The sequence below is a fragment of the Lemur catta genome, chromosome 4 (assembly GCF_020740605.2).
Source record: "Lemur catta isolate mLemCat1 chromosome 4, mLemCat1.pri, whole genome shotgun sequence".
NCBI lineage: Eukaryota > Metazoa > Chordata > Mammalia > Primates > Lemuridae > Lemur > Lemur catta.
This window is the reverse complement of record NC_059131.1, coordinates 7,454,490-7,597,387: the sequence shown is the minus strand read 5'-3', so window position 1 is coordinate 7,597,387 and position 142,898 is coordinate 7,454,490. Positions and strand designations below refer to the sequence as shown.

The window sequence follows — 142,898 nt, the reverse complement described above, 5'->3', positions numbered from 1 at the left end:
ACTGGCCCTCGTCAGGACCTCTGCCACTTAGGAGAGGAACGGCACTGGCTCATTGTTACCCTCTCTGAGCTTCAGTGTTTTCTAAAGAACTTGTGTGACGCTACCTCCCTCCCGCCAAGCGTGCTGTGAGAGTCACATGAGAGATGTGCCTGAAGGCAGCCAGCTCATGGCAGAGCCTTAGTGAAGCTGAAGTTGAATCTCAGTTGCAGCCTCATAAAGATCAAGTCCCAGGTCTCAGTGTCCCATGTCCCTCATGGGGCCTTGCCCGCTGCTACGGTTCTCGCTGCGATTTGCTGGAAGTCGCTCTCTAGGGCCTGAATCCCAGTTCAGATTCAGGTCTGTGGGGCTCCTAAGCTCTTGCTTCCGTTTCACTGAGGGTGAGGCATTTGAACAGCAGAAATGCCCCCAACACAGAGAAGAGAAAAGAGAGACTTCAGAGAGAAGTGCTCCCAGATTATCAGGCCTGAAGTCCACGGTGATGGTCCAGGCTGCTCCCCATTTCCGAATGGGGCATCTAAAGTGCATGCGCAAATTTTTTTAAACGCGGGGCAACATTTTCACATAGAAACGCTACTACCAAAGTCAGCTTTTCCAGGGGAGGAAAGGCAGAGAAAACCATCCATAGCTGAACGAACAGAAGCATCGCACAACTCAGGAGCTAATGGCACCGTGGTTCATTTCACAGCCTGCTTTTCTGGGGACATTCACTCACAGTCCAGTCGAGGACCCAGGAGCACATGGGAACTGTCTGGAAAGTAAGCGAGGAAGCGCTGGTCTGGGGACCAGGCACTGCAGGCCGTCCTGACTGTTACTAACTTGCCGCAGGGCCGTGCCAAGGTACTTCCCTTCTGCCCAAGGAAGGAGTTACAGGGGATTCCTAGGGGCTTTTTATCTCCAAAATTCTGTAATTCTAAATGCACAGGCCCTCTGACATCACAATTGCAACCACGAGATCCCCTTTCTCCATAGCCCAGTGCCCTCTGTCATAGGACTTGAGATGTGGGAAGAGGATAAGGAAGGGTCTGCTCTGGTTGGGGAAGAGACGGGGTGAAGGGGATGACACTGTGGGTGTGGGGACTCTGTCTGGGACAATTTCAGTGAATCCCACGAGAGACCACGTGTGGTCCACAGCGTGGGTTTTGATGTCAACTATCACGGGTGGTCGAGGACTCCACCTCTCACCATCTGTGTGGTGTGGGGCAAAGCATTTAACATTTCTAAGCCTCTGCTTCCTCTTTATAAAAGAGGAATAATAATAACTTTGTCATAGGGCCTCGGTGAGGATCAGGTGCAATACTGAATGCCAAGTGCTCGGTATTATTAGTTGTTTTCATTGTCATTGTCATTGTCATCATCATCATCATCTTCCCTTTCCTTCTGCTGAGAGGCAGATAACTGGGCTCGAGCCTAACTCTGGTCTGCTGGGTGACTTGGGCAAGTTCCTCCACCTCTCTGGGTTGGCTTTCCTGTTTATCCAACGCACGGGTTAGATTAAAGCAAGGGTACCCAACCAGTCACCTGAGACATAACTGGTCTCCACCTCCACATATCCTGCCCTGTATCACCCCACGTCATTCCCTGCCTAAAACTGTCACTGACTCCTCATTGCCCAGGACCTGACGCCCACTCCTGCCCGTGCCCTCACCTCAGCTCCCCTCCCCAGCCTGCGGCTCTCTGCCCCCGGGACCCCACGCTGCTCCCGTCCCAGACCTGGGCTCCCCTGGCTCCTCACAGTCAAAGGTTCACCCTCCACCCAAATTTGTCTTTGACGCCAGACCCATGACGTGAAAGCCAACTCTTCCTGGGGCTTCCTCAGATTTCCTCCTCCTGGACAAATGGTGGCCCTGCCGCTCTCTGCTCGGCCAGCATTGCAGAGAAGGCTGCACAGCTTGCGGGGCAAAAGGGGACCCAGGAGTCAGGCACTGGCTTCTCACTGCGGCTGGCCCGCTTGTGAAGATAATGCTACTCACTGTGGGGCCCCAGTCACTGCCCCTCCTTGGACCTGGTTTCCATCCCCATCTCGTGAGCCAGGAGGGATGACCTCCAAGAGTGCAGGTCAAGGTCCCCCCTCCCCTTACCCGAAACAGCAGGGCTTGGATGCCAACCTGATGGGTGACTATGACCCTCCCTGAGGGCCACTTTGGTTCACTTCTCCAGGATCTCCTCAGATCAAGTCCCTGACTCCCCGCCAAACTCTCTGAGTGTCCCCCTCAGCTGTAATTAATGGCAATCCCTCACTCGTCATTGGAACGTGTCAGAAGAGTCATTGCTCATTTGGCGGCGGAAGCAGATAGAAGTCACACCTGGGTTGGCACCAGAGTCCCGGCAGGCAGACAGGTGCCCAGGGATGCTTCTAGGACAAAGCTGGGAGGGAAGGAAGAGCTCTTTTGGGCCCTTTTGATATTTTGATGAAAGTTATTAATCCTCACCTCAGAAAAATTCACATACACCCAGAAACCTGCACACAATTCTTGGGGACTCACAAACCTGTCAAGCCATCTTTAGAAACACTTTTTAGTTAGTGAACCCCGGATCTAGACCACCTCCTCACTCCAGGCTCCGAGGGGGCGTGTGATCACTCAAGGTCACACAGAGAGGTGATGGCAGGGCTGGAATCAGACGCAGGCAGTGCTCTAACCTCGGGTCCCCCTAGGGGTTCCCCAGAATGGCACAGACATGGAGAGAGAGTCCCCGGCCAGGGGGACTGGGTCTAAGCCCTGGTTATGATTTTTAATGATGCTCGGTCTTGAGTAGGTCACTTCATGCCTCAGAAATCCCATTTCTTCACTTACAAAATGATGTTAATAATATTAACATTTCCTCCCTCTTCAAAGTGAGCAAGGGCAGCTGAGTCCGTCTAATGTCCACCTCTCTGACCCCATGTCTGAGTTCATCTGATGACACTGGGTCCCCCTGATAATCCAAGATAATCCCCCTATTTTAAGGCCTGTGGTAAGTAATCTTAATTCCATCTGCAGCCCTCATTTCCCCATATGACATAACCTACTCACAGGTTCCAAGGGTGAGGACAGGGGCATCTGTGGGGGAACAGTATTTTCGCTGCCACGGCCTCCTAACGGGATCACCCACACCTCCTTTTGCCATCCTGCATTTCCTTCTCCTTGCTGCAGCCAAAGTCATCTTTTTGCAACACAATCTAGTTATGCCATTCCTATGATTAAAACCATTATATAATGTCCCACTGCTTTTAGAGGTAAATATATAAAATTTATACAATTTTTTAAACCCTCCTTAACTTGGTGAACAAAAGTTCCCACCCACTCTCGCAGTCTCATCTCTCACTTGCTCCCTTTGATCTCTCTGACCTAGTCAAACTGGTCATTCAACCCCTCCTCCTCACTTACTCCATCAGCCACAGGGCCTTTGCACATGCTATTCCCTCTGCCCCAGACACTTCAACTAGATAGCTACTACTCATGCCCCAGACTACAGCTAAGCTTCACTTCCTCAGAAAGGCTGTCCCCTGACATCCCTGACTTGATCACGTCATGAATGTACCTCTCATAGTGCACCCTAAGAGCTCCCTCATGGCACTTAGCACAGCTTGCAAATTCACACCTGTTTGTGTCTCTGTTCAGCTAATGCCAGCCTCCTTCATAAGGGACAGTGCCTATTGTTCTCATCAGTGTGTCCCCAGCAGGGTCTGGCACATGGCAGATAGTCGATAAATACTTGTTGAAAGGAAAAATAAAAGTATGATTTTCTCAATCTACAGATGAGGACAGTGGAGCTCAGAAGGACTTGGCCAAGTTGACAGCTAGCACGTGGGGGTAGGTGAGCTGGAATTTGACCCAGGTTTGACCAGCTTCAAATGCACTACACCACACCATCTGCATCTCAGGCTATTGGTAGTGGGAGGGGGATGCAGATGGCCTTATTTTTTTACTTTTCCTAATGGAAAAGATGAAAGTGATGTTGGTTTCTACAGCTTTCTAGTGGCCTTATGTCTTGGGCCTTTGTCTAACCAACATTGTGACCAGTAACCGCTTAGAGGAAGTTTTCACCTGTTCTTGGTCATGTCCTCCTGGCCACTTGTATGAGTGGTGAGCACCTACCTGGTCCCCAGAGCCCAGGGTTCACCCAGACATCTGACATGTATGCATATCTGGCCTCTGGAGGGCACGGAGCCACCAGGAGCCCAGGTAAAGCAAACTCCACGGAACAGAGCCCTGTAATGGGAGTCCAGAGAGGAGGAGGACACAGGACTGGGGGATCCCAGCTGTGAGACGGTGAGCAGTCTACCCCCTTCTCTTGGCCTCTGCGTCCGCAAGTGTACAATGAGGGGCTGGATTTGACAGTATGTGTAGTCCTTCCTGCTTGGACATTCTATGATTTTAATGGGTATCCACAGCACGATCTTTGATGCCTGACTTTATGGGCACCTTGCAAAGAAGGGGCCCTTGATACAACTAGTCAATAAATACTTGCACAGTCACTGAACAGGCAACCGCAGGGGGGCGGCTCGCTAGCCGGCCCTGCCTCAGGGCAGGGCCCTCACAGTTGCCACTGCTTCGGGCCCAGATGCAACCACAAAAGTGTGCTTAACAGGGAAGGCTTAAGCTTCACGTGAGATGTATGTATATGTGTATTACATTAAAGATAGCCTCAAATTCCTCCCACTGAGAAGTAGAGTCTAATAACTCTCCCGTTAAATCTGGGCTAGCCCAAGTGACTTGCTTGATCAATAACATGACATTCTTCATCTTATGAGGCCAGATCATAAGAATCCTACAGTGTTCTCTTCTTTCTGGGGGTGCCAGCTACCAGGTAAGAGGTTTGACTACCACAAAATGCAAGCCAGAGAGGCCTTGTGTGTTGACTCCTGTCAATAGTCCCAGCCAAGCCAGGCTGTCCTGCTACCCCCACTGAGGCAGCAGGCATGTGAGGGAAGCTGTCCGGGGCCCTCCAGTGCAGCCCACCCACTACTCAGGTGCCACAGAGTCATCTCAGTCAGCCAATACCACCATGAACAGAAGAATCACCCAGCTGAGCCCCACCCAAACTCCTGACCCCGAAATCATGATATATAATAAAATAATTATTGTCTTAAGCCACTAAGTTTTGAATCCAGTTTGTTTCAGAGCTAGAACAGAGCATGTATGTGCAAGAAGCGAGTGGGAAGCTGGGTATGGATTGTGTGTCTCTGTGTATAATTGCATCTGTGTGTCTGTGTCGCCATGGGGAGGAGCAATTGTGTCTATTTTTGTAAGTATGTCTATGAGGTTGCCTGTTTCTATACAGTTTGTGTTTCTGTCTGTTTGATATGTGTCTATCTGTATGGGTATTTATGGCAAAATGATGACGCATGCTCTCCCGTGTGAAATCTAATCCCATTCCCTAGGTGCCTCCTTGCCTGTTTATGAAAAGAGCCCATGCAGACCATAGATGTTGGCACATGTGTATGTGTCTGTACAAAGATAAGGTTTGATTGAAAAACAGGCCAAGATCAGATCCCAGGGTCCGTAGGGCAGTTATACCAGGCTCCTTGGGCATCCTGAGCCCCTGGGCTCCGAGCCTGAAGACTGGTCACTACAAGCCAGTCAGCGGGAAGCTCAGAGCCACGCCACCCCCACTGCAGTCCCCTGAGCAGGGCAGCAGTTCCCGGGGATTTCTCATGGGATGGTGTGTGTTATGCAGAAACCAGTTCCATGGTAGGTCAAAGATAAAGATATTTTTTTTTTCCTGCACAACTTGTAAGTGCCTTTACCATATATCATTGTATGTTGTCAGTCTCCAAGACAGAATACAAATGCAGCATTTCCCCAAACCATATACCCCTGAACACCCCCCCTTCTCACTGAGCACATGGTGGTATTCGTGTGCCAAGTAACTCATTTGGGGAAAATTCTGGTGCAGAAATATCCAAACCTGGGGGTCAGTCATCCACACTTCCCGTGTCCATCTATCCCCCTGGGGAAGATAAGGCAATAGTTTCAAGAAACTCAAGTCTCTCCGGGGAGACTCCTGGAAGGAGGAGAAGGGTAATAAAAACAAGTGTCAGAAAAGAGCAAGTGTTTGTGCCACAGTGACGAGAGGCAGAGACAGACAGAGACAGAGACAGAGGCAGGGAGGACAGAGAGATAGAAAGAGGCAGAGACAGAGAGACAGAGACAGAGGCAGGGAGACAGAGAGATAGAAAGAGACAGAGACAGAGACAGAGAGTTAGAAATACAGAGAAATAGAGCCAGAGAGAGTGGGAGACAGAGAAATAGAGGCAGAGAGAGTGGGAGACAGAGAAATAGAGGCAGCCAGACACACAGAGGGAAAGAAAGCAACAAGGACAGAAAGATAAAGAGACATAGAGACAGAGCAAAAGAGAAACAGAGCAATAGAGGAACTGAGACAGAGACAGAGAGATAGAGACAGAGACAGATAGAGATAGAGAGACAGAAACAGACGGAGACAGAGACAGAGAGACAGAGACTGAGGGTGACTGAGGCCAGAGCAAGCAGAGGTGACCCGGCCTGCTCTGCCGACATGCCACTCATTCCCTGTGCAGTGCTTATTGCACAAAGACCCCTGGGCACACACGCTCTCCTTAGCTAGGCCGTGCCAAGTCAGCCAAGGCTTCTCTTTCTCAAGCATCCAAGTTACTTAATAGATTGACCCTGTCTTTTTATTTTCCGTATTTTGATGCTTTGCTACCTAGGGCCCTGCTGCCCCTGGAGGAACTGAGAAGCTGTCCTCCCAGGGCCGGGCCTCGTCTGAGAGTAGCCTCCCATGTGCAAACCAACAACACGGGACCCAGACCCCAAGTCCCTCCTTTATGGCCTCTCACACTCTGGGCCACCATCCACTTGCCTTACCCTCCCACACGCCGCTGTCAGACGACTAGGGACAGCCCCTGTGCCCAGAACCCACTGAAATTGTTCAAACCCACCAGTCCTAGCTGTGTACCTTGTCTCACCTGCTCCTGCCCACTGAAACCGCAAGACATCCACATGTCCCCTCGCTCTCTGCCCCCGACAAAGGCCCGCGGGGTGCCATGCCTCCTGTTCCTGGGGACCTGTGAGCATAACAAGCTGCCCCTTCATGACCGACATTCCCACGTCCGCAAGTCTCACCACACCCCTGTCCTACCACACAGTCCGACTACCTGAAAACGCTGGCGTCCTGGAGCCACAGGACCAGGAGGCGGAGCTCGGCAGAGATAATTCCAAGAACATCTGGGAGCTGACACAGCCGGGGGGATTACACAAAATAGTCCAGAGGAGTTCTGGCACAGGCACCCACCAACCCAAACAGCTACTCAACCAGTTGGAAAGGACACATCACCCCGGACACACCGACAGGTAACACAAGCAGCTTTCTGTACCTATGCATAGACCCTGGAATCTGACCTGCCGAGCTCAAGTCCTAGCCCATCTTGCGCCATCTGTGTGACTTGATCTGGTCATTTCACTTTCCTTTGCTTCAAATTTTTCCCAAATGGGGATGATGATACCCTGCTGACAACCCGAAATAAGAGACAAAGATCTCAATCAGTGGAGGTTTGCTAAGCCAAAATTTGAGGACACACCCAGGAAAAACACAAACCACAGTGTTCTGCACCTGGGAAGATGAACTTGTGATCAAGATTACTGGTGTGGAATTGAACAGACTGGTTTTAGGAACTAGACTTAGCCTGCAGGCCCCAAGTTAGAATTTGCATGTCCTTGTGTATGGGAAAGCAGCAGAGAATGTCCTTAGGAATGACCTTGGGCACGGTCCTCTGTGGGAGCCGATCTGGCTGATGCACAATGTCAGTAGCAGCTGCTCATGTGGAAGCGGGTGTTGCACGACTCAGCCTCCAGGCTTGACCTTCCCTTTGCATAAGGAGTTGGAGGTGGGGGAGTCCTGACATTTTAATTTTCCTTTACACTGTTATTATGAGGATTAAATGAGAATGAAGTTAAAGCACTTAGCACAGAAACTGATATATAGTATGCATTCAATAAATGTCATATTCCATTGTTATTATTGCTACTGCTACTAAAGCATGTAGCTAAATGGCAGCAGTGCGATGCAGTCACTCATCTGTGCTGGGAGCCCACCGCGCCTGCCGCCCGGGCCAGAGTGTTTGCTGCAGGTAGAGCAGAGGGATGGGCTCGCACCCGTGCAGGCAAGTCCAGTCACACTGTCGTGAGCATCTGCTACGTGCCGTGCCCTGTGCTCAGCACTGAGCTCATCAATGGGGCAATTGCAAAGGTGACCAAGACATGGTCCCTTGAGTTACTCAGAGTCAAGCAGGAAAAACAGAAGCAGAAACTAATATCTGTAATCCGACGTGATACGTGCTGCCAGGGAGGCACGAAAAAGGCACCAGGTGGCCCAGAAGGGAAATCTCCTAGAGAAAGGAGGGAGGGGATGGGGAGACCCCCGGGAAGAGCTCAGCAGGAGCCGACCAGGTGAGCACGGAGGCACACGGCAAGCAGAGGGCAAGGCCTCCTGGAGATACAGCAACCTTGGCCTTGCAAGCCACCGAGGCCAGAGGGGAGCGCGGGCTACGGAGGAGAGGGGACTCTGCAGCTCAGAAAGAGGAGTTGAGAACTGAGACAGAGAATCACGGCACCACTGAGGCACTTTGTCCAGGACAGCAACAACGGGACCCAAGCCATGGTCACAAAGGAGCCGCCGGGGAGCCCAGGTGTCCAGGTGTCTCTGGGAAGGCGGAGAGAGGTTGTGGCTAACAAGGGCCACTGAGTGAGGGCCGGCCGCGGGCTGTGTGCTGTGCTGGGCATGTGCACCGCTGGCCCCTTCCCGCGGGACAGTTCAGTCAGCGTCAGCTCAGAAATGCAGCGACGCTCAGAGCAGCGCCACGCAGCCTGCCCAGCGTCACACCGTGGAGGCGGGAAAATGGAGGCGGAACCCAGGCCTGTCTAGCCCTGAAGCTCTCGCCCTTCCCTGTCTAGGCACGGCCTCCTGAGAGGCAGGGAGGCCCGTGCTGAGGCTGTCGCCATGGCCCATGCAGGGCAGAGGGAGAGAAAGAGCGAGCGCAATGCAGAGTTCAGGACAAGAGAGGCTACAGAGGCCACACAAACCAGCGCTGTGGGCAGCCTTAATACACGGCTCCAGAGGGGACATTGTCCCATGGGGCTTGTGTCGCCTGAGGTTGTCTGGGTGCACAGCCTCGGGCAATCTAGAAGCCCAGCTTCCAGACCTGGCCCTGATCCAGCAGCTGGAAAGTGGGCGGGTTTCTCTGCAGAAACAGCAACCCAGAACACGAAGGAACTGCTGTTGCTGAAGGCGTCAGGCCATGTGACGTCCCTGTTGCTGTGCTGCTGTCCCTGTGTTTCTCAGAACAGGCAGGTGATGCGGGGGCCAGTCACAGCAGCCCTGAGTCTGGGGAGGACTTTTAAATAAAGAACTGGGAGAGAAGCCCTTGACCTCGGGTACGTCCCGTGCCTTCCCGGAAAGCATCTGTCCTCCTGAGACAGCTGCAGCGACGCTGTCGGCAGTGAGGGGAGGAGCCCTGCGCAGAAAGTGTCCGTTGCTGGAAGAAGTGACAACACAGCCAGCGCTGGACACAGTGAAACTCTGTGACCAGAACTGGCCCAGCCACAACTGTAAGGAACGCTGGGCACTTCTGGGTTGGCAAGTCACCGAGACCCGAGGGTGGATGACAAGGTGGCCCGTCACCGAGGCTTGCCCCTCAGGAGAACCTGCGTGTCTGAGTCTATCTGCCTCCATGCAGGGTGGGGTCGGGCTTGTTCCCTGGCCTGGGGGTGAGATGGGGAGGAGGAAGCTATAAATAGGGAGAACTCAGGGAGGGGACACTCGGCACCCAGGCCCTGCCAGCGCCCACACGCCAGCGAGGCTAACAGGCTAATTCAGTGTGATTCAGGTTTTCAGTGGCTGCACAACCAGCTTACCACGCACTTGCCTTTCCCTGTCCCCGGGTCACTACCGATAGCAAGCAAGGGAAGGAGTCACTGTTTCAGCAAGCACAGAGCACCCAGCGCTAGGAGGCAGGGATGCATTCCTGAGTCGTGAAGCACGGGTCCAGGCGGGCTTCCAGCTGTCAGACCCAGCAGGGAGAAGCAGGACACAAGCCCCACCCCTGCCTTAGTCCCACGACGGCCAAGGAGGGTCCTCCCTGCTCCCCCTGCACCGGTCACAGACCACCAGGAGCTGCTGTTCCAGCCTGGAGGGCAGACAGAGCTCAGGGCTGCCATGAGCACATGACCTGGGCACGACGGAGAGGGTCTGGAATGCGCAGCTCTGTCCAGAAGCAGCCGGGAGGGGCCCTGGGAGCGCACAGGCCCCGGGTGCAGGCCGCCTGTGTGACTGGCAGCTCCTCTGGCAATGCTGCAGAGACAAGGCCGGAGCCCCACAGATAGAGGGGCTGTCATTCTCAGAACTTGCTACAGGTCTACGCGTCTGTACTAACCAGAGGCAGCTCTGTGCCTGGAACAAACACCTTTTCTGGCCCAGAGGCTGGGGACCCCTGGACAGGGCAGGGATCCCCATTCTGAAGGCTCCCAGGCCCACACCACGGACGCCCGCTGGGCTGCCAAACACAACCCCCCTGCAGACAGCTTTCCAGACAGGTGTCCCCATGAAGTTCTGACAGGGACCCAACCCTGGCTGACCCCAGGGTCTAACTCAAGCAACATGTCCCATTTAAAAGGCAGCAACAAAGAGTAACCTTTTTTTAAGCCAAGGCACTTTTAAAAGTCTGCCGACCTGTAGCATTTTTTAAGCTAAAGCTAACACCATGCAGTCAAGCTAGCCTGACCTTGGCCGTTGTTTTTGGTCACAGGTAGGGAAATGAGCCACAGCAGGTGCCATTTTACTCTGTCCACAACTCAGGACCCACCTAAATTCCAGTGACTGTTCTCAGAATCATCTCTGTCTCCCGCCCCAGCACTCACTGCTCACAGGACCAGAGACTGTTCTGGAAGGGAGAGGCTGACCAATTCTCACGGGAGACTAGCACTTTTTTAAATACTGAGGGAGAACAACTGTCAACCTAGAATTTTACATCCAGTTAAACTACCATTCCAAGAGAAAGAAAGTGCAAAAGAAAGATATTTTTAAATACACAGAGACTAAAGGAATTCATCTCCCATATACTCTCACTAGAAGAATTATCAAATGATGTACACCAGCAAGAAAAAAACATGAGCTCATACAGATGTGGGGTATAAGAAACAGTAGTAAGTACAGAGACGGATACAAGAGGTTGGACATTTTTTTAAATTATTGAATTTTTTATTAAAAAATAATAACTGAAGTTTTTAGGCTTTCTTTGAAACGAAAAGTAAAACTCTAGACAAGACTCACAAGATGGAAATGTATTCAATGTTGTTAAAGTGAGCTAAAGCCTAGGCTTGTTTGGCAGGAGTATAGAAATAACAAACCATTTTAAACTGTGTTAGATAATATTTGTTCCATAGGTGTGTTTTTAAAAGTTAAGGAGAACTACTAAAAGAATAGAAATTCAATCTATACTTATGGAATTTGCTGAGCAAAAATGGAAAAAGGGATGGGAAAAATATATTTTTCAATTATCAGTGCAACAGAATCAGGAAAAGAAAGCAACTAAGTCTGATTTTTAGATGTCACAAAGTCAGTATGTTGGATAACAGAATTGAGATACAAAAGGAACTTGTCAGGTCTAAAAACAACAAGGTGACGATTAAGACAGACATGCTAAGGCTCAAAAAGTCAATTGTGGAAAGTCTAGGTGGGGAAGCCTTTAGCCATCAGCAGTTCCTATGGAAAATTCAGAGCACTTTGAAAAGCCCAGGCCAATTAATTAATCTCCCTAAGCTCCTCTGTATGTAAACTGGGGCTAAGAATCACCTGCACGGTTCTTCCAGGATTGAGAAGAGAAAGCATGGAAAATGCCTCGCAGGGCGCCTGGCATATGGAGAGCACTCAGCAGACAAAACCAGTAACAACCTGGGACATTGGTCATTTTGATAGCACTTTGAATTATCCATAAATTGGGAATAACTCACATTTGCAAAATATTATTGAGCAAGTGAGCTGTTCAGACTCAGTGTTCAGTGTATAAGACTCGCTGTTCTTCTTCCTTCCATCTGGAGACCTCTCACCCACTGGGCGTTTGTAACCGGCTGCAAACTAGAAACGTGATCCCTCCTGCTTCACCTTAGCTGTGAGGTGTCTGTCCAATGGCTATTAATAAACTCAGTTTCAGCCTGGGTCACATCAGGTGAAGCCAAGTCCCTTTCTCTTTTATTTTGAACTGCTTGGAAATGCAAAGCAGAGAATCTGCTCAAGAAATTTCAACAAAACCCTCTTATTGTCGGCTGAAAATGTTTTATGTATCAACTCCTTTTCCATTTGTCAGCACTCCCCGCCCCCTTGCACGGGGCAGGGGGCGTGATCCCGCCCAAGCGTGCCCTGTCCTGGGTCTCGGCGTGACAGTGCCCTCCAGAGGGAGTTTCTGGGCAGGACACGGGGACCCAAGTGACAGCAATTAGATGCTCCTACATCATTCGTATGAAGGGCTGCACTTTCGAAGGGTAAACGAGCAACTGGTGGGGCCTGCAGAGTATAACATGGCATGGAAACAGGGCCTACCAGCCGCTGCCGTGCAGAAAGGCTCCATCCTCTGATCTGAGGCCTGAAGGTGTCACTCCACGCTGCTCCAAAGAGAATCCCAGCCTGGGACTCCAGACAGGTGGGGAAGGCCTGGGGTGTCTGAGAGAGGAAGGGTGGGAGTCGGCAAGGAGGTGGCAGGGTCAGCGTGGGGAAGGAGAGGGAGCGTGAGAAGGGTGGACGCCAAGCTCACCACCCTTTCATCTTCAAGAGTTGCTCTTTCCATTTTTACTCCATTTGTGGAGAGAGGCCCACAGGCATTTCTCATTTATAACAAGCTGTCCATGTGGGGAGTGCAGGTGTCGAGACTCACGGTCAAGCTCAACTCCCTGGACCACCACTGGCGCTCAGGGCCCATCTGAGCAGAGTTAACGGAGAGGCCCTCTCATCAGGGGCAAACTGCAGGTAGGTGCCCTTTCCCCCTGGCTGTCCCGTCCTGGAGCCCAGCAGGCTTGATGAGTCAAGCTCAGGTTGGATTTCAGCCCCCAAATGTCTCCTCAGCCAGCACTCTGTGCAGGCCACAAACTGCAGAAGCTTAGTGGCAGCGCTGTCACGACGTCATTTTATAAAAGTGTATATCACAGCCATCCCCTTGATAAGACTGGTCTCAAATGCTGCCTCCCCCATGAGTAACAATGAACTTAGCTATCTTTGAGGGGCACATGTGCACCTGCAATGCCCGCACAGGGTCTCATGCAATCCGCAGGCAGTGCTATGGGGAAGGGGTCAGTGCTCCAAAGCTATAACCGGCCTGCTCCAAGCTACCCCGTGAGGGCTAGAGCCCAGATCTCTGGACTGTTCAAATTCTCTGTATTTCCCTCCTCCTAGACACGATGCACCCCTCTGCGGGGTCTCGCTGTCTTCATCCTACTAACAAAAACTGTTCCCAAGTTCAGAGACAGAGCCTTCCTGTCGCTGCCTGGCTGTCCCTACTGTAGGGACTTCACATCCCTCTGCCCCTGCAGAGCCCCAGCCACAGACCAGCCCATGAGGACTCTCAGCACTCAGGGTCCCGATGTCCAAGAGCACCCTGCCTCCTTGTCAGTACTGAATCTAGAAAGGAATTAGGTACATTTATTTCAAACTTCTGGCTATTATTTGCTTATGTACTTTATCAAATCCTAAAAGGATTTCAAGCAGCTTAGAAAGAGAAATAAACTAAGTAATAGAATTACTTAAAAATCGATCCAAAGCCATGAAATGGAGCAGGATGTAGAATTACGGCAGGGAGTGGAGAGCATTATTCCTGAAATCTAGACCCCGGACAATCCTGCCACTGAGCACCCCGCAAAACCCTCCGCTGGCAGCCAGGCACGGGAGGAAAGCTGGGCGCCAGGGCCCTGTTTCTCTAACAAAGGGACTCTGTATCACTTCCTCACCACGGTCACATACTCCAGCCACAAACGCTGTGAGGAATGTAGTCGTGGGTCCTCCCCCACGCAGGGTGGCAGGAACAGAAGGACAGCGTCTGCCCCCTTGGAGCACAGCCACCGACACGTCCTAGCTCGGTGGCACGTGATGGGGTGTGCTCTGCTCAGTGGCCACGTGCTCTGCTCACAGTGCCAGCCCGCAGCCATCCACCCCGTTCCTGTGCCTCTAAACCGGGACAACCCACCCACAAAACACACCATGCAGCATCTGTCCAGAGGCCAACATACGCCAGCCTCAGGCATTCCAGAACAATCCATCTGGGCCCGGCCTTCCAGCACCACCCGTCCTACCAGCCTTCATCTTCCCCAGCATTCTAGTCTTGCTCTCACCCCCGGGTCTAACCACAGAGCGACCTCCCCACTGCTCCTGGGCCATTCACGCGCTGGGTCCTCCCTCCGCAGGCGCACCCCACCCACCCTGGGCAGTGCTTTCCCAAAGGGACAGCCCAGGGCCTGGCGGCGACCACATGGTAAGTGCCATGTGCAGGCTTAGGGGAGCCTTGGTGCATCAGCAAAGCCCAGAGCAGGCAAAAGCTCGCGGTCTGAGGATGGAGACCTGGTGTGTTCACCTGGCATCTCATTCCTGCATCTGTCCCTTCAGCAAGTTCCAGGCACTTCCTAGTGGCCAACGACCTGTCCAGAAATAGCCACAATGGCAGGGAGGGGGCCAAGCCCCAAAGGGGAGCTGGTGGGCATTAAGAAAGGAGCATCCGCCCAGCTGGGGTTCCAAGGCAACTGACCCTGGGTTAGAGAAGGCCTGGAGGAGCAGTAGACCGGACGGCGGCAGTCTCTCTCCCACCCCCGGGTGGTCCGGGAGCGCTATCAATTGAGCGCAGACCCCAAAGGAGAAATAGGGTTGGATAAGAAGAGGCACAGGGAGAAAGCTAAGGGGTGAGAGAAGAGGAGCAGAGGGAAAAGTCTGGAAAGAGAAAAGGACCAAGTGTATCCCAGATCTAAATGCAAAGGAAGTTAAAGTGGTGTCTGAACTCACACACATTTCCTGCATGGGAAGTCAGGAAACTGGACTTTTGGTCTTAGCTCTGCTGTAGACATGCCTGGACCTAGGACCCTTTGGGGACTCAGTCTCCCCATCTGTAAAGCAAAGGGGTGCACCAGATCCGGAATTCTTAAGCTCTGTATTTCAGAAACTGAAGTTGTATTTCCAGCCTAGACCTCTTCCCTGAACTCTATTAAAAGGTAAACCGAGGCACAATAAAATTTTAAAGAGGTTATTTGAGCAAACAATTAAAAATCCTCCACTGCTACCGCCCTGGTCCAAACCACATCCCTTCCACCTGGATCATCGCAGCCTCCCCATGGGTCTGCCCTGCCACCAAGGGCCCAGGAGACTGGCCCCCTGGACAGGACACTCCCAGGTGGCGTACAGCCCAGTGTCCTAGACGGTCGGCCACCTTCCGCGCCCCGCACCCGCTGCCATGCCTTGCACTCTGGTCACATCTCTCTCACCACATCCCTGTGCCCTCCCGCGTCCTCTCAGCTCCAGCCACGCCGGCCTCTGCTTTCCCTTGACCTGCCGCAATGCCCCAATCTCCGGGCTTGATGCCTCCTACTAAACTGGTGAAGCAGATTTATCAGCCCTGATTGCAAGATGATGAACCCAGGGCTCAGAGAGGCTCCAAGCTACTTGTTTGGGGCCAGTAGCTCTGTTTATAAGTAGCAGAGCTGGGGCTCCAACCCGGGGCGCCTGGCTGTGAAGGCTGGCTCTTACCACCCTGTGTCCCTTGCTTAGGAACAGCAGGACATTCACATCAATACCAGTCCCCGAGGAGGCAGGGACAGCAGGCCATGCAGGCACAGGGCGTATCTGGTCACCTCGTGGCCACAGCACATGGTGGCAGCCGCACCCCGTCTTCTCTCCTCTGCACAGAGCCCGGGAGGAGGCCAGAGTCAGGGACAAAGAAGTGTGGACCTGTTATTTCCCGAGCAAAAGCCATCTTAGACCTCCTCGTCCCTCCTCTTCCTCTCAGCCCTATTCGCACTGCCCTGTGCTCAATACCGGGCCACCTGCAGAGCCACCTCCTTTTGACTGCTCATCTCCCAGATGTCTGGACCCCACCGTTCCACGTACACCCAGCCTAGCCCATTCTCTCCTGCTCTCGCCACACAGCTTAGCATTTTTAGAAACCAGAAGACAAAGTTATACATGATGCATTTTATACAATCTGCGTGATTTCATGTGGCTCTTAGCTCATTGGCTATTGCTTAGATTCCAGCTCACGTGTTCTCCTGCAGCCCCTGCAGCGTCTGGAGGGATGCAGAGCAGACATTGGCTGGTTAAACTGAGCTAGTGGGGAACCCCACCGTTTGCAGGGTACGTCGGGTCACATAACTCATTTGAGCCTCACGATCACAGGCAGGGAAACCGAGTCTCTCAGAGAAGGGATTTTGTTGCAGGCCTTGCCTTAGCTCAGACACCCCATGCTGGCCTTGACCAGGTGGGGAAGATACTAGGTCCCCACGTGGCCAGTGAGAAAGGACCTTTGGGAACAGGTCATGGGTGAGGGGCAGGCTCCAAAGTCAGGTGCTTTGGCTTAGTAGGTCTGTGCTAAGTAGGGTGACCATCCCATTCTGGACCCCTTTGAGAGCAAAGGGGGCACTATAAATAATTACAGGACAATAGGCGTAAACCCAGCTGGCAAACGAGGAACATGCACTAGTGATAAGGGTGTGGCCCGGGCCAGGCAGTCTGGGAGGCTGTGCCGGGTGCTGCGGGGACACTGAGATGGAGACACCCTCCCACCCTTGGGCCCAAAGTTTATTGCGGGGGGAGACAGAGAAACATATACTGGAGGTGACCAGTAGAGAAGGAGGGGCCAGCTCCGTCACTTAAAAGCAGTGTCCAGGGGCTTGTCCCTTTGTGCTCTGATTTCATAAAGGAAGATAAAATCTGTTTACATCAGAAACATGAAAAATCAAAGCAAAGAAAACTTAGTAAGTTACCTAACAGGACAAGGGGGGCCCCGTCCCCAACCGCTGACAGGGACTTTATGAAGATGGTGGCATTTGAGCTGGGCCCCGAGGGCTACATAGAACCGTGGCCGACTGCAGAGGAGAATGGACGGAAACCCATGTCTGTCCAAGACTCAGGATGTGTCCGTCTGCGAGGGGTTCGATCCCACATGTAACAGAGGGGCTTACACGGGACTGGCCCGGCTGCTGCCCATGATCACCGGCCTCACCGTGAGTCACTGTGTTCATCCTGACATCTTGTCACCAGGAAAAGTGACATCAGCGGCTGGCTGGGTTATAGGAGGTAGGTGGTTTTCCCGTGTGTCACGGCAGAGTGAGGCTGGGCTCAAGGCCTCCCCGCTGCTCAGCTGCAGGAGCGCCCAGGGTGGGCCCAAAGCTCCACTCCCACGGAGGCCTCTCGGGGGCTGCTTCCCACAGTTTCCCCCCACGGCACACACCCAGGGGCCGTGCTTTCAGCTGACCAGAGGTGGCAACCCCTTGAGAGCCCTCTCGGGACCAGGGGGGCAGTCGACACCAGTGTTTCAGGTCTGCTCAGGTCCTGGGGAGCAGAACCTTTCCCTGACTTTGTCTTCCTGCACCTGGTGCCACCAGGGACAGGGTCCCCAGAGGCTCCTGTAGACAGGGGACCTAGAATGCATCATCCCACCTCTGTCCAGGCCTCTGGTCGGTGGAGCCAAAGGAGTCCAGGTGGCAAAAAAAAGAAAGCTCTGGGTAGCTGAGGCCAAAGTTCCAGCCCCAAGCCTACAAGGACTGGAAGTGACAGGATGGGTCTGGGGTCTTGAACGGTCACCTCCCGGGAGACCTGCCAGCACAATTTGCTCGGCGCCTCTGCAGAAAGGGACATCACAGGAGCAGCAAGTGGCCGACGTGCAAGATGGGAACAGAACCTAGAGGAGTGAGGTGGGGCCAGCCTTGGAGAGAGAAACCCTGAATGCCAAGCTCAATGTCAGGGCAAAGGCGAACCCAGAGTTCGCCTTCATGCCTGGAGACGATGGGCTCTGGCTTCATGCAGTCCCCTCTTGGTCCTCTCAAGGTCCACCGGGCCAGAGGAAATGGGTCTGACATCTTGTCACCATCATATTTACAGCCTGACTGCAACCGCTGGCAGTGTTTTTTCAGGTGCAGGGCCAGTGTTCATAACAGCCACCGTTATCGAGTAGCCGAGAGTAGTGTGTTATTAGCTGTCATAAGCCTCATTGTACAGATGGGAAAACTAAGGCTTCTGCAACCCAAACCTTGTCGGTGGCAAAGCTGCAGTGTGAGCCCAGGCCACGTGGCCTCTGAACTGTGGCCTTCGCCCTGTGTCTTCTGCTCATGACTGCTTGCTGTTTTTCACAGCCTGGGTGCCCAACCAAGACGAATGTCACCGTGCACACCCCAGCTAAGGAGAAATGAGCTCCCAAAGGGCCTAAGAGACAAGACGTGCAGACTCAGCTCGGGGAACGCCCTGTACTCTCCTGCCGCAGCCTGGAGCCGCCACCCCTTTGCTCTGTTTGTTGAAATCCTATTCCTCCTCCAAGACCGGCTCAAATGCCAGCTGCACGGAAACTGGCCCTACCAGACAGAATCGCTCCGATCTGGGCCCCATGAACTTTGAACTTGGTAGCTGGCCAGCCGGCTGCACCCAACTCACTCACATTCAGCCTTGACCTCCTGTGGGGTGGGGGGCATCTTACCCACCTCCTACCCCCACAGGGTTCTGCACACACTCAGGGCCCAGAAATGCTTATGTTCCAGAGACCAAGCCCAGAGTCCCTGGGAATGGCTGTGACCAACCCCACAGGTGGATGGAGCCAGCTTAGCAGGTGCCTCCAAGGGTTCACGGTGCCTCCAGCTGCCCTTTCCCAGCCCCAGAAACGAAAACAGCCCGTGGCAGCTGAGCTACTTTTACCCTTCCCAGAAGCCAGCCAGCCCCGCCTGGGCTCCCAGCCAAGGCAGCTGCAGCTCCCGCCTCTCCCATCGTGCCCGGCCAGCTCCCCTGCCACCTCCCCCAGCTCCCCTGCACCGCCCTGGTCCACGGGGGCTCCTGCCTGATTTGCGCCCTGTTGCTCTGCTTTGCCGCAGCCCTGCCTGTGGGCCTGGCCCTCCCCTGTCCTCCAAGGGCGAGTCGCAGACGCAGCCCCCAGCAGTGGAAGGAGGCCAGTCCTCTCACTGGAGCTCCAGTTAGGCTCCCAGCATCACCGCTCTGCAGCCACCGTTCAGCAAACAGGTCAGACCCTTCCAGATGTAGGACACAAGCCGGAGCCAGCCCAAGTCCCCCAGACCCTGCACCTTGCCGAGTGCCAGCTCTGCAGCTCCAGCAGAAGCAGGCCAGAGGCCCGGAGCCCCTCACCCTAGTGTACTACGGAGGCCTGTCCCCCAACCCCAGGGCAGAAGGTCACAGGCCCCATACAGAGGCAGCAGGCTGGGGGGATCCAGGCAAAGGGGGCAGAGAAAGGAGCAGGCTCCTCACCCCCCCTCCCCCCCCAGTACCCCCCACTGCACTGCAGCCTGGGCACCCCCGGAAACCCCCAGCAAGGCCTGTTATCCCTGCTGGGAAGGCACTGAGACTGGAGCTGCCTAGAGTGACAACAGGTGCTTGGGGACCAGCAGCAGGAGGTCTGCCTGCCTGGCACTGGCCACACCCTCACTCTATGTCCCCAGGATGCAGAAAGCCCTCAGCACTCCCTGTCCCCAAGCATGCTGAACCCTCCCTCCTGTGCCAGCCCAGCCTCTGCGGCTAAGGACCAGAGCAGAATGCCACAAGGTGTCCCCAGTGTAACATTTGGGGTGGTGGCTTGACACACCATCCTCACTGCAGCCCGACCCCCGGCCTTTGGAAGAAACTGCAAGGCCCTGAATTCTAGCCCAGGCCTTCCCCTCTGTGCTCATGGCCGCTTAGGGTTACCTGAACACCCTCCACTCCTGCCTGGGGCTTTCCAGTGAAAATAACTACCTTTAAACAACTCCCCCCTACCTGCTGCAGAAAAAAAAGCTCTGCAATCTAGGATGAGCTCTAAAAAGGCGGTAGGGACAGCCACTGTCCGGGAGCCCCGCAGCACACACAGCATGTTCCTGAGACAGCGGGGCTGGGCCGCTGGGTAGGGGGAGGGCCTGCAGCCCACACACGAGAGGCAACAGGGTTCCGGCACGGTACTGATGGGCTGGGCACCCTCAAAAAACCTGGGGGCCCTGTCTGAGGATCAAGGTAATCACTATTCTTTTGCCATCCAAGACAAAGAAAAAAGCCTTTAGTTCTTGAATAAGTACTAAATGCTCCTGTATAAATGCAGCCTAGGAATAGCAGCGGCTGAGGAGGAAGCTGGGCCCGTCCCTGCTCTGGAGAAACCTGAATGCACGGACGCGTCCCGAGCCAGACCCTCTGGGCACAGGGGACCCCGTCCCCTCAGCACCAGGCACCTGGGAATGGAAGGCGGGAGAGCAGGGCCGTGTGCAGATGGCCACCTGGCGGCCCTTACCCACGACCACGCCGAATCCAAGGTCTTGCCCTGCGGGGGCTCCCAGCCGGAGCTGCAGACGACGGGGTCCTGCTCCTCCATGGCCCAGCGTGGGGTGCTGGCCGCCTCCTCACCCGGTGTTGGGAGAGAAATGTCCCTGCGGCGGCACCGGCTCAGGAGCTGGGAGGCTGGGCCAGGTGACACCGGAGCCCAGGGCAGGCAGCGCTTCCCTTTCCACCCTTCTCCCAGCCGGGCCAAGTCACAAGGCTCAGCAGAAGAGCTGAGTGTTGAATTGCAAATCCTCGCCCACCTGGGGCCGGCTGACAGGCAGCACCCGGCTGCAGAGATTCCAGAAGACACCGCTGGTTTCTGTCAACTCTGAAGGGGACCCCAGGGAAGGGCCTTGTGCACGTCATGTTCGCCATGTCCCCCACTCCAGCTCTCTGCGGAAGTAGGACGTCCCCACGGTCTCCCTCTCCAGGCGACTGATGGAGGAGGTGCGGAGGGAGAGCCCACCTCACGTACTGAGTGTGGGCTTGGTGCTTTCTAGATAATAGTCCCTCCACTTTGTACTCTGAAAGCCTGGGGGAGTCCCTCTCTGTCCCTCGGCACTGCCTCGGCACCCCGCAGGGGGCCTGGTGGCGAAGGGCCCAGGGTCACACGTGTGGCACTCAGCCGCGCCTGCCACCGGGACAGCGCTCCGGGACAGGCCCCACGCTAAGTAGCGAAGAAGCAGGAGCACACACAGTCTTCACAGCAGCCCTGTAGGGTTGTGGACAGAAACAGAAGCTTCAAGAACTGACCTTGGGTCCAAAGCCCGGAAGTGGCAAAGCAGGCCCAGGCGACCCCAGGGACGGTGCTCTGGATCTGACAGCAGCCCCTGCCGTCTCGGAGTCTGTCCAGAGCAGGGCGCGGCTGGGCTCGGGGGCCTGCGCGGGGGAGCGAGGGCACAGTCCTAGGGCGGTTTCCAGGGAGGCCGGGCAGCAGGTGCACCTTGAGCATGGGCACCGCGGCCACCACTGCTTCGACAGCCACCGAGGGAGAGGACTCTGTGCCTGGAGCATGGCAGGCTGAGGGAAGGGACTTTCGGATGGTGCCGTGTGAACACGGTGGGGTGGTGAAGACGAGGCCGTGAAGAGGGAAGGCTCTGGGGAGACTTCCTGACTCAACCTCCCCCTCGCACCATGAAGCACAGTCCCGGTTCCCTCCTTCTCCCCAGGGGGCCTTCCCAGCATTCACTGGGGCTCCTCTTCCTCATTCCCTCCAGAGGGGCCCTGACTAGATCCATCTGGGATTGATGTGTTAACGAAGTGGGAAAACGCATGAAAGGTACCTGGCTTCTCCCGTCCCATGCAAGGGGTGGGCCGCAACTGCCTCATTCGACAGCTCAGAGGATGCACCGCTAAGGGCGTGGGGGGCTCAACCCCAGGCCTCTGCCATCCCAGGTCCCTGTGCCATGACCCTGGCCACTGGGACACAGATGCCCCTGGCCTGCCTTTCCCAGGAGAGCTCAGGGAGTGGTGGCCAGGAACCCCCTGGAATAACTGCCACAGTCTGATGCCCCGAAACGTCCTTAAGTGTAAGGGAGAAAATAACAACGCTTTGAGATACTTCTACAGAGCTGGGTCACCAGCACTCTTACTATTTTTAATTCATCCTGTCAAGATATTTTAAGAACCGCATGACCAATGAGTGATAAGATTATGAGGAATTATACCTGGTCATGGTTAGCATTTGGTCAGAAATCTGATAGAAGCGTACCACGTGCACAGGCCACAGTCACTCTGAACGTCAGCACAGCAGGAGGCATCGCATCGATTAGACGGTGAGGGGAGGCCTGCGGCCAGCTGCACCTTGGCCCTGGGCCTCGGGGCTCTGGGCCGGGCGGAGCTATAATATTTCACACCCTTGCTGGCAGCAGGTGTTGGAGGAGGCGGTCGGAGTGGCATGTGTCCCACTGCTACGTCAGGCTGCTGAGAGCAGCACTGCCTGGACGGTGTGGAAAGAAGTGGGGACATGACCATTGCAGGGGCCCTGAGCCTGCACCAGGGCCCACCGGAGGGTCCACACAGTGGTCAAATCCCACAGTCTGGACCAGACAGACCGGGGCTCCTGGCCTGACTCTGCCCCTTGGAAGTCGTTATGACTCAGAACCTTTGTTTCTTTGCCTGGGAAAATCCGGGATAAAAACAGAATCTCTCTCCCAGGAGGCTGTTGTGGGGGTACCTGAGGCCCTGCATGAATGTCCTCGACATGTCGGGTGAGTGGTCACCGCTGTGAACCCTCACAGGAACTTGGAGGAGGCGCAGTCAGCACCGTCTTGCAGAGGGGGAAGCTGAGCCTCTGTTTCCTGCCGGATCACCCTCGGCTGCCGACCCCCAGCGTTTCCCACCTGAGAGCTCCCACCTCCTCCATCTCCGCTGGTGACCACAGCCAGGACCGTGCTGAATTTCCCCTGAGACTTTCCCTGGGAGCCCCTGGCTGTCAGGAATCCACGGGACACCACAGGACACCTGGCACCAGGCTGGGTCTGGGAGTCACCTATGAACCCTCAAGAGCTCTTTGTATTTTCCTGTTTGTCAAACCTTAGCTCTTGCTGTGACTCCTTCCTGGAATGTGCTTCTCCTGCTTTTCAAATTGTCCGCTTTCAAGGCCCAGGTCATACCCCCTCCTCCATGAAGCCTTCCCTGATCTCTCAACCCCATAATGACTTTGCCTTCCTTTGGCCTTTGAGGGAAAGGGTGAGATTTGGGACTGACATTTCTGAGCTCCTTCTGTGTGCCGAGTGCTTTCTTGCATGCGTCATCTCTAATTCTCACCGTGTTCCTCGAGGTGAGGCGATACCCTTTCCCAGGAGCGGAAACCGAGGCTCGGGGAGGCTCACATGGCCAGGCAGGGGTAGAACTTAGTCACAGTCTTCCCCATCCGTGCTCCTCACTAGACATTTAGAATGTGCCAGGTGGGGTTAGTTACCTGGGAGTTTATGTCACATCATCCCAACCACCATTGGGGCCCCCTCGGGACAGGGTCCAGGCCTCGCTCATCTTTAGTATTATTAAAAGGTAACCTGAGGCACAATAAAATTTTTAAAGAGTTTACGTAAATAGTGATTCATCAACCAAGAAGCACCAAACTGAAGGCGGTTTCAGGCTCCACCTGGGGAACTCAAGGGGAGGGTTTTTATAGGGTGAACGCAGAAATACAGCAAAGACAATATTTCACTGTTTACAATGATGTAGCTGCCTATTTTGGCATATCTCATTGGAATGCCTCTAGTTGTATAACTGTAAGTGAACTGGCAGCTTCTGATGGGGTGAGCTGAAGTGCCCTTTTCCTTTAATATAGGCATTTACAAGAAATAGCCTAAGTTTTGCTTATGTTTGCAAATCTAGCAAGGTCAAGGTTGTTTCCACGGTTTAACTGGCTTTATCTGATTGGGGATTCTTCAGGCCTGGTCTCCATTTCAATTTTAATTTACCTTAATAGCACTAATACTACTCTATACTACGAGGAGTACAAACTGTGGGGGAAACTGTCAAATCCAGTTATGTTTTTTTTAATTAATAAACTTTTTTTTTGGAGCACTACCAGGTTCATAGAAAAACTGAGTGGAAAGTACAGATAGTTTCCATATACCCCCTGTCCCCACACATGCAAAACTGCCCCCACCCCACCCCCACCCCACTGTCAACATCCCCCACCACATGGTGCATGTGTTACAATCAGTGAACCAGCACTGACACATCATTATCAGCCAAAGTCCACAGTGTACATGAGGCTTCACTCTCCGTGTTGTACATTCTGTGGGCTTTGACAAATGTATGACATGTACCCGCCATTAAAGGATCATACAGAGTAATTTCACTGCCCTAAAAGTCCTCTGTGCTCCACCCACTCATCCCTTCCTGCCCCCTAACCCTGGGCATCCACTGATCCTTTCACTGTCTGCACAGTTTTGCCTTCTCCAGAATATCACGGTTGAAATCGTACAGTATGGAGCCTTTTCAGACTGGCTTGTTTTACTTAATGATGTGCATTTAACATTCCTCCCTGTCTTTTCATGGCTTGATAGCTGATTTCTTTTCAGCACTGAATAACATTCCATTTTCTTGATGCACCATAGTTTATTTATCCATTCACTTGCTAAAGGACATCTTGGTTGCTTCCAAGTTTTGGCAATCAAGAATAAAGTTACTATAAACATCCACGGGCGGGGTTTTGTGTGCATGCAAATTTTCAATTCATTTGGGTAAGTGCCAAGGAGTATGATTGCTAGATTGTATAGTAAGAGTATGTATCATTTTGTAAGAAACCACCAACTGTCCCCCAAAGTGGCTGGACCATCTTGCATTCCCACCAGTAATGAATGAGAGTTCCTCTTGCTCTCATCCTCACCAGCATTTTGTGTTGTGAGTGTGCTAGGTTTTGGCCATTCTAATCTGTGTGCAGTGGTATCTCATTGCTTTAATTTGCATTTCTCTGATGACATATGATGTGGAGCATCTTTTCATATGCTTATATGCCATCTGTATATCTTCTTCAGTGAGGTGTCTGTTAAGGTCTCTGATCTACTTTTTAATAGGTTGTTTTCTTACTGTTGAATCTGAAGGGCTCTCTGTATACTCTTGGTAATAGTCCTTTATCAGCTGTGTCTTTTGCAAATATTTTCTCCCAGTCTGTGGCTTATTTTCTCATTCTCTTGATGGTGTCTTTCATAGAGCAGAAAATTTCAATTTTAATAAAGTCCAGCTTATTAATTCTTTCTTTCATGGGTTGTGCCTTTGGGGTTGCATTTAAAAAAAATATCACCAAACCCTAGGAGTTTTATAGTTTTGCATTTTACATTTAGGTCTGTGATCCATTTTGTGTTCATTTTTGTGAAGGTTGTAAGGTCTATGTCTAGTTTTTTTTTGCATATAGATATCCAGTTGTTCCAGCACCATTAGTTGAAAGGAGTGTCTTTGCTCCATTGTATTGCCTTTGCTCTTTTGTCAAAGATCAGTTGACTATATTTACGTGGGTCTGTTTCTGGGCTCTCTATTCTATTCTGTTCCATTGATCTATTTGTCTGTTCTTCTGCCAGTACCACACTGTCTTGATTACTGTAACTTTATCGTAAGTCTTGAAGTTGTGTTGTTTCAGTCCTCCAACTTTGTTTGTCTCCTTCAACATCATGTTGGCTACTCTGGGTCTTTGGTCTCTCCATTTAAACTTTAGAATCAGTTTGTTGATATCCACAAAATAACCTGCTAGGTTGGGATTTGATTGATATTACACTGAATCTATAGATAAGTTGGGAAGAACTGACATCTTGATAATATTGAGTCTTTCTACCCATGAATATGAGATAGCTCTCCATTTATTTAATTCTTCTTTTATTTCTTTGATTAGAGTTTTGTACTTTTCCTCATATAGAACTTATATATACTTTTTAGATTGTATACCTAAGTATTTCATTTTGGAGGGTCCTAATGTAAATGACATTATATTTTTAATTAATGATTCCACTTGTTTATTGCTGGTATATAGGAAAGCAATTGACTTTTGTGTATTAACTTGGTATCCTAAAACCTTGCTATACTTGTCTATTAGTGTCAGGAGGTTTTTGTTATTATTGTTGATGATGATTCTTTTAGGTTTTCTACCTAGATGATCATGTCCTCTGTGAACAAAGACAGTTTTATTTCTTCCTTACCTATCAGTATATGTTTCATTTTATTTGCCAGTCTTATTGCATTAGCTAGGATTTCCAGTATGATGTTGAAAAACAATGATGAGAGTGAATGTCCTCGCCTTGTTCTTGATCTTAGCAGGAAAGCTTCAAGTTGTTCACCATTAAGTATGATTTGAGCTGTAGGTTTTGTGTAGATAGTCTTTATAAAGTCGAGGAAGATCCCCTCTATTCTTAGTTTACTGAGAGTTTTTGTTTTAATCATGAATGTGTGTTGGATTTTGTTAAATGCTTTTTCTGAATTTACTGATATGATCATGTGACTTTTCTTCTTTAGTCTGTTGATGTGAGGGGTTACATTAATTGATTTTCAAATGGTGAACCAGCCTGGCATACCTGGAATAAATCCCACCTAGTCATGTTGTACAATTGTTTTTATACGTTATTGGATTCAATTTGCTAACATTTTGTTGAGGATTTTTGCACCTATGTTCATAAGAGATATTGATGCATAGTTTTCTTTCCTTATAATGTCTTTTTCTGATTATGGTATTAGGGTAATGCTAGCCTTGTAGAATAAGTTAGGAATTATTCCGTCTGCTTCTAGCTTCTGAAAAGAGATCGTAGAGAATTGATATAATGTCTTCCTTAAATGTTTGGTAGAATTCATCAGTGAACCCTTCTGGGCCTCCTGGTGCTTTCTGTTCAGGGAGGTTATTAATTATTGAGACCTGTCCCTTCTTCTGACTGCAAGCTCAGAGTCCTCTCTGCTATACCAGCCTAGGCCTTGGGAGACTAAGTACTTGGAGAATTCGTCCAGAGAGAAGCAGAAACCTTGCCTTTTCCCAAGTCCTATAGGCCTTATTGAGCTATATGAAACCCATTAAAAAGTTAAAAATTTATTGGTACTGTTTCTTTGCTTCAAAAAATATGTGTTTAATATTCATCCCTATGGGATCCTTAAACTTGAGGGAAACTTAAATGACATTCTCAAAGGACTGGGAAAGTACGTATCTGTCAGTGGCAAAGGAGTTCTTTGAGGCTATCAGTGCGGCATTGAAACAGCACCTTAGCAAGAACTATAACATCCCAAAATGTTGAAGTGCTGGCAAAGTCTTTCTCAAGTCCCTCTGGGACTGCACACGCAGAAAACAGGTGCACACAGGCCCAGGTGCAAGACAAAATCTCCATGTCTATTTGTGCGACAGGTAAAAAGCCTCACACAGATTCACTCATTTAATCTTCACAAAAATTCTGCAGTGTAGACAATATTTTCAAGTTGCAAAACTAAGTTCAGAGAGGTTTAGAAAACGTGCTCAAGGTCACAAAGCTGGTAAGTGGTGGAGTCCGGCCCGCTTTCCACCAGCACGTGCTCCCTGAATGGAACCGAACCAAGAAATGTGACCGTCGCGAACAAGCTTGCACCCGCAGCTGGTGTTGGCTCAGGGACACCCTTTTGGGGGGCGTGTCCTCCCACTTCTGGAGGCTCCCGGGGAGGAGGAGGCGCTGGCTCACCAGGCAGCTCGCCCAGTCTCGGGGCAGCGAGAGGGAGGGAGCGCAGGCCCCGGGAGCGGGATGGAGACCAGCCGCCCGCGGCCCCCGCCGCCCAGCCCCAGCGCGGGGCCGAGCCTGGACGCCCGGCTGGGCGTTGACACGCGCCTCTGGGCCAAGGTGCTGCTCACCGCGCTCTACGCGCTCATCTTCGCGCTGGCCGCGGCGGGCAATGCGCTGTCCGTGCACGTGGTGCTGAAGACGCGGCCGGGGCGCGCGGGGCACCTGCGCTACCACGTGCTCAGCCTGGCGCTCTCCGCGCTGCTGCTGCTGGCGGTCAGCGTGCCCGTGGAGCTCTACAACTTCGTGTGGTTCCACTACCCCTGGGTCTTCGGCGACCTGGGCTGCCGCGGCTACTACTTCGTGCGCGAGCTGTGCGCCTACGCCACGGTGCTCAGCGTGGCCAGCCTGAGCGCCGAGCGCTGCCTGGCCGTGTGCCAGCCCCTGCGCGCCCGCCGCCTGCTGTCGCCGCGCCGCACCCGCCGCCTGCTGGCGCTCGTCTGGGCCGCCTCGCTCGGCCTCGCCCTGCCCATGGCCGTGATCATGGGGCAGAAGCACGAGCTGGAGACGCCGGGCGGCGAGCCGGAGCCCGCCTCGCGCGTGTGCACCGTGCTGGTGAGCCGCACCGCGCTGCAGGTCTTCATCCAGGTAAGGGGGGCGGGGGAAAGGAGGGAGCCGCCCCCGCCCGGGAGCAGACACTTTCGCCTCTGATGCTTGCCACCACCCAGAAAGTTGGGTCTCCTTGCCCTTTTTTACAAGATTTGGGGAGAGACTCGGCCAAGGTGAAGCATTGAGAGAAGTTGCCATTTGAATTCAAAATTAACTACGAAGTCCGTGTTCCTCCCACTGTTAAGAGAGTGGAGCTCAATTGTGGAAGGTATAAAGTTGCCCGGGGAGACTGTGAAAATAAATGCAGATTTCATGACACCTCCCGCTATAGCTCTGAGGGGAACCTCCCTGGTGGTGGGGTGAGGATGGGAGGTGCTCTGGGCCTCTCTTCTGATCTCCTGGTCAGGCTTCTAACCTCACTCCTCTTACCCCCCAAGCCTAGCCTCCCCCGGGCCACTCTCCCGCTGCTCTAACCCTTGGCTTTTAAAAAACCTCTTTCTTTCGCTGACTCTCCTCCGACCCTTCTTATCCTCCCAAGTGCTGCTCTACTCTCACCTCCTACCTCGCACCTTCTCTCAACACCCCAACTGCTGGGGCGCTCTCCCCCTCTCTTCTGAATTCTTTCAGCATGTGATATATTTTCAGCACTCTGTAATGCATTTTCTGAAATTGATACTCACCTTTCAGAATGTTTGTCTCTGGTTCCGCTTGTCCACAAGCCAGTGCCCTCTGGTCACTTTGCTCTGGCCATGTAGGGCGAGGTCCTGTGTGTCCAGCACTCTGGGGAAGTGGGAAAGGCTGAGGCCGCCCAGGCCTCTCCAGGCCCCTCCTGGCTCTCCGGGAGACCTGGAGGACCAAAGCCGGGACCCCTTCTCTGCCCAGGAGCTCGTGAAAGACGCGGAGGGCACTGTGTGAGCACGTCAAGACGTGGGGGGCACAGTGGCTGCATAGTGGCTCACATGCCACGTCCCTAAGTGGGGCTCCTCCTCCTCCTGATTCTAAGCTTCCTTCTGCAGCCGGAAGCCCTGCCTGCCTACAGGGTCACAGGCCCTCTCTGAAGTCCCCTTCTCCCTTTCCCTGAAGGCCCCTCCTTCGTTTGTGTCTGCTTGTCCCCCTGCTAGGCAGGCACAGAGGACCGAAGGGCCTCACAGATGGTTTCCCTCACTGACCTGCTTTTCTCTCATGAGAAATCAGAAGTCCATGGGCACAAGCAACATCTTAACATTTCATGGGCGTTCAGTGGAGCCACTTTGTTCAACCCAAGTGTTCCTGGATGCAGGGGATTGGGGGAGGGGTTCGCCTTAGGGGTAACCATGGCCAGGCTGCTCCCAGGTCTTGAGCATGTGGCTCCTCCAGTTGCTCAGGGTCCACTGAGGCCATGGAGTCATCTTCAGAACTGTGTCTCTGTAGAGCAGCTTTGCAATAAGTGGGGACTTCTTTCTGCTGAACTTGTCACCTTTCATTTCCTTAAACAACATCCCTTACACCACTGGCAGGCTCAGCCAGAGCCCCCTGGCCCATCTCTCTGAATTGCCATGAGGCACTGTCTGCAGTGGCTTTCCCTGGGGCCTTGGGGATCAACAAGGGCACCAAACAGCCAGCCACAGGTCCCTGTGAATGTGGGGGACCGAGGGTTGGGCCAGGCCTGGAGGGAAGGGGACAGGGGGGCCAAATGCCTGATGAAGGTTTATTTATTAGTTTCTTTATTTCTTTTAAAAGGAAATTGTCATTTGTTTCTGAAACTAAAGAATTTAGCCATTGTGGAGGAGATAAAAAGAGGGTGCTGAGGGTTTCAGTCAGAACTCTTTATGTTGCAAGTGACAGAAACACACCTGGAAGAGGCATCAGCCAAAATGAAGATTTGCAGCTAGGATGTGGGGGCTGCCCCTGGGACCTGGGGTCAGATCAGAGGCTCAGGGCTCCCACGGGTCCTTGTGTCTGCTGTTCATCTTGGACTCAGAAAAGGGTGTCTAGGTGTCTGTGTGTAGGGCTCACACGCACAGGTTTGTCCACAGGGCAAGAATGTGGCCAGTGGCATCCTCTGTGATAATTACATGAGCTCATGTGAAAGTGCTCAGTAGGTAGCCTGTCCTCAGTAAATGCTCACCTTCTCTTTCCTGCCTTGTTTTTCCACCTAAGAGGACTCAACAGGTCCTCAAATGGTTGCCACTCATTGGACAGCTTCTCTTTGAAGTCACAGTCCATTGTCACAGCCTCTGAGGCCAGGGAACCAGGTCAGGGGGCTGCAGGAAGGCACTCAGGCAGCTACAGCCCTTGAGATCACATCTATAAAACCAGGAGGAAAGATGGTCCCTTTACAAGCTTGAGTGTCCAAATGTCCTTTCTTTTCAGAACGTGTTTCTGTCTCATGCTGATATGGCTTGTGTTCGACGTCTGGACTATAATCTAGTGTCACAGAGCTTCTGACCCAAACCAGAAGCCACCTTGGGGGATAGTGAAGTCATTATTATAATATATCAGATCCTAGATGTGCTTAGCCTACATGCTAATGGGGTGCTTCATAGGGACATGGAACCTGCCAGTATTTTAATTATGGGTGAAGATCCTGAGAAAAGAAGAATCAAAGTTGCTGAGATGGGCTATACCCAATATTTTGGTTCACTTTGAAGCCTTTGGCCGATTTGAATCTAGCAGTTGTAACATTCTGGTTCTAAGTCCCAGAACTACTTATTGGAGCAAGACATTATCCCAAAGCTGCTGATATATGGGCTATGGGGCATGTATTTGCAGAACTACTAATGTCAGAACCAACATTTATGATCATCAAAACCAGTAATCTTTAGCCCCATGACAAGCTGGGCAGAACTTCCAGCTTAATGGGTTTTTGTGCAGATAGAATAAAGAGGCCTACCTCTTTCTACCAGGAGTGTACACTTCTACCAGAAGTGTAAATACTGTTGCAGTATGTTCAGACCCATCCGGTAACCTACCAGTTTCATCCTTTCTTTTCCAATCCTCAGAGCCCTCGGGCCTCCTGCTACAATCCCACTGGTTGCTCTCCGTGCACGAGGGACCCCTGGAAACTCTCTCATCTACTCGGGGCCCCCTAGGAAGCCCCGCCATCGCTCCTGGCTCCTCTGTTGGGTATCCTATTTTTTGCACCCCAGTTTTTCTTTTTTATTGGTTTATAACCTTATTTTGATGGAACATATGTTCTTATGATCTCTTGAGATCTGAGAAAAGGTCCACAGATGGTAAAAAGTTTGAGAATTTGCATGTCAGAAATTGTTTCTGAAATTTATTTCTATGTGACCTGTTTTATGTCCTTGGAAGCTGTCAGGATCGTCTCTTTGTCCCCAGGGTGCTAAATATCACAAGAACGAGACGTGGTGGGAATCCATTTCCATCCGTTGTCCCGGGCACCAGGCAGCCTTGCAATCTAGAAGCTCAGCTCCCCCCATTTTGGGAAAACTTTCCTGAATGTGTTTTGTTTTTACATATTTCCTCCCCTCTGTTTTCTCTGTTCTTTTTCTTTCTGGAACCCCTGCTATTTAGATGATGAGTGTCTCAAACTAATCCCAAATTTTCTTCTCTCTTCTATTTTCTTTGCTCTCTTTCTGCTTTCTGAGAATTTTCTCTCCCTTACCTTGCAGCCCTTCTGTCGCTCCCTCTGCTGGTGCACGTTCCGGGCCTGGGGCGCAGCCTATGACTGGAGCCACAGGCCCCCGGAGCTGCCCCACAGCCCTGGGAATTACCTCCACAGGTGAATGTGCTGGTGTCCTTCGTCCTCCCCTTGGCACTAACCACCTTCCTGAACGGGGTCACGGTGTGCCACCTGCTGGCCCTCTGCTCCCAGGCACCATCCACCTCTGCCCCAGGCAGCTCTGCCCCCAGCCGCCTGGAGCTGCTGAGTGAGGAGGGTCTCCTTGGCCTCATCGCATGGAGGAAGACCCCCTCCCTGAGAGGCCTGGCCAGCCTGGGGAGACACAAGGACGCAAGTCGGATCCGCAGCCTCCAGCGCAGCGTCCGGGTTCTCAGTTAAGTCCTCTGTGACCTTGCCCCAAGAGAAAGGGGTCCGGTATAGGGCCACCTCCACTAATCCCTAGCCCAGGGCCACCTCCACTAATCCCCAGCCCAGGGCCACCTCCACTAATCCCTAGCCAGTCGCCACCTCTCTCTAGGCTTCCTGCATCCTATGCCCCAGGGGAACTGTGTAAACGACAGGCTTCTTGTAGGGCGTGGTGGGCTAACTGCAGGCAGGAATGGGAGTTCCGCACATGAAACCCCTGACCTGGCCCAGGAAGCAGCACAGACGGACAAGCAGACACCTGGCCACTTTTCAATAGGTCCGGCCATGTGGATGAGCACCAGGAGAAGTTATAGTTCAGAACTGCAGCTGGGAACTGTGGACTCTCACACTGGCTGGGTCTCCAAATCCAGTTCCTGTCTAACTCTCCACTTCCCCTACCATAATATTGCTATGTTTGTTTGTTTGCTCGTTTTTGTAAGTATCTGGGAAAATGTGGCCTGGTAAGAGAAACAAGAAAAGAGAGGTCTCTTCAAGCACCTACTATAACCCAGGCACTAAAAGAGGTCTGGGAGGACTGAGTACAAGACAGGTCTCTGCTCTCATCAACACCACGGTCCTGTGCGTGGACAGAGATGTGTCATGGGCTGTGATAAGTAACACAAAGTCAGCACATGAGGTGTGGGACTTCCTTTTATAGACAACGGGCGGTCATTCAAAGAGGCAGTGTCCAGGAGTGACAGGGGAGATTTGCTTTTGAGATCTGTTGCACTCATGAGCTCTTTAGAGAATGGGCTAAACGGTGCTCCTCAAACTGATGTAAGAATGATCTGGAAAGTTGTAAACAGACTGCAGGGCCCCATACTCTGCACTTCTCCCAGGCTTCTGCTGCCACAGGGGCCACACTGGGCTAGACAGTGGGTTTGCCAGTTGGGCAGAGTAGGAGCAGGACGGGGGAGGGGTGGAAGATTGGGGGCCTGTCTTCATAGTCCGTGGGAAGGAGGTAAGAGCCTCTTGCCTCTTAGGGCAGCAGCGGTGGGGACAGGGAAGCAATGGCAGGGAGAGATGCTAAGGAGAAGCTCTTTCATAGAGTGGATGCAGGGGGAACAGAAAAGTAAGACTCTCAGGCTTATGGCTTGAGTGCCAGATGGATGGTGGTGCCGCCAGTCAATCAGAAAAAGGAGCAGAGGAGGGAGAGGCTTCCTAAGGCAGGAAAGACACAAGTTCTGCACATACGTGGTTAGACAAACAGGTGGCAATATCTAGCCCTGAGTTGGGAATATATTCTAATGGCCAGGAGGACGGTCTAGAAGCATGCCATTTCCAGGTCATGGTCAAAATGGACAGTCACCTGCAAGGTTTGAGAACAGATTCAGATAGGGATATATCCAAAAACTTCCAAGTTCCCTTCCAACCCTTGGATTCCAGGAACAAGTTAGAGGGAAATGTGTTGTCACCTCGGCATCTTTCTCCCTTGGAGATGGCATCCCTGAGAATGTGCTTGATTTCTGTCTGTCACTGTCTGTCTCTCCAATTGTTCTGTAGGGGCCATCGTGGCTGTGCATGTCGTCTGCTGGATGCCGTACCATGCCCGCAGGCTCATGTACTGCTACGTCCCAGATGACGAGTGGACCGAGTGAGTGCCGCAAAAAGGCTCTAGCTCGCAGGGAGGCCCCTGGGCTGGGCCTCGGGTCTCCATTGCTCTCCAGGGGAACCCTCAGCTGCTGGCTCCTGGGGAACTCTGGCCTGCATTCCAGCCTCCCTGCCCTGTCTGTGCCCTTAAAACTTCCCAGCTGGGTATGGGGAACAAGGCATTGTCTAGAAACCTCTCTGAGCCGGTGGGGCCCTGTGGGTGGTGGTCAGGACTGTGTGCGTCCTGACTGCAGGTTGGAGAGAAGCCCACAGGCTAGGAAGGGGGGCGTGCAGGCCATATTGTTCCAAAGAGGGAGGGAGGAAGGCTCAGGGCTGGGATTCCTGAGCTAACAAAGGCTCCTTAGACAGAGACCAGCACGTGCCCCCCATGTTATGACACGGTGGCAGCAGAGGCGAGAATTCATCATCTGCCTTTTGGACATCACTGTGCCCCTGATCACAGTGGGGGTCACACGTCCAGGAGAACAGAGAGCCCACGTAGCCTCCTGCTTCTCGGGGGCGGCCAGCAGCCCTCACACAGGGTGCAGCACCAGCCACACCAGGCCCGTCCCGCCACAGAGACCCCTGTGACGGGGAGCACAGCTGCTCAGGAAGGGTTGCGCCTTGGGGTGAGGCCACGGCTCCTTGACCACACCCGGCAGCACAGTGCTCCTGGCATCTCAGTGGGCCGGACAGGTGGCCCCCGTCAGGCAGTGGTGTCACCTTTCCCGTGCAAGTGACCAGGAGCCACAGCCGGGGATGGCAAGTCACAGAGGCTGGGTGGAGGGTGCAGCCCAGGGCAGCTCGTGGTGATGGAGCTTTGTCGAATTCACACTGTGCTTCCTGACAGCAGAAAACGGGCTTCCTCACCTGCCCGTTGGAGGAGAGGGGCCCCCTCCAGCAGGAAGGGACACTGGGGAAGTGACAGGTCCTGTAACCGGGCCCTCTGGGTCTCTCCTGCAGCACACTCTACGACTTCTATCACTACTTCTACATGGTGACCAACACACTGTTCTACGTTAGCTCGGCTCTGACACCTGTCCTCTACAACACCACGTCCTCCTCCTTCAGAAAACTCTTCCTGGAGGCCCTGGGCTCCCTGTGTCGACGGCACCGCTCCGTGGAGCCATTACCCCTGGAAGCTCCAGAGTCCCGCCCTCATGGGGGCAGCTTCAGGCTTGAGGGAGCCCCCAGAAACCCTGACCTGGATGAAATACAAGAATGAATGAGCACACAGAATGACATATTGCTCAGTCACCTGGCAGACCAGACAAGCAACTTTATCACTAATCACTCAAGCCCTGCAGTCAGGAGGACTTCCGTCTGCCCCAGCCCTGCGCCTGCTCACCTGTTAGCTGCAGGCAAGTCACGTGACCCCTCCTGGCCTCAGTTTCCTTCACCTGTGTAGCAGAGATGAAGAACAGTGCCCATCACTTAGTGCTGTCTGAGATTAACACACTTAGTACAGTGCCTGGTGCATAATAAATAACTTTTTGCTGGTTTTATTTTTGTTGTCATTTTTGCATGATTATTATTGATGTTCTCCTGTCATCCTGGAAGTCTACCATGTTCCTCTGTAGTTTCACGCTCACACATCCTATGGTTTCCTCTAATGACTCAGATGTCCTACAGATTTCCTCAAATGACAAATCCACTGCCCCAGAAGCTGGAGAAATTGCCACATCACATGAGCTGTAGTAAAATTCTCTGGTCTCTCCCAGTAAAGGGGCAGCTGTTCCCACTGACAGTAGCTGCTGCAGGCTCTGGAAACCAGTGGGCCACCAGCTTTGCCACCCCGCCTCTGCCTCTGGCCTGCGTGACGCCTGACCCACGGTGGCCAGGCCGGCCCTTGTGGCCGACGGGGAAACGGCTGTGCGCTCCCAGCCGCAGAGCAGGCGGGGCCCAGACCTGCCCTGGCTACAGTTGGATGATTTGGATCTCTCAGTTCTTGCCATCAGGGAGGGCTCTGCCTGCTTCCCCACAGGCCTTAGGCCTCCAGGCCCCACTCATATTGTCAGCCCTGCGTCTGCAGGTGATGATGCCAGAGCTGAGAAGGATTGTGGTTTGTCCTGAGTGTGGAGGACAAAACGTGGAGAGGCAGGTGAGGCAGGTGAGGAACAGGTGAGGCTGGTGAGGCACAGGTCTGTGCGCTAGGAGGGGGAAAGTGGGAGCAGCACCCAGAAGAGGAGTGACAAACTGTGTTGACATTTCCTGGACTCTGCCCGTCTCCTGAGCCCTGTCACCCAGTCTCCCCACTCCCGTGACCAGCGCCACACACACTCATCACACACACGCTCACTGGAGCCTCCTTACATTCTAGCAGAAGCTTCACAGAGCTCTCTGAGGCAGGAAAGAGCAAGCAGCAGCTCTCAACGCAAGTGCCGGTGTAGCCCCGTGAGCCGGAGCCTGGAGCGATGCCCCGGCGAGGTCTGGGTGGCCTGAGCGAGCGGGTGGGGGCCCAGGGCTTCACGGCTCGGGAGCAGGTGACCCTTGAGCAGATCAGTCTCCCCGAGTCTATTTCTTCACCTAAAAACTGGTGGGGGCAGAAAGCTCTTAAGTCATTTTAAAAAAAATTATTCTGGTCAGCAAAAGTGGATCCAAATTTGAAGCAACTTATAATCTTTATTTATCCCTCTGCATGTAAATGTCCATATGTATATGGTACAGAAATGGTAATGTGCTTGGTTATGAGGATTCTCCCAAAACCCTGCCAAGGGTTACATAATGTGCGGTGTATGTCCCATGTTACTTTTCTAAAATATAGAAAACCCTGAGTTGAAAAACACAACTGGTCCTAAGGGTTTTGGATAAGGGACTGTGGATCTGCAGTAGCTAATAATAAGTTTATAATGAGTAAATGAAATAAAGAGTGTAAAGTCCCTACCACAATGCCTGGCACATAGTAAATGCTCAATAAATACCAGCTGACATTATTGTCATCATCACCCTAGACCCAAACAGGGCAAAACCTGATAAAGCACCCCTTACTAGAGCTATAGGAATGAGGCACATCTCTGCTACATGTTACCAAAGCACAGTGAAAACCAATAGAACGAAAACTTAAAGAATAACAGATGGAGAACATGATAGATGAGCTACTTTACATATTATCCAAAAATTTCACGCAAATTCATTACGCAAAACCACAGGACTCCAAAGGCCAAGAAAGACACAAGAGGAAATGTGTTCAGCCTCAATAGTTGCTAAAGAAATGACACTTCAAACAATGATGCAACATTTTATGGCTAGCAGATCAACAAAAAATGTCAATGACAAGAGCAAAGATTGCTGCCAGTAACTGGGTGACATCAATGTGCTCCTGCCTTAGAGGGAGAGGAAATTAAATAACCCTCTTGGAAAGCAAATTGGCAATATATTTTGAAAGCCATAAAATGTTCAGAAACTTAGATCCTGTAATTCAACTTCTGGAAATTTAAGGCAATTTGCTGAAGAAGAAAAGCCCTCTCTGTGTGTGTACACAGGTTTATTGCAGCATTCTTCATTCGGACATTACGAGCAGGCACTGGACCCAGGACATAAATTAAATAGCATACCCTGTCCAGTCCTCACCGCAGCCCCCAACTATGCATACTGTTACCGCCACCACCCTTTCACACGTAGGCAATGGTAGCGAAGAGAAGTAAGGCTCTTCTCCCACTGCTTGGTAACTTGGGGATTGGAACCCAGGCGTGGGACTTGGGAGCCGGTGCTCAGTGTTTGAACCATGCTGCCCAAGAACTTGATGGCAGAAGATGATAAGTGATTAAAGCGTCCACGTTATGGAACTGAGCAAATCATACATTTGATCAAACTATCTGTTAGGCCACCCTTAACAAATATGAAGTATCAAACTTACTTAGCAACATAAATATACTGTGATGCTACTATTGCATTAACTAGAAAACACAAGAGAAAATCACATATTATGCACAAATCATATAGACACAGAAAAGAGGTCAGAATAAAGGACTTGGAAATGAAAATGGGTCTGCTAAGGAGGCACGAGTGACCCCATAACAGGCTGTCCTCTTTGCTCCCCCATCTGAGCACAGGGGTGCCCGGCATGCAGCAGACCCTCAGAAACATTGGGAGAAACAGGAAACGTGTAATTTGTTGATATAATCCTGTTTGTATAATCTCGAGGTAACTGGTAGAAATTCAGTTCCCCTTGTTGTTGTCCCAGGAGAGGACACTGAGCATTGATTAGAGAGCCAGGAGACTGTCTCTGTCACTTATTAGCTGGGTGAGTTAAGCAAGTCCATTCACCTGCTCAGGCCCCACTTCCATAGAGATCGTAACAACTACCCCTGGGTTTTAAGAATTAAATGACATTATGAATATGAAAAAAATTTTAGTGTAGTGCCCAGTGCCTAAAAGAGCTCAATGAATAGTAGCTGTGAAAATTACAGAAACATAGAAGACATTCGTGACTGCTCAGGCTCCAGGATGTGGGGAGGGGGCCCAGCAGGGAGGGGCTGTGGTTACAAATGTGTGACACATGGGATCCTTGCAGCAATGGAATTGTACCATATCTTACACCTATCAACATCAATGTGCTAGTAAAGGTACACAGAATCCTTTTGTATTTTTTTCTTACAATTGCATGTAAATCTATAATTATCTCAAAATTGAAAAAAAGACAAAAAGAGCACTCGAAGTCCTAGTACACAAGTAACCACTACACACGTTTAGTGTACGTCTTCTGGGAAAAAAATAGTAGCTGTCATTATTATAAGGGGATGCTCTAGGCTCCTGAATGCAGATTATTTTTATAATTCTACATTTAAAAATGTGAAGCCATATATTTACACGTGTGGTTGGTTGGTTCGACTGCACATGTGCTTGCTTGCTTGCCAAGATCAAGAGAGAGACCCCCAAAGTGTTAATTTCACGAGGCTTAGTCTCCCAGCCATGACTTCATCAGCGTCAGCATCCCAGGAGCCTTTTGCCAACCTTTGAACGATGAGGCATGCATTGCCCACCTGGGCTAGTTTCTTGTGGCTGCTGTAAGTAAGTGACACAAACTGTGGCTTAAAACAACAGACATTTATTCTCTCGCCATTCTGGGGGCTACCGATCTGAGACCGAGGTGTCAGCAGGGCCGTGCGAGAGCCCGGAGACTCCAGGGAGGGTCCTTCCCTCCTCCCAGGTTCCGACGGTCCGCTCGGCAAGTCTTGACGTTCCTCGGCTTGCAGGTTCATCACTCTGATCTCTGCCTTTGTTGTCACAGGAAAGTCTGCCTGTGTGTCTCTCCTCACTTATAAGGACACCATAGTGCATTAGGGGGACCCTTCACTCCCCTATAACCGCAACTTAGCTAATTACATCAGTAACGACCCTATTTCCAAATAAGGTCCTGTTCTGAGGTACCGAAGCCTAGGATTTCAACCCCTACCTCCACCCAAACTCCCCCTTCTTAGCAGGCCTGGGAGAGACCCTTTGATGGAGCGACAAGTAGAGTTAGAGTGACCTGAAATCCCAAATGAGAAAAACGAGTGCTTGCCAAAGTTTTAGAAAGAAAAGGGAGAGAAAACTGGGACGGTATATTCGGCGAATGACAAATGCACTCATAGAATTCTTGTTTCTTCTCTAGACATGAAGGGCTTTAAAAATTTGCACTGGGCTTTCCAACTGTTTTGTTCATTAAAATGCTAATTCCCTCCGAGCTGGGACGCCTGCCTAAGCTAGTAGACTAAAAAAGAAATGAAAGCTGTCCACATTGGATGCACCCTTGGTTCATGGTCTTCCCTTAAACAAAAGCTGTCTGCAGACTCTGAAGCCAGATCTAGGAGGTTTAATACAAATTTGTTTATTAAAAGTGACTTCTAAACTTTACTACTGGGACTGCCCACACTCAAGATGGCATGTAACGTAGCATATTTTATATATGCTCACATCCAGGACCACCTCTGCCAGGCAACCCAACAGTTGGGTTTCCCAGTAAGAAAATATTGGATCAGTACTTTCACCATAGGCAAAGCCGTAGGAGCCAACAGCGCCTTCTAACACACAGTGCTCAGTGGAAGCGAATTGCCTAAGAACAAGCTGTGATGCGGGTGGCAATATTATTACACCTGCAGGCATGTGTTATGTTGCTTAATAGCTGTGTAATTGCAGACAAGTCATTTACCCTCTCTGAGCCCCAGTTTTTCTGTAAGATGGTCCAAATAATACCTACATCAGAGCACTGGTGTGCTGATTAAATGAAATAACAGATATTTAGTCATCTAGTAAAATGCCTGACACATAGTAGGTGCTCAAAAATGTTTGCTACTCACTGACGCTCACTTTGTAGCTAACAGTCTCTGGGGAGCTGGGGGACTTGGCCAAGGAATGGAGGCATGAACCCAAGTCCCCTGATTTCATACTCCACGCTCTTCCTGCTGCCCCCATCCTGCCATGGGAACTACGTCACCTGTATAATATACGTTGCTTCTTGCAGCTTGAATTCTCCTTCATTGCAACAGCTCTGAAATTGCTGCAAGTATTCAGGGGATTTTTTCCACCTCTGACCCTACCAGGCTACTAGGCACATCAGAAAAGCCCCTCTGTAAAGCCAGGCATGGTAAGTACTATTAATATAAAAATGGTGCATGTTCATTTCACACAGTGGTGAAGACCCATCAGACATAAACTTACAGTCCCAGCCCCCTGTGGACTCTTGCAGTCAGGCTGAGTTTGTTTGGTTTGGATCACCACTCCTAGGTTTTGAGGACTTTCCAGTTGGTTAGACTTGAGGACTGTGAGGCAGAAACTTGGGGTAAGTGAAGGTCTTGACTCTCTGAGTATTCTGGAAAGGCTTCTCGTAGGCCTTGGAGTGCGTCCTACATGAAGACTAGGAGGTTTAACATTTGGTTGTGTGTGGGCTTTCAGACATGCATGAATGGAGCTTCCTGTTCACAATGGCATCTGGCTAAGACATGACACAGCCGTCCTGACAGGGCCGCTTCCATGAGATACAGCAGGGAAGAGCTCAAGACATCATGAAAAACAAACAATGGAAAATAAAAACCCGAGAACATCCACTAACTATAGACCTGCTGAAAATCGTCAACTAATGGCTAACAAACGCTCTATCACCCCAAATGGCAAACCTGCCTCAAAATAAGTTGGGATCTGCTCGGTTTCCTATTGCTGGAAGTGTAGACAGGGGCTCTCCTAGAGGTTGGAGACCTGCATCCCCAGGTTAGGCCTCCCCATCGGTTCCCCCTTCTACGTTAGCTTAGGAAGAGCCCGGTTAGAACACTGATATCAACCCGGAGTCCAGAGTCGGGTCATGTCTAGAAATGGGCCCAGAAGCAGTGCGTCCCAGTCAGCCCCGACCCGCGGCACGGAGAGAGGGCAGGCGCTGCCCTTTCCTCCAGGGCTCAGGGGACACAGCAGTGAACGTGTCTTACAAATTCCTATTTTCACTGCAGGAGACAAAAAACCCAAAACTATTCTGTTAGTTACCCAATCTGGGATAGGTCCGCATTGGGGAGGTGACCTACGCGTAGTGATCCAAGGGACGTGGAGGAAAGAGCTCTCTCAGCAGAGGCCTGAGGTGGGCACGTGCCCAGCAGGGGTCCGGGGGTCTCGGGGCCTGGTGTGCAGTGAGCGAAGGAAGAAGTTAGAGGTTAATGCAGGTAATGGACCTTCCTTCCGGGCCGCACCTTCCAGCTCTCCATTCTCTCAAGCTGATCTGCCTGGCCATTTCAACTGCCAACTGAGGTTTTTAATGTCCAAGATCTATAATTGCTTCTCTGTAAGTTTCTGGATACATTATAACCTCACTTCTTTGCTTTTAATCACACTTGCTCCACAGGAGTGTTTGCTTTGTCGACCCTCCACTGAGGTTGGGTGACTGCCTTTCTTTCACTGCTTTGTTTCCTGCACTTTCTGGATCTTAGTTGTGTGTTTATTTCTGTGCTAGGAGCTCTTGCTTGCTTATTTCTGTTTACCATGAGTGACCTGAAATGATTACGGGGGACAGGACATGCTGGGCAGAGAGGAGTGCCGATGGCTCGTTTTCACAAAGGCCTGGCTCCCTGGCGCCCTTCCCCTGCTTGGGGCCCCACACTCACTTTTAGCCTTGGCCGTGGCCAGCCGCTTGGCACAGGTGAGTGGAACACGAGGAGTGACAGGAGCTGCAGGGAACCACAGAGCTTTGCTGCTCCAAACCGCTTCCCCTGTTAAGCATCGGCACAAACACCCCAGGTCTCCTCCTGCAGCCACTCTGAAGCTCAGTGTCCCCAAATCGTCCTCGTTTGCAGCAGGCTTCTCTGCACATTTTGAGCTGGTTTCCCCATATTTGTTTTTCAGCACATCCAATTCTGTCTGCCCTTTCTCCTTCGGGAATTCCTCACTATGTTAACATAGCTCACATTTATAATGTTCTTATTTCCTTCCCAAAACTCCCTTTTGTCATGCTGTGAGATTTTAAGCAGGTAGACCCCAAAGATCTCTGGCCACACAACTTTCTCTCAAAACAATGCAATTAATACCCATCAAAGAACCAATACGTGCATTATAAGTTTTATTTATAAGACTGGAACAGACAAGAATATTAGTTTAGGTTTTTTGTTCCAAGTTTAAATTAACTAACAAAATGGGAAGAATGACACAGACGGTGCTATTTACAAAAGACAAATACAACTAAAGGAGGTCAGTTTTTATTCCAAAATAGGAATAATGACATATACAAAGTGATCATTTTACAAACATTGATCTAAATCTTTAGTCCTCGTGGCCTTTGTTTCTTAGGGGAAAAAAAATTGACATTAACTCTTTGGTATTATCTTTTAAAATAGTTTATTCTTGGATTGTTATCCATTAGAGTGCTTATAAATGTCCGAGATAGATGTATAAGAATGCATTCTGATTAATTTTTTAATGTCTTTAAAACTTCTCCTTCAAGCTATAGGCCACTTCAAAAGCAGAGTGGTATTGGGGGTGGGGTGGGGGCCCTGGACTGTGGAATCCGGGACCCGGGAGTCTGAACTGTGCTTCTAGCTCTTCCCGCTGCGTGACCTGGGTGAGGTGCACTTTGCATCTCAACCTTCTTGTCCTTCAAATGAGAGACTCATCATCCCGATCATCGTGGAAAGGATTAAGCAAGACATCACCGAGGAAGCACCTGGCCCGATGTCTGGGTGATAGGAGGTGGCTAAACCGCTGGCCTGCAGCCCGTTCTGCCAGGCTGTGCAGGGGTGAGGGCTGAAGGACACGTGTCCCCGCAGCCTTCTCTTCTGCTCCCACTGCCTCTCTAGTCAGGTGAGATCCTCCCCGAAGGAACCAACCATTGGAAAGAGAAAACAAGCTATTTAAGGAACCGAAAACTGGGCATGAATAAATTATAATCATAAGTCTAGTTCTTATCAACTATTTTATATCACTTTGGTGTGTTAATCATTGGTTTCAAGCAAGCAGTTTGGTCCTCTTTCCTTTGTAAGGCAAATTGTAGGTCAACCTCTGTAAGCCTCATTTCCTCCCTAAAGAAAAAAAAAACCTTTTAGTTTCAAAGAAAGCTTCTTTGCATTTTTGCCCTTTCTAAGAGGTAGGGCATTGACCCTATACTATTTTAATAGAATCATATTTGCTCTGAAGTAAAACAATTTGTTTTACTTTATTAAATTTGATGCCTTTGGGCTAGCTTCTAAAAAAACAAACTCACAGGCAATTAAATAATAATTCTTAAAATGATCTGCTTCTTATTTTTTTGTCCTCAGCCTTTACAGTTGAAACGTTCCTTTGGAATATTGCTTTGTAGGAGGTCATAGGGAAACCTACTTAACTGAAATCCCATCCACTGCCCGAAATACTGGCACCTCTACAAGATAATCCGAGATTCTTTAGAACTAAGAGAAAAGTCTGGTTTGTCCATGGAAGCACGTGCATGACATGACAGGAAGCAAAACTTTGTTCTTCATGAAATGGACTTCAAAACAGCCCAGGGCCACCTGGCCCAGAACTCGGGAGTCCGGGCATGGTCCTGCCCTCCCCAGAGGCATCTTCCTCCTCCTCCTCCTGGCTCCAGAGACCAGGGCCTCTGGGCCTCGGCGCCCCGTGAGGGGCTGTGCCGCAGAGAGCATCTGGGGTCTGCTTCAGTCAAACACCCTGTGGTTCTAGAACTTCCTTTAGCCTCAACAGCATGAGGGTGCTGAACACTCCGCTCTTCCAGAAAACCTGCTGGTGTCTTCTTCAGATGTGTCGTCCGGTCAGAAAAAAGAGTGGCCGGTCCTCCCTGGCGTTGGCCGTCTGGAACTCATCCCGCAGCCGGAACTGCCACTCGTCCTCCAGCTCCAGGCGGACAACCGTCTGGCGGAGCGAGCTGCGGTCCTGGCAGATCACGCACAGGGTGGCACCTGCACGGAGAGGGCAGAGGCGTGGGGAGGAGGAGGGTGAGTTTCCTCAGATGAAAGTCACCGCCTGGATGCTACTGGCAGTAACAAGATCAGGCACCGCCTGGAAGGGCAAAGTCCCTTGTTTCTTTCGGGACGATGTATGATCGTAGCCAGACAGACAGTAGGGCGGCATGTGGCAGGCTTGGTGGGCAGACTCCATGGGGCCAGAGGAAAGCTGAGCGTCGCAAACCAAGCATCCCCTCAGTTCCAGCCCTCGGCTCACATCCCTGCACGCCCCACCCACCCTCACCCCCTTCTTCACCCAGCCAGCGCCTGCCCACCCGTCCAGGCGGGGGCAGCTCCCACTGTCCCCCTGTCCCCAGCCTCGGCAACTCTCCCTCCTGGCATACAGCGATACATCAACCAGGTCTCCTTCATCTCGTCTCTCTCCTCCCTCTCTGCACATCCAGTCCTCCCTTTAGGGGAAGTGTTTCCTGACGCACAGACGCTGTAGAAACCACTCAGTCTTCCCCAAGGCCTTGTACACTGCTGGTGCCCATTAACTACCTGCTAGACAGGACAGTCAGAGCGAAGAACCACCAAAGAAAGTGAAGGTCAGTTAGGGACCAATTGAGATTGAAAAAAATGATTTCCAGTCAGTATTTCCAAAGTCATGCAGAACAAGAGCTTGCCATTCTTAGCCACTCCAGCATGGAAAGGAGGAAGATTAGAGTAAGAGCACAGGAGCATGCATTGCATCCTGAGGCGAGGAGGAAGCACCTTCTGCCAGGAGGAAGTGGCATCTAAGGGGACCATGGCACTAATGTGAAGGATTTAGGAGGAAAAGGAACACAGTTGGAAATGTGTGCAGTGTGCCTGAAAGAAAGGGGGATGTGTCTTGTCTCTCCCTGGACAGGAACAGGGGAGAGAGAGCCCCCCGAGAACCCAGCCCCAGCTTTCTTGGTGGCTGGGGCAGTTGCTTGTCCTCTCTGAGCCTCAGTTTCCCACTGGCAGCAAGACTAGCCCCAGAGAACACCTCCTCAGAGGCCCCAGGTGGTGACAGCCATTCAAGTCAGGGTTCAGGATTGCAATGGGGTAAGTTACCTTTCAGAAAATGAAACTTTTTCAAAAAGCCAGCTCCCACGAAAGAGTCACAGAGGTACAGCAGGAGGCCACTAAATATCAAGTCAGAGCAGCTGATGTTTAAAGAGTGGGGCCTGGAGCTCACGTAGCAAACAGAAATCTGAAAACGAAGGAAGCCAAGAGAAAAACACCGTTTTCCACAAAATACTCAATAACATCATACTCCGGGTTTGCATCTAACAAATGCTAACCACTTGGTCAAGATTTCGGCGGCTGGGGGTGGGGGAGGCCAGAGATATTTTCATGTTATTTCCAAATCTATATCCTAAAAATCATTTCCAGGAGATTCATCCAGATTTATCTATATGTGGATTCATTTGGGAATGGAAATGTTTTGGCATCAGAATTGGGTTTCACTCCTAACTTCTTATACCTGGGCAGCCGTCTCAGCGCTCTCGCCTGGCTATTACCAGCTGTAAACTGGGGTAACCACCTGAGACACGGTAATTGACCCATGAGGACTTAGAGCCCTGGATTCTAGCTCATCTGTTCCAGGATTCCTGATTTCCGCGTTCCACAGTGCCCCCTCTGAAGGTCACCTGAGATCCCAGGTTAAGGTAACAGTCGACGGACAGCACGGGGTGGCCGTGGTTCTTCAGGGAGAGCGGGAAGAGGCGGTGGCTGTGGTGCTGGAGGAACTTCTCCAGCAGGAGCTGGGCAGGAGCCGCGAGGAACGTGTGCTTGCTGTCAGGGGCGCAGATGTACTGGGCTGGCACGACTGCTGCAGAGTTCTCGGACACCTGCACGGGATGAGGGGCATCAGGCCACTTCCAGCTGGCCGGAGGGGACAGGGCCCTCCCAAGGCTTCTAGGCTGGGCCCAGGGGCTTGGGGCGGCCCCAGCAGGGAAGGTTGTGTTGCTCAGGGGAACACATACTCCAAAAATGAAAGCCTCTGTCGAGAAAAATGAGGTTTTACCAAAATGGGACACGTGCAAACTAACCAACGTGATCAGTAAGAATTAGAGACGTTGATCATTCCATGCAGGAAACTGGCTGTCTGGTCTAGAGCCAATGAGAGAACTGCGGACCTGGGGAACTCTTCCCCACACCCAGCGACGCCTGCCTCGGGGAGGGCCAGTGCCGGGGACCTGAATACGTCCCATCCCCACGGCCCCTTCCCTCCAGGGTGGACACCCAGGACGTGGGCACTCACTCCGTCACTGACGCAGTTTCCATGCTGCAGCCAGAGAGACTACATTTAATACACATAATTAAAACTAATTAGACCCTCTCCTGGACACCCTGCAATGACTCCTAGAGAGAACTCTAGAACTCTCCCCTGGCTGATAAGGCCCACCTATTTCCCCAGCTCCTCTCGGCCACTCTCCTCCTCACCCTCCTCGGTGGCTTCACGCACGTTCTGCCCCTGCCTGGACGCACAGCTCTTGCTCTCCCACCCTCCAGTCTCTGCCAGTGTCACTTTCTCGGGGACACTCCCACAGACTCCCCTACAGTCCCTGTGACACACGCTGCACCTCTGGGGTGCTTCTCACTACAGTGCTGAACTAAATACTTAACCTCTGTCTCAGCCGCTGGGTATATACTCTGAGCAAAGGGATTGGGCGCTCAGTAAATAGTTAATGAATAAAGAAATGAAAGCAATTAAGTGATTTCACTCATATGTAAGATCATAAGACATTACTAGCTTTCCTACATATAATCGATATGCACTTAAACCTAATGGAAAAATAAGATTATGCCTAAAATAGGAATAAAGAGAAAATACCTGAGAGTTTTAAGTGGCACCAAAGGACATAAGAGAAAAATGAGCTTTAAAGGCACATCCAGCTCTTTGGTAGAAAAGCCTTAATACGGTGAAGATCTCAATTCTCCCCAAATTAAACTACAAATCTAACACAATTTTAATTTAAAAATCTCAATGGTGGTAGCGGGTTGGGGGGCTTAACTCTGATTCCCAAGTTCTTCTGGAAGTATAGGCCTTTTACTGAAAGGGCTTGCTACTTTGCAAGAAAAATGAGGACGGGCTTTCAGGGGCAGAGAAGGCTTCGATCCCTGCCTCTGAACTGCATAAGGAGTTAGCAGAGACCAGAAGGACAGAGGCTGGAAAAGGCAGCTGGTACCGACACTGGCTGATGGTGTCAGGGCAGGATACAAGACAGACAGAAGGTGACAGAGAAAGGAGCTCTGGCCCACAGGACTGGGGAGACCTTCAGGCAGAGATGCCCCAGCCTGCATGGTTTCCCAGAAGACACACAACTCTCAGGTCTTGCTGCGATTTGACATCTTAAATTCCCCCGGTCTGCTCAGCTAGAACAGACACAAGGGGATCGTGTCTCTCCCCACCCCGAGGCTGGCCTGTGCACAGACAGCATGGCCATCGAGCTAGCCTGCAGGGCCATACAGTTACGTGGCCAGGCACCAGCCCAGGGCCTAGAGAAGAGTGTGGCCCTGGACCTCAGCCAGCACAGGACACCTTGGTGGTGGTCTCGCACTGAGCAGAAGCCGACAGGACAGGGTTAAAATCACAGAGCAGAAGAGAGACCCCATGGAGCCTGGCTTCCCTGGTTGATTACAAACCTCTGCGCACACTCCCCAGGGGTCAAGCTCCACCCCACTCCTGAGAAAGAGACGACAGTCCTCTCCCGAAGGCTCCCACCATTTCCACACAACAGCGGCAGGATGCCAGATGCAGAGGCTCACCTTGGACGTGATGTGGAAGGACCTGTGCCCGCCCACCGCGATCTGCTTCTTCATCACGCTGAAGCGGTTGAACCGGCAGAGCAGGAGGCCGGCACTGTGCACCCGCAGGTTGAAGTCCACGTCGTCGCACATGAACCTGCTCAGGACAGAGGAGAAGCAGGTATGAAGGGACACAGCTCACGCCCCCGTCACTGCCCCCAGACACCCAGAGCGTGGGCCCCATCCTAGGGAGCTGAGAGGGTGGGGTGGGCTTCCAGCTGCCTCCAGACCTTACTCTACAAGGGGTTACAAGGAGAACAAACGAGGCAAACAGCAACATCTGTGCATCTGCCGAGGTAAACAGCAACATCTGTGCACCTGCGGCTTAAACCACACAAACACTGCTGCTCGATGACCACACGCCAAGTGCAGGCACCAACACTACCTCTCTGATCTGTTAGAAAGAAACAACAACAAACCCCCCAGGGTAAAATACTAGTGAGGAAAATGAGGCTCAGAAATGAGTCATGTGCCTAAACCGAGAAGCGGGTCGGTGACAGAACCCAGACTCCGCAGACCCGGCAGCCTGGCTGCGAAACTCCCCGGCAGGCCCTCTCGGCCGTGCCCACTGCCTGGCACAGCCAGGTGGCTCAGCAAGCATCTGGCAATTGAATTATTCTGGAGATGTGAGCACTTCTGTGGTGAGATGTTTAGAGAACAAACTACAGAAATTACTTCATCCTTGTCTTCAGTGCTAGAGCTCCTAAAAGGCAATGTGTCGAGAGAAACACATCGTACGACGTGACTCACTAAAGTGAAGTCTCACAAGGACTGATGAAGTTGAGTGATCTTACGTGAATACCAAAAATATACGGCACTAAAATACTGAGGACCGGAAGCAGGGCCAGGCTTGCCCCAGGTGGGCCCTCGGGGCAAAGGGGAGGGACCTGGCCAAGCCCGGCCCGAGGCCGCCTCCCACTCGGGGCTCCGTCCACCAGGGCCGCGGGCGCTCACCGGTTCTGGTTGTACTGCACGTTCTGGGTCAGGTCCACATTCAGGATGATGAAGTCGTGCACGTGGCAGCGGGAGAAGGGCTCACGCACCTCGCTGGCCCTGGTCTTGCTGGACCACTTGCGCAGGCCGATCAGGGCATAGTGCGTGATGTCGGGGGAGGCCTCGATGTGCTGCATGATGTACTTCAAAGAGACGTTCCTTTCCGACCAGGAAAACTCCCTGCTGAAGGTGAGAGAGTGACGTCCCGAGGCTGACATGCAAGCAGCAGCAGCAAGGGGCTTCGTACGAGCCAGCGGGACCTGGCCTTGTGACCGCACCATAGGCACTGGACGGGCCAGTGTGGCCAGAACCCAGCGTGTCCCCCGCAGGGACCGGGCACCCTGCTAAGCAGGTCACATTTGCTATGCTGCTTCTATGTGCTGAACACACTTGCAGATCATAATTTAGTTAATCCTCACAGCAGACCTCTAGCACAGGTGTTAACAGCCCTGTCAAACATGAGGCCGCCAGAACCCAAAAAGATTCAGTCGTTTGCCTAGAGTCACACAGCAAATAAACGTCAAGCTAGGAGTCAGCAGTGAGGCTGGCGGGCAGGGCGGGGCTGTGAGTGGCAGGGGGGGAATTGGGGGAAGACATCCCTGTCTCGATATGGAGTTGGTTAAATGGGTGTGCTCAGTTTACGAAAATTCCTTTTCTGTATGCACATGACACTTAATATAAAGTATGTGATTTTCTGTATGATTATACTTCAATAACAATTTTTTAAAATTAAAAGCAAGCCAGGATTGGAATGTGAGTCCACTTGCGTCGCACCCAGGGCTCAGGCCACCGCAGGCCATGCCTTCTGTGGAGGGGCCCTCTAGTCCTCACAGCGGGGACAGCAATCCCCAGTCAGCTCGTTTGTCACTGCAGCTTGGGGGCAGGCAAAGCTCTCGGGACACCTCACCTGCTCCTCTCCCCGGCACAGTCGATGTCCACCACGTTCCACATCACGCAGGAGTCGTCGGAAATCACGATGAAGGGCCAGATGTCCTGCGGCTTGATGCCCAGCTCCTCCTGCCGGTTGCGCTCGAGCTCCAGGTTGTGGTAGGACAGCTCCTTGATGAGGAAATGAGCGGCGCCTGCAACAGGCACACGAGCTGGCTCAGGCCCCGGTTAGACCCGCCCGTCAAGGCCCCCAGACAACCCGGCTCCAACTGTCCTAACGTGTCACTGACCACGGCCCTCAACTCAGGAGAGAAACTAGAGCGAGGAAAATGCTGCTCTCCAAGTTGTACTCACACGTGTCTTCCTTATCCTTCCTTTTCTAACCACTGCAAATATGAACTGATAACCAAATATCGGGAAAAAGGAATATTCATAAGAAAGTCAAACAAAGCAAAATGGCTTTAAAAGTCCAAAAACAAAAGGCTGGATGTCAAACGTTTAACGTTTTCATCTCTGGAATGTTCCTTCTTTCGAGTCTTCGTGCACAGACACTGCTGAGCAGAGCGTCAGGAACACCTACCCACGCCGGCGCTGTTGAAGACGCTGGGCAGCACCAGCATGATGTGGTTGGGCCAGTACTTCTTGTAGATGGCCATCTCGTACTCCTTCACCACCAGCACGTGCAGGTGGCTGGCGCCGTCCATCGCGTGGTACAGGTTGAAGAGTCCGTGCTCGTGACGGCCAGTTGTGGGAGTGAACGTCGGGCTTTTGATGTACTCGTGACTCTGCAAAGTAGGGGTACGGTGAAGTGCGTCTGTAAGCGTGGTCACAATCATTCCCCGCCCTTGACGTGTGACCCTGCAGCATCTTCCATCACATGGTGGAGACGACTGCCACACTCCTGAATCCGAGTTGGCCCCGTGACCTTTTACCAACAAAGTGTAGGAAAAATGGCGCCGCACCAGTTCCGAGTCTGCTCCGAGGCGACTCTCACGTGAACAGTGGGGCCAGCCGTGACACCGCACGGAGCAGAGACGAACATCCCTGCGGAGGCCACTCCAACCAGCCAGCCCCGGCTGACCTGACAGCTCACCGCAGACCCCGAGCGAGCACAACTGAGCCAGAGCGACCGTCCATCCGGCTGAACGAAGCCAACTGCTGGCCCACAGAATCAGAAGCTAAATAAATGCGTGTTTGGAAGTGGTTTGTTAGGCGACAGAAACTAACTGGCATATATCAAGCAGCCAAATCCATCACCCTCTCATACTGGATCTAATACTGTGCTCAGAGTACAGGTTACCCCTGTGTGTCCTCAATCCTCCATACACGGGGAGCACATGACACCCCCAATCACTTTCCCATGTAGCTAGATAGTCACACACTCAGGCTGCAATATCTTTCACGTAAATAACTAGGTTTTCCTCAACTCCTTCCTTAGCAATGAGCTCATCTGGCCAAGCCAGGGTTTCTGCTCTCTCTGAATGGTCCAAGCACCTGCAACAAAGCTGTGCATGCAGCTGGTGCTCATGGCCAGTTCTGATGGGAAAGCTGGGATGCAGGTGGAGAGAGGGAGAAATCCCGGCTCTTATGCTGCATCCAGGGAGTGTCGCTGCAACACCCCCAACCCCAGCCCATGGCGCAGGAAACACCTTACAGTGAAAGCTGCTTTGGTGCTTTACAAATGTTTTCACTGTTTAATAGACGGCTGGGTCTGAAAGGCCAGGTTCAACTGCACAGGGGCCTGGCATGCTGGAGAAGGAAAGGCAGCCTTCTACCCACGGCCTGTGTTACTAGGGCTAGTTCAAGAGCAGCCAGTGGGCTCTGAGACTGTGGGGCTGGAATTGTCAAGCCAAGAGCCCTGCAAGGAGCATCTCTGTAAGAAGAATGGTGGCCACAGAGACAGTGGATTATTAAGAGTAATCTTTTCAAAAGATAAAGGGAATGTGTCTTTCAGAGATATACACTGACATATTTATAGATGAAATACGTGACATCTGGGATTTACTTCTAAACAATACAGGAAGGGAGATGAGGACAGAAGGACAAAACAAGGCTGAAGCTGGGGAATGGCCCTCAGGGATTCACTGTGCTGTTCTGTCTGCCCAAGACCATTCACGATGCTCCATGACAGAGAGCATTCAAGAGAAGCCAGGGGAGGGGACGAACGTCTCGCCAGCACCTGTTATCTTCCAGGCACGGTGCTGGTGCCCTCCTTTTGTTGGCTATTCAAATAATTTTCACCACAAGCTTTTCCAGGAGTTATTATTGCCTCACTTTACAGGTGAGGAAACTGAGGCTCAGGGATATTAAGTGACAAGTCCAAGTGACACAACTAGTAAATGGTAGAACAAGACTCAAACTGGAATCTGAGTGCCTCCATGCGCTACACCAGCCTCCTCCAAGTTTAGTCACCGAGTCGGTGCCTCCACTCTGCTCCACGTGCCCCAACTTGTCAGGTGGCTACTGACTCTGGAGCCCCAGCTTGGGGACCACATGAAGCCACTCAGATCCTGCCCCACCGCGGCTTGGGCCAGTACCTTGTCTGTGACGAGGGGCAGCCGCATGCTCTCCAGCTGGCCCCCGGGCTGGCTGAAGACGAAGTGGTGCTCCTTGGACTTGGGGATGATGAAGTGGAGCTGGACCTCCTCTCCGAGCATGGAGTAAGAGAAGGCGAAGGCGTGCAGGCTGGACTCATAGAGCTGCAGTGAGAAGGGAAAGGACACAGCTTGTCATCAGGGTCCGCCTTGCTCCCCAGAAGGTCCCAGGCCCGTCCTGCCACAACGCCACGCAGGTCACAGCTGCCTCCACCCCACAGCGCGAGAAACCCACAGCGTGGCCCAGTGCAAAGCGCAGACACCCAGGTCTGGCGACGGGGCCAGCACGGCCAAGGCCACACACACAGCACGGCCTGCTCCATCCCCACCCCTGATGGTGTGGCTTCAGGTGACCAGTCAGGGCTGCAGATGGCCGGAGCCTGAGCTGGTAGCCTTGTCCATTTCTGTGTGTCCAGGACAAATATTTTCTACCATGTAAAAAGGCTGGGAGGGACTGATCCATAAAACGTGCCTGGGCACACTGCCTGGCATGCAGTAGGTACTCAATGAATGCAGCGTTCTCCCCTTATCAATACAGTTCCTATGCTCTTTTTGCCTCCTTCAAGTGGTTCTGAAGTTCTGCTGCCACGCACATCTCCCTCCCAGACTGAGTCTGGAGGATGGGGACAAAGCGTACTCAGCTCTTTCGTCTCTGCAGCCCCTACGCCTGCTGCACCCGACTGACTTCCGAAATCGCTAGGGCCGAAAGACAAGATGACCTCCACAGCCAGCAAACCTGGCCACTGATAAACCTGCGACCCCAGGAGAACCACTGTTCTCTGGCATCGGCAATAATTTCAGACTATTGAAGGGAACGAAGGATGCAAGCAGACCAGAAGCAAGGGCTTCCAGAACTCTCCATCGCCCACTCTGGAATGAAAACATGAAAGAACAGGGGAACAGATGTCAAACACCCGGGTGGAGCCACTGCCAGCGTGAGCCGGGAGAGGCCTGGAGCCCCGGGCCTACCTGGTAGCGGGGGTGGAAGCCCATGTACTGGTGGCACTGCTCGCAGTGGTGGTACGTGTTGTACGCCGCGTACTTGGACAGTCTCATCCGCGCCGTCTGACGCCGCACGTAAAGGTCCTCCGGCTTCCGGGACATCCCTCTGTCTGCACCAGATTCCCCAGTGTTAAAGAGCAGCAGGAAGCAAAGCAAATATTTCATCCCCTGCCTGCTCAAGCCAAAACTAACTGGAATGCTCCAAATAACCAGGCAACAGTGTGGTCACCGAGGATGGCCTCTCACCGACCTGGGCCCTGAGGGGAGGCGGCTGACCACAGGAAACGACAAAGCCTCAGTGGGACAAACCGATGGACTGTTCATACGGTGTCTACTTGTGGACCTAAGTGACCACAAGTCACCACAAGACAATTTAAATTGATTGTCAATACCATCAATTGCAATACTTAATATGCAAATACCATATTGCAGGTGACTTGCCCCCCTTTTTTCAAATGAGGAGGCAGGATTAAGGTTAACACTAAGCCTTCGCTAGAGCCTGGCCAGTGAGGAGGACCCCAGTGAAGGGATCTACTTGGAAAGCAACAAAGATAAAGTAGTTGGTTTAAACTGGAGACTGGCGAGTCTCCCACTGTTTGCCCAACGTTCCTAGCACACGCTATCATCACACCGGCCCGGCCACACTGCGGTACTGCGCAGACGCAACCCCGCGGAAGCCGGGGGACTGGGAGGCAGGGAGAAAGTGAGGCTGAGCGAGGAGCAGGAACATGTGTACAACTCCAAATTGATAAGTAAACATACACGCCTTCTATCCTCTATTAACCAGAGCCTGTGGAAAATTCCAACCGTGACAAATCGGCAAGCGTGTTGTGGCCACCACCCGTGCTTCCTGAGCAGCACGTCTTTCCTTCCCGGTTCCGTGGCGGTCACTTGCTCGTACAGGGAGGGGTGATCTCAGTCCTGCACGGGGGCTCGCTGGCTGATTCACCACGACCAGACTTCATTCCTAACACGACTCAGCTCCCCCCTCCAGAGGCTTTGCCCGAGCACTTTGGAAGGAGGTGGAACAAGAGACGCAGAAGTCTGACCTTCGCTCTTCACGCCCTGATGGTGTGAACAAATCAGGCTGGCGTCGTTGTACTTGGGGTCGTGAATGATGTAGTCAAAGGGCAGCTTCCTGAACAGCTCCAGGTCTGGCCAGGAGTCACCGAGCTGCACGTAATGCCAGTCCGCGTCTTCGCTGAAGTCTACGAGATCGACAGAAACAAAACTATGTGACAAAATAGGAAGTAAAAATGACTTACCGTCATGTGTCCCTTAACAGGACACATTCTGAGAAATGCAATGTTAAATGATTTTGTCATTGTGCTAACCTCATGGAGTGGACGTACACAAACCTAGGTTGACAGCCAACTACACACCTAGGCTGCACACCTGCACAGCACGTTAGAGTACTGAGTGCTGTCGGCCATTGTGACACAATGGAAAGAATTTTTCTATCTAAACATGGAAAGTCACAATACAACAAAGGGGCACTTACCATGAATGGAGGTTATAGGACTGGAAGTTGCTCTGGGTGAGTGAATGTGAAGGCCTAGGAAACCACTGTACACTGCTGTAGACTTTATAAACACTGGCTACACTCAATTTATAAAAAACATTCTTCAATAATAAACTACCTTAAGTTTACTGTAACTTATTTACTTTAAAAACTATTTTTTTAACGATTTGACTCGTTTGCAATAACACTTAGCTTAAAACAGCAACACATTGTACAGCTGTACAGAAAATGTTTTCTTTATTTACATCCTCATTGTATAAGCATTTTTATATTAAAAACTTTTTTTTTTTTTTTTTTACTTTTTCAACTTTTTGTTAAAAACTAAGACACAAACACACACATTCGCCTAGGCCTACCCAGGGTCAGGATCATCAATATCACCGTCTTCCACCTCCACACCTCGCCCACTGGAAGGTCTCCAGGGGCAATAACATGCATGCAGCTGTCATCTCCTAATTTGCCCCAAGATATGGACCTATGTGCTCAGTGCCCATGGAGGAAATCTACTGAGGGGTAAGTCCAGTTTCTAGAGGCAACAGTCACATCTAGTTTAATTCCAGCTGTACCACCCCCAGCCTGGCTCCTGAGCACATGGTCTACCAGGAAAGGGGAATAACAATGTCAATCCCACAGTGTGGCACAGGGGACTTAGGTAAAGTCTCTAGCTTTACATTTTATGTGATTTATGTAAAGTCTCTAGCTCAGTGCCTGACACACGGAAGGCACTCAGTAGCCATGACGTCCGTAATCTCATCCCCACAAAGGCCTCCGAGGTACCAAGGTGGTGTCAAGAAACACGACTACAAGGAAAGAGTAAACAGCAGCCCTCCCAGCCCCTGAGACAAGTCTGATTATGAATCTGAGAATTCCATCTAGAAAGTGTGACACAGCAAAAGTCATTTGAGAAAGTGATGAAGGCTTGGACGCCCGAGTGTCACCAAGCAGATAACTCACTGATATTGATCTCTTCCTCGTCGTAAACATCCACTTCCGTCAGCCGGATGAGCATCCTGGACAGGATGCTGAGGAACTGCAGGTAGGCGCCCGTCTTCCCAATCTGTGGAGATGCGGCCATCAGAGCCCGCGGTTAGGAATCCTGTCCACGGCCAGGCGCGGGCTGACACCTGACACGCCTCGTGCCACCCACCTCACCTACACATCCTGCTGTTAAAACAAGAGCCTGCGGACACACAGTGGAGGGGAAATGTGGCCTCCAGGAGGAGGCCTGTCTGTCTATGCAGCATTGCAAATGCACCTCCAGATTTTAAACAGTCACGGCCGTTAAGCTGTTAGAAGTAGGACTTTAGGCCGGGTGCAGTGGCTCACACCTGTAATCCTAGCACTCTGGGAGGCCGAGGCAGGAGGATCGCTCAAGATCAGGAGTTCGAGACCAGCCTGAGCAAGAGTGAGACCTCGTCTCTACTAAAAATAGAAAGAAATTAGCTGGACAACTAAAAATATATAGAAAAAATTAGCTGGGCATGGTGGTGCATGCCTGTAGTCCCAGCTACTTGGGAGGCTGAGGCAGGAGGATTGCTTAAGCCCAGGAGTTTGAGGTTGCTGTGAGCTAGGCTGATGCCATGGCACTCTAGCCCAGGCAACAGAGTGAGAGTTTGTCTCAAAAAAAAAAAAGAAGAAGAAGAAGAAGAAGAAGAAGAAGTAGGACTTTATCCCAAGCTGAAGAAAGCTTTCTTAAAAAAAAAAAAAAAATGGACTGACAATGTAAAACATTATCTAAAGAATCTTGAAAATCGTGAATTGGTCTTAATACGTCCATAGCAAGATAATACAATTCATTGTACAAGACATAAAAAGTTGGCATCTTTCCCCTCCTAAACCCAAGAAAGAACAACTTTTCTCTTCTTCCTTCTCTTTCTTCCTGTGTCTCCGAGCCCCTTGTTCCCTCGGCCCAGCACCAGGCCAGCATATTGATGACTACTCCTTGTTCCTTTTGGTTACAACTGACTAGAGAAGTACCTGCGGGCTGACCTGGGATCCTTCCCGCACCCACCCATGACAGTCACTCCAGGGGTGCACTTTCCAAGTACAGAGGCTGGTGCCAGTTCACAGCCAGAAACTCAGCAATTGTTAATGAATGAAAGAAACTAACTTTAAAGAGGAAAAATATGACATACAACTGGGGGCCATGGGATTCAGAAAAAATATTTTCAATACATATAATAAACAAGGGACAAAAATTTGTAATATCTAAAGCACTCCCACAAATCAATAAGAAAAGGCCAAATGGTCTAAAGAAAAAGCAAACAAGAGAAACAGCCAGAAAAATCACTGAAAAATGCCAGTGACCAAGAAATATATAAAAATATGTCAAGTCTTACTAATAAAAATATACTGTTTTTCACCTATCACACAGGCAAAAAGTTTAACATGAGGAGCCATGGAGACTCCCTGTTAAGAACATTTTCTTTTTTCACATTTTTTTTTCAGTTAGAAAAAGTAATATATGCTCATCTTATAAGCTCAAGAAACGCAGAAGGAATACGGAAACAGAGCACTCCAGAGCCCAGTTCCCAGCCTCCGCTCTGTTCCAAAGAGCCAAGCCTGATCCACAGTCCTCCTCCTCCTCCTCCTCCTCCTCCTCCTCCTCCTCCTCCTCACACACACACCACTCTGGACACTCACGTCCTGGAGGTTCTGCCACTTTGAGAGGTGAAATGGACTTAGCTTGTTAGGGAACTGCCCGTGAGCTGGGGAGGCCTGAGAAGGGGAAGCAGAGCCCCCACCTCCCTGGTAACAGGTCACCAGACCTTCCAGGGCAGAACCCGGAGTCGAGTTTCTGATTGTTAGAGAGCGTGCAGTGCACAGCACACAGGGGGCCGCGTGATACAACATGAGACTGCAGAATTGTAGCCTGAAGGCAGAAGCAGCACCCAGAGATGTCTCCCCTCCATCCCCTCCATCACGCAAAGGAAACATGGAAGTCACCTGCCCACCCTGGGCCATCAGAGAAAATCCCACCACAGGAGTCGCAAAACGAGAAGTGGATACTGCCCGCCCCAAGACTGCCTCCAGGTTTGAGCATGAGGCTGGCGCTGGGGGGCTGTGGGGGACACGCACCTGTGGGGGCCCGCTGAGCAGCAGCCTGCGGGGGTGGAAGCCGTCCACGCGGCCCTCGGCCCGGTTGCCATAGTCCATGTGGCTGGGCCGGGGCACTGTCCACTGCCGATAGTAGAGGGACTGCTCCGTGGACGTCATCGTCTTGCTGAGCAGGGGGCGGAAGGAGCTGGCCCACATGACCGAGTGGGAGGGCAGGAGCGAGGCGGCCTTGGGCAGGCCGCTGCCGTCGGTGGACATGACCATGTCGTACACAAGCTTGGGCAGGAAGACGACAGGTGGCTGCCGGCAGGCCTTGGTCATGGAGCACTGGGAGGCCTGCAGGACGAGCACGCCCGTGGCAGGCACCACTGACGAGGAGGACGAGCCCGAGGAGGACAGCTGGGAGGACGACGAGGCGGCCAACACTGGGACGCTCCTCTGGCAGGGCCTGAGGCCGCAGTCAGGCTGCGGGGCCAGCCCGGGGCTGTGCCTGCTGACGACCGACGGGGGCCCCTGACCCGCTCGGGGCCTCTGTTTCTCACCAGGGGCCCTGCCCTCTTCTGAAGGGCCGCAGGGCGGGGGCGACCTGGCCTGCTCCGCCTGGGGGGGCCCCGCGGGCTGGGCCGGGGCCTCGCCGAGGAGTGCCGAGCCTGGGGAGAGACGGACCTGGTTGGGCACATCCCCGGGATGATCTGGCCAGAGCACACCGGCTACTGCTGTTTCTGCCACTCCTGTCCCTGCCCCGGGCTCCCTGTGCTCTTTCGGGCAAACAGATGCCGGTGGCCCCAGCGTTAGGCTGTTCTGGCTGCCCCTGAGCCCACGACTCGGAGCTTCCTTGGGTCACAGAGCTCCAGGCCGGGCTAAGGAGGCCCGTGCTGACCCCATCGGGGGCATCTGTGGGGGAGGCCCCACCGCCTGGCTCACCGCCCTGCACGGCTGCCCCAGATGCCCCCAGGCCAAATCTCCTGGGGGGCTCTGAGCTCCCCTCGCCCCAGGGCACACAGCATGGACCCTCAGCCGCCCCCAGCCACAGCCGGGCCCCCGCCCGCAGGCCGGACTCCCACCGCTAGGCCACTCCCTGCGTCCCGGCCCTGTACACGCTCAGCCCCGGGCCTCTCTGCCCGTGGTTTCCTCCACCTGGAAATCCTTCTCCAGGGCCCAGGCAAGGTCAGCTGCTCCCTGAAACCTGGGGTGACTACCCTGGAGTCTGCCCTCCACTGGGGACAGAATTAATTACGTCTTCACATGTGGAACCATATGCGTATGAAAAACTATTGAGAATGATAAATTCCTTGAGGCAGGGTCTGTATCTCATTTATCTTTCAATACCCTGACTCAGACATAAGGTAGGCTCTCGATAAATGCTTTTGGCAGGAGGAGGGGACATTGTTTCAGGTATGCAGGTCCTGACTGCTCTTGCAGACTAAGGGACTCCTCGGGGCAGAGGCCATGCGAGGCCTTTTACCCACACTGCCCACTCCCTCCGCCAAAGCGCAGTCCTGGGCGAGGGTCACGTGCTCTCGCTGCCTTTTGTTGCTTCTGCCCAACGACGTCTTCCATGTCTACTTTCCTCCACAAGAACACCCTCCCTCACGCCCCTCCCCAGGGCAGAGCGATTCCCGACCCAACAGCTTCATGGAGAGGCCCGAGGGAGTCCCCCAGCACAGCGAGGACTCTGCCCGCGGCCCGGCCACGGCGAGGGACAGAGTCCACGGCTGTCCCCTGAGAACAGCGTGGCCGAGCCCTTCAGTCCCGCCCAGAGGCCTCCAGGTCCCAGATCCCAAGTGCCCTGAAACATTGACCCTCCACTGCATCTGGGTCTTCACGGATTCCTCCTCTTTCCAGCTCTGACGGAAAAATAAAGGGTCAGCAAACAGCCCTATACACGTCTCCTCTTATTCTCTAAACCCTCAGAAGATAGTCTTAGGGGGACTCACCGGACGCCTTGGAGGAGAGGGACGAGGACGCGGAGTCGTGGGAACAGGATCGCTCCCTTTTCACGGGACTTCTCTTCTCCGAGGTGGAGCCTGTTGCAAAACACACACACTAAAAATGCATCGTAATCACCGTCCCTTACATTTGCCAGGCACTTCACAGTTTGTAACATGCGTTCACATGTCTCATCCCTCCATCCATTCGTTCATTCGTCTGCCATTCCCAGGCACTCAGCACTGAGCAGACAGGCCCAGTGAGGCGCGGCCGCAGACGGTGGACAAGGTGGGGGACAGAGCTGGGTGGCCCAGAGACAGGAGCGGGGAGAACTGCTGCAAGTGGTGCCGTCTGGCCTGGGTCCTGAAGGGCTCAGGGGCTCCCAGGTGAAACAGGGAAAGGAGAACCCCACAGGTGAGGAGGGCGGCCCGGCCACCACCACGAGTCTAGTGTGGGCAAGTACGTTGGGCGGGGGCTGGGGGCTGAGAGGTGCAGTGAAACTAAAGGAGGGTCGTGAGACACCAAGGAGTCGTGCCGCGGCACCAGGGAAGTGGGAGCATATCAGGCTTGCGGTGATGTCTCTGAAAGACAGTCCTAGGCGGGCAGCTCTCTCCAGCCCCATTTTACAGATGAACAAGCTGAGGCTAGGAGGGTTCCCACAGTCGGGGGACAGAGGAGGGCGACTGCAGGCCTGGGCTGTGACCACATCCATCTCTTTCCACCCTGCCACACTCCACAACTGCTTTGTACTTATTATATTATTGGCTTTTTAGTTTTTCTCACCACACTGTTGACTATAGCCAAATGCCTTGCAATGTTCTTGTTCATGTATCCTATTAAAATTATGGTGTCAGATTTTAAGAGTCTGCAAACAAAACTGGCCTGTTTTCATAAATCTCAGTAATGGACAGCACACTGTTGGCTCACAGAGGAAATAAGCAAATCTTACACCAGGTAGGACTCCACCAACAATATGAACAAAGCATGGATTTGAACTCTAAGAAATCTCGATTGTTCTTCCTATTCTTTAAGAATTCTAGAACTAGGAAGAACCTAGAGGGATTTTCATCTTCTCGCACCACCAGAGAAGAAGGGGGAGGGAGCCAGATCTGAACTTGGCGAGGGCTCTGCCACCTCTCTCATCAAAGGCCAGAAAACTCCCACCCCGAGCGGCTGCCCAGCAGACAGGCCCAGGCTGCTGAGCTGCTGCTGTCAAAATAGCAAGAACTGAGATCAAACGTCCCGGAACCTCCCTTACCTGGCCCGTGAGCACGTAGCATGCACAGTGCCGCTTGCTTAAGTGTGTCGTGGCCCAGTGGAAAGCAGCCAGGCTCACGGACAGCTGTCTACACAAGTACAGGTGGCTTCAGAGATCAGAAGCCAGGGAAGATGTGCCGGCAGGAACTCCTGGCTGAAGGCCAGGCCACCTCACCTTCCGTCCCCAGCTCCTCATCCTCATTGTCGGTGCTGCTCAGCTTCTCCGCGTCACTCTCCAAGGCCTCGTTTCTAGCCCCCTTCTCCAAGGGGACCTCACTGCTCACAAAGTACGCAGCCAGGCCCAGCTCCTGCTCCAAGGCTGTTCTCACCAAGCACGAGGAGTTTATCAAACGCAGGTCACAGTACCGCAGAGACCTAGCAGGACACAGAGGAAGGCATTTATCACGTGCCTTCGACAGATGAGGTGCTGCTCGCGGTGCTAAAGGCAGTGGTGACCAGGACCACACCCTGCCTTCCTCACTAGGACCCGGGGACTGGTGCGAATGGGAAGGCCAGCAGCTCTGGGGGCACCGGCTGTGCACTTGGTCCTGCGTTGCAAGGACTTTGGGTCAGACAAAAGTAGAGCTTGAAGCCCAGCTCTGCCACTTGCTAGTGATGGAAATTTCAACAAGCTGCACAACTCCCCTGAGGCTCTGATTTTTTCTATCTGAAAGATGGAAACATATAATGGCTAAGTGCATTGCTGTGAAGATTAAGTGCAATAAGTGGACGTTTAATTATTTAATCAACATTTAACATGTGCCAGGGTAGTAGATGCTGGGATATGATGGCAATTGAGGTGACACCAACAAGAAATGACATCTGTGAGCAGCAGAGGAAAGAACCCCCTGGGTCCTGCAGTAGAAACATAACCAAAGCCCAGGGCTTGGAGGGGGCAGATGTGGGTTCCAGTCGGGCTCTGCAACTTACTGCTCATGTGATCTCAGGCAAGTGACCTTTCATTTACTCAACTATGAAACAGGATAGAGACACCATTGCTGCAAAGAGCAAGTGCTATGTTAAAAGACTAGCACAGACCACAGCACCTGGTACAAAGGAGGTACTCAGTAAATGCTAAAATTTTAAATACATTAAGACATTGTCTTAGTCCTTTAAGGAGTAGAGGAATAGAAGAATTAATCCATGTGAAATAGCAACAACCAAGGTCAAATGTTCCAAAGCCTCCCTTACCTGGCCCGTGAGCAGGCAGCACGCACAGTGCCACTTGCGTGAGTGTGGTGTGGCCCAGCGGAAGGAAGCCAGGCCCACCGCCAGCTTCGCTCAGTACTGGCGTAACCTCAACAAACACCAGTTTCTTCATCAGTAAGATGGGACTACTGAAATGCTACCTTTCCCCAGGGTTAAGGTGAGAATAAAATGAAACAAAGCATAAGAAGAATCTAGGACAGTGGCCAACACCTAACAGGAACTCAATCAATGTCAGCTCTTAATATCCTGTTACACAGGACGGATGTGCAAAGGCCCCGCTGCCTGCCCTCCCCCACGGATAAGTCTCTGAAAGCCAACCTGTCACTGCTACTCCAAGCGACTGCCTTCCAGGAGGCCCAGGGACTCCTGCCCTGAGCGGCTGCCTGTCTGTGTGGAGGCCTAGAGGCCACCAGGAGACACTGTGGGGGTGTGGCTGAGATCTCCAAGGCTGTGATGGTGTCAGAAGAACACAGCCTTTGAGACAGTCCCCTCGTTGTGCTGGAAAAACCAGCCCTTCCCAAGCAGCGGCTGTTGGCCCCCTCTTCCCAGAACACCTCATAAGCCAGGTGGGGCCTCATTGCCGCAGCCTAGGTGCCAGCAGTCACTGCAGCTCCGAGCCCTGGAGATGGTGCAGTCCTATCCTGAATGCAGCCAGCCTTTCCTGACACACAGCCAGCTCCGCGTGGGGAAACTGAGCTCGGGAGGCGTGAAATCCTAACTCCGCTGCAGGGCCTCCACCCACGCAGCTGGCAACAGCTCCTGGATGAGCCCAGACAGTGGCCCTCTGAGAGTCAGGAAAAGCTGCTTGTGGCTCAGACGCATTTCACTGCCCTCTGCTGGGAATTGTCACAATAAACACACAACCCATGATGCCTGTGAGTGCGAAAGGCACCATCTGCAGTCAAGCCGCCGTAGCCCAGCCTGGTACACTTGCCCCAGCCGGGGCCCAGGCAGCTGGCCCCTCGAAGCCCGCCAGGGCAAAAGCCCCTCCGCTCACCTCGGCAAGGACTCCCCGTGCGGGTCCATCCCACTGAAGATCAGGATGCAGGGCAGGCCCTCCAACTCCAAGTACGTCTGAGGTCTCCACTCTGCGTCCTCGATCTTCTGCCACATCTGCAGATAATTAAAAAGAAATAAAGCCATGAGGCTGCTTACTTCCCAACTGGCCCAGCTCCAGGGGAACCTTGACGTCCTCCCACTGATCTGAAGCCCTCAGAGTCAGTCCTTTGATGAAAGAGGAAGCTCTTCATGCTGCCCGTAAGCTCACTGTCCACTTCCCCGCTGTCCTTTCAGCCGCCCAGAACACATCCTGGGTGCTCAAGGGTATGTTACTGACTGATGCTTTGGGAGAAAGTACATGTCCTCAATTGACCCTAATGTCTTCTACTTTGTCCTCTCAGGCTGGTGTCATGCCTTTCATACTGTCCCCTTCATTTGTTCAATATTCCTTCCCTAACACTTTTGCATTTTCTGTCACCTGCAGGTTCAGTAAGAACCCACTGTGGCCAGGCACTGTGCTAGGCTTTGGGGGGCTGAGATGGGTGGGGGTGGCCCTGTCCCCCAGGGGGAAGCAGTGGGGTGGCAGGCAGGGACTAGCACCGCCCATGGCAGGCGTTGGAGAGGGCACTTCCCGAAAGAGGAGAAGACATGGAGCTGAGTTCTGCAGGCAACACTGTCAGCTAAACAAAGACAAGGACAAACGTGCCCCCAGGAAGCAAGAAAGCCATGCTGCAACCCAGAGGACTGCTGTGGCAGGGCAGTGTCGGTGCAAGGGTGGCCAGGATGGCTGGCCCTGTTAAGGAGTTTCTTGCCCCTCCCCGGCCCTCCTGGTCCCCCGGGCGGCTCCCCAGGCGTACCGACACCCTCCCGCCCCTGCGCACAGCGCCCGCCGACCTTGAGCTGCTTCACGAAGTGCTTCCCCACGGTGATGCCGGAGCTGGGGGTGCCCAGGATGATCTCGAAGTGCTCCTCCAGCGCCAGGCGCGCGCGCACGTGGGCCAGCCGCTCGTAGGCCACGGCGGCCAGCGGCGAGCAGGGCACGCGCAGCAGCACCATCAGCCCGTGGCCGCAGGGACACTGCTTCGGGGAGCTGAGCAGGTTCTGCGTGATCTCCAGCGTCTCCACCGACGTGTAGTTCTTCATCTGCGGGAGGCCGCTCACGGCCATCAGCGCGGCGGCGTAGTGCTGCACGAGAACAAAGGTCCTGATCACCGCGCTGTGCAGGCGGGGGAACCTGCAAGGAACACAGAGACACCGCGCGTGACGGCCTCGCTCCGACCCACGGCGTCCCGAGACCGCGGCCCTGCGCGCCAGCAGCGCCAGGACGTCCTCGCTCCGGCAGGCAACTGCCCACTACGAACCGTGGCGCTGCCTGTAGAAGCTGGTTGTTGGAGCCCTGATTAGAAGCCTCCCTTAGAAACCAAATGATAAGGTCCTTTGTTTTTTCCAGCTGGGAAACAAAAGCTGAAAGAATTCATCCAGCAGACCTGCCCTACAAGAAATGTTCAAGGAAGGAAGTTTTTCAGATATAAGGAAAATGATACCAGATGGAAATCTGGATCTACACAAAGGAATAAAGAACACTAGAAATAGTAACCATGTTGGGTAAATGTAAAAGGTTATTTTTCTTATTATTTAAATAGCTTTAAAAGGTGATTGTCTAAGCAAAAATAACTTATTGTAGAGTTTATAACATACAAGTAAAATGAATCCAACAATGTACAAAGCCTAGGAGGGTGGAAATAGAAATATACTATTGTAAGAATCTTACATATAAAGTGGTGTGATATCACCAGAAAATAGACTGTAAGTTAAAGATATATACTATAAACTGTAAAGCAGCCACTAAATATCACAACAAAGAGTTACAGGTGACAGAGACAGAAAAAATAAAAATTAGATGAGACAAACTGCAAGCTGGTAGATTTAAACCCAGCCATATCAACAACCACATTAAATGTAAATCGTGTAAACATCTCCATTAAAAGGCAGAGATTATCAGATTGAATAAAAAAGCAAGACCCAACTATAAGCTGCCTACAAGAAACTAAACACAAAGACACAAAGAGGCTGGGTGCAGTGGCTCATGCCTATAATCCTAGCATTTTGGGAGGTTGAAGCAGGAAGATCACTTGAGGCCAGGAGTTTGAGACTAGCCTGAGCAACATAGCAATACCCCATCTCTACAAAAAAAATTGAAAAATTAGCAAGGCGTGATGGCACACACCTGTAGTCACAACTGCTTAGGAGGGTGAGGCAAGAGGATTGTGTGAGCCCAGCAATTTGAGAATGCAGTGAGCTATGATGACACCACTGCACTCAAGCCCAGGCAACAGAGTGAGACCCTATCTCAAATAAATAAATAGGCTAAAAGTAAAAGGATGGAAAATTATAACCAATGCTAACACTAATCAAAAGAAAGCTGGAATAACAATATTAATATCATATAAAATGGATTTTAGAACAAAGAATAATATTCTTTGGGTCATTTCATAATGATAAAGAAGTTAACTTATCAAGAGACACTTCATCAAAGATGATATACACATGGCAGATAAACACATGTAAAGATACTCAACATCATTAGTCATTGGAGAAATTCAAATTAAAACTACAATGAGATACAACTTCACAAATACCAGAATGGCTAAAATTAAAAAGACTGACCTACCAAGTGCTGGCAAAGATGTAGAGCAACTGAAACTAGTGGAATTGCAAAATGAACTTCTTTGGAAAACAACTGGCAGTTTGTTAAAAAGTTAAACATACATCTCCAACATGACCCAGCCATTCCACATCTAGGTATTTACCCAAGAGAAATGGGAGCATATGCCTACACCAAGCCTTGTTCATGAATGTTCAGAGTAGCTTTATCAGTAATAGCCAAAACTGAAAAACAACCTAAATGTCCCTTAAACCAGGAAATAAACAAACTGGTACAGCCATACAATAGTATTCCATTTTACAATGCTAGCCCCCAAAATGAACAAACTATTGATACATGCAACAATATGAATGAATCTTAGTATAATTACACTGAGAAAGCTGACCAAAAAGGAGTACATAGTGTACAAACAATTTCATTTATATAAAACTCTAGAAAATGCAAACTACAGTGTGAAAGAGATAGGAGGAAGGAATGACAACAGGGCAGGAGGAAATTTTTGTTCATTATCTTGGTGGTGGTGAAGATTTACCAGTGTCTACATGTGTCAAAATTCAAATTGAAGACCGGACATAGTGAGTCACACCTCTAATCCTAGCATTCTGGGAGGCCGAGGTGGGAGGACTGCTTGAACTCAGAAGCTTGAGACCAGCCTGAGCAATAGTGAGACCCCGTCTCTACTAAAAATAGAAAAATTAGCCAGGCATTGTGGCATGCACCCATAGTCCCAGCCACTCAGGAGGCTGAGGCTGGAGGATCGCCTGAGCCCAAGGAGTTTGAGGTTGCTGTGAGCTATGATGATGCCACTACACTCTAGCCCAGGGTGACAGAGTGAGATTCTGTCTAAAAAAAAAAAAAAAAAAAAAATTGGATACTTTAAGTATGTGCAGTTTCTTGCATGTCAGTTATTCCTCACTAAAGCCGTTGTGGTTTTTTTTTTTTTTTTTTTTTTTTTAAAAAAAAAGCGTTTGGAGGCAGAACTGGTGCCCAGCTCCAAACAGCACCCACAGGTCAGGCACAGAAATGTGCCCAGCTGTGGCTCAGCAGAGAACTAGGCCCACCCTTAAGCCTTTATGGTAAGGCCCTAAAGCACGGCAGGTGCACAGACAACATACTGGAATAAAAATTAGCGTTGTTAAATGTCTAGATCTTTTAAGTTGCAGTAGGTTGGTGTCAGATTTGCAGCCCTACAAGCAGACTCCCCAGCTGTGTGCGGTCTCTGTGACACACGGTGATCTAGCAGTCTGGCCGCGCACGCGGTAGCAAGAGGAGGTGCGCTGTGTTCTTACCTTTATCTCCTTCCGTTCAAATTACCAGTTTCAAGAGTTTCCCAGACACATGATTCCTAGGAAAGGCAGCAGGGTTCAGTGGGAAGAACATCACGCCTGGCTATAGTGCAGCTTGCCACAAATAGGCTGTGTGAACTTGGGCAAATCACTCTCCCTCTCTGAGCTTCAGTTCCCACAATTCTAAAATGAGGTGTTTGGGCTACATTTCTCCTAGAAGTTCCTATGATTCTCCATATCTCAGCAACCTACGGTTTGATACTCCCTTCTCACGCAGTGGAATGTACAAACTTGATCTCTATGCAATATTTCTAGTTTAGTAAAGGGAAAGGGGGAGGAATTGTGATGATGGCAGTGGAGGTGGCAGCAGCCAGCAGGAGCCTGTGATGTGTGCCAGGTATTCATTCCATCCTCAGAACATCCCTGTGCTGTAGATATGATCGTCCCCATAGGGAACTGAGAAACTGTCTGAAAGTCTCACAGCTGGTTAGTGGTGGACTCAGGACTCAAACCCAGGAGGGATGATTTCAGAGCCTGAGCTCTCAGCGTGTACTTTATCTCATGAAACTCTCATAAGCTGCCGCTAGGAAAGCGGATTTGTTCTGCAGGTGAGGGTACAGAAGTTTAGACAGGTTAAATGATTTGCCAAGGCCAAGATGTATCAGCACAGTGGTCGAGCCTGGCCTTCACGAGTTTACCAGAGACCTTATATGGCTTGGTGGTTATGCAGTTTTGGAGCCAAGTGACCAGGGTTTGGGTCCAGCTTTGCTATAAACCCCCCATGTGACCTTGGGTAAAGTGGCCTAAGTCTCAAGTTTCTTCATCTGCAAAATGGGAATAACAGTATGTGCTACCTCACTGTGCAGCTGTGAGGATGGTTTTAGGCAATAACTGTACAGCACTGAGCCCAGAGCCTACAGCACCCTAAGCACCCCCCTGTGCTGGCTGCCTGAAGGGAAGCCAGGAGCTGGCAGAGCACGGGCAAAGGCTGGTTCTCTGAGCCTCGATGTAAATCTCAGAGGGCTTCCTCGCTCAGCAAGTTGATGAGAGCTCAGCTGCCAACCTGTGAGTTGGAAAACCAGCCTGATTAATCTCTATCAGAATCACAGATTTGAAAGGTATCTAAGAGACTTAGTTTCCCAAAGGGAGTTCTGGGGAACACTAATCCCATGAGCTACTGGACATCTCTAGCCGTCTGGAGACTTACAGCACGCATGGGTACTCTGACAGCTCTGAGAACTCTCATGGAAAAGGAATTCTTTTCTTAAATGTAATGTTTCTCAAACACATTTCACTATGGAATCCCTTTTGGCTTAACAGCTATTACTATCCAGCCAAAGCAGTATATCTTGGAACACAGCTTGAGAAATACATGTCTAATTTAATCCTTTTGTCTGCAAATGGGAAGAACGAGGTGCAATGAGGGGTGGGCCGGGACTGGCTCATGCCGATGGTCAATGCAGAGCCGCTCTTTTTGCTTTGCACTAGACAGTCTATGAAACTTGGCGTGGCTTTACCACATATGGACTGTGTGGATGGTGGCGATCACTTAGCCTCCCTGAGCCTCAGTTTCCTCATCTGTAATGAGGTCTGTTGTTAAAAGGGCTAGCTGTGCAGTCAGATTGATCCTGGGCTCTCACCCAGTTCTGTCACTTGCTAGACAGGTGACCTGAGAAAGTTACAGAGCCTCTCTGAGCCTCAGTTTCTCTATCTGCAAAATGGGGATAATAGTAGCAACTGGTCAGAGAGGGAGTGAGGACCAAGACAATGAAGTAAGATTCATGGAATGGTGAATGGCACAAAATAAGCACTCAATGGATGATACGCATCAGAAATAAAAATGAAGCCAACTGTTACCATCACTCGTTTCCTTTAAACCTTTGGTATCTTACCTCCTGTTTTCCTGCCTTCCATTGATTCGCAAACACAACTCCACATGCCAGCAGATTTCTACCCATTCTCATCTCTAAAATTTTCTGGAGCAACAACATGACAAAAATATCACTGACCCAAAGAGACTCAAACACAGAAGAAATAAACCAGGGTCACTTTAACAGAGAGGTTGAGTCACAGAGGAAGGAAGGGAGGTGAACGCCCCTCTGGGAATTCCTGGGTTGGCTAAACACACCTCAACTTGCACGTTAAGCTACTGAGCACTTCCAGTACCTTCGAAGAAAGACATGTACCTTTTTCCTAATGCAGTGACCATGGCCTCAAAGGAGCTGTCGTATCGGAGCAAGGGAAGGCTGTGTCCTGAAAGGGTAGATTCAATAAACTCTGACAGCCCGAAGTACTTCTTGTTTTCATGATATAAGTCCACTCCCTAAAATAGAGAAGAGTGTCAGTCACTCAAATGTTGCATTCACAGGATGGTCGGAGGTTTGCGTGCCAGGCCTGTGACAACCTGCACTGGCATCTTGATCTCATTGTGCAGACTACGCAGTCCTTGGATGGCATTTGATAAATTTCTTCTATCTGCAGACCCAGAGCAGAGAGCATCCCACACTTTAAGGATGATATATCCCCATCAGTCAAGCATTTTCCATTCATTTGTTCCTTACATCTTTACCAAGAAGAAAATTAACCTTATCTTTTAATATACAACTTTGTTAAAATTGCTTCTTTCCACAACCTTAAGCTAGTTTTAGGAATAGGCAAATCAATTATATCCATTATCTTACATTCAGTTGCTGCTAAAAGTCAATAGAAAAAAACTTACTTATCTGGCCAATTTTACTCATGTTGACATAAAATTCTAAAGTTGAGGAAGGTTGTTAAATACAAAGGTGTGAACTCCACCCCTGAATAGCACAGTGGCTAAGAGCCAGGGCCATGGAGCCAGCGGCCTGGGTCACATCCTGGCTGCACCACTCTGGCTGCCTGGCCTTCAGCAAGTGGCCCAAACCTCCGTCTCACTTTCCCCATTTGTCAGTCAGAGCTCACCCTAGCACTTGCCTCTGTGCGAGTTCACGGCACGAGGCTCTTCCAGCAGCGCCCCCGGCTCACGGCAAGTGCCACATGGACACGGGCTATCATCTCACCCATTCTGAGTCTACAGGACTGAAGCCAAGCATCAGTTATTTTTAAAAGTTCCTTGGGTGATTGTGAGACACTCCCAAGGAGTCTAAAACTTTATGTTTATTCCTTGTGTAATTAGCTAGAATCCAACCACCCAGAATTCTCAAATTACCAGAATTGCCTTAGTCTGTTTTGTTTTGATGAGATGATGCCAGGTGCTAAACTAAAACTAAACTCACCAGGCTTTGAGGATGTATGTTCAGTTTGAAGGAGGACATTTTGAACCTCACAAGGATGCAGAGACAGGAAAAACAGGGACATTCCTAAAGCTTCTAGCTATGCTTAGAGTCACTCCGTATGGAGCCCAAATCCCCACAGCCCTCAAGGGCTCTCTCTGCAACAGCTGTATCCCATGCCACGAGAGCAAACGTTCAGGCTGCTCAGAGAGCCACAGCCACTGGAGAAAATGCCAAACCGGCAGCACTGCTTTGTGAATTCTGAGATGAGGAAGCCAACTGGTGTATTGCAGGAAGGTTTCCAAAACGACAAAGAAGGGTTTAAATCTAACCCTGGGTTGAATCAAAGATCCAAGGAGCTGGAACCCACCGATCCCCAACCACGCTGGAGAAGATTTTTACTAAACGCAATTTCTCCCAACTCAAGCACTGCGCTACACCAAGGCCAGCGGGCCCAGGGCACTCACGTTGCTGTAGGAGGCAGGCCAGTGGATCTCGTTGTAGGGGCTGATGAGGGTGTGCTGCGTCTGCAGCGCGTACGGGAAGGACGTCACGTGCAGCGTCACAATGTTGGGGGCCTCCTTCACCTCCCTGCAGTTGAGCAGTCTGTCCACCCATCCCACAGACGGGTCACTTTGAGAATAGAGGTTATGAACAGCGCTACTGAGGGAGGAAAAGAGAAGAAACAATAAATGGAATCACTAATACTGTTTTATAATTTTACAAGCATAAAACAGTTGAATAAATAATTCTCAACTTTGCCAACAACTGAAAATTATGGCTCTACCCATGACTAGGAAAAGAAAAAAAAAAAAGACTAGACTTCAGGTACCTGCTAGGGACTCCCCTGATACTCATTCCTTAAGAAAAATTCACCTGGAGGAACAGTATCTATAAAGGATTTCTTACGAGGTACAAATCCATCTACTCCTCCAGAACAGTGATTTGTACCCAGGGGTGTGAAGTGAATTGCATTTTCACCTCTGGCCCAATCTGTGTATTTATCTCCTTAAATTCTCTTCCCTAAAGTCCTTCTGACCTTGAAATGGCCAAAGAGGATATAAAATGGCAACTTCTATACTAAATTTAAAAGGCAGCATTAAAGGAATGGACAGCAGTTTAGACGGGCCCAGCTCAGCCTTTTGCTGCAAGACAATGGCCTTGGCATTCTCTGCTTTAAATCCAGGGGATGGGAAAAAACAAATCAATGCTTAACCTGTTGGATGGCAGGCAGCCACTCTGAGAAACCTACCCCCAAAGTGAATGTTCACAATACAGCTCTTTCTTTAACTTCAGCATGTCAAACTTCCCCAAGCCCATACAAGGACCCCAGGTGGTACACCCTTCACCTGGGTGATCTTTCAGGCCTGGCCAGCCCTAAATGTCTGCGAGTACTGTGATAACCAAACGCTTTCTCCAGCATCGGGCCCACGAGCCTCCTTCTTCCTCACCTACATCAGTGGCAGCATCTGAACACACAACCCCAAGGCCAGTCTCACAGCAATGATCCTGATGAACTAGAAACCAGGGGCCAGCAGGGACCACGGTACTGGGAGGGGCTGGGCTGAGCTGCTCTATCAGGACCCCACACTCCCCCTCACCCTGCACCCGCGTGGCTCCCTGTCACTGAGTGGGCTGTGGAGAAAGCACACCAGGCCGTGACTCCCAGCCCTGGGCTGTAGGCCTGTCACTGCCACCAACAACGAGCCCCACCCCACTGCACGACTCTGAGCCTCCATGGTGGTAAATTTCAGAGGCTGCACTAGATGATCCCTGAGATAATTTCCAGTGCTAAGATTCTGAAAAACATCATGGCATCTGCTTACAAGTACCAAGCCCTAACACCATCCAGCTTTTCAAGACTTGTACCCTCAGCCCCAAGTAACATTCACCTGTATCATTTCAAAGAAGGAAAACATCAACCCGTCATATACCAAGTCACTCTAACCTCACAAGGTCCCAGTGGGCATGGTCGTGGATTAGGACAAAAAGCGTGTGTGGATTCTGGAAGGAGTTTTGCAGAAAGGCCTTAAATTTTGTCTGTGCCTCCGTGTCGAGCTTCAGAACATGCTGTTCTACCCTCTGCCTGGTCATATGTTCCTTGTCCAGGCCGAGCTCCAGCAAAACCCCTGCAACACCGTGAAGATAGGTCAGCAGCCCCACAGACACGCTCCCCAGCTCCCACCTGCTCAGACGGGGGGTCTCCTACACAGCAGGTGCGGAGCTGGGCCTGAGGCTTCCGGGACGCAGACAGAGAGACCAGTAGGGAGGAGACTCCCGTGCATGTGGCAGCCATGCAACTGCTCCATACAGGAGCCAGGGCGGAGGCAGGCTGTGCTTCAGCTTCGCCGTGTGCACAGCAGCCCACCCAGGGGCACCAACAAAGCCGTCTGTGTGGAGCAGCTGAGCCCAGCCATGGCGAGGCTGGGGGGATGGAAAGGTCCCACCACCAACAAAGTCCCTCTCTCAGTCTGAAAGCCACAGGGCCCTACGTTGCACCACTGCAGAGAGAGTCCTTTCAGTTAAGACGTTGACTCTCTGCATGTGTCATGTCTAAATACGACATCCTTGAAAGAACAGGGAAAGCACGTTCAGTGGAAGCCAAATAACAACATGTAGTTAGTGGTGGGACATAGCAAAAGTTTAAGTCTTGCCTTTACCTTCAACAGATTCTAAAATCTTGGGCAAGTCACTGTCTCTGACATCAGTTTCACAATCTATAAAATGGGAGCAATAACACTTGTCCTACCCACTCTAGAGCAAAGAATGGTGTTAACATCCAAACGTGAATTTAGGCAGATCGAAGCTTCTCCATGCAGGCCACACAGCTTGTCCCCAAAAGGCCCCGTACCTGAATGCCAGACATGGAAGAGAGTCTGCTGGTAGGTCACTTCTGAGGGTGGAATGCAAATTAGAAAGTCCACCTTCTCGAAGGATCCCAAGTCCAGATTTTGAGTGCTGGAGTCGGCAATGGAACACACGTGGGAGAGGAGTTTCTGTGCCACTGCCAACTGGAACGGCCGAATGCCATGCGGCTCCAGACGGTAACCTGGAACCAGACCCCAGCGAGCCAGGTGAGCCCGAGAGCAGACAGCTACGCCCAGCCCCCGGCCTGGGAATCAGACAGTGAGCTCCAGTCCCAGGAGGAGACGGACCCATGTGCGAAGCAGTGAAGGAAAAGAAAACAATTCATTTATCAAGTGTCTGCTCTCAGCCAGGCACCGGGTAGTCACTTTACATGACTTTCTTCATTTGACAATAAAAGTACAAATCAGGCTCTTGGGGAACACAGAGGAGACAGTGACCTGATCTGCCTGGAGGGACAAGGAGCCCATCCCAGGGTAGGTGACGCTGAGATTGCAGTTTGGAAAAGGGCTGCAAGTTCTCCAGAAAAGAGGAAACCATCACAGGGCTTCAGAACTTGCTATGAATAAAGAATTTCAGCAATTCATACGTAGGCAGGAAATCGGCTAAGAGAAATGTACTCTCTCAGGAACAGTGTAAAGATGCACATTTCAGGATAAAATGAGATTGTTGTCAATAAAGACTAAACATAAAATTAGGTATCAGGTCTACTTTGATATGAGGAAGATGCTCTAACTAGTGCATGTGTCTCTGATACTGCTACCCTGAACCCCAGAACCTTGGATGCTGCCTCACTAGGCCAGGCCCAGGTGCATGCGCCCCTCCCACTCATCAGTCCCTGAGCACACCTGTGCCCCCGCCTCCACCCCCCCCACTCCCTGAGCACACCTGTGCCCCCCCACTCCCTGAGCACACCTGTGCCCTGCCCATACTCCCTGAGCACATCTGTGCCCCGCCCCCACTCCCTGAGTACCCCTGTGCCCCGCCCCCACTCCCTGAGCACACCTGTGCCCCGCCCATACTCCCTGAGCACCCCTGTGCCCCGCCCCCACACCCTGAGCACCCCTGTGCCCCACCCATACTCCCTGAGCACCCCTGTGCCCCGCCCCCACTCCCTGAGTACCCCTGTGCCCCGCCCCCACTCCCTGAGCACACCTGTGCCCCGCCCATACTCCCTGAGCACCCCTGTGCCCCGCCCCCACTCCCTGAGCACCCCTGTGCCCCACCCATACTCCCTGAGCACCCCTGTGCCCCGCCCCCACTCCCTGAGTACCCCTGTGCCCCGCCCCCACTCCCTGAGCACACCTGTGCCCCGCTCATACTCCCTGAGCACCCCTGTGCCCCGCCCCCACTCCCTGAGCACCCCTGTGCCCTACCCCCATGCCCTGAGCACACCTGTGCCCCACCCCCACTCCCTGAGCACACCTGTGCTCTACCCCACTCCCTAAGCACACCTGTGGCCCCACCCCCACTCCCTGAGCACACCTGTGCCTCTGCCCCCCCCAGCACACCTTTCCCTTCCTACTCATCACTCCCTGGGCACACCTGTGTCTCTGACCCCCCTCCCCCAGCACACCCAGCACCCTGGGCAGCTCCTCTCATCACTCACTTGTGCACACCGGTGCCCCGCTGACATCCAGGGACGCTGCTTTAGTGACAGAGGCAGTGAGTGAGGAAGAAATATGGCCTTGATTTTCCTGATGAAATTTGTCCAGCAAAATGTCAATGTCACCCTCTGCCCAAAACATAGAAAATAACCAGAAATGGGTTTTCTATCTCAGTGAAACTCAGCAAACATCTACAGAACACATGTCGGGTACTGTCCTGAGGCCCAGAGTAATGGAAATACAGGTGACATGGCCTTTCCTGTCCGTGAGGATGCGACACATTAACAAACTGAGTCCCTCCAGACATGGCCAGTCCTTGGGCAGAAGGAAGAAGGAGATATTAGAGGACAGAGAGGAAGGTTCCAAGCCCATCAGGGGAGCAAGGGTCCAGCCCACTTTCTAGGGGACAAGAGAGGAGTCTTGAGAGGTGAGTCGCCAGGCAAAGAAGGGGCAGGGTACTCACAGCACTGAGCACAAGAGGAGCTCCCCACAGGGGGCCTCGGGCAACTCAGAGGGCGAGGGAGGGAGTGGTGATAACGAGGAAAGGTGGAAAGGTAGAAAGGTGGAGAGGAACAGGCACAAGGGCCTTGTCTACCCTAAAGGGACAGAACCCACAAGGTCCCCCCCACCAGGAGAACTCAGCAGCCAGAGCAGGAAGAGACAACCAGCCAGAAGCCACAGCTGATGTGCAAGGAGGAAAGGGACGCAAATGCTAGTGCACAGGAGTCAGGGAGGCCCCACACATCAAGATCAGCCGCAGGTCACAGGCGGGACGGGCAGAGACGAGTCTCCCACCGCACTGATCTGTCTCAGCCATTTACACACCTGCACCTGTCTCAGGACAAGCCTACCTGGGCAGAGGCTGCTAAAAAAGGCCCCCAGTGAGTCCACTTTCCCGGTAACCAGCTCATAATTGACTTCTTTCTGGTACTCTGCTGGGGTGAGAAGGCTCTCGGAAAGAATCCGGGCTTGGTATTTTCCTGCAAAACAACAATAATCTTCACTGGGACCTCTCCTTTTAGAATGAGTGAACTCTTTGATGACAAGATCCACACCTTTATCTTTCTACCCCCGCAAACCCAGCACCACACCCGGCCACGAGCAGGTGTTCGTGTTTGCTAAATCAACCAATGGTGTACAACCTCCTGTCCCAGGTGAGCAGGGTGAGATGAGGAACTAAAAGGCCGAGGTCACTTACAGAGAATCCAGCGCGTTGGCTGAGGACGCGTCTCCCCCACTAGCCGTGTGAGCCTGGACTAGTCACCTAACCCTTCTAGACCCTCGTCTGGAGTACGTGGCTAACGGCAGCATCTACCTCACAGGCTTGTTGTAAGGTGACACAAGACAGTGACGCCTGACACACAGCAGAGGCTACAGGTTTCTTACTGAATGTACTCAAATTAAGGTAAAGAATTCATAAAAAACAGTGAGTTTAGGATCAAAGAACGGCAAAGGGCAACTGAGCCACTGCATGTAACAATGTGCACTTCTTACGGAGACATGAAAATTTCAGGTGGGGACACACGCCACCTGGGGAAGTCTGCGTGGGCCAGGCAAGCTCCATGTTTGGCGTCTGCTCCCCCGCCTGAAAGAACATTCCAGCAAAGCAGAGCCTGCTGTGTTCACTCTGCAGCCCCCACCGCCAGGACGGTGGCTGTGCACATAGGGCACCAATGAGTGTTTTTATAGTTAGTTAGTAAACTGGCTCACGAACCCACACAACACAACAAAGTCATGGTTTTTATCTCCCTTGGATGTGGAAGAAACCGAGGGCTGCAGTCTTGGCGTGAGTGACCAGCCACGGCGCCAGGTGCACGGTGGAGCCAGATTTCAACCACGTCTTTTCAGATTCCAAAGCTGACCCCAGTCTCTGAAGGGAAGAAACGGGAACTGCTGACCTTGCAGCTCAGGGCAGGAAGGAGATGGGAACTAAGCACATTGTTCGGGCACCAAGGCCGCCTTCTGGAGCCAGCTACTGAGCACGAACTGCAGGTCCTACCCGCTACTGCAAGGCCGGGGCACCCGAGGCAAAGCGGGAGAGTGACGGGGACGTGGCCACGGCTGCTCTTCCACCAGCCGAGAGGTGGCAGCGCTCACCCGTGACGGCGATGCAGGAGTCGATGGCGGCGTTACGGCAGGCGCAGATGATGACCACGTAGTTGGTCTTGGCCAGCTTGCCCTCGATGAGCAGCCGGAACATCTCGGAGAGGCCCTCGGCCAGGGAGTAGGCGCACTCGATGACGTGCACGCTGTCGTTGCAGGAGCTGGCGGCCAGGCTGGCCAGCCAGGGCAGCTGCGCCGAGGTCACGGGCGCCGCGGTGCTGGGCGTGGCTGGGAAAGGCTGCGCCGCCTGCTGGTACTGCCGGATCTCGGTCAGGTGCGACTCGCGCCAGGAGCGCAGGAAGATCTGCTCCAGGTCCTCCATCAGCGGCACCTGATCCGCCGCTGCAACACAGCGGGCAGAGGCAGCCTGACACACATGCCGTGGCATCCGGGGACATGTGCCCGGCTAACTTAAAAGTAATGCAATCTAAATCATTGCTATTATTAAATAGTGTCACAGATAGCTGGAGAACATAGGGAGGGCATAAAATCTACTATAATCTCACTATCCTAATAGACTCACACTATTTTTGTGTATTTCTCAGTCTTTTAAAATGCATGTGTGTGTGTGTGTGTGTGTGTGTGTGTGTGTGTGTGTATGCAGGTTTTAAACAGCTGTTACGACTGTGGGCATACAACTTCAGTCTTGCCTTCCTTCCTTAACCGTTACCCTATAACCACGTTTCCCTGCTGTCTCTAGTCTTCATAAATAGCACTGTCAGTGTCTTCGTAACATCCTGTCATATGGAGGCACCATCATTTACTTAGCAAGGTCTCCATTTATTGTGGATCCTCTAATTTCTTCCAAATATTCATCTCTATAAATATCTCTATAGACATTTCTGTAATATACATTTTTATGTATAGAAAATTACTTCTTTTGCCTAAATCCTCAAAAGTGGGTTTACAGAGCCAGCTAATACATCTCATCAGCTTGCTCTCAAGTGGCCCAAACGTGTCAGTTTACCTCATTAACAGTGTGCGACGGTACTGGTTTTACTGTACCTAGCACCAATGGATAACATCATTTAGGCTGTTATTGAGAAAAATACTTGTTTATTAATTTGCATCACTTTGATGACAAGCGAACCTGAATACTTTGTTTCCTACGAGTATTTCCTCTTTGGTGAACTGCCTGGTTTACATGTCCAAGTTTTCTACTTGATGAGCTGGAGGGGGCGAAGGCGAGTTCCGGCCCAGCTCTACTCAGCACCTGCCATGCGGCTATGAGCGCTCTCACCATGCAGCTTCCCGACCTGCAAAAATGGGGCTCCTGCCACCTGCCCAGTGGGCTGTGCCAGAGTCTCGTTTGTTTATGTCTCCATCTTTGATTGGGTTGATTTGATCAGAATTCGCTATTTGAACTAGCTCATCAGATTAGAATTTGATTGGATTAGTTGTAGTTGTTCTCTCTGATCTTTAAAAACTTTCCCTCGAGCCCATGTCTCCTTCCAGAATCCCAGAGCCACCACCACCCAGCAAAGCTCCTGAAGGGTGCTGTCCACACTGGCAGTGTTTGGTTCCCCGCCCCATTCTCTCTAACCCACTCCCATGTGGCATTTGTCCTCAACCTCCTCATCTATCACTCCTCAAGGCTGCCAACTGTTCCTGGAGGGCCACACCCAGCAGTCCATGATCAGTCTTCCCTCCACTCAACTCACAGCCACTCTGACACAAGTGACTCGCTCCTTTCCTGGAAATGCTTTTGTTCACTGGCTTCCATATCAACATCCCTCCATCCCCTCAACATCCACCTGCTGGGTGTGTGCTTGAGCTGCAGATGCTGTTGGAGGTTCCTGGCCTCATGGAGCTTACATCCCACATGTTACTTAAAGCAAACATTCATGGACTATGATTTCTGGGAGTGGTGGTGCCCTAACGGAAAAGACAAAAGGGAATACGACGGACAGCCCCAGGGGCCTGGGAGCAGAGAGCTGTCTTAGATACAATGACATAAGCCTTCTCAGAGGAGGTGACGGGAATGACATATAGGAGCAAGGTGTGCAAATGTCTTGGGCAGGAGCATGACACAGGGAAGGGACAGCAAGCACAAGACACCCCCATGTGACCAAGATTGCTGGAGGACAGCAGGCAGGAACAGAGTGAGCAGATGGAAGCAGGCAGCAGGCGGTCACTGGGCCTGGAACAGGAGGAGAGTCTGTGTGGACAGGAAACAAAACCGCTGAGGGGCTCTGCATAGGGAAGAGATGTGATCAGAGCCCAGTTTTGACATGTGTGGAGAACGAGCAAGAGTGGTGCCCGGGCAAGGGGGCAGCAGCAGAGGAGGGTGAAGTGGATCCAGGACGAAGCTGCGCTTAGTGACAGACTGGCGTGGACCATGAGAAAGAGGCAACGGTGTGTTTCCCAGATTCCTGACTGCCCTTTCCTTCCTCCCTGTTCCAGCTCAGTCTTGTCTTTCAGATCTCCGAACATTGGAACCTTGGCACTTTCCTCTACTCGTAGCCACCCACAGGGGATCTCAGCTGGTCTCATGGCTTTAATATACATCATCTCTAAGCCCATGTTTCTCAGATTTACACCTACAGCCTTAACCTCTCCCAGGGTGCAAGACCTGCCCGACCAAATGACACAGACCACTTGGTTGTCTCAAAGCCTTCTCGAACTTGAAATTTACAAGACAGAACTCGGGCTCGCTTCCACTATGCACCTGATTGCTCAGCGTGAAACCCCGGCCTCATCTTCCCCTCACCTCCCTCAAATGGATTTCTGACCATCCTTACATTCAGGATATACTCTGTGTCCCACTCCTGCCACCTAAAGCCGCCCAAGTCACTGCCCACCTCACTGGGTGACAGCAGCAGCCCTGCTTCGGCCACTGCCCCCGCACCATCCAGCCCCCCACAGCAGCCAAGGTGGCCTTTTTAAGATGAAAGTCAGGTCATATCCACCTCCTGCCTAAGAATATTCCAGTGGCTTCTCAATGTGTCTAAAATACGATCACACTCTTGACTGTAGCCTGAGGCCCTGTCTCCTCTCTGACCACACCTCTCAGCCTCACCCTGCTGAGGCCACACTGGCCTCCCCACCAACCTGGACACTTGATGCCCCTTCCCACCTCTGGGCCTCACCTGTCCTCCTGCCTCCCCCAGGGCCCTCACCTGTCCTCCCTGCCTCCCCCAGAGTCCTCACCTGTCCTCCCTGCCTCCCCTAGAGTCCTCACCTGTCCTCCCTACCTCCCCCAGAGTCCTCACCTGTCCTCCCTGCCTCCTCCAGAGTCCTCACCTGTCCTCCCTGCCTCCCCCAGAGTCCTCACCTGTCCTCCCTGCCTCCCCCAGAGTCCTCACCTGTCCTCCCTGCCTCCCCCAGAGTCCTCACTTGTCCTTCCTGCCTCCCCCAGAGTCCTTACCTGTCCTCCCTGCCTCCCCCAGGGCCCCCACCTGTCCTCCCTGCCTCCCCCAGAGTCCTCACCTGTCCTCCCTGCCTCCCCCAGGGCCCCCACCTGTCCTCCCTGCCCCCCCAGGGCCCTCATCTGTCCTCCCTGCCCCCCCAGGGCCCTCACCTGTCCTCCCTGCCTCCCCCAGAGTCCTCACCTGTCCTCCCTGCCTCCCCCAGGGCCCTCATCTGTCCTCCCTGCCCCCTCAGGGCCCTCACCTGTCCTCCCTGCCTCCCCCAGAGTCCTCACCTGTCCTCCCTGCCTCCCCCAGGGCCCCCACCTGTCCTCCCTGCCTCCCCCAGAGTCCTCACCTGTCCTCCCTGCCTCCCCCAGAGTCCTCACCTGTCCTCCCTGCCTCCCCCAGGGCCCCCACCTGTCCTCCCTGCCCCCCCCAGGGCCCTCACCTGTCCTCCCTGCCCCCCCAGGGCCCCCACCTGTCCTCCCTGCCCCCCCCAGGGCCCTCACCTGTCCTCCCTGCCCCCCCAGGGCCCTCACCTGTCCTCCCTGCCTCCCCTAGAGTCCTCACCTGTCCTCCCTGCCTCCTCCAGAGTCCTCACCTGTCCTCCCTGCCTCCCCCAGGGCCCCCACCTGTCCTCCCTGCCTCCCCCAGGGCCCTCACCTGTCCTCCCTGCCTCCCCCAGGGCCCCCACCTGTCCTCCCTGCCTCCCCCAGGGCCCTCACCTGTCCTCCCTGCCTCCCCCAGGGCCCCCACCTGTCCTCCCTGCCTCCCCCAGGGCCCCCACCTGTCCTCCCTGCCTCCCCCAGAGTCCTCACCTGTCCTCCCTGCCTCCCCCAGGGCCCCCACCTGTCCTCCCTGCCCCCCCAGGGCCCTCATCTGTCCTCCCTGCCCCCCCAGGGCCCTCACCTGTCCTCCCTGCCTCCCCCAGAGTCCTCACCTGTCCTCTCTGCCTCCCCCAGGGCCCTCGTCTGTCCTCCCTGCCCCCTCAGGGCCCTCACCTGTCCTCCCTGCCTCCCCCAGAGTCCTCACCTGTCCTCCCTGCCTCCCCCAGGGCCCCCACCTGTCCTCCCTGCCTCCCCCAGAGTCCTCACCTGTCCTCCCTGCCTCCCCCAGAGTCCTCACCTGTCCTCCCTGCCTCCCCCAGGGCCCCCACCTGTCCTCCCTGCCCCCCCCAGGGCCCCCACCTGTCCTCCCTGCCCCCCCAGGGCCCCCACCTGTCCTCCCTGCCCCCCCCAGGGCCCTCACCTGTCCTCCCTGCCCCCCCAGGGCCCTCACCTGTCCTCCCTGCCTCCCCCAGAGTCCTCACCTGTCCTCCCTGCCTCCCCTAGAGTCCTCACCTGTCCTCCCTGCCTCCCCCAGGGCCCCCACCTGTCCTCCCTGCCCCCCAGGGCCCCCACCTGTCCTCCCTGCCCCCCCCCCAGGGCCCTCACCTGTCCTCCCTGCCTCCCCCAGGGCCCTCACCTGTCCTCCCTGCCTCCCCCAGGGCCCTCACCTGTCCTCCCTGCCCCCCCAGGGCCCCCACCTGTCCTCCCTGCCCCCCAGGGCCCCCACCTGTCCTCATCTCTCAGATCTTCACAGGGCCCCCACCTGTCCTCATCTCTCAGATCTTCACAGGGCCCCCACCTGTCCTCATCTCTCAGATCTTCACAGGGCTGGCTCCTTCTCATGGCTCAAGTCTCTACTCACAGAAGCCTTTCGTGATGATGCTGAATTGACCCCACACAGACACACACAGATGCTGTGCCCCACCTTTACCTGCCTACTTTCCGTCTGTTTATTGCCTCTCTCTCCCACTAGGACAGACTCTCCTTGAGGGCAGGGTCTTTGTTTTATTCCCTACCGTATCCCTTGCCCAGAATGGCAAGTAAATGGTTTTGGAACTGTCTCCATCAGTTTCAACCTACCTTCAATCCCTCCATGTGCCGACCACTGCAGGGACCTCATGATGTCCTCCCAGTGGGGCCACAAGCACATCCCCTGCCTTTCATTTCCGACAGCCCAAGTCGGCCTCCCGACGGCCCCAAGGGAGCTCTGTGCTCAAGGCTGTGGCATTTCCCTCCTCTGGTCATTCCCCCACCGGTGGCCCCAGGGCGTGGGCGGGAGACGCACCCAGCTGGACGAGATAGTAGACGGTCAGCAGGAGCTGCATCTCCTCCGAGATGGGCTGGATGGCAGAGGCGCCGTACTGTTCGTACGCTCTGGAGATGGACTGGGAATTCTGGTAGCACGTGTACAGCAGGGGGCTGACCACAACGTCGTTCAGGTTCCCACAGAGGTAAGGGAAGTTCCCGTGGCCTGTGGAAGAAACAGCAGCTCGTTGGCAGCTGGCCTCGTGCACAGCTTGTGGCCCCACACGTGTGGGATGTCTGGGCTGAGGAGCTAAAGGAGACAGGTGAGCTGTACCTGGGGCCATTCAAGTGCCCCTTTCCTGGAAGTCTCGGCCTTCCAGCCCTTGCTGACCTAGCGCACCTGCTCCACCCTCCTGGGCCCCAGAGTGACAGAGGTGTAACCTTTTATAACTGACAGGGGCTGTGGCATGTCTGCCCATTTAGCCCAATTCCTTATTTTACAGGTGCACTAGCTAAAGCCCGGGGAGAAGCGACTGCCCTCCGCCAAGCAGCCCCGGCCTGTGTCACTGCTTTGGCACTGGTGGTGGGACACCCCGTGTGCACGCCACGCCACCTTCCGCTCCTTGCGGGTGCTGTGCGCCAGCCCCGCCTCCTCCCGGGGCTCTCTGGCAAGCAGAAAAGAAATCGCTGCACAGACTTGGAAAACTGACAGGCCTCGACAAATGCTTCAGCAAACGTGAGATGAATTCTGATGCCAAGTCTCCGAGGCAGAATTGCCCAGGCCAGGTTCAAGGCTCTTCTCACCCTTCTTTAGCCACGTGGCCCTAAGCAAGAAGCTTAACTTCTCTCAGCCTCGCTCTGCATTTATAACATGGGGTGAACATGTCAAAGCCTCACAGGGCTGCTGAGATATCAAAGACCAGGGTGGGGTGGTGTCTTGCACCCAGAAGGTACTCCATTTAGTCACCAGAGACACATTTTCTGAACCTTGCCACTTGCTCTTTGCTCCGGGGGTCAACATGGGGCCTGAGACACAGTCACGTCCGCAAGGAAACTACATCTCGGCTTGAATGTGCCAGAAGACCTCTTGACAGACCAGCTAAAACACTTGCTGGCCCCACCACAGAGCCTGATTCAGAACTGGGGCCTGACCCTGGGACGGGCCTGTGAATTCACACCTCTAATAAGCCCCCGGGTGGTGTAGGTCCTGCTGGACCAGGGACCATGCTTGTAAACACTACGGTTTGTAAGAGGCAGCGGAAAGAGTTACTAGACAAAAAAGGACGTGATATTTGTCATCAAAGAGGCACAGAAAAGCTGCAATGGGAGCCAGATGAAAGGGGACTAAGACGGCTTCATGGACGAGGCACTGGGTCGGGTCTCAAAGCATCGGTGGGGTCTGGGCGAACGGTCATGGGGACAGGAGGGAGGGGTGCGGAGAGGGGTGCGGCTTAACCAGAGGACGTGGGGAGACAGTGCCCTGAGAACAAAGGGGACAGGCTACATTCTGAGGTCATTCGTGCGAGGTGCGGGCCTGCGGGGCTCCTTTTCTGAGGCTCCTGGCTCAGAGCAGGTGCAGGGGAAGCCCTGCCGCCCCTCCAAGCCCTGCCGCCGTCCCAGCTCTGTTGCCTCAGTGCTGTGTTCTTGGGATCTACCACAGGCACACACTGGCCAGACAAAGGCCACATGCAACAAGATTGGACCTTGGCCTTCATTTCAGTTAGTCAGTAGGGCCCAGCGGAACCAACCCAATCATTGGCCCTGCCCCAAGTCAAGGTCAAAACCCAGATTTGCACCCTATTCCCTGAATACCCTGCCTATTTTTTGTTTTTGAGAAAAAATAAAGTATTCTTTCTTATTTCTTAACAGTAGGATGCCTCTCCCACTTTCCTACCACTCTCCCTCTACCCACAAGCATGATACCTAATGCAATATTAACTTATTTGAGAAGGGCCTGAAAGTGTGCATGTGTGTATGCATGTGTGTGCTGTGCCCACGTGTGTGTATATTCAGGCATATGCGTTACTACATGCCAGCACACCACACTGCTGAGTACAGTCGTCAATCAAGTCCTCACTCGGTCTCCCATTTCAAGGTCTCTGGCTTCACTGGAAAGAGATTTCTTTACCAAAAGTCTCCTCAGTGGACCTACCAGCCCACTGCACAAAGCAGATCAAATCTGGTCTTGTTTTATGAATTTACAGTGGTGACCATGGCTATCCTTGCCCAACCAAAGTCAGACGTCACAGTGCAAAAATACTAGTGGCTTAGGGTGACACCAGGACAACCCACCAGACCGGGCTCCCTGAAGCAAGGGATTGATTTGGCCTGATCCTCAGTGCTCAGTGCCGGCCTGTTACCGTGGCAGGAGCTGGGTGGAGCTCAGTTAAGCTGAGCGAGTGGACGAAGGAATGCATGGACAAGCAAATGGGCTTCATGGAAGGGAATCATTTCACTTGGACTCAATGTGGAAAACTACAGCTTGACCTACAATTCTTGGCATCTGACCAGTCTAAACCAGTGACTGGTTCTGCTTGGTTCCTTCATTGCCCCAGAAAGAGTTTGAGGTTTGTCTCCGAGGACAGAGTCAGATCTGGAGTCAGACCGGGATGAGGTCTCCACTTTGCCTGTTTCGTGTGTCTCCTTCTAGGCTCTCCTGCCCCCACGACCCGGCACACTGCTCCACTTGCCTTTAAATATCACCGGCTTGGCCTTGCATATCTTCAGCAAGTTCTCAGGAACGGACACTGGTTCTCCAGACGCCACGACTGAAGCTGGTCCCACCATGCCAACCTGGGGCACACAGGACACGCCTGCGCCTTCTAGGAACATGCCAGAGTGTTAGTAAAATACATCAGACCAGGCATGCATCTCCAGCAGACCTGACGTCAGGCTGGCCAACAAATCTGCTACCAACCTGACCCACATCCCTGCTCACAGCAGCACCGAAGTCTTGGAATCACGGATTCCCAAGGTCAAAGGCACCTTTAAGTTCATTCGGTCCAACCCTCCCCACCCATGACTCAGTCTCCTCCTCGTCCATTTCCCTGCCAAGTGACAGACAAGCCCTTTTGAAGTTTCTCTAGGATCAGGGGATTCGCTATTGCACAGGGATCTTAGGCCTTGTAAGGCAACCCTAGCACATAAGAGATCCTTTTGTTGTATCAAAGTCTTCCTCCCTAGAACGCCCTCACCGACGCGCACACACATGCACACACACACACACACACACCGGCAGCAGCACTGCTAGTGCCCACGTCTGGGATCTGGGGCAAGGCTGCGGTCACTTACCGTACTTAGCTCTGTTCCCACCACTCGGGGGATAGCCACCATCTGTAGCTGATGGGGATTCTGGAGACCACCCTTTGTGGCGTTTTTTGGGGGGCCCGGAGTTTGACAGGATACCTGGACAACATTCAGAGTACAGGTTAGGCTATCACTAGGACACGGCATCAATAAAACTTTCCCCTGGTTTGAAGAACACTTATCTGGCATTTTTCCTTTTAAATCACACTTTGACAACAGGTTTTCAGTATCTGGTGCAGTACTGAAGCATAAGGAATCATCCTGTCAATCTCTGCAAATGTTCATTCCGGAGTTAGTTGTGCATGTGTCTAAGGTTTGTTTCTGAGCCCAAGTTCTTTCATTTTTAAAACGGGATAATAAAATCTCCCGTGAAAGGTAGTTCAATCAGGACTAAAGAGAACACACGCAGAGCACGTCGCACAGCACCTCGCAGAGAGTTTGGGCCCATTAAACGGCGGCCACCATTACCTACCTCATCATCACCATCATCTGTTATCTACACATTCCAAAACGCTTCCACAGAGCCGGAAAGGAGACCTGTTTCTGCAGACAAGCAGCAGCGGCACGCAAGCCACCGCCACAGTGTCACCACTTGGGGGCAGTACAGATCCACCTGCTCCCCTCCCCGCCCAGGAAAGCTCATTTCAGACTCAGAAATTCAAGCCCAGAGGCTGACACCCACAGTCGCTGTGAGTCATCCCTGCCCACTCGAGGTAACAGCAGGCTCATGACTCAAGCGATATCGTGAATGGCTCAAAAATTCAAGAGCTGGTTTCTTGACCAATCTGACACAAAACGTCCCCTATGTTTAGAGCTCTACGTCGCAACCCTGGGGGCAGGTTAAACCTACTTGGGAGACTTAAAACGCATCTGTCTGGAGGCAGCCCCTCCCCCTCCCGGGGAACTCAGAAGCATGTCGGGGGGCGGGGGGCCGGGTGATTCTACCGGGGCAGAGAAGCAGCAACCAGACCGACAGTCCTCTGAGCTCCCTGAGGAGGAGTGTGCAGAGACAGCAGGGGCATGTGGCACCTGTCCCTCCTGGGCACCCCCAGACCAGAGCCTCATCTCTGGAAATGACGGGAAGCAAACGCCATCTTCACAAGCCACCCTGGTGGTTCTTAAGCATGTTGCAGTTTGAGAATTATTGCTTTAGAGTCTCTTTAAAGTGATTCAAAAAATATTTCTACCTCTTCTTTAGACTCACTGAAAGTGAATAGAAGGTTAAAAGCATAAAGTACTTTCTTTGCAGAGAAAGTGTGCTCCTCTGGCCCTCCCTGCAGCCCAAGGCAGCTGCTGTTTTCCTGCCCCTCCGCCCCTCACGCCAGGCCTGTGACCCTCCACGAGTCGGTCCTCGCACGCGGTGGAGTGGCTCCCACTGGACTGGACTGCCAAATGGGACGGGGCGTAGAATCGGGTCTCGGACCTGAGGGTGGAAGATCTACAGATACTGTCACTCTGGGAAGCTAATCCTAAATGCCTCTAGTGGACCCTAAGCCCGGGAGCTCTCCCAAAACGATGTCCCCGGGGGCTGCACCCGTGATACCAATGTGGACCAACTATCTCTTGAAACGTCTCACGGGGGCACTATGTGGCATTTTGGGGAAGATGATTCGTCATGTAGCCAACTCATCAAGGGACATGCGGCATCCTGCCCACTCCGTCCGCAGCACTAAATGCCAGTTAAGACCCCCTGTCTGGGACAGCAAATCCTTTCTTTATCTACACATCCCCTACCCCCTAGAGTCACCATTTCTCCACTGAGAACCACTCAGTGACGGCTTCAAGCCTTCATTACTACTCCTTATCCTTCTAGAAACACTTTTTTAAAAATTGATTTTGAGCTCTTCCCAGAGCAGACCAGAGGGCTCAGGAACTCGGACGCTTCAGCTGTGCTCAGGGCAGCCCAGTCCGGCCAGCGCCTGCGGACCCCTGGCCAGGCCACGGAGATGGATCTAACCACAGCCCTGCACTCGGGAGCTTCACTGCCTGGACAGCCACAGATGGCTGCGGGACTGAGCCTGGGGTCCCTGGGAGCCCCCCTGCACGGAGGGCACCCCCTGAGCTAAGCGCTGAAAGGCGGTTTAGCAGGTGGGTGGAGAGAGACGCCTGCCGGGTGCACAGAGAAGGAGGAGCAGGGCGTGGATTCGGGAGGATGGCTTAGTCACAGGGGAACAGGGACTGAACTGCCCAGTGCAGCCGAAATAGCAGTGAGTGAGGGTCAGCAGGGCGGTTGGGGCTGGACTCCAGAAGGGCTTGAGTGCTCCCCTAGGGAACTGGGGAGGTCCTCCATTTCCCACATCCCTCCACGGGGTACGGCAAGGAAAGTACGCTCAGTCCAGCCCAGACGTCTTCCCAGAGCCACTGGCATAGGGTCCCAGGCTGAGGGAGACCCTCATCTCCCTGCTGCTCGGGACCCAGGCCGGGCGTCCAGACTCGGCTCAGGGAGGGAGGCCCCAATACAGCATCACCCTCCCTGGAGGCCCAGCTCCTCGGCCGTATGGCTGCCCCTAATTATCAGCACTTGACAGAGGGTCAAGGCTGACTTTAGGCTCCACAATGGTTAGGGCTGGGAAGCCTCAGATTCAATGCCCCGAATATATTTGCTCCTTCAATGAGAGTTACACAATGCACAGGCTTTTCCCCAGGGAAGTCCTCCACCAGCACCGCGTCACGGGAGCAGAGAGACTGGATGCTAGGCCTGGCCTCGCCTCCCTGGACTCAGTCTCCTCCTCTGTAAAACAGTGTTGGCGTAGAGGATTTCTAAGGGCTCCTCCAGTTTGGTATCTTGGATCCTAAAATCCAGGTTAGCTGTGTGCATGAAGGAGGGTGGGAGGAGAGAGAAGACTGGCTTATGAAATGGTTCTAAACAGCAACTTGGAGAGCACTAGATTTGGAGTCCAAGAGTGGCTGTCCAGGTTGCCCACCCTGCTATCGTCCTCATACCCCTCCTCGCACAGGTCTGAACCCCTCACTCACCTCTCACCTACGTCCTCACCTCCTCGTCCCTGTTTGCTCACTTCCTCCCATATCATCTCTACTTAATGCTTCCCCAACTTCTAAGTTGCAGCTCAGTTATCACCTCCTCCAGGAAGCCTTCCCTGAACAGAGCAGCCTCACCAGTGATGCTGACACAGATGACAATAGCTGGTATCAACTAGTGAGCTGCCAGATGTGCTGACCTCACACACAGCACTTCGTCCCTCTTTGCCCTCAGAGCAGAATTCTTATCTCTAGACGAGGAAACATTTATTGAGACTCCACCAAGGCCCCTCTAGCAAGAGACAGAGCTGGGTTTATTTATCTGATTCCAAGTGCAAGTTATTCCCTGACAACACACGTCCCCACCCCCCATTGCTCCAAAACTCGCCAGCCATCCAGATGTGTGGCCCAGGAGACAGGCCATTTGCCATCACCACGTGTGTCTCACTGCTTCTCGGCACACACGACACTCCCAAGTGTGACTGCCCCCTCAGTGGCGGAGGCTGCGAGCCACAGCCCCAGGGCCTGGGCACAGACCCGCAGGCTCGGGAGGCACCTGCTGTCCTGGCCTGACTCTCAGGGAAGCCACGCCAGGCTCCAGGAGGCCCAGCGGCCCCCGCCCAGCGGTCTCTGTGCCCCCTCTGGCCGTGGCCCAGAGGAGCGCGGGGCCCCCAGAACGGCCAGGACAGGCAGCACTACCTAAGGCAGCGGGCCGAGGCAGGGCCGACAGGGCGTTCTTCGCCAGCTGTTGGTGCTTCGGGGAATCTTTGCCGTTGAGAATAGCTGGAGCCACTGCTGCACTTAGTGAGGGGTGGTCAGAGGCTGGCCCTGAAAGCAAAGAGGAAAAAGGCAGAGAGGGCGTCAGTTTGCAAGGATGCCCTGGGGGCCAGGCCAGTAGGACGTTACTTTTCTTCCATTTTCACAAAGTGGCTTTTCCCTGGTAAGGCCCATCAGGGCAGAATTCCTGACATAGTGATTCTGCCCCTCTGGGAGGACACATATAGACACGTGCATACACATGTGCACACCCATGCATACACGCTCCCACATACGCACACACATGCATGCCCATAAACACGTGCGCACACAGATGCACAGGAATATATTCACACACACTCCTGCTCACGCCCCAGTGGCACAGCCTGGGAGAAGGGGGGACATGAGTGGCTGTGGGGGGCAGGAAGGGGCTCCCTGAATTCCAGGACCACACCTAAAACTGCTCTCACCTGGGCTCAGGAGAGCGGCCAGGTGTGCAGCCGCCTGGGTGCAGAGCCTGAGCTCCCCAGGTCTGCGGCTAATTCCAGGTTCTGGTCTCCTGAGGCTGATGCACTGCTTAAGTTGCCCAAGTCAGCCAGAATGATCTGGAAGGTGCTCAGGTCAGGAGCAGTACGAAAGGAGGGGTTTGAGAACGTGGCTCTAAAGCCAGACGGCCTGTGTTTGAGCCCAGTTCCACCACTTCCCAGCTGCATAACCCTGACACTTAGGTAACCTCCCTGCATTCAATGTCCTCATCTATAAAATGAGGTGACAGTGGTAACAACTCAGAGCCACTGTGAGAACAGCATGAGTTAGCAGAAGAATGTGTGTAGAACAGCATCCGGTGTGTAGCAAACACTAAGTCAGCATTGCTAGTGCTATAATCTTTATTCTCACAATTGCCCTGCAAATTAGACAGAAGAGATTGTCCCCAACTTTACAGATGAGGAAACAGAGGTTCAGAGGGTCTAAGTGAGTTGCCCCAAATCACTCAGCTAGAAGTCGGCAGCTGGAGCTTCCCCCCAGGTGCTGTGACGGCACCGACAGTAGCTCCCCATGGTGGCAGAAGCGCCGGGGGCCTGGGCCTGGCGAGGTAGTGAGTGACAAGGGCACTGGCTCCCCTCTCAGGGCAGCATGAATGAAAACAACCAGCCACCTTCAGAGTCCCGGGAATGCTGTATCTGTAAGTCTGTTCAGCGTGGCGGAGCACCAAGCACGTGAATCAGCAATACTGATACCAGCTCTCGCCTCTGCCTCCTCCTGCCCGTGAGGACCTAGGCGAGCGTTCAGCCTCAGTGAGCCTTGATTTCCCAGTCAGCAAAATGTGGACGCTAATGCCTGCTGGCAGGGAGGCTGTTAGGGCCAAGGAGATCACGCACGGATCTGGGGCAGCAGTCGGATCTCACCCGCCCCTTCTAGCAGTCCGATTCAAACACTGACTCAGAACCTGTTATGTGGACAGCGCTAAGCTGCGAACTGGGGGATGCAGAGAGACCCTAAATATGACCCCCTCAGTCAAGCGGATCACATCACGTATCAACAGGGTGCAGGAAAGCTTTCCAAATTAAAACCACAGCATTCTTTGTTGAAAACTGTTACAAATTCCAGATGAAATGTAAAGGCGCTGTAGAAGAAGGTAACATACAAAGTATGCCCTTTATTTAGTTTGAAGAGTGCTTGACTACAAAGTCACCCAGCATGCTGGACATGTGCCAGGTCTGTGGATTTGGCACCTCTGGTGCTTCTCCGTCGCCTCACCTGCCTGAGCTCCCATCAGGATGCCGGGGTTCGTCCCAGGCGCGGGCTCACCGGGGAAGGCAGCCAGAGGCCCCGAGCTGTCCAGCGGCGGGAAGAGGGAACTGGAGCACGTGGTGGTGGCGGGCTGCCGGCTTCTGAACTCTAGGGGGCAAGACGCACGCGTGAAAACCAATGCACTCTCCTCGACAGTCACAGAACAATTTCCTACACTGGAATTGCCCTGCGGGAGGCTGAGATACATAGATGGCCACAAGAGGTGCCAGCCCTTCCTCGTCTTTGCTTCAGTGTGTAGTTGGGGCCGGGGGTACAGCCCTCCCCCTGTGGCCCCACGCCGAGGGGCGGCTCTGTCAGGAGGGCGCACGATTATGAGTATTTGGAAGAAAGAGACAAATTATACAAATTAGTCATCCCACGGCTGCCCCTCAAGTCCAAGGAAAGAACAGAGTGTCACTCAAAGGTAAAGGGAAAACCATACGCCCTCCCGCCCTGCGAGTCCTCCCTGCGGGAAGGGCCAGCCCCAGCGGCACGGCTAACCGAGAGGTGCTTGGTCGTAGCAAGTGACCAAAGGCGGAGAACTGGCCCAAGGGGCTCAGGAAATACTTAACAAAGTATTATCACACTGACAGGCACCACGCCCACTGGGGTCATTCCCAGCACCTCCACGCCCCCGCCACAGCCAAACTGCTCACCTGAGCCTTTCCAACAAATCAAAGGTCCCTTGGTTAGAGTCCCTTGTGCATTACGGACCAGGTAATACTTCAAGTGTTTTTGCTTCTTGGGTTGGGTGGTCAGTTTCAGATTTATATGATTGGAGAATTCCGTGAAGTAACAGAAGCCTTTCTTCCCGCAGCCAACACAATTCCCAGAGAAACCTGGGGAAGGAAACAAACCATGAGCAACTCCAACTCACCTCCAAAGTCCTTTTCAAATAAAGCATGGTTCATCGAGACTCTGAAGGTTCATGTCCTGTACGGCCAACCAGAGAACCCCACAGGGCAAAGGTCCCCATCGTCTCAGACTGGCCCAGAGGTTGAGATGGCCTTGACTTGAATAAAAGGATGACCAGGAAGACTCAGTCATAGGCATGGGCCCAGGCAAGCTTAGAAGATTTACCTTGCTCAGGGGCATCTGTAAAACCTGTATAGACAGCAAACCATGCAGGACAAGAATGATCCGTTGGGCTGTCTACACTGACCAACCACCTGTACAACCTGATAGCCCTCTATTTCTTTTGGTGCTGGCTAGTTACAGAATCTCAAAGCAATTAGACCAGTGGGACCGGCTACACTGGGAGACGTCTTGAGAGTCCAAAATTCAATGCTAGAGTCAGGCTGATCCCAGGAGTTGCAGAAGACAAGTCCAGAGAGCTCCACAATGCACAGGCAGCATCTTCCCACCAAGGCCGGGGGGGCCCTTCTAGGAGCTGATGCAGGTTCCCATCCACTGTGAGGCTCTAGGCAGGCCACCTACACAGTGGCGATGACACAACCTCCTCACATAAACTATTAAAATCCAGAGAATATGCTTCATAAACTGTAAATCCCATTCAGACTGTGCTCACTAGCAGCGTTGGTGAAGATGAGCAATGTGATGACCTGGCTCCTGTGTCTGACGATCACTCTCGCTTCCACCGTCTCCAGCAGACCTTGCTCTGCCCACTGGTACATCTGGTTTCTCCGGGTCCAAGAGCCTTTGGCAGCAGAGACCCTGAAGCGGAGACTAATTTATTTTATCATATTCTCTGGCTGGTAAGTCTACAAAGGTCATTTTGCCTTGGGCCATGAGGGCCACCCGGCTCTGTGCACAAGCTCTGCTCTTAAACAGAGTATCCCTGAGGTCTCCGGCTAGTGTTCAAAATAACTCTAGTCAGTGAAGGTTAAACGCATCTCCACAGAGAAGTAAGATGCCTACATTACAGAAACTTAATGAAGTCCATGATCTATTTTAAGCAAATTTAATGTTCCTCAAAAGGCCTTAGAGATAAAGACAAATCTCTTGGCCCAGCCATAGGACAGTTCAGGACACTCTTAGAACCAGGGAGGCTAAGCAACTGTCCACAGTCGCAGGGACAGGAAGTGTGGCATCCAATCGCAGTTGGAGGATGACATTGTCACAAGCGGCCTGCATTCAAGGCTGCCCAGACCCTCCCCTCCACCAGCCCCACCGCAGGCGCTGGCCTCACTCACCGCCGGCCCCAGTGCCCGCTCCCCCAGAGCACCTGCCAGGAGCACCCTCCTCCAGACTGTGCTCCTTCCATGGCTCAGGAGGCACTGGAACGTCTTCCTCAGTGTTAGTTACTGAAATTCACGTCCTCTCCCCGCCATTATCCCCATCCTTCAAAGGACCGGGCTCACGGTATGACGGCACATGTGTGATTTGTGCACGTAAGCGTGTGTGTGCCAACCAACGCTGCACACACAGCAGCCAGCCAGTAAATATTGAGAGGGAAGGAAGGAGGGAGGACACAAGGTAACTATAAGAGGGAGCACATTAGGGTTTCTGCATGCATTTCTAAGTCATAGCCTAAAGGTTTTATTTATTCATTCATCTCCAACCTAGCAAGCCTGAGATACACACAGCTCAACTGCCACCTGAGGAGGCGGCCCCAAGAAACCTTCGGAACTCCCCGGAAGGAATTCTAAGCCTGAGTGTTGGAAAGATGAACAGGAAACGGAACTGCAGGACCAAGGATGCTAAGAGCAATTTGCCAAGGCCAGTGCTGCTGTCCCTCGCCAGAAACAGCTAAATAGGGTACAGGCTGTTGTCCCAAGGGCCAGATGGGCTGGGGGCCATGGCTCTGTTGCAGGAGTGTCCACAGCAGGAACGGCGAGCACAGGAACAAGGAGCTCCTCTCTGTGGTCCAGAAATGAGAGTGGACACCCCACGTCTTGCCGGCACAGCAAATATTTAGGGAGCTGGCAAGCAAACTGCTCTCTTGCTTTGGCAAAAACTTTCTGGTCAGGAGACGCAGCTGCCGTCCTGAGAGGTGGCCCTGGAGAGATGGCACCAGACGCCAACCAGGAAACCCACACGCAGCTTCCCAGCTGGCCTTAGGGACGGGGCCCACGGTGCAGACCACAGCTAAACGCAGAGGTAGTCCTAACTCTTCAAGAAGTTATTTGAAAGGCAACAAAAGATTTATGAGAAGGAGTAAAATAATGAGCCATTCTCTTGAGAAATCTGCCTTGGCACTTGGAAGTCTATAACGATGTCTCTAGAAGACAGGCCTAGACAGCAGGGATCCAGCCCAAAACCTAAAATTTCTGCCAGGCACAAACGTCCAGAGTGGAGAAATCATTCCTTCAGTGCACTGCACCCCGGGAAATAGCCCACAAACATGAACCACTTGTGACCACACCCAGCCACACTGTGCGCTTTTCCCGTAGGTCTAGTTTAGCAGCCGCAGGTAGCGTTTGTTTGAAGGGATGTCTGTACGTGCAGGCCACTGAGCAAGGATCTCCCCTTCTTCTGGGAGGAAAGCTACCGTCCACTCCCTCCTCCTGTGCAGCGGAGCGTGCACAAATCTGGATGTCAGAGGTCCCTGGGTTCAAATCCTGACTTGATAGTTACGTGACTTTGGGCAGGTAACTAACATCTCTGAGCTCTGCTTTCCTCATTTGTAAACAAGATGACATGCACAGCACACCGACCATGTGCCAGGCACTTTGCCAAGCACGTTACATAATAAACATTCTCATTTAAACCTCGTGAAGCCCCACAAAACAATCCATAGCTATATCCCCAGTTTACAGATGAGGAAATCAAGGCAGAGAAAGGGGGAGTAAAGTGTCCACGGGTGCAGGGTAGGAAGTGCTGGAGCTGGGATTTGCACCACTGCTATGCCATCTCCTCCCAAAAATCCGTCTTGCAGGAGCACCACAAAGGTTAAGTATCTACCACGTGTCTAACGCACTACAGGCACTCCGCAAGGTGTCACCTCTCCTCTCTCAGACTGAGCTGAGTCGGGAAGGAGAGCACAGTGGGGTCAGGAAATGCAAGTCCCACCCTAGGGAGGCAACTACACAGCCCCTCCCAGGGCTGTGAGACACAGGAAAGTGGCTCAGTTTCTCTGGGCTTCCATTTCCCAACCATAAAAGAGAAGGCTAAGACTAAAGGGGCCCGATGCTTCCTTCCAAAACCAGTTATGTGATTCTTCTTGGAAGGATCCATGAGTGGCTTCCTTCAGATCCAATGGTATCTAAGCACTCAGCTCCTAGGAGGCTGGAGGTGGCCCAGGTTTACTGCTAGGGCTACTTCCTCTGCAGAGAGTGGTCTCCCACCAAACTTCAGGGTGGCCCTGCAAGCCCACCAGCACCTGACCTTTCCTTTGTGACCCACGGCCCAAGGCAGCCTCGCTGACAGCCAGCACACAGACCTGAGGGGCCACGAACCAGTCCTCCAGGCCTGACACCTCCCCCTGGTGCTTTGCCAGGACAGTGGACCCTCAGAAGGGCCTTGCTGTTGGCCAGTGCCCCAGTGCAGATAGCCACTTGGCCCGAGCTGTCAACCCTCTATGAAAAAAAATGCAAATCTGACAAATACTTTCAAGCACAAATATGTTTTGAACATTCATTCAAAGAAAAATTGCTAGGAATTAAACCAGGTGCTCTGAGCAAGACAGATTAAAAAAACACCTGTTCCCTGTTAGGAAGGAGGGACAGACACAGCTAATCCCACTACTGAGGCAGTGATGAGTAGGAACCAGAAGTACCAGCGGGCACGACAGCAGTTCCTCAAATCTGGGCAGCATTTCAGAGTTTCTACAGAACATCACATAGAGCTCGCTTACCCTCCAAGCAGAGGTCAGGTGGAGCATATGTCATTGTCCCTCTCATAGATGGAAAACCTGTAGCTCCAAGAGAGGCGGCACCTCTCTGCTGGGCTGGGACTTGCTCTTCCAGCACAGTGTGCTGTGGGAAGGGTGGGGAAAGCACCCGGAGTGATCTGGGGAAGCGTCCTGCAAGCGGGATTCCCGCCGGGCCTTGCAGAAAAGGGAGGACCTGGGTGGCACCTCCGTGCTCCTTACGAGGAAGGAGCCCCGAGAGCTCGTGAGCACAGGCCGCACCTGGCAAGCTACGTGGCCACCCTCCCGGTCTCTGAAAGTGAACGGTGACTTGGGACAAAAGTAGGATCATCTCTGGCTCATTGTAGAATATTAATTGAAAAAATTAGAGTCTAGTATCATATCTATAATGCAATTACTAACTTATAAAAATTATTTTAAATCCCCACCTGGATGGTAAATGGAAAATGGACAAAATAAAATAGGATGTTCCTTTTTTAGGAAGTGAGATTTGGGCAATTTTTCCTTTTTGAGTTTTTGGATTTCTGTTATTCCTGTCACTGTCCCGTTTGTGGCAGTAAATATAGCCTAACAACAAATGAGGGGGAAAAAATATGCCCAGAGCCTCTGGCTTGGCATTTTGGGCAAATCCTGACTAAAGTATAGAAATGACCTAGCTGTGTCGGGAAAGCGTAAGGCACCGTATCAGATTCCAGATGAGACAGGACCTGGGGCAGGGTCCCAGGTGTGCATGGGGAAGATGGGACGCACTCGGGGGTGGTAAATATTAATAGTGGGGTGTTAGGTTTGAAACTTACAACCGAATCCTGCAATAAGTTTATAACTAGTTTCTCTGCCTCAGTTTCTCCCTTTCAATAAAAATAAATGAGGTGTGTGACCTATAAGATCTTCCTAAAACACAAATTAAAATATAGTGATCACCACCTTATTTTAACACTCCAGTGTTTCTTAAAAATATTAAATGGTAAGGAGAAAACGAGAAAGGAAGATCCTACAGATTAAGACACAAGAGACATATCCACCAAATGCTTCCGGAGAACCTTGTTTGGATCTTGAGTCAAATAAACCGACTGCTGAAAAAAGGTGTAAGATAAAATTGGAACACACTGGATAGTTGATAATATTAAAGAATTGTTGTTAAATTTTTAGATATGATTATAGTATTGGATTTCTAACCAAAAAATCCCTTACCTTTTAGAGATACACAATGAAATGTTTACAGAAGAAATGACACCATGTCTGAGATTTGCTTCAAAATAATCCCAAAAGGAAGAAAAGCAGGGAGTTATAAATGAAACAAGATTGGCTCTGTGTTGGTAACTGTTAAAGAGGAAGGACAGATACACTATATCACGATACCCTCCTATTTCCACAGTTTGAAAATGGCTTCTTGGGTGCCACAGTGTTTTCCAAGCAGGACCCAACTGAACTCCCCAAGCCTCTGCTCCAGCCTCAGGGAGTTCTAAGCACCTCTCCAGCACACCACGCTCTGGCATACACGCGGCTCCCTCTGCGAGATGCCCTTCGTCCTCTAGCCTCCGAGCACCAGGGCCAGCTCACCTGGGTCCAAACGGCTGGGTGCCTCTGAGCAAGTCAGTTAACCTCTCTGTGCCTTTGTTACTTTATCTATATAGGAAGGCTAGATAACAATGCACCCACCTCACTGGTTATCTTAACTTGCTTGGAGCCATTTCTGGCACATGATAAATGCTCAGTAAACATTGGCCGCTATCAGTGTTTAGTGGCTGTTGTTGTTATTCTCCAACTGGCAAAATTCCACTCAGTTTTCAGGACCCAACTCAGACACCACATCCTCTGAGACACCATTCCCACCACTGAGGGTCAGCGTGTTCTTCCACATCCCCACACCCCTCTGCTACAGCACGTTGCACAAAGACTTATTTAAGATTTATCAACAAGGTCGTTTGTTTTGGACGTCTGGGCTGGACATCTCGGTTTGCCTGCATTTCTCTCCCAAGAGAAGGGCTGGGTCCAACTTGGTTTTGGGATTTCAGGCATAGCTGAAGGGTTTCAGGTTATATAATCTATTCAATAAATGTGTCAAGTATTTGCCTGCTTAATGAACAAAGGACTGGTTTACTTCCACCTAAGAATGAACAGTCTAGCAAAATATGTTTTCTTCTCTTAGGTCTTAGCTATTATCCAATTTAGATAAATTACCAGCAAAAAACTGAAATACACACCTAGATTTTAATCTTCCAGCTTTCTCAGATAAAATCCCTCAGTTGATTCAAAATCACTGAAACAAGGCTCCTAAAGCCATTGTTGTCCTCAAGAGATTCCACAGCCTCCGTTTGATAGGTCCCCAACCCGGCCACCGCCCAGCTATAAGGAGCCACCTTGTCTTGTGCAGCCATCAGGGTTAATTGCAGGAAACCTAAACAGCATTAAGTGTGCAAGCCGAGAGCATAAAGTTATTTTAAAAGAGGAAAGCGACGGTTATTACCAACCGGCCCTTGTTACCCATTTCAGATGGCTTTTTGGCAAGCAATTAACAACGCTCTGACTTCCTCCACACTCCCCAAAGAACCGGCGCTGTCACGGGCTGGCTGTGAAGGAACTAAAGATTCTCATCTCCACGGGCCAAGAGGCAGCAGCTCCTTTACTACCCTGGCAATTCCTTTACAGTCGCAAAGCAGCGGAATTCAGACAAATTCCAGCCCCGTGCCACGCCAGATCAAACGCTAACGCGGCGTCAGGCACCGGCTTCCCGCCACGCTTCTGTCCTGAGCAGCCCTGGAGGGCAAATTCAACCCCAGGCTCAGCGAGCCCATCAGCTCCTTTGGGAGAGTGAATTTTCTATGGTTCTCATTTTAAAGAGCTCGTTACAATAAGTCCATGGACCTGCCTAAAGAGAGAATTGGCTAAAACTTTTTCTCTCCATCATCTTTGTCCCAGAGCGGCGCTGTCCCTCCTGTGAGTGTTCACCTGGCACACGAGTGTGGCCCCCACGGCCCACACGGCAGGAACTACTGCGTTCTCTCCTCTCTCCATTCTCCACCCTCTGCACGGTGCCTCAGACGTAAAACGCACTCAGTAAATATCCGTCGAAGTGAGTTTGTCTATCCAGTTTTAGGGCTATATCATGCACAAGGATGGAGGCTTAAATGTTGATACACATCGGAAATACAGAAGAAATCATGTGGTTTAACCTGGAAGTTCTTCCCACAAATTCTCACTATCAAACTCACTTCTACAATGAAGAGTGTTCCTGAGGCTACAACTGAAATTGATCATTCATTACCAATCCTTCCACCTGCTGGGTTTTTCTCCAGAGAAAATGCCAGGCCAGGTGAAGTGACCAGACCCAAAGTCACTAGACAGAAGCAAACTGCTGGGCACATGTGGAAATCACCTCCCCACCTCACGGATGAGGACACAGCGGCCCACGGGGGAAACAGAGACCTGCGATCGGATGCAGGGCTGGGACTCAGATCTCTGGGCTCTTTATCCAAACTTCGGGTCTCCCAGATTTTGCTCCACAAGAGGGGGAGCATGCTGAGTGCAGCCAGGCATGCAGGGGGAGCTCAGTGACGTCGCCTGAGCGAATGGAAGCCAAGCCTGGCAAGGTTGGCCTCAACTCTGCACTGAAGTTGGGCCTCAGTGGGCAGCGCTGGTTTGAAAATCAAAAGCTGGTGGTGCCAATGGCTGGAAGGGAAAGACTCAGTGCCCCCTATCCTGACACTGACCACGACACGGTCAAGACCACGCGGTATGGTGAAGGGTAGAACTTGGAGCCAAGAAGACTAGAGTTTGGACCCGGCTCTGTCTTCTTCACTAGTGTGCCCATGGGCAAGTCTGCAACAGGCCCCAGCCCACCTATAAAACCGGGGTAATAACGAACCCCCCTTGAGAGGTGAGTGGCGAGCCACAGACAGCAGGTGCCCACAGTTATCCAGGACAGGAACGTTCTGGAGGCAGGAACACGGCCTGATTCTCCTCTGCCTCACGTCAGCTGGGTTTTGAGTGTCTAGGACAGGGTTTGCAGCCCCTTCCTGACACAGGTGGACACTTGGGAAGGTTTAAGGAATAAGTGTATGAAAAATTTAATACTAAATGATGGGCCTTCTGCAGAGAGGCAGTCATATTGTAAAATAAATCTCATTTGCACCCCATTCCACAAAGAAACGGTCTACCCAGAGACAAGCTGGGCTGCGTGCCGTGCTGACGAAGGGGTCCCAAAAGTGGCCTCTCTGCCACCACCAGCAGCCAAGCCCTCCCTTGTCCCTACCCACCCAATGCAGACAGAGCCCCAGAGAAAGGCAAAAGAAGAACTTACCAAGAAGAGCGTTGTGGCCATTGTCATCTGGCAAGAACCGCTTGTCGACGGCGCACACCAGGAGATGGTCTGGCAGGCTGGGGGACTTGGCGCCCACGAGGAGAAAGCCGGCAGGGACGTCGATGGGCTCGTTGGAGATGGAGACGAGGCGCAGGTCCTTCCCGGCCTGGCAGAACCCTAGGAGGGCAGACAGGGCTCGCACGCCGCCCAGGGCTTCCCGGAGCCCGGGGTCGCAGGGGCAGAGTCCGGAGCAACCCTCACTTCTGGGTGTGGCTGGCCTCACAGTGAATTCGGAGAGCTAACACTATAATCGTAGTTATTCACGACCGACCACACGTTAATCATTTGTGTATTGGTGCCACCGTACGATACACACTGATGTGCAAATGAAGGTCAGCAGGAAAAGGGTTTAAGGCAAAGGACAACAAATTATAATGTATAAAAGATGAATCCATAAGGCACAGAGGGGAATTTGACATTTTTTACATGCTGCATTTTACACGGATGAGAAAAAGGCCAGCGTCAAGAACGAGGGGTGAGAATCTGGTAACGCCGGCTTCCTCTGTGTGGGGAACAGGAGGACAGGACACGGGGAAGGCCGAGAGCACCGAGAGCCTGTCACTCTATGCGCTTGCGAACCTTTCGTGTTTTAGGTCTTTTAAGTATACTTCCTATTCAAAAAAATAAGTTTCTATAAATATCTGGGGCCAAAGCAAGAAGAGGGAAACAGCTGAGATTCATTCGGATAAGCCCTTTCCAGGGTCTCCCTCCAGGGGAGGGTGTCCTGGCCCCCTCTCCCAGGCCCCCTCCAGCTACAGACAGAGACCAAGACAGCAGACGGAGCCGAGGAGCCCTGCAGAGCGCCACATGTTTGCAGGGCGCATTTATTCTCATTTGCATGAGAGTCTTCCAAAGTTCAGGAGACTTTCCTCCTGTGCGCTGGGCTTTCCCGTTTGCTCTGGCATTGCCCACGTGTCCCTGGGCAGAGGCAGGAGAAGGCTGCCGAGAGGCTGGCAGGCACGAAGCCAGTGCCAGGCACTGGGCCAAGGCAAGGCCTGCAGAGCTCTCGTTGCGTCACCTGTGGGAAAGTGTTACTGTTCCCAGTTTGAAGAGAGGGAAACTGAGGCTCAGAGGTTAAATGATTTGCCCAAAGCTGCAGAGGAGGACCAGAAGGGGTGCCAGGCTGACTCCCAGGCCCGGGGTGTTCCCCACATGGACTTGGGGAAGGTGGGCCAGCTCCCTGAGGTCCAGGGCAAGCACCCAGCAGGGCCCCCAACTCCATGACAAAGGGCCTTCCCAGCCCAGCGTGGCCCCCACCTTCTGATGAGCTGCAGGAAGAGAGGTCTGAGCAGTCATAGTATCTACTGCATTCAATAGGAAATTCTGTGAAAATCACTATAATGACCACTGGAGAGTTCACCTCCTATCATTTTATTCAGCGGCCTTTTTAACACTCGGACACTAGAAGTCCTACCCCATGAAAAGCCACTGTACTGACTTCCCTTTTCCTGGAAGAGCAACCCACCAAGGTCAAGTTCAGGCCTCCAGGGAGGGTACATGGTATCTCCATAAACCTCCAAACCCAGCCCACCACATCTCAGGCCCTTACCTAAAGAAACTGCTAGCAGTTCCCCAGATGGCGATATTCTCCCCCTTGCAAGCCTTTGCACATGCTGTTCCCTCTGTCTAGGATTCCCCAGCTTCCCCCAATGCCATCGCAGTCTCCTGGCTAACTCCAACTAATTCTCCAAAACCCTGCCTCCTCCAGGAAGCCTTCCCAAACTCTCTACCTGAGCTAGGAGCCTGTCCTCTGCTCCCATGCACCCCTGCTTGCCCCCACCCCAGCACTCTCCACTGTGTACAAAGTATCCGCTTCCCTACTTAGCTCCTCATCAAACTGGAAGCTCTCATACCATTTATTTCCATATTTCCAGAGCAAGGGCTCAATACTTAATTAGTTACTGCTTTATAATAACTAGTTATTTTAAATAACTAGTGCCACCCCTTGACTGGTATGGTGTCAGGACAGATGAGCTTAGTAATGGTCAGAGAGGCTGTTGGCCGGTGGGTGGCAGAAGCAGGGGCTACACCAGCCTGAATGCAGAGCACCAGCCCTCAGCATGGGACTAAGCTGCCACCCAACCAGGTTCTCAACAGGAATAAGGTGACTGATTTTATAGGGCTCCCGAGATAACATGTATCTGCTTGTTCAACAGTAAAATACTAATAAACGTGAGCTTATTTCTCCTAATCAATTCTGAGTGAAGTGTGCTGTGCAAGAGGCCTGAGTAGGGAAAACAGATTCCAGTTTTCAAAAAAATGGATTTTTGCCTCCCAAGTCACTCATGAGTTGAGGCTGTCCGAGGAGTGGCAGAGGCTGTGACCCTGCCTTGGCATCTACGGCTCGGTGTCTGCAGAGCTGCTGGCTCAGGTGGGCGGCCGCAGCCCGCAGGCACAGCTCATGCCTCAGGGACACAGGATGGGAAAAGAGGACCCCGGCCACACACAGCCACAGGCCTGGCCACCGGCCCAGCTGCGGACTCTGGGCAGTGGCCGGCAGTGGCCCAGCAGTCAGTCTCACCATCTGTGGTGCAGCATCCTTCGGGGGGAGGGTGCAGCTGGTAAGAGTTTGGGAGACTGTTTGGCTCCAGCCCTCCTTCTCCTTCTTCTTCCTCTTCCTCATTGTCCACTCGGCTGCCACCTAGATGTGGGGAGGGAGAACGATGAGCAAGGCTGCGCCGTCCGGCCCCCCGAGCTCCCACGGGGGCCTTTCCTCCCACCCGGGTCCTCGGGCTCAGCAAGGACGCAGGACTATGGGACTGATGCAGAACGAGTCCCACTCGGTTAACACGCACTCTGCAAGTCCTGGCTAGTGAGTAACCAGTCCTTACAAAACGCACCGTCAGCAGGGCATCATCATCCTTCCTCACTAGGGGGAAAAGCTGAGGTTCGCTCAGGATGGGTAACTCTCCCGAGGTCACATGGCAAACAGACTCGGCCAGAGCCTGGCCTGGTGACTTCAAATTCAAGGTCACTTCTCTTCTACCCACCACAGCTGCACACATGTTAGGGGTTTAATACACGTATAAGTGGTTGATAATGACTGAGCACAACGCCTGTGCATAACAGACATTCCAATTATTTGTGCAGGAGGTCTCATGGTATAACACGGAGGCCATTTTACAAATAAGGAAACTGAGGCTCAGAGAGATCCAATGACTGGCCCACAGCTCTTCAGCTACCTGCTAAGTAGCACAGGCTGCATGTTCCCAGTCGTGTCTGATGCCTGAGCTGATGCTCTCGCCACCTAAACTGCACTGCTTAGTTCAGGAGACAAAATGTAAGTAGTACTAACTACCTCTACGTAGCAAGGGAGCTGCTAAACTGTAGGTTACTATTTCTCCCCAAGGGAAGAATGCACGCATCTATTACTAGAAATACAAACACACCCAAATTTGTCTTACACAAATGTCTTATGGCTTTAGAAAACTTTTTTAAGTGAAATCATCTTTCAGGAGGAATGGTGAACATGGAACTGGCGGGGAGCCCACCGCTGACCACATAAATCCACGCTCTCTGGGCACGTGGCTCTGTCACTGCAGTGAAATGAGTTTCTTGTCGTCTCCCAGAGACTTGCAGGGCAGACACGCACCCCGTACCCCAGGTGCTGCGCCCAGCAGAGAAGCGTCTAAGCACGGCGTGTGCTAGGCGCCCAACTGCTCTGAGCAGGATCCCGCCACACGGGCCAGCACTGCTGGAGAGAGCGGATTCCAGAGCTACTGACGTTCAGTCCTGCCAACTTCCTTTAACTTAGACATTTTGGATAAAAGTCCCTTTCAACTTGTCTATCTTTAAATGTCATTTAATAAATAGCACACAGATATCTTACGGGGAACAAGGTCATTATGAACATCCTTAAATACACTGAGCTGGGATACAGTCCCTTCTTCACTTTTTGTTTCTGTCTCCTTTGAGTTCTGGTTTCTTTGTTGTCATGTCTCAAACTCTCCTCTCTTGGTCCTAACACCCTCCTCTCTCCAGTGGGCTAAGTGGTTTTGGGTTCACGGCAAAATCAAGTGCAGTAGAAAGAGACTGGACAGGGAATCAGGGAACTCAAGGTTCCCTTGCACCGGCTGCTACCTGTGTGGCCACAGGAAAGTTCCTTAACCTCTCTGTGCATCTGATCCCGCACCTTCAAAATGAGGTGGTTCGTCCAGAAGAACTGTACAGTCACTGGGGATTGTGATAGTCTATGTGGGAAAATATGGCTCTCAGAATTGCACAGCATGTTCCCGATGTGATTTAAACAGTTCAGCGCGCTGGGAACATAAGTAACCTCACAGGGCTGCCTGTGGGCCAAGAGGCAGAGGACACTGAGCATTTCCAGCAGGTGGGGATCCTGACGGCAGGAAGTGAGGGGAGGATTCCTGACATCTCAGTCTTCCTGGGCCTAGAGGGACTTGGTGGGAAGACTGTAAAAAGATTACCCACGATTACCCAAGGGAGGGGGCAGAATAAATTCTTGAGCCTCCTTCCGAGGCTTCCTTCCTGCCATTAAATGCAGGCATGGTGCGGTTTTAGCAGAAGGTAAAAAGAGGCGACCTCAGGCACCAGCAACACAGGGCAGGGCCAGCCTGGGTGGCACAGAAAACTGTGAGATCTACGCTCTCTCCTCTCTGAGCCAGGACTCCAGAGACTCAGAAGAGGATGCCACAGACACCAACGATCAGAGTGGAAAAAGGAGAGAAAATCCCAGAGAAATGAAACACGCAGCCCCCAAAGCCCAGGCCTTCAGAGCTTCGGGTGCATGCAGGAAATGTCTGCACATTATTCTGCCAAAGCAGCAAGAACAGGAATTCAGACTCTCAGAAAGAATGAAAGAGGAGCCTCTCAGGCCTCAGAAAGTCAAAGAAAGAACCCGGCATCCAGTCAGTGAGAAATCAGGATTAAAGGTCAAAGGTCTGCATCAGACGTCCCAGGGCCTTTGATGGGGCTCAGCCCGAGCAGACTAAACCAGCGTGTTTACCCAGCCCTCCCGGCAGGATGAGAGCCGTAAAACGGCATTAGACAAAACCGACTGGATTGGGAGAGGGGAGCCGTAATAATAAAACTCAGGAACTCAGAGCCACCCGACTCTGTGTGGCATGAGGCTATGCATGTTAATGCTCACATTCAATCTTGTTTTCTTTCCTGGAGAAGAAACTCCATGACATTCTGAGTGGGTGGGATTACAAGAATTTACCTGTGTCCTGTTTAATTGATAAACACTTATCCCCAAATGCTGGGGTAGTGTTTGTTCTGTTGGTCTTTCTTTAAAGAAAAAAATAAATCAACAATGTATAAAAGGTTTTTCCCCTAGAAGGAGGTGGCACGTAAGAACTCGAATTCAAAGAACAAAGGAAGAAGACCCCTGCTAAATCACCCTCACCAATACATAAAATGTTAACAGATCCAGGGGTGTTTAGTATACCAGCACCCTGGTCATAAAAATCATCTTTCATGTTATTGTCTGAGGAAGGCAAGAAATAAGATAAGAGACCCTGACACACAGACAAAACAAGATATGGCCTAGACAAGCCCGTCTGCATCAAGTTTTACGATGCAGAAACAGGGGCTCAAGCTGAGTGCTTGGTTTATGGTGACATTTAGCAAACCAAAAAGAGTCACTCCCTTCCCACCAATCCCCTAAGCCCCCTTGTTTGCCTGCACTAGAAAACCAAAATCTCAGGGGGTTTCTGTTTGCTGGACAAATGGGAAAATCACAGAGCGGGCTCGTTCAGTTTTCAGACCAACGTGAAGGCTGAACAAGCCTGCTGGCGGCTGGCAGGGAACCTTCCGCACTCAGCACCAAAGGAATGAAGAGTCTAAGCCTCAAAGCTGTCCCTGGAAAATGCCACCACATCCAGCAGCAGAGAAGAGCACCCTGAGCCTTCAGAAGGCTAGAGACAGCCTCCAGAGGAGAGGTGTGCCGGGGGAGGCCTATCAAATCTTCAAACAGGAGGACAAGCTGATTAGGAATCCTCACAGGTCTTTCTACTTCTCGCTCTCCCCAGGTGGGCAGCTGCGTCCACTCAACCACTTGTCTGCCTCCTTTTCCTCTCAGAGCTGCCAAAGCTAGGATGCAACTGCTGCTCAGTTGCTCCTGCTAAACTTCCAGCAAACCAGTCTTGCATCTTCCCAAATCATGGGATTCAATTACTTTGGCTGGTAGAGGTGAAAAAGCACTTTGCAGATTTTAAGGTACCATTCAAATGTACTCAATTATCATTATTACTATTATTAATTTATCATTAGCAACAGAGCTTTTCAATACTATAAGAAGTTAAGGATGATCACAAAATACATATTCCACGAAAGTCTTTCAACTGGCCAAAAACAGTCTATAAAAGGCTCTCCGGTTATTTCTCAACTCCCCACAATGTCACAGTAATGTTTTCTATGCCAGAAAACGTTGCCACTTTCAATGTGAATCCCAGAGACTTACTGGTTTTCCTAATTCATGGTTTTGCCCACAATCTAGTTTATCTCAGATTCAGACACAGGTCTTTAGAGGAGACATTTGCAAGGTTAATTTAGTAAGGACATTTTAAACAGTCACACAGGAATGCCTCCCTGCTAGAAGAAGGAACTATCAGATATCACACAAGCTCAACACAAAGCCCTTGAAGACAAGCACCTCCGTGACTTGTTTTTCTTTATGTTCTTCTACTCACTCCAGCCTACCATCCACACACACACACACACACACACACATGCACACACACACACACACATGCAAGAGCATCCCAGCACGAGCCCTGGCACACTGAATACTTTCTTGTTTAACATTAGTTTACTGATTTTTGTTTTAAACCATGGCCTCTTTTCACTTCAGTAGCTAAGTCTGCAGATAACTTCAATTAAAAGACATAAACTCACAAAATGAACTTCCATAACAGTAGCTGTCTCATACTATGGGTTGCCAAGGGGTAACTTTTGACATGATGATACACCGCTATAGAAAACACAACCATTTTATTCTCTGGATAATTAAGTAAACCCTAAAGTGAGTCCCCAGGCCTGAAGGTAATTTGTTTATTCTTGGCACGTGTGCAATTCATAAGGGTTTGCTCTTGGTTTTTAAAAGTTCCTGGAGGGCTCTTGTATCTGCTATTACAAAGAGAAACGGCATTGACTACTTGGCAAAGATATGGCTGTGACTCACAGGACAGAGAGAAAAAATATACAGCTGAAGGCCAAAAAGCATGTTAAAAAATTTCTTGCTTATCCAAGTGAAAATGTCAAAGCTTTCTAATAAGAGTACATGTAGCAACCAGTTCAGAACAATTTGCCCTCTTCCTTTCTCCTGCTACTTTTATTCCTTGCAACTTTATGATTGAAATGTACTTCAATTTTAGCCAAGTAAGAACCTATATGCAACTTTCTTTTTCTAAGAATTCTTTTCTGCTAGTCTCATTTTGTACACAGAGCAGAAGAGGAGAGTTTCAAGTTCTGCTGCTCACATTAAACTGCACACAGTAAAAGAAATACACAAAGGGAAGAAATGGGCATCTCCTACCTTCCAGAGAGGAAAGGTGCTGCTCAGCTTCCAGGTACAGCTGGGAGAAGATGGGCCTGGGCACCAGGTTGTTGGAGCGCAGCGAGGCCTCGATGGAGTTGTGCAAGACCTCTTCAAACCGCGTTGTCTTCAGCTGGCCAGCGTAAGAATTGCCCATCTTCAAAAAGGGGATGCAGTCTTCTTTTTAAAATGGCATTTCAGTTTGGGTGGAAAAGTCTGACTCCACACACGAAGCTCAGAGTGGAAGGAAAAACGGCTGCAAGGAGGAAGGGCCGTGTGGCCTCCGCTCAGCAAAGACCAGGAGAGGGCGGCTGTCCTCAGCTGCAGCTACTGCTGGGCAATTACAGGAAGTTATATAAGTAACAGCTTTCTCTAATTTAGCACTCAGCTAAACACCTTGCAGAGTACTCCCCTAGAAACTGCCTCTTAGCCACCCCCAGGTTTCTCTCTCCCCAGAGATATGTCCCTGCCCTTGAGGGATCCCAGACAAATGATGTTATGTCTTCCATGACCTGCAGACCAATGGCCCTTCCACACTTTACGTATGTAATGGCGACTGAGCAACCCACCACCGCCGTCCCCAGATTTTAGGATCACAGGAGTCGGCCTCCCTCACCTTCCCAGGAGGTAAGCCGGCAGATTTTTCATCACTGCCTTGTCTGGTAAAAGGCTGACTATTAGCAATTCTTCCCTTAAAATGTTTTTTAGTCGATGATGTGTTTCCACTCTACAAGTACTGCAGAATTACATCTGGAACACCTGGAAACGTGGAAATTACAGAAGAGGATGGGAAACCAAGAGGAAGATCACTGATACGTCTATCCCCTAAGATAACTACTGTGATTTTTCTTCCAGAGCAGCTGAATTGGTATATAATTCATATACCACACCACTGACAGTGTACAACTCAGTGGTCTTCAGTATGCTCACAGTGTTGTGCAGCCTTCATACAGTGCATGTTGGAACACTTTCTTCACCCCAAAAAAGAAACCCACACCCAGCACTCCCCACAGCTGGAGGCAACAACTAATTTGTTTTCTGTCTCCATAGATTTATTCTGGACATTCCATACAAACAGAATCATTCATTCCAAGGTCTTTTGTGACAGGCACTTTTCACTTAGCACAATGTTTACAAGATTCGTCTGTGTTGTAGCATGAGTCAGTACTTCACTCCTACTGTGAAACTTTGATGTGTTCTCTAAGGACTTTCTTTATGGACTTCATTCTCTTCAGAATTTGGGAGCGGAAGGGATGGGAGATTAAAGTCACAGAATTATGATCATTCTATAATACATCTTCTTTTCACTTGACATAAGCATTTCACTCAACCCGTTTACAAATGCTTTTAAAACAATTTTAATGGCTGTATAATATTCCATTGAATGAAAATGCTAATATTTACTCAGCTGTTTCTCTGATCAGACATGTGGTTAGATTTCTATCTTTAGTCCTTCCCAAGAACAGGCATTTAAATGGATATACATCCCTAATGTTTTCTGTTTATTTTCTATTTCATTAAATTTAGCTCTTTGTTTATATCTCCCTCTTTGTATTTCCGTTTGGTTTAATTTGTTGTACATTTTCCAAACTTTTTAAACTAATTACTTTATTATCATCTTTATACGCATTGTTTTCTGGGTGCCTCTTTTGCTATGGTGCAGAGATTTAGTATAAAGAGTTCTTTTCATTCCTTTCTAGACAGTTTATGATCTCCCTTTTGATTCTCTCTTTTTGTTTTTTAATACAGAGTCTCGCTCTGTCACCCAGGTAGAGTGTCGTGGCATCATCATAGCTCATTGCAACCTCAAACCCCTGGGCTCAAGCAATCCTCCTGCCTCGGCCTCCCAGTAGCTGGGACTACAGGCAGGTGCCACCATGCCCAGATAATTTTTCTATTTTTAGAGGAGACAGGGTCTCCCTCTCATTCAGGCTGGTTGATTCTCTCTTTGATCCAATAATTATCTTGGAGTTTGTGTTTAATTCTAAATCATAAAGACTTGGGCAAGGGATGGGGTCAGCCTCATAACATTTATTTCTAGCTTTTATTGGCTTACAATCAAGGCTGTGGTCTTTAGAAACTCTACTTTTTAAACTTGTTAAGGGTTTCTTTTTGCCATATACCTGCTGGATTTTTATAGATGAGAAAAGACGATCTCTTCAAGGGATGAAAGGAGATAGATTATTCAATTGCTCTATGTCCTTGTGTATTTCTTGTCTACTATACTGTTAATTTTTAAAGTAGCACTTAACTTACAAAATAGCACAAGTGCCCACCATAGGACAGTAGTTTCCTGCCTTCATCTGCGACGACCGCACACACACTGGTGATGCGACTGGCCTCGCCAGCCAGGCAAAATCTCGCACATTAGTCTGACTCAAAGCATGTGTAATAGATTCTCCTCATCCTTGTTCTGTTGGTGGCAGAGCACTTTCAAGATGTCACCCTTGGCGCCCTCAGGAGCTCTGGTGTCCCTCCTCAAGGTATAATGAACTGCTGTGGTCATGTTGATTTTTCTGTCCCCATTGTAAGGAAAGTTCAGCCTTTCCTCTTCCAACTAAAAGTAAACGGAAACCATTAAACACTTCCTGCTTGTGGCAGTAACTGCTGACCACGGGGCCCCTGGGTCAGCCTCTGCTTACAGCCCAGGGGAAATGAGCTGTCAGGAGGATTGCTCAGGAATTAGCCCCAACAAAAAGAAAGTGCTCCTGAAAGAGAGAGGGCAGCGCACAGTCAGAGAAGCCTCAGGGTCCTCTCGCCTGCCTTTCCCACCCCGACCTGTTGCACACTTCAAGCTGTGACTGAGGAGTTAGCAGCCACATTGGGGGACACGTGCATCACTCTCAGGTGTCGGATTTATAGCCACTGCCAATTAATAACATCACATCCGCCTCCTATTTCTGCAGCATCTCTGTCTGAAGCGCTTCAGGCTCACAAGAAGCAGCTTTAAGTCGGGCCCATTTACGCAGAGCCCTGCAAGGTCATGCCCTGTGACCGGGTCCCCTTCAGCTCACCTGATGGCTGATCGGTGCCCAGAGGGCTCCACCGGTGAAAGCACATCAATGCCCAGCGCAGACGGCGCAATAAAGAGGAAGAAGCAAAACTAACATTCACTGTCCTGCCACCGTGTGCACGGTGCTGGGCGTGTGCCCCATTTAACGTGTGGCAGCCGTGGAGCGGTGTTATGAAGCCCATTTTATAAATGATAAATTCAAATCTTAGAGATTCATAACCTAGAGGAATTCTTGTTGAAAGAAAAGAAATAGAACGGGGTGGGGGGAGGAAGGCGCAGTGGGGCAGAAGCAAAAAAAGACCACGGCAAAGAAGAGATTCCACACTCAAAAAAATGGAAATTTCATCGTATAGCCCTAACTGAACATCAAAGTTTTAATTCCATCAGTGAATAGTGCCAGAGGAATCAGATACGATTCCGTATCGAATGATCGTGTGAAATCACACCAGGAAGTATACGAGGTCTGTCCGGAAAGTGTCCAGCCATGTAATATGAATGTGTAGATTAACACGGCTGGATACTTTCCGGACAGACCTAGTATACCGATAAATAAGAACAAGGAAGATGTGCTAAAAACACTATTAAAAGCTGTGGCCGTTTTTGTTATTCCCTATTGGACCACATCCAAATACTGTAGGGACTTTCTAGGTGAGGCGGCAGTGCTCTATCTCACAGGCAGGGCCTGGCCTCAGAGCCACACCTGCCAGGTGAGGAAGGTTCGGGACAGGCGGGCCACGGCAGGCCTGCAGTGGAGGCACACCTGGAGCGCTCTGGGCTCTGGGCGATGATAAACCAGCACTTGACCCGTGGGGAACTAAAGACCCAGACAGAGAAGAGCCTAGTTCAGGATCAAAGATCAAAGCTCAAATCCTCCCAAATGCCGCATGGAACAAACACAGCCAACGCCTAGGAAAGGCCTCCTTGCGCTGGTCCGTCTTTCCCTGCCCTGGCCCTGACCACTCACTCCCTGCCCTTGGCCTCTCTGCTGGACTCCTGCTGCAGCTATTCAAGCGTGCAGACTGTCTCCAGGACTCCTTCCATACCCTGGCACGCATGTCCACTGCCTGCACTGCAAGGCCCAAACCAGCTCCCCCCAGCGCTGACACATGATGTGCTTCAGCTGCAGAATCTGAGCAGTGCCCATCAGAGCAGAGACAACCATCAAACCACAACCTTCACCTTCATGCACAAAAGCCTGGCTGTAGCAGACTGGAAAGAGCATGCGTGACCCTGAGCAAAGTGCTTTCTGCTAAGTCTCAGTGCTCTCATCTATAAAATAGGGGACTTGGCTGATTGGTTGTTACAGACAGTAAAAGAGACGGAGTGTGTGAAAGGGCCTAGCATGGTGCCCAGTGGTTAGTGCACAATCATTAATTTCTGGCTAAATATGAACATTCACATGAAAAGACAAGAATTTCATATCATAAATGACAAGGGACAAAAAGTACTGTCGTCCATAAGTGCTACAACTTAAGAAGGTGGAAAACTCAGTAAGAACTTGGGTGGCCAAGGGGGCTGGTGCTTGAAATGGCCCAGTAGGATATTTTGGGCAAAACATTGAGAACAGCATTTGAGAAAGGCACAGGAGAGCGCAAAGGCATGAAACTCCAAGGGAACAGACGTACTCTCGCAAAAGAAGTAAGTTCATTTGTAAATGGTTTACAAGATGACACAGTGATAAAACAACAAAAACAAACCTAAGGGTAAAAATTAGATGTTTTTAATAGGTGAGAGACAGCCCCTGGAGCTGCAGAGTTAGAGATTTACAATGACAAAGGTAACGTTTCAGGCAGGTCAATCAGACAGAGGAGTCGGGGATAAAACCGGAGGGAAGACCTGAAGGCAGGAGGCCTAGTGGATGCTGTTTCAATTGTACCTTTGATTTCTGCTTGTTCTCAAGAGTGAGGCACAAAAAGTTGCTTGGAAATCCCGTACACAGGGATGCAGCTGGTTGACTGCTGGGCCTCACAGGAGGTAATCAGATGTGGGTCTATTTCACCAAATCAGCTTCAAATATAGTCCTATGTCAGCACAAATCCCAGAAAAGGCTTAGGAACCTGAGGCAACGAGGTGAAACATGGGACAAAAGCATGGGAAGGCCCCCTCACCCTCCCCCAGCAGCCCCTTCCCCATCTCTGTGGAAGCCTGGAGATTTACTCAGCACAAATCACAGAGGGTCTGGAGTCTGTGCCACAGCTGACAAGAGTACTTAACTACCTCTGGTCCATGTGAACCCAGAAGCACCTACACACTTGACCAGATGAAACAGACTGACCCAGGTGAGTCTGGAGTCACACAGGTGAGCTATCTCAACTTTGGATGGCCGAGACATCGGACCCAAGCCATTCCCTTCCCGTGGCACCATAAATCAAAGTGTGTCATTAGAGGACTCAGGGAGAATGAGAAGTGATCTTTAGGTTGAGTTGAAGTTCAGGTAGAATAAGTGCAGGGCAGAAGCTTCAAGGAAGATAAAGACTTATTAGGAGTGGGGACAGAGGAAGGAGAGGAGGCTTCCGGTGAAATGGCACAAATGGAATATGCACATTATCTCTACTCCCCCCAAAACCACACTAACAGGACCATGGAAGAATACACAGGTGTAAACACACAAAGACAAAGAGACAGGAGAGAAATCACAGCAGACAAGACATGCTGACAAAATTTAGAAGAAGTGAAGCAAAGGACAAGTAGGGCCAGATTTGGCAAGAGCCAGAACTGAAGCCCAGTCCTGAACTGGGTGAGGCACCCTCTGAGAAGCAAACCAGTTCTACCCACAACAGAACCCAGAAAAGGCTTAGGAACCCAAGGAACAAGGTGAAAATGGGGCTGAACGACGGGAGGACTCTCCCCCTCCCCCAGTAGTCTCTTCCCTGTCTCTGCCAAAGCCTGAGGATTTACTCAGGACAAATTAAACCACAAAGAATCTGGATTCTGGAACACAGCTGACAACAGGTATGAGATGCATGTCTGAAAACAACAGAACTGACTCAAAGTCTACACACTGGATGATAAAATGCCCCTTCTCCATTCCTCTTCTCCCATTTGGCTCCCCCAAGATGCAGTCAGGCTTAAGGATGGGCAGATATTGAAAACTGGGAGGTGCTCCCAATGTAACAGATCCACATCTAATCACCACCTGTGAGGCCCACCAGTCACCCACCTGCACCCATGTGTATAGCACTTTCAAGCAACTTTCTGTGCTCGACTTAAAAGTAAGCAGACATCCAAAGATCACCAGCATCACAAAGGCTTTTGAGAAAATCCTCTAACATAAAAGTTAGAGACTAAAAGAAACAAAGAGATAAAAAAGAGCAAACACCACAAAGGAAACACATCCACCACAATTAATATCCCAGAGAGACAACATATCCACAAAACAAGAACAGAATGCTATAAAAAAGTAAACATGCAGAAAACAAGAAGGAACTCTTATAAACTGTTTAAATGATAGCAGAGATTTAAACCTTAGTAGAAGGGCTAGAAGGCAAAGTTGAAAATAAACTCACAAAGAATAGAAAAAAGAAAGCTGGATGGAATGATTCTGTTATTGCATAATAGGACAACTATAATATTAAGACGACATTTTTTCACCAGTTGGCAATGCCATTTTCCTGTCATATTATTTCCAAAATAATAGAATAATTGCTACTTTTGGCCACAGTTACTCTGAAAGATTTCATTAATGTGGCTTATATTATTGTATATTTAATCATTTTTTTATTCCTCTTGAAGAAGGGCAATTAAGGCATTAGCTGGGAAAAAATTTAACAGACACCAATACCCACAAAAAGAAAATGTTTTTATGTTTCCTTTTAATGTCTTTAGTCTATTCCCATGTTTGAAAATGAACTCTTTGAGGGTGGGTGGGGGAAAAAAAGGAAATTTGAAAATTAATTCATGAAGTCCAGGAAAAACTCTAGGAAGAGAAAACAAAGAAAAAATAGGGACTTATATTCCCAAAGAAATGATCTAGAAAATTCTCCAGAACTGAGAGACATAAACTTCTAGATTTAAAGTATCCCTCAAGTGATCAGCACAATAAATGAAAAAGGATACACATCAAAGCACACCATCATGAAATGTCAGAACACCAGGGATAAAAAGAGCATCCTAAGAACTCTGAGAGAGAAAAAACAGGTCACATTCGAGGGCTTAAAATAATCAGAATGACTTTGGAATTTCTCAGCAATGACACTGGACACTGGGAAATAAATACTGCACTCAAAATTCTGAGGAAAAATTATTTTCTACCTGTAATTCTATTTATTTATTTATTTATTTTTATTGAGTCAGAGTCTCTCGCTCTGCTGCCCAGGCTGCAGTGCTATGGCATCAGCCTAGCTCACAGCAACCTCAAACTCCTGGGCTCAAGCGATCCTCCTGCCTCAGCCTCCTGAGTAGCTGGGACTTACAGGCATGTGCCATCATGCCCAGCTAATTTTTCTATATATATATATTTTTTTTTAGCTGTCCATATAATTTCTTTCTATTTTTAGTAGAGGCGGGGTCTCACTCTTGCTCAGGCTGGTCTCGAACTCCAAGTTCACTTTCTCAAGAAGCTACTCAAGAGTGGTGTACATTTACAAATGTGGACCGGCCATGGTGGCTCATGCCTGTAATCCCAGCACCCTTGGGAGGCCGAGGTAGAAGGATCGCTTGAGCTCAGGAGTTTGAGACCAGCCTGAGTAAGAGCTAGACCCTATCTCTACTAAAAATAGAAAAAAAAAATTAGCCAGGCAACTAAAAACAGAAAAAAATAGCTAGGCATGGTAGGATGTGCCTGTAGTCCCAGCTACTCGAGAGGCTGAGGCAGGAGGATCCCTTGAGCCCAGGAGTTCGAGGTTGCTGTGAGCTAGGCTGATACCCCAGCACTGTAGCCTGGGCAACAGAGCAAGACTTTGTCTCAAGAAAAAAAAAAATGAACAGTTGTGAAGCCATGGCACCCAGGACTGGGGAATCCAACAAAGGAAAGAGATAAAGGGGACTACAAGGTGATGACAACAGTGAGGCAATCTACATTAGCAGGGGACAGAGGCTGCAGGAAGGATGTTTCCAAGAAGAAAACAAGGTGACAGATTTAATTTTCTGATGTGTTTCATTATATTGAAAGGAGCTTTACATATTCTATGAGAATATTGGGGTATATTATTGATAGGTTCATAAAAATTTAAGTAAACAAAAAAAGAGACAATAGTAGCTACAGGAAAAATAAAATGTATGAGAATTGAAAATTTAGTTATAGTGCACTGTAAGTCTATGGTGAGCACTAATTCACCAAGGTTTTGATATAACTATTTTGGAAGAATGGGGAAAGAAATGGGGCATGTGCAGATGTGTGCACATGTGTGCACACGTGAGTATGTATGTGGGTGTGTACATAGGAGACTGTTCTTGGGGTAGGAGGAAAAAGGTGTAAGAAAGCTAAATTCTCATATTCTGCTATGTAGACAACGAGGGATTCCGGGTCTCCTAGGGACAAAAGTGGGTACTGTTGCCCCCATCTTGGTCCTGCCCCATCCTAATCTCCCAAATGGTTGCCATACCTGGGGAGGACGGAATTACCCTACAAATCTGCCAATCAGAACTTAGTGTGCCAGTTGCAAAAGAATTCAGAGGACTCTCTAGCCCCAGACCAAGCAGCATAGGTATCACAGAGTCCAAAAATTGAACTAGAACAACCTGCATGTGTAGTTAAGGCTCAAGTCATGTGACTCACAACTGTCCAATTAAAGTGGTTCCTTGGTGACCTCTGAACCATGAGGGAGGTCCCAATCCAGGCACTATAAAATAAGATGCAGACCATAACCAGTCCCCTTTTGTGCCCTTCCTTCTGCTCTCCCTTGGCTGCGACAGTGGGTCCAGTCATCAGCTGTGGCGTACGTGGCATGCTCTGTAAACCTATATCTTGCTGTCACCCTGTAATCCCATCTTTCTCTCCTCGATAAACCTCGTTTTCACGCTCGCCTTACTTTGGTGCGTCTGGTCATTCTTTGGCCATAAACATGTCAAGAACCAACATTTTCAGACTAAAACCTGACAATTCCCCAGTAAGAGTGAAAAGACAGTCTAGACACAAATAAGAAATTGCAGTATAAGTTGTTATTTGGAAATAAAGAGGTAAATTCCAGAAAAGAAAAAAAAAGCAAAGAGTTAAAAAATGGTTGCCTCCAGGAAGCAGAAATTGGACTGGACATAGGTTTTTCATTTTTAATGTTAAAGCTTATAATAGTTAACCTTTTTAGACCATGTGCATATTCACATTTATTTTAAAAGGAAGGCTACTTTTTAAAAATAAATGAAATGCACGCATAAAAATAGAAAATGGACATTATGTGGAATCTCAGGAGAATCCAGCTGAAGATCATGGTAGAGCAGAGACTAACATCCAAGCAAGGACACCCTGTTAAGAATTTCCACTAGAATTGTTACATCTAATTTAATCCTGGCTACAACCCTGCCTTGTAGTTACTTCTCTCCCTACTTTTACCCCTATTTTACACATGAAGAAAATAAGAAAGTAAGGCAGGAAAGGTTGGACCTGTGTGAAGACACACAGCTAGTGCCTGGTCCGGAATTAAAAGCTGATCTCCAAAGAATCTCTTCTGTGAAAAACAGCATTAAGAAATTTAAACTAGCAGAATATAAAATTCTCAGGCATCCTCATTTTCAGGGTCATAAATCTGTATTACCCCTACCTCCTAGTGCCTTTTCTAGTAGTGACAAGATACTTCTTAATTTACAGAAAGTGATGGCATTCCTCTAAACTTCTAAAGGACAGCACTGGAAAGCTGGCCGGAAGAGGCTAAGCCTATATGTCAAAAACAAGACGTCCCCGGTCTGAGCCAAGAAAATCCTGCAATTATTTAGAGAAAAGATTCTACCTCTACTCCCAGAACCACATGCCAAGGCTTATAAGGTCCCTATTGTAGAACTTGTTATGTGATGGTGTTATATCCCAGGTGAACGCATAAATAATATCAAAACTTCAGTTTATATTTATTTCATCTACTCATTTCAATTATTTTCAGTATGTTTTATAATATAAATAATATACTGTAGTCCATGCATGCAATTTATAAATCCATAAACAAATGTGCTGTATACATATATATATGAATGTGTATATATATTTATGTATTGAGAGTTTGAATGGAAGAATAAGAAAACCAATATTTGTTTCCTATCTACTATGTGCCAAGAAATTTTCTCCCAATAGCCCGATTTACTGTTTGCATTTTGCAGATGAAGAGAGGGAGAATGAAACTGAAAAGCATTTACTGTCTTCACATGTTTATTACTGTCTTTAGCAACATAAGCCCAAGAACAGTGTAAGTAATAATCTATAGCTACTATTTATCAGGGCCACTTTGTGCAGACACTTTTCTTGGTTTACATTTGTAATTTTATGTCACCCTCGTCACAGCCCTAAAAACGCAGGAATCAAGGTTCTCATTTGACACATCAGGGAACTAGTGGGTGACGTCAAAGTGACTTGTCCAAGGTCACACATTTGGGACAATTTTAGAATATCCAACGAGGGCCCTCAGTGTGGGAATCTTTGCTTTCCATGAAGCTGGTGACTTCAGAAAAGGGAGTGATTTTTAAAGTTGTTTTTAAAATGATGTCCACTTGTCCGGCCGTGCTAAAACTTCTGGTTGGAAGAAAGATTGCTGCAGGTTGTTTCTTGATGGTGCTTTACCAACAAAGGGGCTCGCAGGACAAGAAAATAAGCCTTCAGCCCCCCTGTAAAAGACACATTTCTAGCCAGACAAAGAAAACCGGGAGCATTCTAAGAATGTGGCCTGAAGCCGTCCCCAGCAGAGGCGGTGAGCAGGCCCTGCTTCTGCAGGAGGACGGCCACACCACAGCGTCCTCGCTCCCCGGCCAGGGCCGCCGGCCACACAGCTGCACCCCCCCACACAGGTCCACCCGCACCGCTAGCAGCTCGGCCCCTCCCTGGGCAGTAAAGCGGGAGACTTAACTCCATCCAGCCTGTTCAAAGAAAAACACTCTTGTTTTGGCCCCTCCTCGAAGTGACTTTTTCCCTTTATTTTCTTTCTTTCTTTTCTTTGAAGAAGAGAATATCCACAGGCTTGCCCAAGAGATAGAAAGTTCATTTGTCACAAAAGCCTCTCCAGCACTTACCGGGGAACATGGAGTTGTGTGTCCAGCTGAAGTCTAGGTCCCTAATTACCTTCCCTGCTCCTTTCACTGTGTCTCTTATCAATCAAGCAAGGGGCACCTCCGTCTCAACCCACAGGCCGATCTGTCCACACTGGGACTGAATTCCTGGAACGGGCTGGAGCTCACTTCCTGCATTAACACTCGGCTCTGGGTACTCCTGGGTGCTGCACACTCAACATTGTGCTCAAAAAAGTAAAGCCACGACGTCCCCCTGCTGCACACTCCTCAGACCCAGGTCCTCCCCCTCCCAGTGCCCACAGAGGGCTCGGTTAATTCACTGTCACCAACACCAGAACATCCAGTGCCACACATCTCTGGTTCAACCCCTGCCCACACGGCCACTGAGGCCCAGCACGTGCTCAGAACACGTCGCTCTTCAGTTCTTAGTCCAGTTAGATCAATGTCCAGTTAGGTGAAAAACAGCAGCGTGCTCAGAGAGGGCCCTTCAAGTTATGAGATAAGAAACCTCTCAGTATCATTAAACTCCACCAACTTCAAAAAATTTTTCAAACTTGGGCCTTGTAAAGTGTTTGTAATGTCTGCTGTTATGGTAAAAGCATATACTTTGAAATAAGACCACCAAGGGTAAGATTCATGGTTATGTTCCTTTCAAGCTGTGCGACTTTAGGCATGTTAACGAACCTCTCGGAACCTCCATTTCCTCATCTATAAAATGGGGATAATAAGAACCACCTTACAGAGTTGTAATGAGGACTAAAGAACATATGTAGGACAGTTAGTATAGAGTAGATTATAATAAATTCTAGTTTCCTCCCTAAAATTGGAATAACTGCTCATAATTCTAATTTCTAGATGCTACCCAGAGTCTTAAGTATTAATCTTGACTTAATTTGATTAATCCGCTCAATCTTCATTTTTATTTATAATACTCCAATGGGAATAAACCTGTGGCTTCCTTAGGAGCCAACTGAAACATGTCTCTCCAAGTAGACATCATTTGGTCTCTTACCCTCCCTTCCTCTTACCCCCAACTAGATTTGAAGGTCCTTGACCTCAGGGACTACTCTGGTTAGCTCTTTATATCCCGCAGTGCCTGGGCCATGGCAGGTCCCCAGAAAATACCTTCTGAAAGGAGAGGGAGGAAGACCACGTGTTTAAGGTTACAATGAGGATTATAAAGAAACAGAGTGTGGTCCTGTTCCTCAACGCACGCAGATCAGAACTGAAAGCCACAGGTGCACCAAACAAGCACACGTGAGGTTTTGGCTTAGGCCCCCAAGATGTCACCCCTGTTCCAATTCCAGAAACCTTGTTAGCTAGTTCCCTGCCTCCGCCCCAGGTAGCACCTAAACTCACCTTGTTCTCTGCGCCAAAGTCGGAGGGAAGCCCTTCCTATGAGCATCAAAGTACAAGATGTGCGTGTTTATTCTTTCCTGCTGAACACACCGCTGCTCAGAGGGCCCTGTTTGTGCCTGTTCTCTCTTCAGCTTACACTTAAACCAAAAATAACTGCTCCCTCTCCTGCCCCTCCCCCACCCCCACACAGTGCTCTGCTGGCGCCTCCCCTGGCTCTGGTTTGTTCTCCCTGAGGCCACAGAGAGCAAGTCTGTGTAAGGACAGTGAGGAAGCACGCTCATGTCCCCGTTCTCCCCGTTCCCCTCCGCACCTAGAACAGCTTCCCATGGACAGTGGATCCGCAAGACAATGGCTGCTGGAGGCCCCGCTTCACCCCCACCCAGGCCACCCCAGGCCCAGAGTGGATACAGCTGGGGGCCTTCCGGGTACTGGGGCCCAAGTTCAGACAGGCGGGGCTATCCCAAGCCACAAATTGACAACTTCTGGCCTCTTCTATGCCTGCCCTGTGGGAAGAAGAGAACTTTCCTCTTCTGGAATCATGGTTTTGCCTTAATTAAATGCTTACATAATCTAAATTGGGTATGTGGCAGAAATATTTCATTCCCAGTTGGAACTAAGGGTGAAAGTAAAATAGATGTCACCCCTGTGCTAAGGAACCTCACAGTCACACTGAAAATGCAGGTGAGCAACATAATGCAAAACATAGTGTGGCTGTTGCCTTAGCAAGGATACAGGCACAAAGCAGCTTCAAAGGAAGGGGGTGGAAAATTCTATCAGGTCAATCTCAGAGGGCCTCATGGAAGGGCTCAATCTCACAGGATGAGTACTAGCTTGCCGCCGAGAGGAAGAAAGGACGTTCTGGGCACAAGGTGGACAATGCACGCAGGCTTGACCCGGGGTGACACCTCATCGCATGACTGGGGAACACGGGTCCTTCCAGACGGCTGGAGCATGAGCTGCATTCGGGGAGCAGAGGGCACGAGCGGGCCCAGCTCAGACTACGCCCTGCTCAAGTGTCTGGAATCAACCCTGCGGAGCCACGAAAGGATTTTAAGCAGGCTTGGGGAGACCCGTGGAGACTACCTAGGCTTCGAAAGACAGAACGGGAGACCGTCGCAGTGTGACGAGGCTCAGGCCAGCAGGCCGGCCGACTGCGGAGGATGCGGAAGGGGAGGAGCCTGATTGACTTCTGGCTTTCGAAAGGGCAGTCGGTGGCGGTGGTGTCGCCATACAGAGGACGGCGGTGTGGGAGTCCGAGGGCACGCTGGCGAGGGCGGCACGCCCAGCGTTCAGAGTCCCCAGGCCGTCCCCTTGCTCGCCTGTCACTCCCAGAGTCCTCGGAGCCGCCTTAGGCACAAAGCGTCACGGGGTCCGGTCCCCTCACCTGGAGAAGTACCCCTGGCAGGGAGGGAGGGGCCTGCGCTGGAGTCAGGTCCACAGGAGGGCATCCCCGTGCCTGGCTTCCTGCCGGGCCTCCCTTCCCCCTCGTCTGCCCAGCTGCCTCCACCCCGAATCGCATCCAAAACACGGCTCAGACCCCCCAACCAGAGGCTCCATCTGCTTCGGGGAGACATCCTTCCTCGAGAATCCCTGCCGACTGGGGCCGCGGGGGCAGGTGACGGACACGGCCCCACCCCGAATCTCACCAGAACACCCCAAACTCCAGCCACCTCTGACCCCTGCTTCTTCCTCTTCCTTCTACCTACAGCCAAATTCTCGCTGGAAGAATTCCCCTGCCAACACACAAAGATGGTGACTTATTTCTGGTGAGTCCAAAGTTTCAACACACAGAAAAAAGCAATGCCTTCTCAGGACTGCGTTCTCAACATCACTCTGTCATTCCCAGCAGCGTGAAGAATGGCACCGGTGTCGCTCCGGTAATATGGCAATGGTCAACCCCCATATATGATGTGGCAATAAACGCTTTGAGACTGCAGAATGGTGTCCTATAAACTCTTTGACAGTCCCCCTGGCAGGAAACAGGGCATTCTAATGTAGATTTCTCCGATTTTCCCTAGAGGAACTCATAAACTCCACTTGTGTTGTTTAAGGAAGAAAAGCCAGGCTGAAAGGTTGACTAGTGTCCAATCTGCTTGTCTCTCCAACTGAGACTGCCTGGCCTGCAGCCAAGGCTCAGCCCCGACCTGCTCAGACATCTGTTCATAGAATGTTAGAATTTCTTTGGAGGATGTCTTTAAGTGCTCTACAAAGCAATCAGCTATGTCCCCTCCAATTTCAGCAAGAACTGAATGGGAGGGAAGAACCTTCAGAATAAAGCCAGTGAAGAGTTTCCAAGAAGAAACTACTGAAAAACGTCTCACCAGCACCAACCAGGCAGGGTCCAAAACACGTTTTGAATCTCCTTAGCCTCCCATCCATAAGAACACTTCCTGCTGCTTTTGTGTTCACTCTGTGCAAAACTAAATGTCTGCAACCCCTTTAGATACCATTCCAAACAATAAAAATAAGGACACTAATTCATAAAGTGGACTTCCCTCGGTTTATTGCTCCCTTGCACCTTATTAAAGGGTAATACTTTGCCATTATTCTGCTTAACACAGGCCAAAGCTGTCTTCATACTAAGCAAAAAGCCAAGACAGACCTCTCCAACCCCCACAGTGGGTGCTTGCTCCCAAAGTCAGATACATCGTAGCTTACAAAAAGCTGGTCATTTCAGGCACCCCATAAACCAACCAGCCAAGAGCAGGCTACGCCCAGCAAAGGCAGAAAGTGTGCAGCGCTCCCGCCTCCGGGCTGCGCCTTTGATCTGCGCTGCAGGAGGAGGACGCGTGGGGCGTGTAATGCCCTGCTGCGCAGCCTGGGTCAGCCTGACACTGCGGCTCCTCCGTGGCCCCTGCCCAGCGGGGAGAGGCAGCCAAGCCAGCCGGGGTAAAGGTTTCAGAGCTAGTATCTGCTCCCAGCAGTAGCCTTTCCAAGTTGAGCTTCATCTGCCCCAGGAGGGGCAGATGGCAAACGCCACAGTTTCAAGTCTTCTTATCCCTGAAGTGTTTTTCTGGGTCAGAGCGCTCTCTACACAGGTACATACCAATCCGTCCATCTAATCACCAGCAGTTAAACTGATTCTTTTGAAACAACATGAAAGTTTTTGTACTTGGAGTGGAACCATGTATACTTGTGCAGAGAACAAAGGGTCAGGAGAAGAACGTGGGCTTTGCCACGGGAGCTGGTCAGCCGGGCAGCCTGGTTTGCCTCCCAAGGACCAGGGCATAGCACTGACATGTGACAGATTCTGTGAAAACTCCCCTGAGAATCCCAGGATGCATGTTCTTAAACTTCTCTCACTTAAATAGTTTCTACCACTAAGGAAATCTTCAAGAAAATACCAGCTCTTGTCCAGAGCTTGTCCAGGAATATATAGACATTCCTGTTGCAATTGACTCTTACAAATCCAGGACTCCCGATCAAATCCTAATTGAAAGAAGAAAGAGAAAGAATAATGAGAGCCCACTCCATTGGTACTAAATAGCTTTGATATTTATCGTCTTGCTAGTGTCTTTCCTGCAAAGATGACTTGAATATGGTGACCCAGGGGTTCCCAAAGTCATCTACATTTTGTGACAAAGGCTAAAGAGATGAATTATTCTTGTTGGTGCCCAAGTCAGCAAAGAGAGCTTCCAGCTGTTTCTGGGCCCAGTTCCCAAAAGTACCAGGTGCTACAGGGTAGAAGGAAAACCCCTGCGCTGTTCCTTCCCTGTTCCTTCCCAGGCTGTCCCCCTGTAAAGGGCAGGTGAGACCCGCCCATCCCCACAGCTTCACAGCCAGGGCAGGGCCAGCGCCGCCTGGTGGTTCTGCTTGAGCAAGGATCTGGGGTTCAGAAGCAGCCCCAGTGCCCCGACTTCACTCACCTGGGGAAGAAAGTCAAGCCTGAGAAGGAAGGAGGGGGCTGGAGAGGAGGCCACTGCACATGGGGTGCCCACTACCTTCTGCTGCTCAGGGCACTGCTTGTAACGGTGGGAAACTGGAAACTACAGAAATACCCAAGAAATGAATGCTTAGTGCAGTCTGCAATATCCACACACAAGAAAGCTATGCAGGCGGAGAGTTCGTAAGTGATGCAGATATACTTAGGATATAACATTCAGCAAGGCACATATACTGTAGAGATAGACCCTGTGGATAATTTTATATTGTTATATATGTATAAACATATATAAAAATATTACATAATTTGATATATTATTTATATTTTTTAGAAAAGGGGGAAAGAGAGAGTTTAAGCAGCAGAGTTTTTAAGAGGATGGACTCTGGGCCCAAGCTTGGGTTTGAATCCTGACTTATTGGATATTAAACCTTGAGCAAGTTACTTAACCTTTATGCACCTCGGTCTCCCCAATCTGAAAAATGGGATGAGAGTACCTGCTTCTTAAGATTGTTGTATGAACTTAACGAACTACCACCCAAGGATGTGTAGAACAGCACTTGGTACATATATAATATTTACTATACATGCCAGGATAATAGTAATGACTATTACCATTCTAAGCTTTCCACCTGTAAATAAATAAATAAAACGCATAAACGGCCTGAATGAAAGTGTCTGCAGTCGTTGCTTCTGGGTGAAAGAATTCAAGGTTTTTTCAATGCTCATTTCATCTGTGCTATAATTTGCTAACTTTCTTAATTGATGTAAATTGTCATTATCATGATGAGAAAATTAGCAAAGAAAGATTTGCCTTCTTTAGGTCTGAATTACTATGGCTTTGAACTGACTACGCTTTCCCATTACAAACAAAATAGGCTTTTGGTGTGAAAATAACACTGAGGTATCTTAAGAGGGGAGACCTCAGCCCCAATGTTAACTCGGTATGAATGTTTTTGGTGTGCATCTTCCTTGTAAATTTACAGCTAAAATTCTTGCTCAATGCCAACATATCCATTACCATAAATGCCTTTCTTCTATTCCATATAAAATGCTCTTCTCCCCCTGGCCAAACCCTCTCCTCATTAAACATGACAGCCGTAGACATAAGTCACCAACCAGGCAACCAACACTAGCCTTTGAGATGGAGATGTGTTGCCTGTTGGTTTTGTTCTGTTTTGTTTTGTTTTTTTCTGACCATAAGGGCTGGAGACAATGACCTTCAAAAAGCAGAAAAGTCTCTACCTATCCAACAAAATGTTCTACAGACCATGATAACCGCCATTAACAAATAAATGTGCCTTGGCTTTTACAAAATGTTTCCCTGAGAGGTTTCCAGAATACTTTATAAAGGGAGACAAAGCTTTACTGGGACAAACTGTAGTTGGTGCTGCCAATGCGGCACCCTCCATGTCTTGTCGCAGCACAGACACTGTACATGCTGTGTGTTCCCTCGGCCTGGAAAGCCCTTGCATCCCATTCATGACATGAACTCCTACTCATCCTTCAAGACCCTGTTCAAGCATCTCTTCCCTTGTGTGGTGGTCCTGGCCTCTCGAGGCTACACTGAGCTCTTCTTTCTTTGTGTCCCTACCCCTCCTGGTGTAGGCTACCGTGCTTGCACTTCTCTCCCAGAGCCATCGCCGTCTGTGTGCTCCTGTCTCCCCTCCTGCAGTGGGTGTCTATGAGAGCAGAGCACATGGATGTGCACACCCAAAACCAATCACAGTGCCTGGCAAATATCAGGCTTTTATTTGGTATCTATTTGCAAAGTAGTGCTTGCATTTTAACAGAGAGAAAAAGAAAAAGCAAAGAGCTCAAGGCAACAAGGAAGAAGAACATGAACACTTCAGACATCCATATCCAGGCAAAATATAGAAATCCTACAGATTTCGTGGGAATAGCCAAGAAGCTGGGAAAATAAATAATGTAAAGGGGGCTAATGTAGTCTTTTGCATGCTTATGAAACCCCAGGGGCCCCAGAGTTTCCTGCCTAGTTAAAGCTTTTTCCCAGCCCCTCCCCTTGAATCACTGAATCCTGGACTATCAGAGCTACAAGTAGGCAAAGAAGCCAATCAATTCATTTCAATCAAGAAATGCATTATTTATCTGTTATTTATTTATTATTATTTATTAAGTGTCATCCTCTGTGCCAGGCACTGGAAACTCAGAGAGGAATAGATGAAAAGTCCATTCCTTCTACAAATGCATTCTAAGGGAAACAGACATTTACATTATGGTATGAGAATTAATTCAGCATGGTACCTGAGCCTTCCTGAGAGCACCTTTAAAAGATAGTGAAGTTTAAAAAAAATTTTTTAAGTTGGGGGTGAGATCTTTTAAGCCACAATGAGAAGAAAATGAGAAGGGGGCCATCTGCTAAGGAAAGGTTCGGGTTTAATGAACTTCCAGAAGCCAAACTAGAGAGAGAATGCATAGCTGACACAGATGGGCAAAGCGGGACAATACGTACCCGGGGGGACCAACCCGCCTTGCAGAAATCCAGAGATCCAGGACTCAGATACGCCCAGCGTGTGTTAGGAGAAGAGAGCAGCAGTTCTGAGAACAGGGGACTTCTGTGAAATCCTGGCTACAGAGCACGTGGCCCTTCCACCTCCCACCTAGGGCCATTAATATACAGGCTGACACTTAGAGGCCTCCAGGATGCCAGCTGATTCTGCCCTGAGCACCCCAAAAGCAACACCTGCCAGTCACCAAGTTCTACCTGTGGACACAATACTCCCAGTCAACTTTCTCTGCCTCATTCTTAAAAGCATGTGAAAATCCAAGGATCACCCAGCATCTAATGAAGGAATGAGGCCGGGCGAGGTGGCTCAGACCTGTAATCCTAGCACTCTGGGAGGCCGAGGCGGGAGGATCGCTTGAGCTCAGGAGTTCGAGACCAGTCTGAGAAAGAGCAAGACCCCATCTCTACAAAAAATAGAAAAATTAGCCGGGCATGGTGGTACATGCCTGTAGTCCTAGGTCCTCAGGAGGCTGCTGCAGGAGGATCATTTAAGCCCAGGGATTTGGGGCTGCAGCGAGCTATGATGATGCTACTGCACTCTAGCCCAGGCGACAGAGTGAGACTCTGTCTCAAAAAAAAAGGAATGGAACCTGAAATCAACACCCAGAAGAAGAAACAACACTAAAGCAATCAGAGAGAAACCAGGGATATATAAAGAATTTTTTAAAATCCTTTAATTAGCATCCTTAGAGATTGGGGGGCACACTCGGTTTCCCGCCTGACCCATTCACTGAGGGATTCTCAACAACAGAGGAGGACCCTTCCAGATGAGCCAGTTCATCTGCCTTCACTGCTGAGGATGCTGGGGAGGTGGGTACGAAAGCCATGCATTTTCCATGGCGACATGCGGGGTCAAGGGGAGTTTTAGATATTCTATGATGTTCCCATACGCAGTCAGTTCTGCTATGACGCTTGTTTTGAAACTGCAATTTTACCAACAGGTTGATATATTATAGAACAGTTTGGACACCTTGCAAGTTTTATGTGTGTTTAGGAGTGATTTCCTCTGCAAGAAACATAAAAGTGAATGCAAAAAATGGTACCCAGCTGAACTGAGCAGCCAAGGAACACACAAAACACACACACGCCTCAAACACCTACCAGCTTCCTCCAGTCACAGCTCATGTGATGAGCCACGCCCATCCACAGCTGGTGTTAGGCATTTCTGTAGGATTCCAGATATCCATCCTTCCTCCACTTCACAGTAATGCACAAGCTGCAGCCCTCCTGTCCCCAGTTCCCCAAGCAAAATCTCATTTCTCTTTGCATTTCATATTTACTACTGTATTTATGTATTTCTTAACCATTTAGCATGTTTAAAATCATCCTACCCATTTTATTAGGTTTTTATCCTTTTAAAAAATGTGTCATTGATGCAGTTTCTGAGTGCTATGCCCTGAACTCCATATTCTCCATAAACCCTGTGGTTTTTATTGCACAATCCTGCATTATGCAATGATTCTTAGGAGCACACATGTCGTGTTATAATAGAACTGACTATACGTCTATATTTCTGCACACAATTTAAAAAAATTTCAGGAGTTCCTCTGACTCCTGGTGGGGCAGGGTGGGAGCATGGTGAAGTGTTCCTAGGCAGGTTAATTTTCAAGCAGGAAGAAAAAATGAGAATTAATGATCCAAAATATCTGACCTTTGTTGAACTCTCCAGGAATAAATAAACATTTCTCACTTTATTCTTGCTAATGTTGACTCATTAATGACAGTGTGCTGGTTCTGGTTTGGAAAATATGGTCCTCACAAGTTAATTTCCCATCAGTCACTCCTAGTTCATGATTTCTGGCTACCCCAAAACTGTCATCACCTGCTCAGTGCCTCCCTGAACTGACTGAGCTAGAATCTCTTCCTGGGGTAAGACCAGTTTTGGGGTTTTGTTGCTATTGTAAAAATTTGTATATCATCCTTTTTTTTTTACTCTATCAAATACGAAATAAAATCCAAACATAAATAATGAAATTTTCATGCCTGGCTTTTGTTTGCAGGAAAGCAGCAGAGTCTCAGGGAAGCCAAGGAGGGTTCCATGTGCCCCATCCTCACCCACATGTGAGCCGCGTGACCTGGGGCAGGCTCCCCAACTCTCTCTGAGCTCAGCTTCCTCAGCCATAGTTGAGATAACAATGTTTACTTCAAAGCTGGCTTTGTGAGGATTAAGTAAGATAATGTAGTGAAGCATTTAGCACAGTGGCTGCCACTTAAAAAGTATGTTTCCATTTATTTTTGTTTTTTTGTTTTTGGAGGACTAGCAATGTCTTTGCTGGTTGTAAACGTATTCCCTCATCGCTCTTGTGTTATTTGTCTACATTGAAATCACCTCCCCTCCCCATCTCTATTTAAATTTGGGGCTTTAAAATTGCAAAAATGAATAACTGGGAGGTACAAAACCTCTTAACATTTGTCACAAACTCTTTGGGCTCTTACTGGTCAGTCTCTCCTCTTGCCTTTCTCTTCCATCAGTTTGGAGTCATTCATTCCTTCATTTATTCATTCACTCAACAAACAGCCACTGATGCCTGGTATATACGGGGTATGTGAATGACTTAACTTCCTAGGCCTCAGTTTTCTCAGGAAAATGAAGATAATAACACTTCTTACAGGTTTTTGGAAGACTTTAAATGACACCAGGACTATAGAGTACCTTTTAAAATGCCTGGCACATACTAGGTGCTCAACAAAGGATAGCTTTTATCTGTATCATCATGGTGGAAATAAACAAACCACAATCCTGCAATAATAGAGCTTAAACCCTCGTAACATGAAGACTCTCTTTCGACTGACAGGCACATTCATGGCTGGGAAGATCTGCAAACCTCTCTCTTCCCGTATACCCAAAGAAGCTTGAGCAAAAGTTTCACTGGCTACAAAACAATGAGTCTGATTATGAACACATATTACTGAAAAGGCACCAAGCTTCCTTGGATATGATTCATCATTGTCTGCTGCAGTAATTAGAAGTATTTTGGTTGGTTCTAGGTCAGAATGACCCAGTTACCACAATTTTTTTCACTGCTAAAGTTTGTAGTGAACTTTACCGCAAAAACTGAAGGCTTAGGAAAAGATAACTGCTTTGTGGCTTTTGCTCAAAGTAAGGATGTCAACAGCTCTGACCTTCAGAAGCAAGCCCTGATCAAGGAAACCATTAACACTTGGTTTTTTATTTTACTGGACACAACTGAAAGTAAGTATAATTTTCATGGACCTCCCCCCTAAGACTGGATCTCCCAGAAATCTGTCTTACCTATCTGTTTCCCAAACACTCATCACAAATAACTACCATGAGAGTGTTTATTGATGAAGTGTTCCTAGGTAGGTTAATTTTCAAGCAGCAAGAAAAAAGAGAATTAATGATCCCAAATATCTGATCTTTGCTAAACTCTCCTGGAATAATTAGCATTTCCCACTTTATTCTTGCTAATTTCATCTGAAATATTCAAATGACAAAACATATGAAATAATAGTAGAAAGCAGAGAACGTGTACATCAGGAGAGTGAGCTGTGTCATTCACATCCTTAGCAACTAATCTCATAGCAATTTTTAAAAATGCATTTAAAAAGACTGGAAGGAAATACACTAAAATGTTAACAGTGGACATTTTAGGAACTAAAATTATGGGAAATTTTTTTCTTCTTCCTAATCCTGTATTTTTAAAAATTTTTTACAAATGATCACATGCAATTTTTATAAACAACTCTTTGGAGAGATTATTATAATCACAAAATTCTATCAAGCTTGAGTCCATTTCTAGGCTGCACAATATGGAACAGATGAAAGGACCTGAATGCTGGAATTACACCTACCCGGCTCTGCCAATCTCCAGCGAGCAAGTCACTTAACCTGAGGGTCAGGCGTGGGGGATCATGCCTGTAATCCCAGCACTTTGGGAGGCTGAGTCAAGAGGATCACTTGAGGCCAGGAGTTTGATACCAGCCTGGACAACATAGAGACAATCCATCTCTACAAAAAGTAGGAAAAAGTAGCCAGGTATAGTGGTACACACCTGTAGTCCCAGCTGCTCAGGAAGCTGAGGTGAGGGGCTGAGGTGGGAAGATCACTTGAGCCCAAGAGTTCAAGGCTGCAGTGAGCTATGATTGTACCACTGTACTCCAGCCTGGACAGCAGAGAGAGACTCTGTCTCTTAAAAAGTAAAAATAAAAAAAAATTAGTGGTCAGGGCTAAACCATCTCTTTGGCAGCCTATGGCTCCTAACATCTATGTTTATACATCAAGTGACAATACTCCCAGGGTAAATTGAGAACCCTACCAGGGGCTGAATGAGAAGCAACTACTCAGAGGCTGAGCTGGCACTGTCTGTACTGTCCTCCAGTTCAGGGCCTGAGGTCACTATCAGGAAGCTGGGAGGCAGCCCCGACACCCGCCCTCCCTCTTGACACCAGCCGACCAACCTAGGTCACTCCTGCCTGGAATTCGGCTGACTGTGGGTTATGGACCAGGATGGACGGCCTTGCACACAGAATCTCTGGCCCGTGGGGGGTGGGCTCTGCTCCACAGACACCACGCTTCCCATCCTTCTCAGCCAACCTCAGATCCTACTTTCCCACGTTGGCCCAACCCTCACTCTAAACTCTTTCCTTTGCAAAATTGTATATATTAAATTTGAATAGATACAAAAGAATATTTGTAAAGTATTTTTGTTACAAAGACTCCTAATACAAGGATGCCCACATACCCACCTGCAGTTGCAGAAGAAGCATCGTCGCTGTCCTCAAAGCCCTCTAGTCCTCCTCATCTGTCTCTACCCCCTAGAAACCAGCATCCTGAATTTTGCTTTTCTTCATAATTTTCACAAAGTTTCCAATTTAATTGTAACTAAATTTTAACCTAAAATTTAACATAGATTTAACTTATTTTTTTTCCTTTTTAGCAAAGATTAAATTTAGTGTGTGTAAGAGTCACCAGAGGATCTTGTTAAAACACAGATTCTGTTTCAGCAGGTCTGGGCTAGAGCCCTTCAGAAATTCGGCATTTTTAACTAGCTAATTTCACTTTATTTTAATTTAACTTTTAACCTAAGCAACATATTGTTCCATTTTACATTTCTGAACTTTGTATAAATGGACTCATGCTGTACCATTTTTCTACAACTTGCATTTTTGCTCAGTGCAATGTTCCTGAATTTCTTCCATGACGTTGCCTATATTCGTGCGGCATTCGCTTTTTCAATGCTGTGTAGCATTTTATTGTATACATATACCACAATTTATTTTTCCAAACTATAGTTGATGGCTATTTGAGTTATTTCTAGTTTTTTGTGTTTTTACAATGCAAATAACACCCCTATAAACATCGAATGTCTCCTGTTACACGCAGGGGTCGCAAGGCCGCTACATAACTGCAGGAGGCGCCATTCACACCGCAGGCTGCGTACGCAGCGCCAGCAAAGGGGTTGTACCAACCTACGCTCCCATGATTGGTCGTATAAATGTTCTGGTTGCTCCACAACCAGACCCACCCTTGGCAGACTTTTTAATTTTTGCTAATCTGGTGGGTCTGAAAAGGAATCTCATTGTGGTTTTAACTTGCATTTCCCTCTTTACGAGTAAAGTTGAGCATCTTTTCATATGCTTATTAGCTATCTGTTTATTTCTTGTTCTTCTCCAAATGCCTAAACTATCCTTCAGTTTATCTTACCAAACCAAAAGAAACTTCTGTGGATATTACTATCTCACCTTTACTTTGTTTTAGTCTCTGCCCTACATATATTCTGATTTCTTTCTGTTTTATAGGGTTTTTCCCCCAGTAGGTGTGAGGGGCCCTTTCCTGGTGTGGACAGCTGGGACCAGGAGTGTCCAGTCTGGTCACTGTTTTCCTCAGTATGTTTGACGTTGATGGAATTTGATTTTACAACCTGAGAAAGACGGATTCTGAGATCTTATGTGTTTATTCCACAATTATTTAATTGTCAATGCAAAAAGGAAATAAGCCTTCAAAAAGTTGCAGGGAAGGGAAATTAAGGGATGTAGGGACATCTGTAGATCCTAAAGCAGTTTGGGAATTTGTGTCAGCAGAATAATAAATGTGGCAGACTTTGTTAGTCTATTTGTAAACTCAGGATTAGGTGGCACGCCCTCCCAGGCAGTCCTGCACTTCCCCTTTGGAGCATCCCTCACACCAGCAGTGCACGCTTCAGGACCATGAACTCCTGAGGGCAAAGACCACACCTGTTTTGTTTACTACAGAATCTCCAGAGCCCAGCCCAGTGCCTGGCTGCCTCAAGTAATACTTCCTGGTTGAATGAATGAGTGCAGTCCTGCTATTTAGACAGGCTGGTCATCGAGACATGCTATCCATCCATCCAATCCACCAGGTGCCTAAGTTCTACCCTAGGATCAAGCTTCACCACAAAACATTTTTAACCCCATTACCTTGGTCCCTAATGGAGTCACCTTCCCAGAGTTGCACTGTAATATAACCTTGCCGTTTTCCCAAAACTATTATGGAAAATAGCCATGTGGAATTGGCTTTGGCATTTGCTAACAAATTCAGTCCACCCTATCATTTATATGAGGTTCCACAACAAAATTTACTCTAAGAATTTAATGTCAAGGGGAAAAAGTCATTTCCCCTGAAGAACTGGCATGCCTCTTCCTTTTGATAATATGACTTTTAGCACTTATAACTTCCCCATTTTTTTGACTACCAGATAGTGATAAATGCATACAAAAAATAAGCAATTACTAATTTCTAGGAAAACAAAAACCTATTCACAACAAAGGAAAACTAGCAGTGGTAGACTGCATGCCTCAGCTGTCAAAGTGCTTACGTGATGTAATGACATATGCATTGAATTGAGCTATCAAAACTATAAATAACTGGCCAGGTGCAGTGGCTCACATCTGTATTCCTAGCACTTTGGGAGGCCAGGAGTTCTAGAGAAGCCTGAGCAACAATGAGACTCATCTCTACAAAAAAATTAGCTGGATTTGGTGGTGGTGCCTGTAGTCCCAGCTACTCGGAAGCCTGAGGCAGGAGGATCACTTGAGCCCAGGAGTTTGAGGTTGCTGTGAGCTGTATGATGCCACTGTAATCTAGCCAGGTCAACAGAGACTGTCTCAAAAACAATAAACAAAACAAAAAAACCCCAAAACTATAAATAACTATATTGAAAGGATGGAGGGCAAGATGTGGGTATCTATGTGGGGAGAATGGGGTATGTGTGAAACAGAACAAAATCCTTATCTTCTATATATTAGAAATTTAATAAATATTACCTAAAATTCAAAAATCAAGAAGTAGCAAAATACGTTATTTAGAAATATCAGATACTTACCAAAAGAATCAGTTAAAAGTATAAAAATTTGCTGCCACCAGAGAATAAGAAAAGAAAGGAGTGTGTAGCTGCAGAAAGTAAGACTGCAATTAGTATTTAATATTTAATATCCTATTTAATCTTCACCAGAATTCATATTTTACTGATGATAAACCTGAGGCTTATAGATATTAAGGAATCAATATCACATAGCCAGTCAGTAGTCAAGCTGAGATTTTGATGCAGGTTTACTGAAATGCAAAGCTCACGATATTTCTACTACATTATGTGTCTTCTCTTATTCTCACTAAGGAAACTAGTGACATAAAGTAAGAAAGCCTAGAGCCATATTGTCTCATAAAGTATCACATGATAGAAAGAAAGAAAGAAAGAAATGTGGCAAAGAGGAATGAAGAAGAATGAAGGATAATGTTTAAAACCATTCATAAAACTAGGGTTCTATGAGTAATTTATCTGTGTGAACTCGACCCCTCTGCAGAGCTTTCTTTCTTCTTTCTTTTTTTTTTCTTTGTTCTTTTTTCTTTTCCTTTCTTTCTTTCTTCAAGCTAAGTTTGCAATTATAAAAGTGAGCCTTGGATGAAGCCCTGCCAAGCATCTGACCTCTATGCAAAGGCGGGATAAGCCTTTGGAACCACCACCTCCAAGACGAGAGCAGAGTCGCCGGGTCCCAGGGCAAAGTTAAACTCAGAAGGGCATTTAACTACGTGCAGTGTGAAGCTTTACAACTAAGGATCGGTCAGGGGGACCTCAGAGCTGGGCGGGAGAAATGATACTGCAAGTGGGGCAGAAGGGGAGTAAGCAGTGAGACGAAGTCAGGATGAAGAAATTCTAGGTGAGTGGTTCAGAGCTGAATGGACAAGTTCTGAGTGAGGGAGCCCCGGCCTCATGCTACACCCTGTGGGGCTGGTCTGTCCCTAGTGGGGCAGTCCTGGCCCGAGACACTGGCTGCACCCCCAGCTGGGGCTTCCCCCTCACCACAGAGGCAGAATCTCTGCATGAGCACAGCCTCCTGTGTCTTGGCCAAATGAGGCCCAGGTCAATCTAAAGAGTGGGTCATTCTGAAAGGAAATAGGCAAAAGAGAGAGGACATGCCCTAGACACCTTTGAAAATGCCACATGAAACAGGTTTAAATTAATCAACTCATGTTGGTACGAGTTCAGGGAAGCACACACATGTCAATAATCACATTTGGCTACATGTAACTGAAACCCAGCCACAGTGGTTTAACCCAGGAGGGTCTGTTCTTCCCGTGTCATAAGACGTTTTCAATGGCTTCCGAGACCAAAGCTCCTTCTGCCTTTTGGAAGGCGGTGGCTGTAGTCCACGTTCCAGACCAGAGGAAGGAGGAAAGCAAAGGATGAAAGGAACATGGCCTCCACCAGGAAGACAGTAGCTGTCCCAGACGTCTCACCCAACAGACTTCTGCTGACACACACTGGCCACCGTAGCTTCACAGGACCCTGGGAAATTGAGTTTTAGCTGGGTACTTTGCTATCCCTAACAAAACCAGGCTTCTGTCAGTCAGGAAGGAGGGGGATGGACAGAGTTGCCTGCCACAGACTGCAAAGAGTCCAGCGTCCGTTCAACCAGTGACAAGAAGGTGAATGATGTGTTTTGGAAAGCACAGTATGAAAAGTAACAAAAAGACCAAAACAGAGCAAAGCCAAATCTGTCCCAGACTATAAGGTCATGCTGACCTTTTGGGGAGAAGAGGATGTTCAGACAGGACATGGTACTGCAAGGCAAATGCAAAAATATCAAAGTACTGTTTTGCAGTCCTGCAGAGGTGGCTACTCCCACCTAAGCATGGCACACGGCTTGCCCTTCACGGGTACTCCTGCGGCATTTTACACGTCGCTTCCTTTCATCCTCATATACTCCATGAGACACGTAGGAGAGGAAACGTGAGGGCCAGGGAGACTGGGTAACTCGCACAGGACACACGCTAGTATGAGGCAGAGACAGGAGAGATGGGATTTGTCATGCACCCAAGCTGGGACCTCTCCACCTTTCTTCTTGTCCAGTTCCATCTCCGGGATCCTGGACACTGGCCTGAGCCCATGCGTTAGCCTCTGCTCTGCTCAACCCAGAGCCCCAGATGCCAGGACAGACAGAGCTTCAGATCACAGCCACCCCAGCAGTGTGGCCCGACTGGCCCACACTCTGACCTTGGCTCTGTCCTCAAGAGTCACAGGGACTTCCCCTCCGCCTGTCATGCTGCTCAGCCTTGTGGCTGTGATCTCTAATCAACATGCTCAACCTGTTCAGCGTTACAGCCTGGCCCTGAGCAGCCCCAGCCCACGACCCGCAGACCCCGCAACAAGCTCTTTCCTCTGTGGGCTTCACCAAGCCTCATCGATAATGTCCAACTTGCTTTCTGCAACTCACACCTGCTACTGAGAAGAGGGAGAGAAAAAAGGGTGAATTTCATATCTGGATGTTTAATAATTTCTTTGTTAGGAATGCAAATTTCTACTGGCAATGTTTACTGGTCAAGGGGTGTGTGTGTGTTTCCTCAGACACAATAAACTGTTATCCCTTTCCTGCGAATAGAGTTCTTGGGCTGAGCCTCTATAAGCCCTGAGAAAAGACCTGCCCCATTATGTATCCAAGGGCACCGTCCACCCCGAGAGAAGTCGCCATTCTGCACCCGGTGCTCTGAACCAGTTTAGATGGGAGAGACAGTGGTAACTGACAGCAACCTCTGAACCGCAAGCTACACCAGCTGCGGAGCAGAGCCAGCCCAGGGCAGAGGAGCAGCTAAGGCCTCTTGTGGCCAGTCTGCAAGTCTGTGATCAGACAGACTGAAAACACCAGGCTGTTCGTAGGTCCTCCTGTCTTTCTGGTTTCTGCTTGAATCACAGCATTAGGACTTCTGCTGAGGAGACCAGACATCTATCCAAAATATATCTCAGAGCCTAAGGCTGGTAAGAACTCTGCAGATCTCTGAGTGGAGGACAGGGTGCCCATTTATTGCATCCAAGGAAAGACACACGTCACAGAACCCTACATGTGTTCTGATGTTTCAATCGACAGGTTTTTGTGGACCATCTACTATGGCATCCCAAGACCAACGGCAATTAGTTTCCAAAATAAAAATAGCATCAAAACATAGAATCCACTGAACATAATTTTTTTGTAACCAGAAGATGTCAGACAAGGTGTGCAGGCTTAATGGCAGGCATTTTAGGAATTCTGGTAAGGTGTGCTGAGAACAAGAAAAATGTCGTTTCATGCCTGTGTAGGCAAAGGGGAAGGGTCCCTACTCTGTAACAGGCACCGAATATATGGCACAGCACTCAGTCCGTCCAAGCACCGCACTGACACTGCTGGAGTGAAAAATACTATCCCGGCACCACCCGGCCCACACGCTGCAGAACGAGGGCCTCCCCAGGCCTGTCCGCGTGCGTCACCCAGTGCGTGCATCATCCGGAGTGTGCGTCACCCTGTGCGCCTTCAGAAGTGCTGGTTTATCAGGCTGAGGGGATTTGTTTGTGGACCTGCACTTCTTCAGGCAGGCGTTGGACCACACCTGTCAGGGCTGTGAGAACCCTGTGTTCAACGGCTGTCCCCTTCAAAGCAAATGCTCCAGGAGGGGCGGGACCATGAATTCTAGGTTCCTGCTGTGAGCCCAGTGCCCAGTGCAGGGTCTGGCACAAAAACTAGTCAGAGTCCCAGTCAACAGCTGTGACGGATTCTGTAGAATTGGACTTCCTCAGCCTCTCTCAAATGTAGAGGCTTAAAAAGCATCAGCCGCAAAAAGCCTCCACTTTAATTGCCATCGTGGGACTCATTCATACTTGGAATTAATGTTAAAACATAAAAAAATGAACTTGAAAATTGTATGATGCAAATAACACGTAGAAATGTGCAAAACCCCTAGAACGTCCCTGGGGGGTGATGTGTACTCCTCCTCCTCTCCCCAGGCACCAAGTAGGGACTTACTGCACACAACTCCATATTTTGAATTTAAAGGGCCCAGGAAATTAATGACACCCTGAGAGAGAAAACCAGAGATCACAATGTGCAGATCACAATGTTCACTTTAGGGCAGCGGTCCCCAACCTTTTTGGCACCAGAGACCGGTTTCATAGAAGACAATTTCTCCACCAACTGGGGTTGGGGTGGGGTGCGGTTCAGGATGATTCAAGTGCATTACATTTATTGTGCGGTCAAACTTTTCTGCTAATGATAATCTGTATTTGCAGCCACTCCCTGGCACTAGCTCACTGCCTCAGCTCCACCTCAGATCATCAGGCATTAGATTCTCATAAGGAGCACAACCTAGATCCCTCGCAGGCACAGTTTACAGTACGATCCACGCTCCTATGAGAATCTAATGTCACCGCTGATCTGACAGGAGGCAGAGCTTATGGTGATGCGAGCGATGGGGAGTGGCTGTAAATACAGATGAAGCTTTGCTCGCTGGCCTGCTCACCTCCTGCTGTGTGGGCGGGTTCCTAAGAGACCACAGACTGACACCAGTCCTCGGCCTGGGGCCTGGGGACCCCAGCTTTAGGGCATCTGGGAGAACAGCGCCTGATGTAATGGAGTGTATTGTACGAAGATGAACTGCATCAGTGCCACACAAAACATTCTTTTGTGGCAATAACTACAGTGTAGCAAAAACTGGTCTGGAACACTTATAAACATGGCACAAAGTAGCAAACAAGAAATGGCACATGTTATTTGCATTTTATAAGATTTCCAAGTAGATTTATTTACATGTTACCATTAATTTTCAATCTGAAAGAGTTTCTTGATGACAAAGTAAAGGGTTTTGTAGCTGATATTTTGAGCCTCAATATTTGACAGAAAATCCTGGCTGGGGTTAAGGAATATGAGATGAGTAGAAGTAAAATAGCTGAGTTTATAACAAGGGAGCTTTTCCAATCAAGGGAAGCTGCAAAGAGGAATGTCTGCATAGGACACAAATTGTTTTATTCTTTAAAATTTTAGGGACTCACATATTCCATTCTTTTTCACCTTGAATATAGATCACTCTGCTCTAAGAAAAGAGACTGGCATCAGTTCGCCCCCAGTGGGTAGGCATTGAGTCTCCCCTTGCGACCAGCACTCAGTTCAGTTGCTGCATGGGCAATGCGGATTCTGCAGCCCAGAGCTTAAGATGCAGGCACTAGACTGCCGCATGTGAAACCCAGATGCCCCACCTGCTAACTGCATGATCTTGAAAAAGTGTCTTGATCTCTCTGCACCTCAGTTTCCCCAAATGTAAAATGAAGATAATAACAGTACCCACCTTTTGGCAAGCAGGATAACGGCCCCCTAGGAAAGCCATGCCCTAATCCCCCGATCGCTGAATATGTTACTTTATGCAGGAAATGGCACTTTGCAGAAGTGGTTAAGGTTATAGACTTTGAGATAGGGAGATAATTCTGGATACTCCAGGGGGTCCGATCTAATCAGGAGTCCTTAAAAAGGGAGAGACTTTGCCTTCTGTAGTCAGAGTGAGAGAGAGGCGACAAGAGGAAGGAAGAGGAAAGGGAAGAGGGAGGGAAGAGGAATTCAAAACATGAGAGGGACCTGACCCACCTTGCTGGCTTTGAAGACAGGGGAAGGGGAGCTCGAGCCAAGAAGTGTGGGCAGCCTCCAGCAGCTAGGGGTGGCTCCCGCTGCCAGCCCACAAGGAACTGGGTTGTGCCAACAACACCGGAGAGCAAGGACAGGGATCCCTCCCTGAGCCACCGGAAGGGAGTGCAGCCTTCCTGACGCCTCGATTTTAGCCCAGTGAGACCAAGACCAAAAACTTCTGGTCTCCAGAATTGCAAGATAATAAATGTGTGCTGTTTTCAGCCACTAAATCTGTGACAATTTGTTGCAGCAGCAATAGGAACTAACGTACTATCCCCAAGGGGTTGTTGTGACAATGAAATAAGTTTAATCTACAAAAAGAGCTTAAAACAGGACTTGGCATATAAGAAATTCTTCATTATTTAATTTTTTAATGGCGAGCAAGATAAGTACAGTTCGTGTTCTCACAGAACTTCAGTTTGGGAGGGGCGCTAAACGCCTGTAATCATAAACTGTGAAGGGGCTAAGAAGGGAAAACACAGGATGGTCTAGCTGGGCGGGCTCGCTAACTTCCCAGAGACTCTCAGAAATGGTGGTTTCCTACGTTCAATACGCCTTCCTTCAACATCCAACAAACAGTACATCGGAATAGCTCTTATTGCTAACAGTATAGGTAACTATGTCTATCCAAATTTTATTAAACTACTAATCCGATTAAAAGAGAAAACAATTGGTGCCTTTCTGTCAAAACTTTTTGGAAGATCTCTGTCAAAAAGAAATGTAAGACTTGCAGGGGTAGTTTTTCATCTAAAAGGCACATGCTTACATTTTATGCATACCTTTTTTCCATTTCACTCTATTCACCTATTAGACCTGAATGAGTTGCCCAAGTCCTGTTCAAAATGATACCAAAATGTCATCAGAGTCGGGTAAGCTGCTTTAGCAGGTTCGGGCCTTGGCTAAAGGACAGGCTGCCAAAGGCATCCGGAGGCCAGCACTGGAGATCAGAAGGTCTGCATCAATTAGGGCCATGGTCTCCCCCCCCCTCTTGCTCCACGCCCTGACCCTGGGTCGCTGGAACTCTTAAACTCAGTGTCTGAAACACAATGAGAAGCCCAGAGAGAAGCAAAGAGCAACTTTTCCCTACTGAAAAGAAAGGAAGACATCATCACATTACCCAGACAGCCCAAATATATCTTAAAATGAGTGTGACTTTCTCCTCTATACTAAATTTTTTAAATGTGTTCATTTTCAACTTTCAATGATTGTAAAGTCATAAATTTCCACCGAACAGATCTTCACACCCCTCCTGACCTTGACATCAGACACCTGTCCGGGAAGAGGCCCCTGTTTTCTCAGCAGGTTGTTCCCCCCAACTGTAGGTGACAAAAGAGAACTATTGCCGTGGTCAAATACGCATGCAGCGTTTCGTGAAGAATTGCTAGTCCTTTTCTCCTTTGCTCTTGAAGGAAGAGCAGGACACGACCCTCTCTAGGAAAATGCCCACGGGCAAGCAGGGAGAGAAAGCACAGTCCTCAGCGCCACTCTCTGGGTCTGGGGAAGTTACCAGCATCTTTTAGTTACTTCTAAATGTGTCACTCCTAGTTGTTAAATGTAACAGAAACAAGAATTACATTAGCACATTTAAAACAAAAGATCCTAAGTCTGGCCTGGAGTAAGACTAAGATATAAAAAAAGATGGGTATGTGAGAAAATTCCTTGGAATTGTTCCTTGGAACAATGACTACAGCTGCTGGAAGCCAACTTATAGTGACCAATTATAAAATTCCAAGCACTTGGCTTCACTCCTCAATAACTGAGCGGGTAAGGAAGGTGGCTACTATTGTTGCCTTTTTTACAGATAAAGAAATATGCTGGCCACACAGACAGGAAATGATAGTGGAATCAAAGGTTCCATTGGCTGCCAACTTTGGCACACCTGCTACAACCACCAATAAACAGAAACAACTCACAGAATGGGAATGTCAAGGAACATTCATTTCAAATAGCCTATTTTCCAAATGCCTGAAAGGCTTGAATAAAATGGTATGACAGACATTTTATAAGGGTTTTCAGAGAGGCATGACCTTTCTGAGATTTACAAAACGAGAAGCAAGTGGGAAAATATTTGCAAATATAAAAAAGAAGTTTTGGAAAGAGTCACTCACCCACTGAACAATGTTAGTTGTAACTTATGCCAGAAAAAAAATGTTAATACATAGATTTTTTAATAATTAGGAGGGTGTCATGGGGGAAGAAGAGACTTTTTAAAATGGACTAGTAAATATGCTGTCATTCCTCACCAAGGCATAGCAAAGGATTCCTTGTTGTTCTACGAGCACACGCTGCCTTGGTTTGACAAGTGATATTTGTGATCATAGCCAGGGGCCCCTAGGGGGGCAAAGTGGCCCCTGCTGGGAGTGGCAGAGGGACCAACGCCCGCTGAGCATGTTTACTGGGCATCTGCAGTAACTTACCACCCTGAGGAAAGCGCCACTGGGATTATTCTACAAGTGGGTCACCAGGGCTCTTCATGCTAGAGATTAACACTAGGCCCCAGGATTGTCTGAGCCTCAAGCTCAAGCCCACTCCATGGGGAAAACTGCCAAGAGGAGTGACAAGTGGCTAGTCCTGAAAGATGATCATCGAGGCAAAGTGGCAGAGGTGTGGCAGCCCCAGGGTACTGAGGGGAGACAGGAGCCTCGGGAGCCACAGGAGGCTGGAAAGGGACTAGACAGGCCCTGGAAGGCAGTTCTCAGAGCCATGTGCTGTCCCCTCTGAGGGCACCGTGGGTGGCGTAGAGACCACCATGAACACACTACAGGGACTACGTGTCTGTACGCCAACCCACCACGATCCATTCAGGCAAACTCCCCCAAATACCCCACACTCCTCCTCAAAACTCTGCTCCCTGTAAAATGGGCATTTGATCATCATCCTCTCAGTTTGAGCATCAGAGACAGTCAATTCTGTGGCACCAACA

The 142,898-nt window shown here is 50.3% G+C and overlaps 2 protein-coding genes across 2 annotated transcripts; one reads left to right on the top strand and one right to left on the bottom strand.

Annotated features, from left to right (window-relative positions):
• The first annotated feature begins 27,609 nt into the window (after positions 1–27,609).
• NTSR2 (neurotensin receptor 2) lies at positions 27,610–35,379 on the top strand. The gene is made up of 4 exons (XM_045548860.1): positions 27,610–28,298; positions 31,984–32,257; positions 33,793–33,883; positions 34,843–35,379. The coding sequence occupies exons 1-4, from the start codon at positions 27,675–27,677 to the stop codon at positions 35,102–35,104; spliced, it is 1,251 nt and encodes a 416-aa protein (XP_045404816.1). The 5' UTR covers positions 27,610–27,674; the 3' UTR covers positions 35,105–35,379.
• A 6,998-nt stretch (positions 35,380–42,377) lies between these two features.
• GREB1 (growth regulating estrogen receptor binding 1) lies at positions 42,378–108,713 on the bottom strand. The gene is made up of 32 exons (XM_045549053.1): positions 108,158–108,713; positions 103,181–103,300; positions 100,600–100,776; positions 92,185–92,367; positions 91,496–91,636; positions 89,681–89,809; positions 85,988–86,101; positions 85,387–85,518; positions 82,737–82,922; positions 77,269–77,616; positions 76,023–76,151; positions 75,174–75,299; positions 73,551–73,748; positions 72,648–72,828; positions 71,167–71,359; positions 69,632–69,768; positions 64,389–64,728; positions 63,493–63,608; positions 61,462–61,661; positions 60,038–60,127; positions 58,122–58,750; positions 55,998–56,100; positions 54,571–54,729; positions 53,489–53,631; positions 52,463–52,624; positions 50,506–50,710; positions 49,945–50,119; positions 48,999–49,217; positions 48,006–48,141; positions 45,884–46,084; positions 45,306–45,444; positions 42,378–44,222 (listed from the first exon to the last, which is right to left on the bottom strand). The coding sequence occupies exons 1-32, from the start codon at positions 108,312–108,314 to the stop codon at positions 44,059–44,061; spliced, it is 5,832 nt and encodes a 1,943-aa protein (XP_045405009.1). The 5' UTR covers positions 108,315–108,713; the 3' UTR covers positions 42,378–44,058.
• Positions 108,714–142,898: the final 34,185 nt, after the last annotated feature.

What these genes read in the sequence shown, in the direction of transcription:
- NTSR2 (XM_045548860.1), top strand. Translation starts at nt 27,675, where the DNA reads ATGGAGACCAGCCGCCCGCGGCCCCCGCCGCCCAGCCCCAGCGCGGGG. An exon ending in CGCTGCAGGTCTTCATCCAG is followed by an intron (nt 28,299 to 31,983) that starts GTAAGGGGGGCG and finishes TTACCTCCACAG; the next exon opens with GTGAATGTGCTGGTGTCCTT. An exon ending in GCGCAGCGTCCGGGTTCTCA is followed by an intron (nt 32,258 to 33,792) that starts GTTAAGTCCTCT and finishes ATTGTTCTGTAG; the next exon opens with GGGCCATCGTGGCTGTGCAT.
- GREB1 (XM_045549053.1), bottom strand. Translation starts at nt 108,314, where the DNA reads ATGGGCAATTCTTACGCTGGCCAGCTGAAGACAACGCGGTTTGAAGAG. An exon ending in CAAGCCGGTGATATTTAAAG is followed by an intron (nt 82,923 to 85,386) that starts GCAAGTGGAGCA and finishes TTTCTTCCACAG; the next exon opens with GCCACGGGAACTTCCCTTAC. An exon ending in ACCTTAACCTGGGATCTCAG is followed by an intron (nt 45,445 to 45,883) that starts GTGACCTTCAGA and finishes CTTCGTTTTCAG; the next exon opens with ATTTCTGTTTGCTACGTGAG.